This window comes from Arachis hypogaea, chromosome 9, assembly GCF_003086295.3.
Source record: "Arachis hypogaea cultivar Tifrunner chromosome 9, arahy.Tifrunner.gnm2.J5K5, whole genome shotgun sequence".
In the NCBI taxonomy this organism is placed as follows: Eukaryota; Viridiplantae; Streptophyta; class Magnoliopsida; order Fabales; family Fabaceae; genus Arachis; species Arachis hypogaea.
The window spans coordinates 113,138,379-113,248,885 of NC_092044.1; the positions used below are offsets into that span (position 1 = coordinate 113,138,379).

General features: G+C 34.2%; 14 protein-coding genes across 28 annotated transcripts; 8 read left to right on the top strand and 6 right to left on the bottom strand.

Annotated features, from left to right (window-relative positions):
• Positions 1 to 15,463: 15,463 nt before the first annotated feature.
• On the top strand, positions 15,464 to 25,359 carry LOC112712053 (LEAF RUST 10 DISEASE-RESISTANCE LOCUS RECEPTOR-LIKE PROTEIN KINASE-like 1.2). Of its 12 annotated transcripts, none has more exons than XM_072203543.1 (5): positions 15,464 to 16,245; positions 16,640 to 17,349; positions 23,660 to 23,698; positions 23,790 to 24,053; positions 24,136 to 25,359. In XM_072203543.1, the coding sequence occupies exons 2-5, from the start codon at positions 17,016 to 17,018 to the stop codon at positions 25,125 to 25,127; spliced, it is 1,629 nt and encodes a 542-aa protein (XP_072059644.1). In that variant the 5' UTR covers positions 15,464 to 16,245; positions 16,640 to 17,015; the 3' UTR covers positions 25,128 to 25,359. The 12 variants fall into 12 exon arrangements, with proteins under 12 accessions (XP_072059644.1, XP_072059641.1, XP_072059640.1 ...); XM_072203540.1 differs by having other exon boundaries at positions 15,524 to 16,241; XM_072203539.1 differs by having other exon boundaries at positions 15,817 to 16,241; positions 23,787 to 24,053.
• A 1,014-nt stretch (positions 25,360 to 26,373) lies between these two features.
• On the top strand, positions 26,374 to 29,115 carry LOC112712056 (LEAF RUST 10 DISEASE-RESISTANCE LOCUS RECEPTOR-LIKE PROTEIN KINASE-like 1.1). Its single transcript, XM_025764843.3, has 4 exons — positions 26,374 to 27,474; positions 27,559 to 27,600; positions 27,676 to 27,936; positions 28,030 to 29,115. The coding sequence occupies exons 1-4, from the start codon at positions 26,760 to 26,762 to the stop codon at positions 28,902 to 28,904; spliced, it is 1,893 nt and encodes a 630-aa protein (XP_025620628.1). The 5' UTR covers positions 26,374 to 26,759; the 3' UTR covers positions 28,905 to 29,115.
• Positions 29,116 to 32,153: 3,038 nt separating this feature from the next.
• Positions 32,154 to 35,306, top strand: LOC112712058 (LEAF RUST 10 DISEASE-RESISTANCE LOCUS RECEPTOR-LIKE PROTEIN KINASE-like 2.1). 2 transcript variants are annotated; one of them, XM_025764844.3, is made up of 3 exons: positions 32,154 to 32,954; positions 33,910 to 33,963; positions 34,124 to 35,306. In XM_025764844.3, the coding sequence occupies exons 1-3, from the start codon at positions 32,246 to 32,248 to the stop codon at positions 35,170 to 35,172; spliced, it is 1,812 nt and encodes a 603-aa protein (XP_025620629.2). In that variant the 5' UTR covers positions 32,154 to 32,245; the 3' UTR covers positions 35,173 to 35,306. The 2 variants fall into 2 exon arrangements, with proteins under 2 accessions (XP_025620629.2, XP_072059648.1); XM_072203547.1 differs by having other exon boundaries at positions 32,246 to 33,716.
• A 345-nt stretch (positions 35,307 to 35,651) lies between these two features.
• LOC140175379 (LEAF RUST 10 DISEASE-RESISTANCE LOCUS RECEPTOR-LIKE PROTEIN KINASE-like 2.1) lies at positions 35,652 to 38,539 on the bottom strand. The gene is made up of 3 exons (XM_072203546.1): positions 37,275 to 38,539; positions 37,003 to 37,050; positions 35,652 to 36,878 (listed from the first exon to the last, which is right to left on the bottom strand). The coding sequence occupies exons 1-3, from the start codon at positions 38,335 to 38,337 to the stop codon at positions 35,830 to 35,832; spliced, it is 2,160 nt and encodes a 719-aa protein (XP_072059647.1). The 5' UTR covers positions 38,338 to 38,539; the 3' UTR covers positions 35,652 to 35,829.
• A 505-nt stretch (positions 38,540 to 39,044) lies between these two features.
• On the bottom strand, positions 39,045 to 40,690 carry LOC140175233 (uncharacterized). Its single transcript, XM_072202186.1, has 2 exons — positions 39,746 to 40,690; positions 39,045 to 39,434 (listed from the first exon to the last, which is right to left on the bottom strand). Exons 1-2 carry the CDS (start codon positions 40,688 to 40,690, stop codon positions 39,045 to 39,047), a joined length of 1,335 nt encoding a protein of 444 aa, XP_072058287.1.
• Positions 40,691 to 42,190: 1,500 nt separating this feature from the next.
• LOC112712060 (LEAF RUST 10 DISEASE-RESISTANCE LOCUS RECEPTOR-LIKE PROTEIN KINASE-like 2.1) lies at positions 42,191 to 45,275 on the bottom strand. Of its 2 annotated transcripts, none has more exons than XM_072203548.1 (3): positions 44,060 to 45,275; positions 43,766 to 43,813; positions 42,191 to 43,421 (listed from the first exon to the last, which is right to left on the bottom strand). In XM_072203548.1, the coding sequence occupies exons 1-3, from the start codon at positions 44,829 to 44,831 to the stop codon at positions 42,376 to 42,378; spliced, it is 1,866 nt and encodes a 621-aa protein (XP_072059649.1). In that variant the 5' UTR covers positions 44,832 to 45,275; the 3' UTR covers positions 42,191 to 42,375. The 2 variants fall into 2 exon arrangements, with proteins under 2 accessions (XP_072059649.1, XP_025620631.3); XM_025764846.3 differs by having other exon boundaries at positions 42,191 to 43,430.
• A 294-nt stretch (positions 45,276 to 45,569) lies between these two features.
• LOC112709538 (LEAF RUST 10 DISEASE-RESISTANCE LOCUS RECEPTOR-LIKE PROTEIN KINASE-like 2.4) lies at positions 45,570 to 48,453 on the top strand. Its single transcript, XM_025761423.3, has 3 exons — positions 45,570 to 46,603; positions 46,692 to 46,721; positions 47,177 to 48,453. The coding sequence occupies exons 1-3, from the start codon at positions 45,814 to 45,816 to the stop codon at positions 48,286 to 48,288; spliced, it is 1,932 nt and encodes a 643-aa protein (XP_025617208.2). The 5' UTR covers positions 45,570 to 45,813; the 3' UTR covers positions 48,289 to 48,453.
• A 7,032-nt stretch (positions 48,454 to 55,485) lies between these two features.
• Positions 55,486 to 59,126, top strand: LOC112712062 (probable leucine-rich repeat receptor-like protein kinase At1g68400). The gene is made up of 2 exons (XM_025764848.3): positions 55,486 to 57,338; positions 58,130 to 59,126. Exons 1-2 carry the CDS (start codon positions 55,964 to 55,966, stop codon positions 58,789 to 58,791), a joined length of 2,037 nt encoding a protein of 678 aa, XP_025620633.1. The 5' UTR covers positions 55,486 to 55,963; the 3' UTR covers positions 58,792 to 59,126.
• A 23-nt stretch (positions 59,127 to 59,149) lies between these two features.
• Positions 59,150 to 61,882, bottom strand: LOC112712063 (glycosyltransferase BC10). The gene is made up of 2 exons (XM_025764849.3): positions 60,546 to 61,882; positions 59,150 to 60,026 (listed from the first exon to the last, which is right to left on the bottom strand). Exons 1-2 carry the CDS (start codon positions 61,104 to 61,106, stop codon positions 59,391 to 59,393), a joined length of 1,197 nt encoding a protein of 398 aa, XP_025620634.1. The 5' UTR covers positions 61,107 to 61,882; the 3' UTR covers positions 59,150 to 59,390.
• A 2,762-nt stretch (positions 61,883 to 64,644) lies between these two features.
• Positions 64,645 to 72,618, bottom strand: LOC112712064 (uncharacterized). Of its 2 annotated transcripts, none has more exons than XM_025764850.3 (12): positions 72,064 to 72,618; positions 71,824 to 71,971; positions 71,336 to 71,490; positions 70,833 to 71,015; positions 70,594 to 70,669; positions 70,176 to 70,253; positions 69,437 to 69,522; positions 66,863 to 66,936; positions 66,284 to 66,329; positions 65,926 to 66,035; positions 65,651 to 65,825; positions 64,645 to 64,979 (listed from the first exon to the last, which is right to left on the bottom strand). In XM_025764850.3, exons 1-12 carry the CDS (start codon positions 72,322 to 72,324, stop codon positions 64,800 to 64,802), a joined length of 1,572 nt encoding a protein of 523 aa, XP_025620635.1. In that variant the 5' UTR covers positions 72,325 to 72,618; the 3' UTR covers positions 64,645 to 64,799. The 2 variants fall into 2 exon arrangements, with proteins under 2 accessions (XP_025620635.1, XP_025620636.1); XM_025764851.3 differs by having other exon boundaries at positions 64,645 to 65,249.
• A 3,493-nt stretch (positions 72,619 to 76,111) lies between these two features.
• On the bottom strand, positions 76,112 to 78,565 carry LOC112709540 (protein MAIN-LIKE 2-like). Its single transcript, XM_072202187.1, has 6 exons — positions 78,479 to 78,565; positions 76,923 to 77,131; positions 76,629 to 76,814; positions 76,454 to 76,544; positions 76,329 to 76,372; positions 76,112 to 76,235 (listed from the first exon to the last, which is right to left on the bottom strand). Exons 1-6 carry the CDS (start codon positions 78,563 to 78,565, stop codon positions 76,112 to 76,114), a joined length of 741 nt encoding a protein of 246 aa, XP_072058288.1.
• Positions 78,566 to 78,771: 206 nt separating this feature from the next.
• LOC112712066 (chaperone protein dnaJ 15) lies at positions 78,772 to 83,646 on the top strand. The gene is made up of 11 exons (XM_025764852.3): positions 78,772 to 79,907; positions 80,463 to 80,586; positions 81,159 to 81,241; positions 81,322 to 81,433; positions 81,517 to 81,621; positions 81,723 to 81,773; positions 82,003 to 82,092; positions 82,181 to 82,289; positions 82,390 to 82,538; positions 82,620 to 82,673; positions 83,070 to 83,646. The coding sequence occupies exons 1-11, from the start codon at positions 79,777 to 79,779 to the stop codon at positions 83,304 to 83,306; spliced, it is 1,245 nt and encodes a 414-aa protein (XP_025620637.1). The 5' UTR covers positions 78,772 to 79,776; the 3' UTR covers positions 83,307 to 83,646.
• Positions 83,647 to 95,042: 11,396 nt separating this feature from the next.
• Positions 95,043 to 96,849, top strand: LOC112712067 (zinc finger protein GIS3). The gene has a single exon (XM_025764853.3). The coding sequence runs from the start codon at positions 95,769 to 95,771 to the stop codon at positions 96,612 to 96,614; it is 846 nt and encodes a 281-aa protein (XP_025620638.1). The 5' UTR covers positions 95,043 to 95,768; the 3' UTR covers positions 96,615 to 96,849.
• Positions 96,850 to 103,056: 6,207 nt separating this feature from the next.
• LOC112709541 (uncharacterized) lies at positions 103,057 to 104,010 on the top strand. Its single transcript, XM_025761427.1, has one exon. The coding sequence runs from the start codon at positions 103,057 to 103,059 to the stop codon at positions 104,008 to 104,010; it is 954 nt and encodes a 317-aa protein (XP_025617212.1).
• Positions 104,011 to 110,507: the final 6,497 nt, after the last annotated feature.

Here is a 110,507-nt window from a genome sequence, read left to right on the forward strand (position 1 = left end):
TAAATAGAATCAACACATCTAAACTGTATCTAAGCTGTATTAACTTCAAAATATTTTTACATCTCAACATTTTGCCGATACTGCATGAATTATACATTTATTATTAATACTGCAGTGCCTATTCTAGTATTTAATATTTGTTAAATCATATCTTTATTCATTATTTTTTAAATGATAAAAAAATAATTCATAACGAGTATACCAAAAAATAACTAGTTACTGCTAAATAAAGTAAGTTTTGAGTGTTGGCCAAACTTTTTCTTCTTCCCAAATCTTATTCTAATCTATATTTTTGTAGGCACAGATATTCTTTCTTTTCTTAAATTATTTATTCTTGCATTACGCTTTTAAGCTATCCCTTTAACCCATAATACCTCTACGGCCAACCGTCATCCAAGACCTCATATGGAATTCATTATATCCAGGCCCAATCTTTGCAAAAGCATGCGCAGCTCCATCTTTACAAACGGAGCCATCACCATTCCAGCATGAGCATGTAAGCTTCGTGGAAGCTTCTCTAGACACCAGTCTGCAGAAGCTGCTTTCCCTTGCATTGCATATGAACACCTGTCAACACCGGGTTACTCACTTATTCCAATGAAAATATCTGTATTATAGCATCTGTACACTATAATTTTCCTTAGTAAAAAGGTCAAAGATAGTGTGTATGTGTCTAAGTATTGGTTCACAGATTTAAGATGACAGTTGGAGTATCCACAAAGGACTTAAATACTTAAGCCAACAAAAGTTTAAATAGAATAAATATAGAAAGGATGAAAAATACCTAAAGTACTAGAAGTATTTATAAAGTAGGATTGAATGATTGATGACTTGGTGGGTAGGGGGAGTTTTTACTTTTTTTTCTTGGACCTGGCCTTGGGCCAGAGAACTGACCCGGCCCAAACAATCAGAACCCAAATTGCCCCGTAACCCAACCCACATAGAGCCCTACCCAAATTCCTCTCTTCCTCGTTTTTAGTCTCTGAAGATCTTCATTTGTTACCGGAGTTTCTCCTCATGAAACCGGACGCTTGTTGCATGGAGCTGAGGTCAAGTACCTCCATCCTCGACATTGGCGTCGATCAGAATCCAAAGATGTTTCCTGTTTAACCCTGCAATTGCCACACCGCGCCGAAGCCGCACATCCCCAAACCGAGAAGCATGATTCTCATCTTCAATGGTGACCCCTTTTCCTCCTTCACCATCTCTCCTACCATTTGCCAAATCGCCTATTATTTTATTGTCATTGGATCACAATTTCCTAGGTATTGAAACTCCTCGTGCTTTAGCAATGATGTGGCCCCCACCCCTCTCCTCCTGCCACGCCTTCCAACATGAAATGAATCTCTCGGTGCCTCTTCCTCGGTCCTTCCTCCCCATCTCAATTGTTTCCTTGAAGATCCTGTTGGTAGTTCCATGCGTTGTTGCTTAAATCTGCTCATCTATTTCATCTTCTTCCCTATCCCAGGTTTTTGCTTCCACCCTCCTAGGTAACACCTCTTCTATGTGATATCTTTGATGGCTAGTTGGAATTGAAACCGCGTTTATTTAGTTCTGTATACTATGTTTTTGCTAAAGTGCTATGAATCTTGCTTCTGTTCTGATTGTTTTCCTAACTTGAATAGGTGGATTAACTATCCACTGTCTCTGTAGTTCATTCCCTGTTGCCATTGCTGTCAGTTGGCAAGTTAAATTGTTGCCATCTCTTAGAGTCCACGTAGTCCCCACATCTGAAACCTTATCCAGCAATTGGAGAATGTCTCTGATGATTGCATCTGCTTCTGCCATAGGCACTTTTGCCTGAATTACTTGAACCAGAGGTAAGCAATCCGTTTCAATTATGTATTTTCCTAGCTGGAGATTTTTAATAAGAAAGAGTGCCTCTCTGTATGCTTGAGCTTCTGCTGCTATGTTGATACTGTCCTAAATATTGATATTGTCCAAGTGACAATTTTTTCTTGCCAGTCTTTGACTACTACTGTTGAAGTTGCCGTGCCTGTTTCCTTGTGGAAAGTCGCATCTGTATTCACCTTCAACCAGTTGTTGGGCGGAGGCCTGCAGGTAATTCTCTTCCTCTTACCGCACCTGCCTACCCGTGATCTAATTTCATTATTAATTCCCTTTGTTGCATTGTGAAATTTTACTACTAGATACTCTGAAATAATTATTACTTTTTCTGGAGTGATTTTTAATTGCTGGAATATGTGTTGATTCCTCGCTTTCCATATGCACCAACATACACATCACAAGTTGCACAAAATTTTTTCCTGCTCCCTCTCGGACTCCCTTTTGATCTTTTCAATTGTATCCATTATCCATTTTCCAAAGGATCTCACATTATAGACCATAGACACAATTTGTAGGCTAGATCCGAACCACACCGTTCTGGTCTACGGACACAATAAGAAAGCATATTCGATAGTTTCATCGTCTTGCTAACATATACTGCATGAGGGTGTTTTTGCTATTTTTCATTGATGTAAGTTTGCATTCACTGGCAGAATTCTATGCACTGCTTTTCGTAAAAACATTCTTACCTTTTGTGGCACCGGTAACGTCCAAAGTGTTTCCCAAACCTCCCTCAAATTCTGACTTGTTGAAGCTTTGCTAAGTTTGCTCTCTTCCTTTGCATCTTTCTCCTCCTTCGCAGAGTGGTAACCTGTTCTCACTGAGTACTGTCCATCGCTTCTGTACAGCCAAACAAAATGATCCCTTCTATTGATCAAATTGATGTGTGTTTTGAATATTAATTCAACTATGTTACCAGAAAATATCTCTTGAATTTTGTTCGCATCCCAACTCTCCCCATCTCTTATCAACTCACTCACTCTTCTAATTTGTCATTTTTCACACCTTCAAGTTTTTCAATTCCTACCACCCAGTTATCTTCTCAAATATCTATCTCCGCTCCACTCCCTAACTCCACATACCCTTTCTTTTGAGAAAATCTCTTCCCTTCAACATGCTCTTTCATATCCATGATGCGTTTCTTCCTTCTACTGCCTCCCATAGGCTATAGTTAGGATAATAAATGGCTTTCAAAATCCGAACCCATATTGCGTCCTCCTCTTTTAGTAACCTCCATGCTTGTTTAGCCAAGTGTGCTACATTTTGACATTCTAAGTCTTTAAACCCCAAGTCTCCGTTTGGTGTTTTTTTACTCCTTGTCATTTTTGTCCAACTCTTCCAATAAATGCTTCTTTCCTTCCCATTATTCGACCACCAGAATCTGCCAATCGCTGCTTTAATTCTTTTACAGAAGGATTTAGGAAATTTAATGACGCTCATGACATAGACTGGAATCACCTATATTATTGTTTTTATCAAAACTTCTTTTCCAGCTTGATTTAATAATTTCTCCTTCCATCCTTGCATTTTATCTAGTATCTTCTCCTATATCCACTCTAATGCTCTATTTTTTTTATCTTTCCCATCTTGCTGGTAACTCTAGATATCTTTTGGGTTTCTTCCACGATGCCATTCTGGTGATCTCTTCTATATTCACCCTACTCTGGATAGGTACCTGACTTTCAAAAATCAGCATAGACTTCTCAGTATTGATTCTTTATCCTGATGCCTTCGTATATTTGTTAATAATTTGAATGAGTTGATATATTTCCTCTTCTTGGGCCCCTGCAAAAATTATACAATCATCAACAAATAATAAATGAGTGATGATTGGCAATGTTGAAGCTAACTTAATTCCTGAAATTAGATTATCCGTCATTGCTTTTTCCATGAGTATAGTAAAGCTTTTAGTAGCCAAAATAAAGAGATAGGGTGATAAAAGATCTCCTTGTCTAAGACCTCTTTGGGGGTTGATCTTGGTTGACAATTTTTCATTTATTTTGAACCTATAACTAGTACTTTTCACATAACTCATCATCAACTTCACGCATTCATTACTAAAACTGAACTCTTCCATGACCCTTTCCAAAAAATTCCATTCCAATCTATCATAATCCTTATTCATGTCCAATTTAATGGCTATGTCTTTGCTTCCAAGATTTCCTTTTTTAGTTTCATTTGTGAAAAGTTTCTTGCACTATTATTATATTATCTTGTATGAGTCTTTCTTTTACAAAGGCACTTTAAATCGGAGATATAATAACATCTAGCACTTTTCTTAACCTCCCCACCAAGACCCTAGTTATAATCTTGTACATAAAATTACAACAGCTTATGGGTCTAAGGTGATTCAAGCTTTTCGGTTGACTCATTTTAGGAATCAAAACAACAGTTGTCTCATCTAAATCTTCCGGTATGATACTGTTTTCAAAAAATTGTTTAACCACTCCACACGCTTCTTTACTCAATATATCTCATGTTGCTAAAAAAACTCATTTAATTCATCCGGACCTAGAGCTTTTAATCCACCAATAGTAAAAGCCGCCTCCTTAATTTTCTCGTCATTGATCTTTGCCATTAACTCCTCATTCATCTCTCTAGTGACTCTACTAGGTATTTCTCTTACACACTCCTCCAAATTGCTGGCCCCTATAAAGGTAAACAACTTAGTGAAGTGTCTTTCTACTAATCTCATCAGATTTTTCTCTCCTTGTATCCATTGTTCTGTCTCATCTCTCAATTTCTCAATTCTATTTCTATTTCTTCTATGAATTGTTGTTGCATGAAAGAAAACTGAATTTTTATCACCCCATGTTAACTATTTCATCCTTGATCGTTGTCCTAATATTTCTCTTCTTGCTTCCAAAGCTTTGAGATTTGACTTTTCAGTTCACTCTCTCTCCTCTGATCTCTTTCTAACATATTGGATTCCTGAATGTGTTGTAACTCTATTTTCTTTTTTTCAATTTCTTTATCTACTCTCTTAAACTTCCTTCTACTCCACTCTGTCAACTCCCTCTTGCATCTATTTTTCTTTCTTATGAATTGATTCCAATTATTTCTATTCCTGTCATCCAATTGCTAAGTCCACTTGATCACCTCTTTGCACTCCTCATTCTCTGTCTAAAATGCCTCAAACCTGAAATCTTTTTTTATTCGAACTAGCGGCTGTGTTTTCAAAATTAATGCACAGTGATCCGAACTTATAGTCGGAGAAGCTTTCAAAATAACATCTAGTTTATTTGCAGCCATTTTCAATTTACTATCACCCTATCTAGTCTTTTCATAGTAATAAAGTTATTTCTTAGATTACTAAATCATGTAAACTTACTACCTTTAAGATCAACATCCATTAATCTATTATCATCTACAAACCTTCTAAAGTTTCTAAATAAATCCTTGGCTGTGGATGAATGCCTATCTTTTTCTCTTGACTTAAAATATTATTGAAGTCCCCCAAATAAGCTTGAGGTCCTTCCTTGTTCATATTACTTAATTACCGTGAGCTCTTGGCATAGTTTTCTTCTGTTTTGAAAAACTAGATTTCCATACACAAAAAACACTATGTCATTTCAGACCATTATTAATATTAATACTAGTTTTAATATAGTTTATCACACAACTCATAAACATTAATATTATCATTAGATTTCCATAACAAACTTAGCCCACTGGTCATGCCCCAGAGTTCTACGCAAAATATATTGTCAAAATGAAGCCTTCTTCTTATCCTATTCATTTTTTCTTGTCTAGCCCTAGTTTTCATTGAAAACACTATAAGCGGCTTTACTTTTTTACATAGATCATACAACTCGGAGATTGTCGAGGCAACTGCTATTCCCGACAATTCCAGCTAATAATACTCATGGTTGAGATTGGGGCATGTTAAGGCTCGCCTACTTAGCCATTTGTATTCCCTTAATCTGACCAGAGAGATACATAGATAATTCATACTCCCGTGTGTCCAGTGTAGTGTTGCTATTCTTTATTTTCTTGGGCTCCCTATCCTCTTGCTCCTCCTTCCATTCCTCATTTGTAAGCACTAGCACCTGTTTGTTTTCTCATTTCCTTTTCAAATTCAGCTTCAATTCTATCTTCTTTGCTAGTTGTATTTCTAATAAGCATGTTCTTCCCTTCTATCATCTTCATCTTCCTCGCTTATTAATTCTACATAGCAGACGTTCTCACCCGAGTTTACATGCTGTCCCACAAATTCATCTTCTCTGTCCTGTGCTTCCTTGGATAGCTTCTTGAGTTTTTCTTCTTCCGTTCCACTCTTTAACATTTCTTCATATTCCTTTATCCTCTCTCTGTCAACATTCACGTATTTTTCTTTCTTTTTTACTATCATAAGTCTTTTTAGTTCATATCCTATGATTTTTTTTCTACTTTTTTTTCCTGGCCCAACTTCCAATCTTCTTTTTTTGTAGCTGTTTACCTCCCCTTGTTCTGTTGTATATAGATTCAGTTCACCTCCTTCAACGTTCCAAACTTGTAGTTGATTTGCCACAATATTGGGCCCAACATCCTTTCTTGGCCAGTATCCACTCACCTTCTGAACCTCTTTTCCTTTTTCTCCCTTTTGGGCCTGTTTGGTGTAAGACCATTCATTGTTCCTCTCTCTTATCTCCTTAATGAGACTCTTAAATTTGTAGGCTGCTCCTAGGTCAAGATGCATATCCTCATCTCTCTGAAAATCAAAGATTTTTGGTACTTCTTCTACCTACTCTTCTGTTTCAGCCATCTCTTCCTCTCTCTTTATTTGGTCTTTTCAGACACTTTTTTCTCTGATTTTATCCTGTAGAATTTGTTCAACCCTAATCTTTCTCTCCTCGGTGCTTTGTTCCTCACCACTCTCTCTTATAAGGTTTTGTTGATCACGCGCTTGTTCCTCCCCATATTTTCTCCATCCATGTTGTTTTGAACTTCCTCCTCCCATGGTTGAAACTGGTCAAACTTGGCAGACTCCCAATTCTGGTGAATACTTCTTCTTGGTTGGATCCTAGTATGTCATGGCTGTTGGATTCTTGCATATTTTCTTCTCATGTCCTAAAATTCCACAGTTAAAACAGTAGCTATTCAACAGGCTCTCATACTTAAAGAAAATCCACAATGGTTGCATCTCCTCTCTATCTAAGTAGAAACTTGTAGGCAAAACCTTGGTAATATTGATGCTAACCCTGATCTTTAGATATGATCTCCTAAGAATGCCATCCACTTTTGGGTCTTTAGCCTCAGCTAATACTCCCAACATTCCTCTGATAAGAATTTCTGTCTATTTATTTATGAGATTTTGTGGAATGCCATGAACTTGAATACAAAATTTTATGAAGTCATGATCAACTTAAAAAACTAATTTGCCCTCCCTTCATAGTATGAGATTGACCAGATTTCTTCTGACATTCTAAGGACCATTCTGAATAATCTGTAACCCTCTCTTTCTATCTTTGAAACTGAATAACATTTTTTTCAAATCAATGTTAGTAATTGCAATTTCTTGTGGGTTTCTCCACATTCCCAATAATACATTTCTACATATTTTAAAGTTTATCTCTTTATCATTTATTATCTTTTCTATCACATTTAAACAGTCTTTTTGTACCCCAATTTTCTTAGTTTGTTGAGCTTGATGACTTTATTTTCTATCCTATTTACGTTGTATGTTGCTGTATATTTTTTGGATTTGGATATTCTAAAGTTTGAATTTCACTTTAGAGAGTAAAGTGTGATCTTTTACTATTGATTTAATAGGTAGGACCAATAATAAATATGAAAGAAAAACTATTCAAGAATACAAAGATCACACTTTATTCTTTAAAGTAAAATTCACAACTTTAGAGGATCCAAATTCATATTTTTTTGTTGCGGTATATTTTCAGATCGAATGAGAATTGTGAGAATACTATTTGTAAAGTTTGAATAGGATAAAAATGTTTCTTTTTAGAGAAGAAACTGAAGTTTTTAGAGGACTCTTCTAAGAAGAAGAGCTCCCTATTAGAGAAAGTTTGGCTCGTGAAGGCTAAGCTTTATATAATCTCTTTTTGGCTAATATTTTATTTACATGATACATCACTTTTTTTTTTTTTTCTAAGTCAAGTCAAACTCGGGTCTTTGAGCTCGAGTCTAATGGTGTTCGGGTACATGGACTCACCAGTTGGTCTGGTCTTTTTAATGGGCCAGCTCGCGATCTACACTTTAGCTAAAGAAGACTTATTTTCTTTGGGCTTAGAGTTTTTGGGCTTGTTATTTAGATTCAAGCATGAACAGTTGACCACAAATATTATATCTTTCGATATATGTTTAATATAATTGTAGCAGATTTTTTAAGGTCTTAAAATGATTTGATTTAATTATTAGTTAAAAAATTATTAAAACGTACGCATGTATAGCGTAGTTGACTTTTGCCAACTAAGCGAAGTATATATTCCTCATGTAAGAGAGATTCGAGACTTAGTCACGTTACAGAATTGTTTCTGCAGCATGTTAGCGTTTGCCGAAGAGCCAAAGGTTTCTTCAGCAAATATTTAAATACAAATAAGATGTTTATATATTATTCAATTCCTTTTCAGATGCCATCATGTGAATATGTGACGATTATCTCCACCTTATGTTTCCATTCCCATGCTTCAAATGAACATGGAACTAAACTATTATCCTGGTAGCATTTTAATTTCATGGTAGTTCTATGACAAGTTGAGAAGAAGATCTTTGAGGAGTTCCAATATCTCATATGTCACATGTTAGTAATATTGTGTATTGATGACTCACAAAGTCAGATTGTAATATACGGAGTAAAGAAACAAATTTTGTAACATTGGATTATTGCTCATTCAATTACAAAAGTTAAATTACGACTTTAAAAATGTTTCTCAGAAATTACGTGATTGAAAATAATTAAAGTCAAAGCATAAGAACCTAATTATTTAGTTAATATCCGTCCTATGTTCAAAGGTCGGTGTTGATGGTTGAATTGGTCCATTAAAATTTCACAAGGACGAATGTTGTGGGCATCGGAGAACGGCGTTACTTTGCACTGTCACAACTTCACAATCCATTTTAAGTGGCTACCGGTGACGCCGTGAAATATTTGGAAATGGGTTTCATTTTCAACATTTATCTATAACAAATTAACAACAGTTTTGAGGAGGATGGGGGCAAGTGGGAGTGGTTTAATTTAATTTGGGGCATATGGATGACCACAGAATCAATACTACTACAAAATTTGTTCACGCAAGGAATTGGGGGTACTTGCTACTTTAATTTGATTTGATAGCTTTTCATTTTTGTGCATCGCTTGTATGCATGCTAAAGAAGAAAGAAAGAAAGAATTGCAAAGGCTCGTGATTAATTAATTAATGATCTCGTTTATTTGTTCTTTAATCTTAAATGTTCATAGACGGCATCACATGATATAATATTGAAGAAGAGAAAGCAAGCAAGCATCGTGTTTGGCATGAAAAAGGCCTCTCCACTTGCATTATTATTGTTTGGTTCAGTTACAATATTATAGTATGCTTGGACCATATTTCTTGTCTTTTTTCCTTTGGTTTAGAATTTAGATGAAAAAGGGGCTTCTTATTATGTAATATATATATGAACTCCAAAAATATAAACCAATGAGAAGCGACACTAGGAAGTAGGAATAAGGGGATAGAGACTCAAAGTGATCATGATGTGATGGGAGTCTGTTCCTTAGTAGCACTTAGACTTTGTTTGGGAGTAGTTTAACACTTTGGAAGAGTTTCTGGTATGCCATTCACTTTATTGGAATTTTAAACTTCCAAGTACGGACCAGTAGCAGGTTGAAATTTTGTTTTTTGTACCGGGCTAAATTACTAAAATGTACGTCCTATGGGTGTTAGAAAGACAAAAATAGGCAGCCTATAGTATATATATTTTTTTGGTGCATTTGTTACCGGCTTATTGCTATACACCCAAAATAATAATAATAATAATAATAATAATAATAATAATAATAATAATAATAATAATAATAACTTTTTTTCAATTTTTCCCTAAAACTTCAACTGCCCCAATCTATTCGTTGCGGTATGTTCAACACTAGTAGAAGATTTAAAGTAATTAAGAAAACCAAAATTATTTATTTATTTTAAATATTAGAATTTTAATTTTGTTTTTAGAGAAAATATTCTTAAGTATTTAAAAATGTGTAATTTTATAATTTTTAAATGATATGAATATTAATTAATTTATAAATATGTTTTAAGATAAATAAAATCAATATTAGTATTGGTCTGAATTGGTTTATTTGAGTAAAAACAGTATATGTTATAAAAAATAAAATACTTTTATTAAATTTTAAATATATTTGGATATATCTTAAAAAAAATATTTTTATTAAAAAATAAATTATTTGATTTTTCAAAAGCCAACCATACTTTGCTTTTAAAAAAAATAGAAGCAAAAGACATTTTTAATATTTTTATTTTTTTTAAAGTCTATTCAAATATAAAATAGTTTTATTTATTAAAAAATAAAAAATAAATATTTTTTAAAAAATCAATTCAAATTGACTCTTAATGTGTTTAATATAAAAATAAAATATTTACAAATTATGTATATTTCCTAAAACTTAATGCTTTAATTATATCTTTAAATTATATATCTTAATTTTCTAAATAAATAACTATGTAATATTATAAATATGTATAGATAGATGTATATCTTAATTCATGTGTTTAGATTACTTTTTAATTTTTTACATATAGTGTACAAAAGAATTTTACACAATCATCTAAATGTATGAATTTAATTGGATGATCATATAAAATTATATTATCAGTATATTAAAATAATTTATTAGAGGTATAAATAGAGTAGGATATACTATACCATAAACTCACATGATTTAATTTTTTAATTATTATTCTAATACGTTATAATAACCCCAACAGAATACATAAGTTATATAACTAATTATTTACCTATTCTGCAGAAAATAATAAATTGAGAATAATATAGTAAATTCGTTTTTAAAATTTTTTTATCGAAAAATTTAATTTTCAACAAATTTTAATTATTAAATCAGTTACTAAATTTATTGCATAAATTAATTTTCATCTTAAATTCTGTAACAAATAGACAAATTAACTTTTATTATTATTTAGAAAAATGTTACAAAATTATCAAAATTTATTATTTTTTATCATTATTTAGCTATTGGCTCAAGTATTTTAGTTTAATCTTTTTAATCTAATAATCTAAAAACATATTTTACTTTTAGATATTAATGACTAAATGATGACAAAAAATATTAAATTCTGATAGCCTTTTAGTATTTTTTTATTAAATAATAAAAATTTGAATATATATATATATAGAATAAATAATTTAATATAAAAATTAATTTCTTTTAAAAAAATAAAAGTTTAAATAGTGATTTGATAATTAAAATTATTAGAAAACTAAAATAATGTTTCATAAAAATTTTCTTAAATATCGATCCAGTCATAAATTAATTAACACTAATTTACTATGATTAAGATTAGTAATTTTGTTCAATCTAAGGTAGGGTATGCCTAAAATAAGCACAACACTTATATGTTTATTAGATGTGCCATATTTATATAGACCATTAGATTTTATTAGATGAAAATCAAAGGCTAATATAAAAAAAGAGTATTGATGGACTCTAATAAATACAGAATATCTTAGTACATAAAGAAATACTTTAAATGACGATACTTTAATACACAATACTTTAAATGGCAACTAAATCTTTTATTCTTAAATAATTAAATATAAAATATATAAATAGAAAATACATAAATATTTTTTATTCATTAAGATTAATTATTATATAATTTTTTTTATAATATTAAAAAATTATATTAAAATAATATTTTAAACTGTAACATAAAAATATAAAATAATTAAAATTTGAGTAAAGTATTGTTTTTGTCCCCCACGTTTGGGGTAAGTCCCAAAATTGTCCCTAACATTTCAATCGTCCTATTTAAGTCCCTACGTTTCAAAATTGACTTAATGTTGTCCTGCCGTTAGGGATCCATTAACAGAATTGACGGTGGAACAAAATTGAGACAATTTTGAAACGTTGGGGACTTAAATAGGACGAAAACGTTAGGGACAAAAACGATATACAAAAATAAATTTTAATTTAATTTTATCTTTCAATAATATTAATTTTTTACTGTATATAGTATTCAATTATTTTATAATTACATCTAAATAAATTACATTTAATCACATTACTTTCATTTTAAATCTTTTTTATATAATTTTAAAGAATTTTGATACATTAAAGACAAAAGGTATAATTTATATTTTATTATATATATATATATTATTTTTTTCTTTTCTGCAAGTTTATATACTAGTCATTCTACAAACATTTCATGATAACTAAAAATCTTTAAGAGTAAAATTATAAAAAAATTAATTTATTTAAAATGAAAGTAATATGATTAAGTATAATTTACTTAGATGTGATTAAAAAATAATTGAATACTATGTATAGTAAAAAATTGATATTATTAAAGGATAAAATTAAAAGTTATTTCTATGTATCATTTTTGTCCCCAACGTTTTCGTCATATTTAAGTCCCTATCGTTTCAAAAATGTCTCAATTTTGTCCCGCTGTCAATTCTGTTAACGGATCCCTAACGGCAGGACAACATTGAGTCAGTTTTAAAACGTTAGGAACTTAAATAAGACGATTAAAACGTTAGGGACAAAAACGATACTTTACTCTTAAAAATTTATTTTATATTACTTGACAAATAATTAGATTGTTATATTCAAAATTTATTAACTAATTACTTTTGTTAAAAATATTATTATATAATTGTTCATACCCTAACCCAATGTCCAGGCCCAGACCCAAACACCTTAAGAAGCCCCATCAGTAAGGGTGGCCTTCCCCCACAATTGACATCCGGATAGGAGGTTGGTTCCAACGCTAGGAAGTCGGTAAAGAGTGTTAACTGGCAGATAACACTCATTCAAATAAGTAACTGCCTCTAAAATCTTTCAACCCACTCCCCAAGTCAAATCTCAACCTCCCTAAGATAAAGGGACGGTTATCCTCCTTAAAAGGTGGAACCATCCCAACGGTAGCTATGGGTTTACCATTATAAGTACACTGACAATTCTCAGGTAATTAGAAGTCCCATACTCTTAAACTTGCTTAGACCCTTACTGACTTAGGCATCGGAGTGTCTTTCCAGGTACCACCCCCGTTCCCTTGCACATACATAAGTCGGACGAGGACTCTTGACCGGGAGTCGGATCAAAAGCCTCCTCATTCACCCGATTGGGCCAACCTTGTGAGTCTAGCCCATCAATCTCCGGTTACCCAACGTAACAATAATATATTTTTTTATCAAAATATTTTAAAAAATAATTTATTTAAAATATTATATATAAGTATATAACACATAGAGATATTAACTTTTTTATTTTTTTAAATTAAAAAAAGCATAATAAGTATTAAAATTATATACAAGTCGGACTATTGCAGAAATATAATCACATACATAAATGCAACGTGAATCACCCTAATCACATCTCTATGTAAATTAAATGAGTCAGACTAGATTTAGCTTTCTATATAAATCAAAACAGTCTGGTTCAATTTATACATATTTGCATGTTATCCTAATAAATCTAATCAGGTTGTTTCGATTTATGCATGCGTGCATGCTATCCTAGTAAATCTAAACATAGTGATTAGATTTACACATGCATAAATCAAAACAGGGTGATTAGATTTATATAGAGAGTTAAATCTAGTCTAGGTCATTCGATTTACTTAGAGAAGTGATTGGGGGATTCATATAACATTTTTTAATAACCATATTTTTTTATTCATTTGATAATTTAAATAATTATCAATAACTTTATACTATTCACATACGGTTTCTACCTTCTTCGATTCTCCATATTTATAGTTGCACTAAATTTTCGTATCTTTTTTTTTAGTTAAGTTTAAAATTTTAAACATTATTTTAGATTAGTAACATACACGAACAAAAAATTATTAATTTCTAAAAAAATCGATGTAATTTAAAATTGTTCATTTGAAATTAACACATTATTTTTATAAAAATCAACACATTTAAATTAGTATTCAAGCAAAAAAAATTAGTATTAAAAAAGAATAAAAAATTAAAAATTTTAATAAATTTTATTTGAACATATATAATTAAAAATTTAAATGTGTTGGTTTATATAAATATAATGAGTTGGTGGTTTTAAATGGACAATTTTAATTCACTAATTTTACGTAAATTCATATATTTTTCTAAAAATTAGTAATTTTTTACGTGTACACTAATAATTTAAAATTGATGTTTATCTCTATTGTAATTTAAAACCATTTATTTTGAATTGTTCAGTACAAATAAACATGAAAAAGTTATTAATGGGATCAAATATTATTTTCTCCAAGAGAACCTTATTTAGTTTATTTAATGGGATAAAATATTATTTTGGTTCTCAATGTTTTGGCCAAATCCTAATTTGGTCCTTAACGTTTCAAACGTCATACTTCAATAAAAAAAAATTTAAATCTCCTATTTCAATCCCAAAAAATATTTAAGCAGGTTTAATGTTGTCCTACCCTTAAATTTGACACAAGTAATTCGCATATTGAATAGCCAATAACATTCGATTTCAGTATATAAGTAATATCGATCCACCAACGGTCACTAATATAAAAATTTTTTCTTTTAATTTTGAAGCGTTCATGATTGATTATTAAGATTTAAATTTTGTACCAAAAAAATGAGAAAAATGTTATAAAAAGATTTTGACTATATATATTCTTTTAATATATAGAAGAAGATATGACTTAATTAGTAATATTATTAACGTCTATATCATTCATTTTATTAACTATTAGTGTTAAATTTAATAGTAAGACTATATTAAATCTGTTTAAAATTTTTTGGAATGAAAATAGTATTTAAAATGTTAAAGACTAAATTAAAATTTGTTTCAAATATAAAAAACCAAAAATACTACTTTATAAAGAAAAGAGAGTGTGGCACGTTTTTTTACTATACTATATTAATACTAAATAGATGTATAAGACTTAGTTCTATTTGTTATCTGTAGGTCGGATTTCTCAGTCTAAATAATAAACCAAAAAAAATAAAAAAGACTGTAAATTTAACAATTATAGTTTCAGAGTTTGTAATCTCATAAAATAATGCTAGCCAAAAATCATACAAAAATGATGCACTTAAAAATTATTCATTATCCTTAAATTAATATAAGAAAAATCATGTACCAAAAAGGTCTATTTATTAACTGTTTAATAAAAAAATCAGTCAAACCAAAACAAAAGGTCATGACAAAAAAAAATAATCAAAAACATAAGGTAAGCCATCCAAAAAACCAACGACTAAGCCATCAAGCCACGCCACCAACAAGAGAAGCTTGTGTCAAGAGGCAGCAGGATGTAATTTCCATAAATCATACCTCGTGGAACGCAAAATTTGATACACACCTCACAATGCTTTCCATTATAAACACATGTTAAATAAAAAATCACAACCCTTTGTTTAATTAATTATTAAATCCAATGGACACTTTACATGGACCATGAGAGTTCCAAAAAAGTGCTCTGGACCATTTGAAAACTTTCCTAACACTTTAACTACGAAGGGAAACAAAAATGAGAGAGCCCTTGAAATCAAGCTAACATTTTTTTTGGAATTTTTTTTTCAATAATAAATAACGTTTAGGAGAAAAAAGAAACTCAATAAGACATATTGGATTACTGTAGACGACAATATTTAACCAGAACAATGTAAAGGATAGGCTTTTGTAATTTTGTATACATGTATATCATCTATGTATATCTCTTTTTGGTTTTTTGGTTTTTTTTTTTTCAGAAAAACTGGAAGAGTGGCTAAAAAACGAACACGTCACCCAGGCAGGGCAGGTAATAGGCATCTCTCTGTAATTATAAACAGGCAAGTGGATATAATTGTCACGAACAAGAACAATGATAAGGATGTAGCAATCATATATATTTTAAGATTTTATTCATCTTTCTTTTTAATAAAAAAGAAAATTTTTATTCTTATCTTTTACACTTGGAAAATTTTAGATTAAGCCAGGAAGTTCATAGTCACCAAATACAATATCCATGTGATAATGAAAATCTTGAAATTCCAAGCCACTAAATTAATGTTTAATTTGCTGCTCTTGTCTCCAATATTTCAATATTCAAGAATCAACATTATTGTGGCTGTGTTGTGTTCCATTACATGAAGTAATTAACATCCCCAGAGGAGGAAGAAAAGAGTCGGCCACTCGGAAATAGACAGCAAAAATGGAAAATTGGTCAAAGTTTCTCAAGTTGCGCATATTGGAATACGATGCAGGCTCCACACACGTATATGTAGGTAAACTTTCCCTCACCACATAACTATGTATTCAACTATTCATGATTCTCTTTTCAAAAAGTCCAAGGCAGCTGTATTTAATTTTCATATCATATGGCCTTCCTTTCCTTCTATTCAAATTAAATTAAAAGTTATGTCAGAGTCAGAATCATAGCCTCCAATATTGCTCTTGCAATTGCAGGTCAACCCCCCACCCCTCACATAATACTTCTCTCTTCTCTCTTCTCTCTTCTCTCTTCTCAATGGTTCATACCCCTCCTCTCTAAAACAACCACCATCAACTAATTAATAACTAACTTTTTTGTTTCCGTATACAAGAAATGAACCAAGACATCATCACCTTCTTCTACTGTTGTGTTATCATTAACATCATCCTCTTGTGTGTGCTGAGCAGAACCAGTTTGTGCGCTTATGTGGATCCACACTACCTGGCATGTGAACCCCAAACATGCGGCAACCAATCCATAAGATACCCCTTCTACATCCAAGGCAAGCAGCAACCGTTCTGTGGCTACCCTGGTTTTGCCATCTCTTGTGCTGGTGATATTCATGGCTTCCCAACTCTCAATCTCTCCAATACTCCTTACATCATCCATCAAATATTCTACCACAACGAATCACTCAGAGTCTCCAATGCTGCCTTCTCATCAAATACTTCTTGTATTTCTCCTACACACAACCTCACCCTTCCTCCAACCAGGACCTTCACTTTTCTTAATCAAAATCATAATAAGGACATCTTACTCTTCTTCGGATGTAATCTGTCCTCCATGCCCACAGAGTTGATGGATTACAGAATTGGGTGTTCTGGAGCGAGCAACAAAACGGGTGGTTCGGTTCTGGCATTGTATAAGGACGATGTCAACACAGTAACATCGGTCTCAAAGAGTTGCGGGAGTGGCGGAGAGGTGGTGGATGCGGTGGTGGAAGGGAGTGAAGGAGGGATGGAAGAGGAGCTGAGGAGAGGGTTCATGCTGAATTGGACAGCGAGTGATTGCAAGTTGTGCAATAGCACAGGAGGAAGGTGTGGCTTCAATTCAACTATCCTCACTTTCCAGTGTTACTGCACTGATCGAATTCATGCTTCCAAATGTGATATTACAGGTTTCTGTCTCTATCTCTTCTCTTCTTTTGTTCACCATAATTCTTTACTTACTTTATCTTCAGTTTTCATCCATGTTCCATTTTCTTTGATACCAAAATTAGTCCATTTGATGATTAGATCCGGAATTACTATTTTAGGTAATCTTGGATTCGTATGAACGATATATAGTGCCGTTTGTTTCAAATTAGTGGAATAGTGTGGTTTAATTTCTAACTGAGCTAGTTCTTTTCCTTTTTAATTAGAATCACATGGAGAAATGTACTGATGTAGGGTCTGTGAGAATAATCATTAACTTAAAATTATTATAGATGTGTGAGGATTTTGGAAGAATTAATATACCGAATACACATATACGGGGTGTGAAACGTAATAATAAACCATTAACTGCATGATTAATTAAAAGTAGAAACTCATGTCTAATTATTAGATTATAATTTTTTAATACTGTAGACGTTTTGCAATTTTTTTATATCTATAAAAATTGCAACAATAATTTTAAAATTGAATATAAATCACTATACGATGTAGCAGTTTATGTGAATTTGTGTGTTGGGTAAAAATTACTACATAATGTAATGGTTTCGGAAAAAACGGTAACTTAAGAAAATTGGAATTGGCTATAGCAATTTCTAAAAAAATTGCAACCTCTCTTAGAGCATGATAATGAATTGCATTCGAGACTCTAGTCAAATGAGGATTTTTCTCTGTGCAGTTTTGTTGTCCCATACCAAAAACTAATGAAATTGGAACATGGAAGTCATAGCTAGTGCCTACTTAGTTTCCACACGAAATTTTTCAAAATCTAGACTCTCTAATTTGCTAAATACAGGATTAAACTGAAATAGAATATTCAATTTCTCTACTTTTTCAATTAATCTATGAGCTATTTGGTTTAGAATTTCTTTCTTATGAACACCAATGATTCTCAAATGAGTTAAACCTTTAGGACGTGCACTTTAAGTTTGGAGGAGTGAAATCCACTTAGCAAGGTTTAGTAGCATTAAAATAAATTATATGAATCTTTTTTTGTCTTACATCGCCTCAATAATAGTTTGATTTGTCAGAATAAATGGTATTTTTGTGAAAAAATAAAAAAATCTCATAGAAAGCTTTTGAGTGAAAACTTTTTCAAAAACTATGATCATTTTAATTGAGTTGAAGTAATCCTCATATTTTTACACAAAATAAATCCTCATTTGATTAGAATCTCAAATGAAATTCACTATTACGCTGCAAGAGTGCAACACTACAAGTTTTTAGAAACCGTTATAGCCAATGACGATTTTCTTATAGTGCAGTTTTGTTCACTACACTTTGTAGCGTAGCAGTTTCTGCCCAACACACAAATCTACATAAATCCACTACGTTCAATTTTAAAATTATCGTAATTTTTATAGATATAAAAAAATTACAAAAACGTCTGTAATATTAAAAAGTTACAATCTAATAAATTTTGTTTTCAAATATTTTATATACATAACTTGTCCTAGAATTTAAGAATTATTAGATAATAATTTAGTTAAATATTTTAAATTTAATAATTTTAATATATCAACTTTATATAAAATAATTATATATAAATTTTTACTTTAATTAAATTCGTAAAAATTTCATTTTCGTGGATAAAATACAATTACTAGAACATATAGTTCAGTTTCGCAAATTTTTTATACATGAATTTATTATAAGATCCTTTATTTTAAAATAATGATGCTTCGATTTATTTTGTGCATTAAAAGAATAATGTATCTGGATCTATTTTATTTGATCTAAATACAATATATTCATCAACGTATAAGAAAATAAAAATAATAACTATTTTTTTTTTTGGTGACAAATAATAACTATTTTGACATAAAGGAAGTAATTTCATCTCTTAAACATTATTTTTAAGATATATTTTAGCTAAATTTTAAAATTATTAAAAAAATTATTGATTAATCATATTCTAGATAGGATCAACGATTATAAACAAGTTTGAATCGTTCTAAAAATCAGGTCCGTTTTCTTTTGTTTAATTCCATGATCGAGGATTGACATTCTTATTCTTCTACGACTTTCCTACTTTCCTCACTTTTTTTTTTTTGCTAAATACTTTCCTCACATTTTATCTCTAGGATTTATAAGTAATAACATATTATATTTCTATGCGTCTATTTCTATATTATTTCGTCCTTCAATTATTTGTTAAGGGAATCTTTGATTTTGACGCAATTATTATAGATGTTGAAAAATATTAAAAAATTATTGCGATTGATAGTTTAAAACTTCACATATTCAACCTTTTAATCTTTTAATTACACGAAATTAATTCGTTTTAATTGCTCAATAAAATATTCAGGGGTTGTATACCATGATAACATTTCTTGATTTCTTCCATTCTTTAAAGTTTAAACATCACACGTTCAACCATCACCTCCGCCTTCTCCTCCTCGTACTCTTACTCCTTATCTTTTTTCTTAGTCTTTTTTTTTAAATGAATAAACATAAAAATATCTTTAGTTTATCTTAGTATTATTTTAGCCAAGTTTACCTTAATTTTTTCTTTGAATGTAAGCGAGCTTTCTTGAATACTTGAATGTTGTACCTTTCTATAAAAAAAATTAGTTCTCAATTTAGTATAAACTTCTTTGCAATAAAAAAGCATGGATAATAATACTTAAAAAAAAATTCCTATGATTTTTTGTATACACCTTATATATTTTTTTTATAATGTAAAAGATAAATATTTTTATCTTTTTTCATTTGTTATCAATTATTTCAAATACAAAAATTAAAAGATATATAAACAATCTAATATAACATTTTTCAAATTCTATATATATTCTCTTACGGTACTGAGCTTCATTTTGCTTAAGCGGATTAGTGAGCTAACCACTAGACCAACTCAACTTAGTTAGGTTCTATATATTTTATTAATCAATTTACTTTATTCGTGTTTAACTGGGCCGAAGCCCAGAAAAGTAGAATTATTTGACTAGGCGGTACAAATCAACCCCTCTAACATGATCTTCCAATCCTTAGTCAGTTTATTGGCTAACTGACCAATAAATTATTAGTCGTTCTATACACAAAACGAACCGTGAAATCCACACACACTTACTTAAACGGACTCAATCAACCAGAGTTGGTTCATAGTTAGTTTTATTTATTAAGCATTTTCTTGAAAAATAAATACATATCCATCCAGTTGGATTCCACTCATTTAAGAGCACGCAGGTTCCATTCCCCCTAGGCCCTAGAGATGTAAAGAGTATGTACCCTGAAAACTACATATAGCTATAGGAATTAGGATATATCGCATGTGATTACTCGCATGATATAAAAATAATAATGAGATGTAAGTATACGTGATGTTAAATAATTTAATTAAATTTATCAAATTATTTAATAAAATTTAATTTTAATATATTGATAATATAAAATATTTTATATAATTATTTAATTTACTTTTTATAATTATTTATATAATTAATATAAAAAATAATTATTTTTACTGATATAATACTATATAATTAAATATACATATAAAATTACTCTACTCTTGTATCAAAATTCAAAATTAAAGGAGCAACCATTTATATCTTCAGTGCTAATGTAAAATTTGTACTATAGATTTTTGTTTCCCTGTTATGTCACATTAATAGTTTACATTTTTTATCCAGATATTTATAATTTTATTTCTAATATGCTCTTCTTCTTTTTTTTTTAAAGTAAACTTGTTCATGTAAACTATTCTGCGTTGAATATGAAACATTAAAACTGTAGCAAGTTAGTGGATGACTGCTGATAAGTTCTCGTTGATCGTATGCATGCCAAGCCCAAATTATGCATACTACTAAGTAAACGACATTAAATAGTCTACATAAGTATATATGAGACAAATTTACAATCTAAAATTATATTTTTTTATTTTATATTCTAAAATAATATTATATCAATAATGTTATTGACTTGGTACACGCCCCATGTGGCCATGTGTGTGTACACAAGAATCTGATGGCATCATGGCAGCCTCTTAATTTTCCGAAAGGAACCCCTCATTAGAGCCTAGAACTTGGGTCCAGAGTTGAATCATTTCTGAATTAGCATTATCCCTTTCCTTTTTTTTTTATTTTAGAAAAAAAAAAAAGATAATTCTTTTGATGAAGTGTTGAAAGTAACGTGGTTCTTAATCTTAGCCATGTGAAAGAGATTACCTATTTGAGGAAGGCTCAAGATGATTCATTTGCTGTCTTTATAGATTCTTCTATGTACCATGGTTGAGATTATTAGAGATCTGAGCAGTTATGTACATTACTAGTAGTAGTTAAGTTTTGGTGGAAGTTAGATACATCTAATTAAGGAAATTAAATTCTATAATTTAATGAATTAATTTTGATACACTGACAGTGTAATATAGTCGTGTAATTATATCTATTCTTTTGAATAACTATTTAATATTTACGCAATCAACTTGAGAAATAGTTATTTTTATTAATGTGATATTAAATAATTAGATACATATATAAAATTATTCTACACTTAGGGATCATCAAAATTAAATTCTATCTCACTGTGGGGATATTGAGATAAAGGTTTCCCAAACTAGGACCGAGAAAAAAAAAGGTAAGAGGCTTGACAATTAGTACAAGTAAGGTTATCAGAAACCTTTTTTGATGATTTGACGAAAAGATATTAATCAATTTCCTAGACTTTGCAATGTAATGTAAGTAGTTTTCTTTATGAAACAAAATATTTTAGTTGGATGAGAATGAAGCTGAGAACAGAGTAAATAAATATAGGAATTTTACCTATTTTTGTCGTACTCCACTGAGCCAACTAGTCAATAGTCAATAACAATAGAGAAGGAATTTTACTAGTAGGTCTAAATTTCCAAATTTCACATTGATGTCTGTTACTGTTAGAAGAGACATTATGACTGCTTGAATTTATGGCTAGTGAGACAAAAGAGTAATGTGATTGATTATGACACTAAGTGGTAGATGATAGATTATACACCCTTATACGCGTTTTCCATCAAAGAGAAATGAAGGTGTGAACATAAACACCAAAATGCTTAGAAAAACTAGCTTGACCAGTTCAACATTATATCGTATTAGTCCTCTCTTTACACTAGTTTCAATTTGAAGGCCCACCGGACCCCCAAAGTCTGCGGACTACTGGAAAGAGCTAATGATTTTTTAATCAGTTTTTCTTAGTAATTGCACATTGAAGAAGGTAACATACTATGAACAGTCAATAGCCACTTTCCCAATTCCAATAGGTTGGTGGCAATGGTTGAGAGAATCAAATCCTTTGTTCAATTGAGAATGTATGAATTTGTTGTTTTGGTATTGATGCTTGTGGTGGCCGCAGCCACCGGAGAGAGAAGAGAATGTCCAGCTTCATTCAATTGTGGATATGTTGGGAACATCAGCTTCCCTCTCACTACAGCAGAGCGTCAGGAGTGTGGCCTTTTGGCCATAAACAATTGTTACAAGCCAGCGCAGGAGGATAGATGGGTGCAACTAAGTGATGAAGGCAAAACATTTATAGTTATACGCGTATCTCAACAGAATTTTACCAGTATTCAATTCAGAGATAAGCACTTATACGATCTTCTGCAATCAAGAAATTGTAATGCCTTCAGATATAACTATACTCTTTCTACTCCTCCCACCTTTCATCATTTTGCTTCCCTTTATATGGAATACAATACAACCCTCCACACATGCAACCCTACTCTCCGTGTCCCCCCAACTAAGAACATGTTCCGTTATGCAAATTGCACTGACATCCATATCTATTACGGCCTTTTCAATCACACACCACAAATTCAGAAATCGTTGGCCTCATGCACAAAGGTGGTGCTTCCAATCAAAGATGTTCCTGATGGCAATGATCCATTCACATTCGTAAATGCTGATATCATCGCTAAGGTCATTTTGTCGCAAGAATGCACAGACTGTCACTATAAGCAAAGAGGCCAGTGCCAACTTGACAGCAAAAGTAAATTTTGTTGTGCCAACGTTAGGCCGCCGGAAAATACAAGTGAGACAACTTGCTTGAGAGGTTCTTATTTAACGTTTTTGTTAGCTCAGTTTGCTCAACCAGTATCAGACACTTAAGCTTTCTCTTGTTCTGTTTGATACCCGGAATTTTGTAGTACGCTAGATGATTTAATTTGTTGTTACTTACTCTTGGATGGCAAGACCTTGTTCTATTCAATGGCTCTCTAAATTTGTTAGCACAACAATACATAATGATCATACTCCCAATCTCTATTGTTTGTACTAAATCTATTTTTTCTTCTAATTGCTTTTACAGGGAAAAAAGATCTGAGTAAGAAGGCTAAATTGGGTCTAGGTAATGTAGCTTTCACGTTACTTAGTATGTTTCACTTTCACAGTTATGTAATAAGTAATAACCTTCCACTGATATTTTCTTTGTTCAGTAGGTTTGGGTATTGGCTTCTTAGGCATCTTGATAATTGGGTTGCTCTTGCTCTTCCGAATCTACAAGAGAAAACGTGTCAACTCAGGCAGCAGCCACTTTGAATCAAGATACTCTTATTCTGATTCCTCTTCCAATCCACACCTAGATAATGGTGCTGCTTACCTCGGAGTTCCACTCTTCTCCTACAAGGATCTTAAAGAAGCAACAAACAATTTTGACCATAACAAAGAACTTGGAGATGGAGGCTTTGGCACTGTCTACTACGGTAGGCTACTCAAATACTGCCCTCCCTAATTTATATACTAAATTTGTGCTCCATAACTTATGCTTAGATAATTAAAACCCAGGGAAACTCCAAGATGGAAGAGAAGTTGCTGTGAAGCGCTTGTATGAGCACAACTACAGGAGAGTAGAGCAATTCATAAATGAAGTTCAGATTCTAACACGTTTGAGACACAAAAATCTTGTGTCTCTCTACGGCTGCACTTCGCGCCACAGCCGCGAACTGCTGCTTGTATATGAATATATTTCTAATGGCACGGTTGCTTGTCATCTCCATGGAGAATCAGCCAAGCGCAGCTTACTACCTTGGTCTACAAGAATCAAAATCGCCATAGAGACTGCTACTGCATTGGCTTATCTTCATGCTTCTGACATCATTCACCGTGATGTGAAGACCAACAACATTCTCCTTGACCATAACTTTACTGTCAAGGTTGCAGATTTTGGCCTTTCAAGACTATTCCCCATGGATGCAACCCATGTATCCACCGCGCCACAAGGGACTCCTGGTTATGTTGACCCTGAATATCACCAGAATTACCAGCTTACTAGCAAGAGTGATGTGTATAGTTTCGGAGTTGTGCTCATTGAGCTAATATCATCCATGCCTGCAGTTGATATGAACAGGGATAAGGATGAGATTAACTTATCAAATCTAGCCATGAAGAAGATTCAAAATAGTGCAATTATTGACTTGGTTGATCGTTCTCTCGGTTTTGATTCAGACAATAAGGTAAGGAGAATGATAGTTTCGGTGGCGGAGTTGGCTTTTCAGTGTTTGCAAAGAGACAAGGAGTTGAGACCTTCCATGGACGAAGTCTTGGATGAACTGAAGAAGATTGAGAGTGGGAAGGATCATGCAGAGCTTCAAGAGGAAGCTGATGTTGATGGTAATGAAGTTTCTCACAATAAGATTGTACATTCACTTCCACCACCTTCACCTGAATGGGATGAAGTTGGATTATTGAAGCATATGAAGATACCACCATCTTCTTCACCAATCACTGTCACTGATAATTGGGAAAGTAAATGCACCACGCCCAGCATCAGTGCTTAGTTAATCATATAGTACTACTCTGTTACCAATCGTTCATACTCCATTTTTACTATATATATAAGCTTTCAAGTCTTAGTTGTAACTCATTGTGTCAAAGGATCATCATCTCTCTCTCTTTTTTTTATCTACTTGTATAGTAGTTTTTAATAGGATGTTTATTGGTTAATATTAAACGGCCCGTTGTAATTAAGCAGAGTTAAATTGAAAGGCAGATGAAAGCATTTCATTCGAATATTGCAAGATCCTTATGTGCATGTACATCTATAATTTTGCTCCGTTGGAACAATATGTAAGTGTAGAATTGTGTATGTTTTTTTTCGTTTCATATTGTTATTATTACTTCAATGATATTGTTGTTAATAAACAATAATGTAACAAAAAATGGTGATCACAAGTAGCGGGTACCCGATTACCCGTCCGAACCTGAACCGAACTAATTAAATTGGTTCTGAAACCAACGAGTAATCGGATCCAATCCGAACCAAACCGATGATTTTTGTTAGTGATTGATTTGTGTATCGGTTTGAGGTGCAGAATCCGAACTAACCCGCGAATCCGATCATATATTAATTAAATAAAAAAATAAAAAATATATATGGCTTTTCTATTAGACAATGATTATTCATTATTAATATGTTTGGATTTTAATGAATTTAGTTTTTAATGTATTTGATATTTAACATATTTGAATTATTTCTATTGATGTTACATGTTTATTGTATTTGTTGAATTTTTAAGATAAAAATTTCGTTTTTTTCATGAATTTCAAAGTTATCGAATACCCAATTAAAACCAATCCGTTCTTAATTGGTTTGGTTTAATTTGAAGTACATATACCAAAAAATATAAATCCAAACCAAACCGAACCAATTACATTTTAATTGGTTTGGTTCTAATTTTACCATAAACTCGAACCAACCGTGCTCAACCCTAACAAAAATGACATGCAATAATATAATACAATACCAGACACTACGTACCTTTTTACATTAAATTCTTGTTTGGTCAGTGTTCCTGGCTTGACTTGACTAGATACGTTATACGTATGCACCGCCCCTCGTATTGTGGCCTCACAAAGGAAATCTCAAGTAAGCATTGGCTGAAAAGGAATGTTAGTAAAGTGCTAAGATATTCTTAATTCTGTCTTATGTCTTCATAAAGCAGGCTAATGAATTAGAATAGACTAGATCTTATACCGTTACCACCAATGCCAAATAAATGGGAACTCCAGGCTCCAATGCAACACATGACTATGTCAATTCAGCACGCGTTTTTGCCAATCTTATTATTATATGAATCCACTTTTATTTTGTGAACCTAATTTTGGATTTCGAAACCAAACGAAAGTACATGTATTTGGGTGTATAAGATGAGTGAGTTTCCGTGATTGTGCGCATGTGGTGTTTTGGTCAAAAGCTTTTAAAAAAAATAAGGGAAAAGATTTGGTGGGTCATTATTGTTGATGTTTGATTAACATAGATTACTCTGTTCTACTTTTCATAGAGTCTTCCATACCCATTTTTCAAGTCAAATTGCGTATCAAAGTTGCTGTTTTAGACAAAGTGATACATTTATATATTGTGAACATAGCACTAAGACTTAAAACTAGTTGCTTATGTTGGTCATACGGGGATGACTCCACTTCATTTCTTGTTCTTTTCCTTCTTGTTTTCTCTCATTCTACTGATTGTTACTGCTGGGAACCATGAGAACTGTCCAAGCTCCTTTACTTGTGGAAAACTTGGGACTTTCCGGTACCCATTCACCATGGCAGAGCATCCTGAGTGTGGGTTGTTACCCATTCAAGGCTGCCTCCTCAATGCTACTTCACCTAAATTGATCCAACTTGGCAACAATAGCAAAAGCGTGAACCTTACTGCTGTAGTGGAGACCAATAAGATCATTACAATCTATGATGATGGTTTCCACACAAGTTTGGATCACAATGAATGTGATACTTTGCACAATAATTACACCCTTCCTCCACCTTCTCCACTTTTGTCTATGTATATTAAGTACAATGTAACTCTCTTCAAATGCAATCACAACCCTAGTACCAAGCCCCCTTCCAATTATGTTAATCTAGGATGCCGCGCCCACTACGGCTATGAAATCTATTATGATAGAGAAAATACCCATCCTGATCAAGAGGCTGCCGGAGTTTTTTCCGGCTGCTCGGTTGTCCAGTTTGCTTCAAAAGACTCCACCAATACCAAAGACGTTTTGTCCTTCGTTTCTGCTGAGATGGTTCTTGAAATAGTATTATCTCATGACTGTGATGACTGCTTCAATCACAGAGGAGGCCTTTGTAGACTTGACAACAATAACCACTTTTACTGCCACTTAGGTAACATTAGCACCATTATTTATAGCATCTTTTTAGCTTTACTGAGTTAGTTTAGTTAATTTGTAAAGTTCACTTCATCTGCAGAGCCCAAGAGCAGTAAAGCCTTGAAGATCGGACTCGGAATAGGTAACATTACATCACTCTTGAATCTTTAAAGATTTGTCAAGATTAAGATCAAGATATTGGATTTCTCCACCACAGGTTTAGGTGTTGGTGTCACCCTGCTATGCATTTTGATCCTTGTCTACTTGTTTAGACGAAAACATGCTCCTTCAGATCTTCAATACCAATCAAGAAGCACACACAGTGACTTGAATGATCTCTCTAGAAATCCAGACCCAGAAAGCGGAAGGGACTACTTTGGAGTCCCTCTCTTCTCTCACGAGGAGCTCAGTGAAGCTACAAATAATTTCCACCACTCCACCCAAGTTGGACATGGAGGCTTTGGAACCGTTTACTATGGTAATTATTAATTAAGCCATCCCTATACATAATATGCTTGATTTAATGTTTATAGAGATTATTAAATAAACTAATGATCTCTTACAAAAACAGGAAAACTGCGAGATGGACGGGAAGTTGCTGTGAAGCGCCTCTATGATCACAACTACAGGAAAATGGAACAGTTTATGAACGAAATTGAGATCCTTACTGGCATGCGCCACAGAAACCTTGTGTCCCTCTATGGTTGCACCTCACGCCACAGTCGAAAATTATTGCTTGTGTATGAGTATGTTTCAAATGGAACTGTTGCTGCTCATCTCCATGGTGATTTAGCAAGGAGTGAAACACTGCCATGGAACATAAGGATGAAGATTGCCATTGAGACTGCAAGTTCATTGTCATATCTCCATGCCTCTGACATCATTCATCGTGATGTTAAAACCAATAACATTCTCCTTGACCACCATTTTTGTGTTAAGGTTGCGGATTTCGGCCTTTCAAGACTCTTCCCCAGTGATGTAACCCATGTCTCCACAGCACCACAAGGGACTCCAGGCTATGTTGACCCTGAATATTACCGCTGCTACCAGCTTACTAGCAAGAGTGATGTTTATAGTTTTGGAGTGGTGCTTGTTGAGCTTATATCTTCTAAGCCTGCTGTTGATATGGATAGGCATAAGGATGAGATTAACTTGTCTGATTTAGCCATAAACAAGATTCAAAAGAGTGCATTTAGCGAGCTGGTAGATCCTTCTCTTGGTTTTGATTTGGATAGTGAGGTAAAGAGGATGATAGTTTCCGTGGCAGAATTGGCTTTTCAGTGTTTGCAACGGGATAGGGCATTGAGGCCTTCCATGGATGAGGTTTTAAGGGCGCTGATCATTATTGAAAGTGGGAAGATTAAGGATGAAGCTGAAGAGGTAGAGGCACATGTACATACACCACCATCCCCGGATTTGAATGATGCTGCTGAAAGAATAAAGTAGATCCAATGTCAGCGGTTAATATGAGTTACAGAGGCATAGCTTGGGGATATGTATGATGCTGATTGCTTGACTGCATTGTTACATATTCTTGGTCCCGTACATAACACTCACTTTGATGCTTCATATATTTCGAGCATACGCTTTATTTAATTTGTTGTTTTTGTTGGTAAGATGATCGGATTATGTTACATCATATCATTTCAAGTCTTTATTATTTGGCGCTTAGCTTACACAATATTTAACTAATCAAAACCAGAATGACTTAAGATGACTTCTTACCAATTATTAAAGCTGAATAGGGGTAACAAAACACTAAACAAAATGACAAATAGTGTTTGAAGGTTGCTACATGCACAAGGCCAGATTTAAACTCCCAACATTTACTTAAATAGACTAGTGAGTTAAACACTAGACCAACCTAATTTGATTAACAAATAGTGCTTGATTAGGATAATGTTATTTTTAAACCCAAATTAATATTAAATTTGAGGGCAAAATAAATGACAGTCATGATCTAATCGATGGTTATTAATTGAACATTAAGAAGAGTAAAATGATAAATAAATTTATAAAAAAATTATATCTTGGATAGATTAAATTTTAAAGAAAAAAAGTATTAAAGAAGTCTTCCACGATAGCAAACGTAGACAAGTAAATTTTAATTAAAACATTCTATCCTAATTATAGGGAATTAGTTTAAAAATAATTGTTCATATAGAATTTTGTTGATTTTTTTTAAGAATTAATCTATTTGAAGAATAAATCTTTAAGAATTTATTTATCACTCTACTCTATTAAAAAAATAAGACATCAATTTAGATATTATTATTCTTAGGGATAAGTATTGTTTTAGTTCCTAACGTTGAGGGTCAGAATCGAAACCGTCCCCAACATATTTTTTTATTTAGAATCATTTTTAACGTTTTTTCGTATTAAAATCGTCTTTTTAACTTTTTACAGACTTTACCACTACCAACACCTTTACCACCACCACCACCTCCCTTACTCCCATCAAATACTAATAATTAGAATCAGAATCAAATTCAGAAGCAGAAGCAGAAACAAAATCAAATTCAACAAGTACCCAATTCAACAACATCAAATTCAGAATCAACAACATCAAATTCAACAACAAAATCAACACACAAAATCAAAACTAGAAGCAGAAACAAAGCAAAAGCAAATGCAGATGCAGAAGAAGAAGCAGATGCAGATGCAGAAGCAGAATCGGAAGCAGATGCAGAAGAAGAAACAAATGTAGAACCACCGGCAGCTCGTGGGCGATGGAGCGACAGCAGCTAGGCAGATCGGTGATAGTAGGAACCCAGCTCAGCCTCAGATATCTCTCTCTCTCTCTCTCTCTCTCTCTCTCTCTCTCTCTCTCTCTCTCTCTCTCTCTCTCTCTCTCTCTCTCTCTCTCTCTCTCTCTCTCTCTCCTTCCTTCCTTCCTTCCTTCGCGCGCCGCCCTCGTCACGTCGCGCTCCCTTCCCAGCGACGCACTCCATGACTGCAGAAGCATGCATGAACGGCGATGACGTCTTCCTCTGTTCGCGGTTCTGGCGGCGGCTAGTGGGCGGACCAGTAACGATGCAGGTGTCGCGATGGTGGCGGCGGCTATGGCAGCGGCCTCCTCCCCTCCATCGGCGCTCTCTCTCTTTCTCGGATCTCCTCTCTCGCTGGCTTGTGCTCGGTGGCGAAAAAGGACCCAAAGGTGGCGGCAACGACATTGGGATTCACGACGACGGCAGCCGGGGCTCCCCCCTTCCCCTTCCCCTTCCCCTTCCCCCTCCCTTCCTCCTTTTCCTCCCTCCTCCCCGCGCGTTCGTGTCCTTTCCCTTTTCCCTCGGGTCCTTTTTTTTAATTTTATAATTTTTTATTAAGACAGGGTAATTTAGTAATAAAATAGAAAATTTCATTAAAAAGGACAATTTTAATTTGAAAAAAAAAAACGTTAAGGATGATTTTAAATAAAAAATTACGTTAGAAATGATTTTGATTCTAACTCTTAACGTTAGGAACTAAATCAATACTTATCCCTTATTTTTATTATTGTTGTTGTTATATATTTTTAGCAATATTATGTAAATTCCAATAGATATCCAACTCACAATTTTGTATTTTTTTACACATAAAGCTATAAATATATGTTGTCAAATCTCACATTTTATACAATAACAAAAATAAATAAATAAATCAACTTAGCGAAGTATCTAAAAGATAATGAATAATAACATAAGTCATTTTTTTTGTCACAAATTCACAATAAAAAACAGCACGCCCCGCCCCGTCCTATAAACAGGACAGATCGATCCGCACCGCCAACTAAAATGGGTTTAAAATACTAGTCTGTCTCAATTTTTGGCAGATTAGCGAGTCGACGAATTAGTCCGTTTGACTTTTTTTTGAAAAATAAAATTTATTAAAATTAACTAAAAAATAATAATTAAAAAATCAAATACAAATAAAAAATAATTAAATTATAATATAATTTTTTTACTATTTTTTAAAATTTTTAATTTTAATAAAATTGTTTAAAATAATATTTATCAATAGAACAATCTTTATTTTAAAAAATAAGTTACATAATTTGAGCAAATATACGAAATTGTAAAATAAAATAAATAAAGTTAATAATTAAAAGAAGAATAAAAACAAAAAAATGTTTTAAAAATTTTATACTTATTAATTTTATAATAGTAATTACTCTTTTATTTAATAAAAAAATAAAATAAAAATCTTTGATTCCGCGGACCTCCCCCACCCAAATCAGTCAATTTGGCGGGTTCTAAATCTTAACCCGACTCACATTTTTTAGTAAATTTAGTGAGTTTAGTGAATCGGCCTGGCCATTTTGCTACCCCTACGTTTAATACTTTAATTCCTCTTATCTCTAATCATCTAGAGTCTAGACAGATTCACTTTGAACTTAACGCAAGCGTCACTATCTAGTATCTAACGGTTCAAACTACTTGACTCTCACATATGTACACTACTGTTGTAATATTAAAAATAAAAAAATATGTAAATAATGCATATAATATTTTTCTTCTGAAAATCTAAAAAGCTCATGGCTTCCTGTCGGCCAGAGTGAGTAATCAGCAGATTAAAAAGTTGTTATTTAACTTGAAGCACTTGTGTGGTGTGAAATTGAGTTGGAAAGAGTCAATAACAAAGTTAGCTCTCCTTTTCATGATCAAGTCTTCCATTGCTCATTTTCCAAGTCAAGCTGCGTATGAAACTCGCTGTTTATGTGAGGGTGGCATAAACACTTGGTAGCTGCATTTATATACATATATCAGAGAGTCCATTCATTAAGCATTACTACTCGCTGCTTGGGATATATGGCTCTACGTTATTTATTGTTCTTCTTCTTCCTCATGTTGTTCTTGACTGGGCATTGCGAAAATGAGAAGCAACATAACTGTCCACGCTCTTTTGATTGTGGAAGCCGCGGCAGATTCCAGTACCCTTTCACCAAGGCTGAACTCCCTTACTGTGGCTTGCTGCTCATTCATGGCTGTGAAGACACGTACTATTTCCGCAAAATGATTCAACTGGACAAGAATGCAACAACCCTAGAGCTTACAGGCTCCCTTGACTCAAATACTATCATCACCATTTATGATGCAGATTTTCACGCCAGTTTGGAACAGAACAAATGTCACGCTTTGAACACTACTTATACTCTTCCTCCACCTTCTCCTCTGCTCTCTATTTATATCGAATACAATGTGTCCCTATTTCGATGCAATCACAACCTTAGAATAAAGCTCCCTTTAGATTATGGTAACTTCACATGCGGTGACTACGACATCTATTATGATAAAATCAATACGTCTCCTACTATACATGATGCTGGTGGCATTTTCTCACACTGCTCACTTCTTCATTTTGCAACAAAAGATGCCATTAATAGCACGGATGTTCTATCCTTTCTATCTTCTGAGATTGCCCTCAAAGTGGTATTATCTCCTGATTGTGATGATTGCTTCAATCACAGACGAGGTCAATGTCAACTTGACACCAACAACAAATTTTACTGTGACGAAGGTACACTACTGCTTAATCATCTGCTGCTTTAGAGTTTAGACTAGTTTAAAAAAAATTGGTATCAACTTTTATATAGAAAGTTAGATAGATAGATAGATAGATTCTCATCATCCATGATGCCTATATTGAGATCACTGATTTTGTTTCCGCTTCTTCTTCTTCTTCTTCTTCCTTTCACAAACCCACAACTCCCACACTTCGGCGTATTGCCAATCCCTGGCTGCCATGATCAAAATCCAAATGCCCCCAAAACCATCCAACCAACCAACACAACAACTCCAAGGTTTATGTTTTAGACGTGGGACCTCATACCATAACTATCAAAGGTAGTAATCTAAATGACAATTTTAGATCCAACAGTTGCAAAACATAGCAACCAACATCATTCGCCCTCAGAGTCCCACCTCTCCTTTAGGCTCTTTCTACGTCAGATATAATATTGCCATCTTCAGATGCCACAAGTTCCTCACTCTCAACCTTCCCCGGAGTTTCATAACTATAGAGTGTGTCCAGAGTACAATATCTACTATGGCCCTCCAACTGAGGAAATTCCTAAGGGATTCCAGTGGCCAACAAATTTAACAGAATGTTCCAATATTCAGTTACCATTAAAAGACGAGTCAGATACTAGTCATCCATTTCCTTTTGTGTCTGATGAGATGCAATTGGAAGTATTATTATCTGATGATTGGGCCAAGCGTGTTAAGCACCAAAGAGGTCAATGTCAACTTGACACCCAAGGCAAATTCTATTGTGCCACAGGTATATTAGATACTCAAATCCAATCTTAGATATTTGCTCTGGCTTCATCATACTTGTACTTTTTGTTTTATTCCAAACCTAATGTTCAATACCTCCAACAGATTTTGTTTCAATTAATTTGATGATGTACCTTTATTTAACACTGATTGCTAAAATTAAAAGAATTGCTTCATTTTTTACTTCTGATCTGCAGGTAGTAGTACTACAAATAGGCTTGTCAAAAAAATGGGACTCGCACTAGCACTGGGTAATGTATTAGTTTTCGATGCATTTTAACTCAAAGCCATGTCCAGGCTCTTTACTATTTCCTTTACTCCAATTACTGTATTTTTTTGCATTGCTTTAACTTCTCAGCCTTCTAATTATATGCATGGCACTACTTTCTCAACATTCTAAAACCTCTACAGCGGTGACAGCTACTCTAGTGCTAGTAATAATAGCGCTCTATTACAAAAGATGGAAGAAGCAAAATCAAACCCTTCCACTGGTTGATGCTTTTTTTGAGAGACATGACCACCTTCAAATCAAGAGGTATAGTTATTCTGAGATGAAGAAAGTGACCAATTCCTTCAAAAACAAACTAGGCCAAGGGGGGTTTGGCAGTGTATACAAAGGACAATTACAGGACGGACGCCATGTTGCAGTGAAGATCCTAAGTGAATTTAAAGGTGATGGTCAGGAGTTCATTAATGAAGTTGCAAGTATGAGCAGAACTTCTCATGTTAACATCGTTGCTCTTCTTGGCTTCTGCTTTGAAGGATCTAAGCGAGCTTTAGTTTACGAATTGATGCCTAATGGGTCTCTAGAGAAGTTAATTTATAATGAAAATTCTGTGATAGGGGATCGCCAATTGGATTGTCAAACTTTATATGATATTGCAATTGGTGTTGCCCGAGGACTTGAGTATTTGCACAAGGGCTGCAATACAAAAATCCTGCATTTTGACATAAAGCCTCATAACATTCTGTTAGATGAAAAATTTTGTCCCAAAATTTCCGACTTTGGACTTGCAAAAGTTTGCACAAGAAAAGAAAGTATAGTATCAATATTTGGTGCTAGAGGAACTGCAGGCTATATTGCCCCGGAGGTATTTTCTAGAAACTTTGGTGCAGTATCACATAAGTCAGATGTTTACAGTTATGGAATGATGGTCTTAGAAATGGTTGGAAGAAGAAAGAACATCAAGGCTGAAGTTGATGTATCGAGTGAGATATATTTCCCTCATTGGATATACAATCGCCTTGTGTCAAATCAGGAGCTTGATCTGCAAAACATAAGAAATGAATGTGATAATGAGATGGTCAGAAAGATGACAATAGTGAGCTTATGGTGCATCCAAACCAATCCTTCAACTCGACCATCAATCAGTAAGGTGGTGGAAATGTTGGAAGGAAGTGCTGAGTTGTTGCAATTGCCTCCTAAACCATATTGGTTTTCTCCTTCAAACTCTCCCTGAACTTTGAACCATTGTAGTTTATATGTTGCAGTTTGTAATATATTGTCCTTTTATCTGTAATTTCTTTGTCTTTTTATACTCTGCAGTGATTGTTAGAGTTTTAATACAAAGACTTCGATATGGTGTTTGCTCGTTACCTTAGTTTTCTTGTGTGTGGTCAGAGGTACTTGCGAGTTGCATTCACAAGAAAAGTTGAATCCAAAAAAACCAAGTTAAGCACTTTTACTTAGAAAATAAGTTGAAAGAGCCTATAGAGCAACAGATTTCTCCATACCCTCGAGGAAAGCATGAAAATAAAGCTTCAATGTTAAATTCTTGCCACCATCCATATATAATAGCAACAGAAACAGTTTTTTGGTCCATATTAGTCACTTATCAGCAGTTGCTTGTATGACAGATTTCTCAAGTTGTTAGCTTTTTAGACCAGAATGTAAAAATTTAGTCTATGTTTGATAGGAAATTACTTTTGGAGAAAGAAATAGAAAATCTCAGAAAAAAAAATTAGTATAAACCACTTCAAACATAAACAAAGCTAATACAAAGATTTTTCCCTTTATCCATAAGATGTTTTAGTAAATTTGTCGTGAGGCTACTATTATATAAGAAAGACGACTAATTACATGTACAGAACATATTAATTACCATGTTTCAAATAATTTAGGGAGAGGCCGAGGGGGAAAACCAAAATGGTTTAGGCGGCAATTGCAACAATTCAATTCTTCCTTCTAGCATTTCCACCACCTTACTTATTGATGGCCGATTTGAAGGGTTAGTTTGAATGCACCATAAGCTCACTATTATCAGCTTTCTTACCTTCTCATTATCAAATTCATTGCTTATATTCCGCAGACCAAGCTCTTGATTTGACACAAGTCTATTGTATATCCAATAAGGAAAATACGTTTCACTTGAAGCATCTACTTCAGTCTTGATATTCCTCCTTCTCCCAACCATCTCTAAAACCATCATTCCATAACTATAAACATCCGACTTATGTGATATTACACCAAAATTCCTAGAAAATACCTCTGGGGCAATATAACCTGCAGTTCCTCTTGTACCAGATATCGATACCATGCTTTCTTTTCTTGTACAAACTTTGGCAAGTCCAAAGTCTGAAATTTTGGGACAGAAATTCTCATCCAAGAGAATGTTATGAGGCTTTATATCAAAATGCAGAATTCTAGTATTGCAGCCCTTATGCAGATACTCTAGTCCTTTAGCAACACCAATTGCAATATCATATAAAGTTTGATAATCTAATTGGCGATCCCCTATCACGTCATGTTCATCAGAGAGTAGCTTCTCAAGGGACCCATTAGGCATAAAGTCATAAACCAAAGCTTGTTTAGAACCTTCAAAGCAGAAGCCAAGAAGAGCAACAATGTTAACATGAGAAGTTCTGCTCATGCTCACAACTTCATTGATGAAATCTTCACCATCACCTTTCAATTCACTTAGGATCTTCACTGCAACATGTCGTCCATCCTTTAATTGTCCTTTGTATACACTGCCAAATCCCCCTGCACCTAGTTTGTTTTTGAAGGAGTTGGTCATTTTCTTCATGTCGGAATAGCTGTACCTCTTGATTTGAAGGTATCCATGCCTCTCCAGAAAGGCATCAACCAGAAGGTGTTTCGGGTTTTGCTTCTTCCGTCTTGTGTAGTAGAGGGTGACCATTACTAACAGCAGAGTAACCGCAGCAGCTGCAGAGGTCATTGAATTGAGAAATAATATTGTTAATGTTAGATATCTTTTGAGTTATAACAGAGGATTATTATATTGTTATATGAAAGGCACCGAAAAATGATGAACGATCTATCCCTTTACCTAGTCCGAGTGCAAGTCCCATCTTCATGGAAGCCTTGCTTCTACCATCTGCAACTCAGAAGTTGTAAAGGAAGCCACTATTTAGCTTCAGATAAGTAATAACTAATGACAAGCAGAAACTCGGAGAAAATCAGTGATCACGAGATATGGAAGCCATAATGAATGATAGTGATACATGTACATAGATCCATTTAATGTATAAATATCATTTTTCAATACTCCAGCTCTTTCGATGCATGTGTAAGAAGAGAGAGAGAGACACACACACAAACCTGTAATAATAACACATTTGGAAGCATGAATTCGATCAGTGCAGTAACACTGGAAAGTGAAGATAGTTGAATTGAAGCCACACCTTCCTCCTGTGCTATTGCACAACTTGCAATCACTCGCTGTCCAATTCAGCATGAACCCTCTCCTCAGCTCCTCTTCCATCCCAACTCCTTCACTCTCTTCCACCACCGCGTCCACCACCTCGCTGCCAGTCCCACAACTCTTGGACACCAAGCTTACTGTTTTTACATCGTCCTTATATAATGCCAGAACCGAACCATCAGTTTTGTTGGTCGCTTCAGAACACCCAATTCTGTAATCTAACAACTCTAGGGGCATGGATGACAGGTTACAGCCGAAGAAGAACATGATGTCCTTATGATTATTCTGATGAACAAGATTGAAGGTACTGGTTGGAGGAAGGGTGAGGTTGTGTGCAGCAGAAATACAAGAATCTGGCGTGTTAGTGCTGTTGGCTGATGAAAAGGCAGCATTGGAAACTCTGAGTGATTGGTTGTGGTAGAATATTTGATGGATGATGTAAGGAGTATTAGAGAGACTGAGAATCAGAAAGCCATTACTATCACAAGAGATGGCAAAACCAGGGTAGCCACAGAAAGGTTGCTGTTTGCCTTGGATGTAGAAGGGGTATGTTATGGATTGGTTGCCGCATGTTTGGGGTTCACATGCCAGGTAGTGTGGATCCACATAACTGCTCAAAGTGGTTCTGCTCAACACAGAATAGAGGATGATGCTAACGATAACACAACGGTACATGATTAAGAGTTGTGTAATTGTGAGGACATGCAAGCAAGGCTCATGTAAAGGAGGTGATCCTGATCCACTTCTGCTCATAGCATCTGATGCTTCCCAAGCATTTCTCCATTTTATGAACACGCGCTGTTGGATGAGTAGTTGAATACTCACGTCGGAGGGCCCGCTCACGTTTAAAGTGCCATAGATATTCGTAACGGAGATTAGAACATGATTCATGCCTCCATACAAAATAACGAAATTTCCAAGTCGTTGCAAGTCAACAGATAGAGATTCATGTGTCCCCATATTTGAGGGCTCTAATTTTCGTACATAAATCAATCAATCAAAGTGAAGATGATAATTCAACCAAGCCTAATATATGTTGTGGCTAATTATTCCACACGGCATGAGTAAACATCAAATGTATAATATCTACATGAGCATGGACTCATCATTCATGAGTCTTTAGTAATGAAATTCTTCCTACAACTAATCTTTTACTTATAAATTAAGTATCCAAACCTCCAAATAAAATATATAATTATCTAAAAATTACAGATAACATTTTCTATGACTAATCCAGTAAACAATGCTCTGGAAACTCGAGATTTTAAGATCTTGAGTGATAGTTGATTAATTTGTTTGCTAATGCTCTGGAATAATTTTATCACGCATACTGAAAGTTTGTAAAATTTACTTTAACTGCTCATCGAGTCTTTGATTTGATATCAGTAATATGCCTAGCTAGCACCTTGTATCTGATTTACTGTATAAGATGTATAATATCCGATCAGTGGCGGAGCTTGAACAAAAATTTTGGGGGCCAGAAATTTAACATAAAAATTTAATAATAATATTTATATCAAAATAAAATTTATAAATATAATTATTCTTTAAGTTTGTTACTAAAAAGATAATAAATAAATAATTTTACAGATAAAAAATATAAAATAGTTTATAATGGTACTCTTCGAGTTTTTAATGACTTAAAATCTTCAATAATTGAGTCAGAACTAAACTTTTGCAGCAATTTCTTTCTCAATGTAAATAACCAAACTATCCGCAAGAAAGTCATCATCCATCTTGTTTCTTAACCTTGTCTTTATTATTTTCATTGCTGAAAATGATCGCTCTGTAGTAGCTGTAGAAACTGGAAGAGTTAATATCAGACGAATCAATCTATCAATCAAGTAATACACTTTTGACTTTTTTGTTTCTGCTGAACATCTACACAGTTCATGAATAGTTGACAAATTCTTCATTTCTGGATGCTGACGAACATCAAGAATAAAATGCTGAAGATGAAAAGGCAAATTAATCTTCTCTTGTTCAGTAAAGTCTTCGGGATAGTAGCTATCAACAAGAGTAGAAATCTTAGCAATGTCAAAATTTTTGTAAGCATCCTTAGGCATGAGACTATGAGAGTAGAGCTCAGACTTAGTAGATCCATTGCTTGATCATTAAATCTGCTATTTAACTCTTGTAATTGCTTATCAATTGTGACTAAAAATATCTCCACTCTAAAATAATGCTCAACTGTAATATGATCTTTTTGGTGACGCGAGCGTCCTTGTCTTGCAACATAAGAAGCAGTTAAATCAGGAATTAGAATATCATGTTGCTCACAAAATGATTTCACATTTTTTAATAATTCCTCCCATCTGTCATCTCTCATGTTTTGGATAAGTGTTTTTGTAGAATGAACTAGTTGCACAGCATTAACTATGTCTTGAGACTGCTTTTGTAAAGCTTGACAAAGAATATCAGTTATTCCCATCATATCTTTCATCAAATGCAAGATCAATACAAACTCAAATGAGGTTAGGGTATTGTAAGCACTATCTGCATCACCACGCTGAGAATAAGTTGATCCATCAACAATAATCTTTTGTAAAACAGTCAACGTTGCACCATACATATTTATCAAACTGCAAACAGAAGAGAAATGAGAACTCCATTGAGTATCACCTGCTCGTTTCAAAGTATCAATTTGATTTGCCCCTTTACCAGTTTCAAGTTCATCAATCTCTAATAAATGGACAATTTCATCTGTCTTGGCAGCATGTAACTCATCATGTCGCTTACTAGAAGAACAAATGATGTTGACGATGAAAGTCAATTTTGAAAAAAACTGATGCACAGGAATAACTTCTCTTGATGCAGCAACTAATGCAAGTTGTAATCGGTGAGCAAAACAGTGGATATAGTAAGCATAAGGACAATCTTTTAAGAATAATGCTTGTAACCCATTCCATTCTCCTCTCATGTTGCTGGCGCCATCATATCCTTGACCACGAATATTAGAGACATCAAGACCATGTCGAGAAAGAATACCGCACAATTCTTGTTTTAGAGTTAATGATGTAGTATCTTTGACATGTACAAGATCAAGAAAACGCTCTTGAATAAAACCATGTATATCAACAAATCTCAAAACAAGTGCCATTTGTTCTCTTTTGGATTCATCACGAGCTTCATCTACTACAATGCAAAACTTGGAATCTCCAATTTCTTCACAAATATGCTTTCTCACCTTGTTTGAGAGTATATGCAAGATTTCTTTTTGAATTTGATATGAAGTATATTTAGCATTATATGGAGCATTTTCTAACACAGTTCTTGCAACTTCATCATTGTAAGATGCTATGAGTTTTATCATTTCAAGAAAATTACCTCGATTTTTTGATTCTGGAGTCTCATCATGGCCTCTGAAAGCACAAGCTTGAAATGTAAGCCAACGAGTTGCATCAATGGAGGATTTTAGACGCAATCGATTCTTTTGAATTTCCTCAGAAGTATGATCCTCAATTACATTTTGGATGTGACTTGCCTGATTCAATAAATCTAGACATGCTCCAACTGCATTACTGTGTGGTGAGCAAGGATCTCCAATATGTTTAAGAAAAGCACAATTCTTTCCATCATAAATTTTTTTCCAATTTCTAAACCCTTTACTAATAAAAATATCTGATCCATTACGTCCACTAGGTTTTTTGCTAACCAAATAACAAAATAAACAATATGCAGCATCTTCAGAAGGTGAATACTCTAACCATGAAGGAAAAATACCAAACCAAGCATATTGAAATCGTCTTGGATGCTTCGTATCAGATAGAGGATAATTGTCAAGATGCTTTTGATATGGACCCTATTTAAGATAAGCTCGTCTAACCTCATCTCTCTGGTTTGGGTGATATTGCCAAATTTGAAGCCGTTTTCCAGGGTCTCGTTCTAAAGAATTAAGGTCAAACTCATCAGATGCAACTCTTTGAACTTTTGAAGGTTGTATCTCACTTTCTTCGTGATTCATTATAGTAGAAGAACTATCTACAGGTGTTGATATTGTAGAAGTTATATGTTCCCCTTCTTGAATATTAGCTTTCCTCTTAAAAAATGCATCAATTCTTTGATTTTTCATCATTATTTTGTATAAAAATTTGAATATATATTCTGTAAAATATATAAAAAAAAGTTAGAAGAATAAATATTAAAATTTATAATATTTATTAAATTTTTTTATGAATTTATCAAAATACAATAATATCAATACTTATTAAATATTATAATACTTTTATCATATAAAAAATTAAATTAAATAAATATTAAATTAAATAAATAAAAATACCTAATTTTTTATATTTGAACTCAAAGGTAAAGAGAGTGTTACTTGTTGAATAGAGAAGCAAAGCAAGGCAGAGAAGCAAAGGCAGTGTGTTAGCAGTGTTAGTTTTATTTGATTTGATTATTAGATGATTTTTGTTATTCTTATTTTTTTTGTAAGATAATTTTTTTGATTTGATTTGATTTTATCTTTTAATTTTGATGATTTTTGTTATTCTTATTTTTTTTGTAAGATAATTTTTTTGATTTGATTTGATTTTATCTTTTAATTTTGATGTGTTGTGAAGTTAACAAAGACCCACTCACTAAAAATTATTATACAATAAATGTATGAGATGGGAATTGAACTTGGATACTTCAAATTATAATAAAGCATTTAAACCAATTGAACTATTTTTCATTTTTGATGAAGTATTACTAATTTTTTTATAAAAAGTTTGGGGGGCATGGCCCCTTGTTTGGGTGAAGTTCCGCCACTGTATCCAATAAAAGTTTCATATATCTGTTAAGACTTTCTTTAAGTCTTCAAACTCCAGAGTCCAGAAAGACAGGTGGTATTATTCTCTTAAATTGAATTCATAACAAAAAGGAATGAATTACAAAAGGTGAGGGGAGTGTCTTTATAAAGGTAATAAGAATGGCAATATACCTTCTTTATTGGCTACCACCAAATTCTGATACAATGTCTTGACTAACAAGATATAAACTACAATGGTTCAAAGTTCAGGGAGAATTTGAAGGAGAAAACCAATATGGTTTAGGAGGCAATTGCAACAACTCAGTTCTTCCTTCCAACATTTCCACCACTTTACTGATTGATGGTCGAGTTGAAGGCTTGGTTTGAATGCACCATAAACTCACTATTGTCATCTTTCTGACCATCTCATTATCATATTCATTTCTTATATTTTGCAGACCAAGCTCTTGATTTGATACAAGTCTATTGTGTATCCAGTAAGGAAAATATATCTCATTCGATGCATCAACTTCAGCCTTGATATTCTTTCTTCTTCCAACCATTTCTAAGACCATCATTCCATAACTATAAACATCAGACTTATGTGATACTACACCAAAGTTTCTAGAAAATACCTCCGGGGCAATATAACCTGCAGTTCCTCTAGCACCAAATATTGATACTATACTTTCTTTTATTGTGCAAATTTTTGCAAGTCCGAAGTCTGAAATTTTGGGTAGGAAATTTTCATCTAATAGAATGTTATGAGGCTTAATGTCAAAATGCAAGATTCTAGTATTGCAGCCCTTGTGCAAATATTCAAGTCCTCGGGCAACACCAATTGCAATATCATATAAAGTCTGGCAATCCAATTGGCGATCCCCTATCACAGCATTTTCTTCATAGATTAACTTCTCAAGTGACCCATTGGGCATAAATTCATAAACCAAAGCTCGTTTGGAACCTTGAAAGCAGAATCCAAGAAGAGCAATAATGTTAACGTGAGAGGTTCTGCTCATACTAGCAACTTCATTGATGAAATCATCACCATCACCTTTCAGTTCACTTAGGATCTTCACTGCTACATGTCGTCCATCCTGTAATTGTCCTTTGTATACACTGCCAAACCCCCCTTGGCCTAGTTTGTTTTTGAAGGAATTGGTCACTTTCTTCATCTCGGAATAGCTGTACCTCTTGATTTGAAGGTGTCCATGTCTCTCCAAAAAGGCATCAACCAGGTGGTGTTTTGAGTTTTCCTTCTTCCATCTTGTGTAGTAGGTGACCATTACTAACAGCAGAATAACTGCAGCAGCTGCAAAGGCTATTGAATTGAGAAAGAAATGAATGCCATGTCGAGAAATTACAGAGTAAATGTTGGATATCTTAAGTTAATACATTTGAGGCAACACAGTAAGTCAGTAACGGTCAATAATCCCTAAGGTGCAAGAAAAAGCAGAAAGAGAGAGAGAGAGAGAGATCCACCATCTTGGTTGAAAATATAATAAGATCGATAGTAATTTGAGGTCATAGAACATTGCAGATAAAAGAACTCATTATGTTTCGCACATGGATAAGGTACGACTCAGGCGATTATTATATTGTTATATGGAACGAACGATACGCTAATAAAAAATGATGAACGATCTGCCACGTTACCTAGTCCGAGTGCAAGTCCAATCTTCATGGAAGCCTTGCTTCTACCATCTGCAAGTGAGAAGTTGAAGAGGAAGCCAATATTTAGCATCAAATAACTAATAACAAGAAGCAGAAACTCAGAGAAAATCAGCGATCTCAAGATAAAAGTGGAAGCCACGATAAATGATACATGTACACAAATCAATTTAAACGTATAACTACCATTTTTTCAATACTCCAGCTCTAATCAAATGGAGTATGGCTATAACTACTAACAATTATAGTGAGCAAAAGAAATCAAGAGAAGAGATAAACCTGGAATAACACATCTGGAAGCATGAATTCTATCAGTGCAGTAACACTGGAAAAAATACATAGTTACATTGAAGCCACACCTTCCTCCGCTGCTACTGCACGGCTTACAATCACTCGCATTCCAATTCAGCATGAACCCTCTCCTCAGCGCCTCTTGTATCCCTCCTCCTTCACTCTCTTCCACCCCCGCCTGCACCACCTCTCCGCTCCTCCCGCAACTCTTAGACACCGAGCTTACCGTTTTGACATCGTCCTTATACAATGCCAGAAACGAACCACCCGTTTTGTTGTTCGCTTCAGAACACCCAATTCTGTAATTTGTCGACTCTGTGGGCAGGGATGACAGGTTACAGCCGAAGAACAGTAAGATGTCCTTATTATAATTCTGATGAACAAGAGTGAAGATCTTGGTTGAGGGAAGGGTGAGGTTCCGTGTAAGGGAAATACAATAATCAGCTGTGGTGGTGTTGGTTGATGAAAAGGCAGCATTGGAGACTCTGAGTGATTGGTTGTGGTAGAATATTTGATGGATGATGTAAGGAGTATAAGAGAGACTGAGAACTGGGAAGCCATTACTATCACAAGAGATGCCAAAACCAGGGTACCCACAGAAAGGTTCCTGCTTGTATTGGATGTAGAAAGGGTAGCTTATGGATTGGTTGCCGCATGTTTGGGGTTTACATGCTTCAAACTGTGGATCCACATAACTGCACAAAGTGGTTCTGCTCAACACACAGTAGAGGATGATGCTAATGATAACACAACGGTACATGATTAAAAGAGTTATGTAATTGTGAGGACATGCAAGCAAGGCTCATGTATAGGAGGTGATCCTGATCCACTTCTGCTCATAGCATCTGATGCTTCCCAAGCATTTCTCCATTTTATGAACGCACGCTGTTGGATGAGTAGTTGAATACTCACATCAGAGGGCCCGCTCACGTTTAAAGTGCCACAGATAGTCGTAACGGAGATTGAACATGCTTCATGCCTCCAAACTCTATGATACGAAATTACCAATGAAATCATGGGATGATTCTTAGTTTTTAGCACATTGTAATCCAGCCAAACACAATAACGAAATTTCCAAGTCGTTGCAACTTGCAAGTCAACAGCTAGAGATTGATATTTCCCTTCATGTGTCCCCTGTTTAGGGGATCTAATTTTTGTACATAAATCAATCTATAAAACTGAAGATGATAATTCAACCAAACCTAATCTATGTTGTAACTTATTTATGTTAATGTTGTAAGTACGAGAAAAGGATAAAGTTAAGAATTAATTCTACATAAAAAAAAGTGAAATATAATTTATAAAATAAAAGATTCAATTTAACACTTAAAATTTTAAATTGGATATGATATTTTTTATTTTATATTTTTTTATTTGGTGACCCCCATAATTTTTCTGATAATTAAAAACTCTTCACTGTGGCTCAACAGACTATTCCACACGGCATGAATAAACATCAAACGTTTAATATCTATATGGACATGGACTCATCACTCGTGAGTCATTAGTAATGAAATTCTTCCTACAACTAATTTTTTGCTTATAAAACCTCCAAATAAATTATATAATTATCTAAAAATTCCAGATAACATTTTCTATGACTGATCCAGGTCAACAATGGCTGGCTGCATTCAACTATCGTGCCACATATCCCCACTATATTAAAACATAACATACTGTAGAAACCAAGTCTCCGTTTACCAATTCCGGAGAAAGTGTATAGAGTTAGTATACTACTGTCGATGTTGGTGAGAGAAATGAAGATGGTTTCATCAATGCTGCATGTGTTTAGTAGGTCTCTCTTGCTCTTATTCTTCTTGTTGTTGCTTTCATGCAACAGCAACAGGGTATGGGGATGTCCACCTTCAATTCCGTGCGGAGATCTCGGCGATCTGCGTTTCCCATTCACCAGCAGACCTCACTCGGAGTGCGGCCTCCTGGTGATAGATGGCTGCCAAGATGATCCAGGCTCCACTAAAAGCATTCAGAACAACAACCGTTGGTTCAATATTCTCAACGGAAGCCTTACCCAGTCCAACATCACCGTCAGAGACGACGGTTTAGTGGTTTCACGATCTTCAATAACCATCAGAGACGACAATCTCTCTACTCTCCTGTCATCAAGAAGCTGTGAGGTTTTGGGGTATGACTCTTCCAACACTTTCAGAATCGACACACCTTTGGCTTCCTCTCAGGTGATGTACTCAGCAAGCCTTCTGAAATGCAAACTTAGCATCGATCCAAGGCCTTCGTATGTTCTTCCAAACTCTACGGTATGTGGAATTAGAAACGATACGTTCTACGCAGTGAGTGACGCGTCCAAATACAAGGAGATCCAAGGGTGTTCATTGATTGAGCTTCCACTGGGTGGACCAATTCTGGTCCTCGAAGATCCCAACACCCTGCTAAGTTCCCTCACCGCTGATATTCCAATCCAAATAAACCTGTCTCCCAATTGTTCTCATTGTAACATTGCTTATGGAGGCCTATGCAGAATCGACAACTCCGGCAGGTTTTATTGTCACACACCTCGTACGTCCGTTAATTCCATGCTTCACCATATCAACATTATTCAACCACTGTTAAAATCAAATTAATTACATTTGTTATTTATTTGCAGGCAAAACGAGGAAGACGATTACAATAGCAGGTAAACAAAAAATTCATTATATTCGTCCTTCTTTAAGTATTCCTCCACTAGGAGTAAAGGACAAAATCAGAGGAAACTTGTGAAATGTATTCTGAATGGGGGAGTGTTAGAACAACATAAACAATCACCAATCAAATAAAAGTACACTGCAACATAATTTAATGCTATTAATTAAATTTACTTTTTTAACCCTATTAATTCACATTGTTCACACATTGTTCAAAAATGTTGTTGGTTACTTATACTTTTCCATTATGTATTCACTGAAATGACAAGTATATATAGTAAATCTATATAAAGGAAAGTAGTCTTACATTATATAGAAATTATATTATATAAACAATAATGAAGGATAGATACATATCGAAATAAAATTTTAAATCATGTGTTATTTAGAATTCTTGTATATATGTTTTCATGGCTTTATACTGATTACTTGCTGTTTATTTCTATAGTTGCTTCTGTGACTGGAGCATTAGGAGCTTTCATAGTGTTGGCTTGGTACTTCAGAAGGCACTTTTACAATAAAGAAAACCCAACCCACCAGATAATCGAGGCATTCCTGAAAAATCATGGACACCTTGCAGCTAAAAGGTTCAGTTATTTAGAGGTAAAGAAGGCAACCAACTCCTTCAAAGACAAACTGGGTCAAGGAGGTTATGGTAGCGTATACAAAGGGAAGTTATCTGATGGAACCCTTGTGGCAGTGAAGGTTTTAAGTGAATCAAAAGGTAATGGTGAAGAATTTATCAATGAAGTTGCTAGCATAAGTGTGACTTCTCATGTTAACATTGTTGAATTATTGGGATTCTGTTTGGAAGATACTAAAAGAGCTTTAATATACAAGTATATGCCTAATGGATCAGTTGAAAAATTTATTTATGAAGGCAGAGATTCAAAAACGTTCAATCCAAACTTGACTTGCAAAACAATGTATAAGATCGCAATTGGTGTTGCTCGAGGGTTAGACTATTTGCACAAAGGGTGTAACAGCAAAATTGTACATTTTGATATCAAACCTCACAATATCTTACTAGATGAGGATTTTTGTCCAAAGATTTCCGATTTTGGACTTGCAAAAATATGCATGGAAAAAGAAAGCATCCTATCATTAATGATTGCTAGAGGAACTATAGGTTATATTGCACCTGAAGTGTTCTCAAGGAATTTTGGTGAGGTGTCTCATAAATCCGATGTATATAGTTATGGAATGATGGTTTTAGAAATGATTGGAGAAAGAAATAACATGAACATTAAAGATGAATCTTCAAGTGAAATGTATTTTCCTCATTGGATTTACAGGCGTCTTGAGCAGAACCAAGAACCTGAATTGCAATGTATCAAGAATGAAATTGATAAAGAAACGATACAGAAGATGATAGTAGTGAGCTTATGGTGCATACAAACTGACCCATCAAATAGACCAACAATGAGCAAGGTGGTAGATATGATGGAATCAACCTTTGAGTCTCTACAAATGCCACCAAAACCTTATCTATCTTCACCTCCTAGATCTTCGCCACTAGATTCAACAAATTCATCACTCTCAAAATGTAAGTCATTATGAAACATGTATGTTACTATGTACACAGTAATTGATTTTCAATTTCAACATCAACTGCTATCCTAGTTTGTAATGATAATAACTCATGTAGAATTTATATGCAGAATTGTATCATGATCCGGGTGATATATCTTAGTTGCAGAATGGAAGAATGTATTAAAATGAAAATGTAATTGATTTTAGACACCTAAACATACATCAGATGTGGTTAAAAGCACTTAATTTTTTTATTTTGTGGCTACCTAAGATATGGGTCCCTCCACAAGAATTACAAAATAACATGCTAAAGAATTGAAATGATAGGAAAAACATATTAAATCTATATCTGGTCTAACTATATCTTCTTTATTGTTGCCTGTCTCTCACTTTTCTTAGTTTCTATATTACTTTTGGTCCACTTCCTATGTTTTGAGAAAAAATTCGTTGTTTATTTATAAATTAATAATGCATCTACTATGCTAAAAAAAATATCAATAAAATAATAGATCCACTATTATTGTTTTAATTTAATTTTTTTTTTAAATGGTGATGAGCGCATACTATTAAACGACAGAAATCAGTTGGAAAAAAACCCTAGCAGAGAAAGAGTACGTACTCCGTACTCAAAGAGAATGAGAGAAGGAGAAAGCGGGGACGAGCGGTTGAGGGTGAAACACGGTGAGGAAGATGGCCATGCCATCGGAAGAGATAAGGGGGAGAGCGTGGGTGGGTGTGCATCCGGTGTTAAGGAGGGTTCTTCTCGAGAGGGGTTAGGAAAGCCAACCAAGGTCTCTTTAGAGATAAAGTTATTGGTGCAGAAAAGTCTAAGGCCTTTGCATTAGTAGGGTCTTTATCTGGGGATGGTATCGCGACGGTGACAGGTAAGCAGGGTGATTCTCGTCCACCAAGTGTCAGTTTTACCAAGGAGGCAAAGAGCTGTCTAGCTGAACCTTATAAGGAAGCCATCGTGATCAAGGTGCTGGATAAGTATTATGGCTACACGGCTCTCATGCATAAGCTCCGGATAGTATGGCGCATCAAAGGAGGGTTTGATTTGTTGGATGTGGGATTTGGATATTTTTTGGTTAAATTTGATATTGCTGGGGATCGTGAGAAAGTCATTCTTGGTGGCCCGTGGTTGATAGACGGTCACTATGTTGCAGTAAAGCCATGGGATGTGGATTTTAGGCCATGCGAAAAATCCTTTGGATCAACGCTGGTATGGATTCGAGTCTCGAGACTTCCAATTTGGTGCTACCAGGAACAAGCAATGCTGCGAATTGCTTCTGCAATTGGGATTCCGGTGAAAGTAGATTTGGCTACTAAGCTTGCAGAAAGAGGAAAATATGCCCGAGCTTGTGTTCAAATTAATCTTGAGTTGCCTGTAATTAAACATATTATAGTGGAGGGTGTGACTTATGAAGTGGAGTACGAGAGTTTACAGTTGATTTGTGCTACTTGTGCACGGTATGGGCATGATAAATCGTTGTGCATGGAGAAGGAGTCCTTGGAAGGAAACATAAATTCCTTTGGTGATGGAAAAAATAATGAAGCCCCAACACTAGTGCCACACAACAATCATGAGATTCAAAAAGAGGCTGAATCAGAAGCTCGTGATTTGGGTGAGAAATTAGGAGTTGTTAAAGGGAAGGATGTGGTTACGGAATCATTGGCTCCTCACGTGCCTGATGGTCTTGTTAATGAGGCATGCATGGATGATGGAGAGGGCTGGCAACAAGTGCTGCGTAAGAAAAAATTTACAATGGGCCAGTCATCAGGTTTGAAGGACCAAGATGGAAAGCAGCACAAGTTTGGTTCGAGAAGGGTTCCAAGGCCCAATTTGCATGGTGATGGAGGCAAATCAACTGGCATTAGGATGGGGAAGCAAGAAAAACATGAAATTGCGCCATCTCCATCGCGCAGAACTCCTGCACGTCGTGGAATTTCTCTACGGAAGCGTCCTCGGCCTTCCTCCTTGCAGAACTCGCCAGTTGATAAAAATGGTGGCACAACGGAGGAAACCTTAGTAGATGGAAGCATGGCAAATGCAGTGTCAGGGGGTCCAAAGGTGGCAATTATTGAGGATCAGAGTGTGCCAGTACCGCAGGACAAACCACCTATTGAGGTTGGTGATTCTGTTTAGAGTTTATGTTCTTATTTATTATGTCCCTATTATTTATGGATAGTTTAAATATGATTGTTTGGAATATTAGGGGTGCTTCTAATAAGTTAGCCCGGGTGCATTGTAAGGAACTTGTTAGGAAATTTAGACCTGTTTTCTTTATTGTGGTTGAAACTCACTCCCCTTTTCAGCATTTAAAATTATTTTGGGAAAGGTTGGGGTATCACTCTGTTGGTATAGTAGAGGCAGAGGGGCATAAGGGAGGTATTTGGTTTCTATCCTCTATGAAGGGTGTTTGTTGTAAGTTCATTGATGCTTTTGATCAGGGTGTTACTGTTGAGGTTCACTTTGATAATTTAATTTGGAGGTGTAGTGGTATTTATGGCAGTCCTCAATTTAATAAAAGGGTTCTCCTTTGGGATTATCTTGTTGCACAATCCATGGTTTTTCAAGGACCTTGGATTGTTCTTGGTGATTTTAATGAAGTCAAATTTTCTCATGAATCTAAGGGCTGTCAATTTTCTCATCAAAGAGCAGACATGTTTGCTACTTCATTAGGGGATAGTGGTTTGTTTGATCTGAAGACTATCGGGAGGCAGTTTTCTTGGTACAGGAGGGTGAAAAATTATGTTGACGTGGCAAAAAAGCTTGATCGAGTATGTATAAATAGTAGTTGGTTATCTATCTTTCCAGAGGCTTATGCAGAAGTTTTAAATAGGCTTCAGTCTGATCATTGCCCTATTCTGGTGCGTTGTAAAGGTCGTCCTCAGCCTAAAGGGAATCGACCTTTCCGATTTGTTGCTGCTTGGGCTACTCATCCTGGGTATAAAGATATTGTGAACCAGTCATGGTGGTCTGGAAATAGAGGAATTCATGGCAAGCTTTCAGAAGTACAGAAGAATTCACTAGAGTTTAACTCGAAAGTATTTGGTAACATTTTGTTAAGAAATGTGAATTAGAGCAGCAGATTAATTATTTACAAAAGCGTTTGGAAGTGGTGGATAGTATTTATTTGCGTCAGAAAGAGCAACAGTTGCTTGATGATTATAATAATACTCTAGTGCAAGAAGAGCTCCTATGGTTCCAAAAGTCCAGAGAGCAGTGGGTAAGGTTCGGGGATAGGAATACAAGATTCTTTCATATTCAAACTCTTGCGCGAAGGAAGCATAATAAGATTCATGGCCTTTTTCTCAAGGATGGAGTGTGGGAAACTGATCCAGAGGTTCTGAGTCAAGAAGCAGAGTCTTTCTATAAAAGCTTATTCTGTCATTTGGATGATGTTGATTTGGGTTGCCTTGGTGATGTGCCTCTTCCTTCTCTGAATGAGGAAGCTTGCAATAATCTTACGGCACCAGTTACTATGGAGGAAGTTAAAACAGCTGTTTTTCACATGAACTCTTTTAAAGCTCCAGGTCCGGATGGGTTTCAAGCTTTCTTCTTCAAAGAATATTGGGAGATCATTGGTTTTGATGTTTGGAAGATGGTTAAGCAGGCATTCTCCGGTGTTACTCTTGATCCGAGAATGTTGGAGACTTTACTGGTTCTCATTCCAAAGGTTGAATCACCGGTATCTATGAAAGATTTCAGGCCGATTAGTCTCTGCAATGTAGTTTACAAGATCATCACGAAGGTCCTTGTTAATAGGCTTCGTCCTCATCTTGCGGAGATTGTTGGCCCGCTTCAAGGAGGATTTATTCCGGGACGAGGAACTCCTGACAACATCATTATTGCTCAAGAAGTCCTCCACTTTATGAAGAAGACTAAATCAAAGAAAGGCACACTGGCCTTTAAGATTGATCTGGAGAAAGCTTATGATAGAGTTGACTGGAGGTTTTTAGCTCATACCCTTAAGAGCTTTGGTTTTCCTATTCCTACACTTAATTTGATTATGAATTGTGTCACTGCTTCTTCCTTATCTATTCTTTGGAATGGGAGTCGTCTGAATGGCTTTACTCCTAGCCGAGGTCTTAGACAAGGAGACCCTATGTCACCCTATCTTTTTGTGTTGTGTATGGAGCGACTGGCATGCTTTATTAGTCATCAGGTTGATTTGGGCTTGTGGGAGCCGGTTGCTATTTCTAGAGGGGGACCAAGAATATCCCATTTAATGTTTGCGGATGACTTGCTTCTATTCTGTAAAGCTACAAAGAGACAAGTGCAAAATGTGATGTTGGTTTTAGAGAGTTTTTGCAAAGCATCTGGGATGAAGATTAATGTGGAGAAGTCTAAAGCGCTTTGCTCCAAGAATGTCTCTGCAAGAAGGAAAGAGGTTTTCACTGGGGTATCCTCTATCAGATTTGTCCAGGATTTGGGCAAGTATCTTGGAGTTACCCTTAGCCATTCTAGGGTGACTCGTTCAGCTTTCAATGGTGTCCTGGATAAGATTCGGAGTAGGCTAGCAAGCTGGAAAGGGAGTTTACTCAATCGGGCTGGTAGACTCTGCTTGGTTAATTCTGTTGCCGCTGCTATTCCCACGTACCAGATGCAGGTCTCTATTTTTCCCAAAGGAATCATTAGTAAATTGGAGTCTATGATGAGGAATTTTCTTTGGAAAGGACAAGTTGATGGAAGAGGATTGAATCTTGTTAGTTGGAAGGTACTGGTTACTCCAAAAAAATATGGAGGTTTGGGGATTAGAGATCCTTATTGTGTAAATATTGCTCTTCTTGGGAAGCTAGTTTGGACTTTTTTCCAGCAGCCAAACAAGCTATGGGTCCAATTATTGGATGCCAAATACCGATCATCTCTATATGACTGTTTTAGTTATCCTAAGAACAAGGACTCTCCCATTTGGAGGTGTCTTTGCAAGGCTTGGAAAGTGTTGAAGGATGGGTTTGCTTGGTGTATTGGAGATTTGAACCAGAATTTTTGGTTTTCTAGCTGGAGGAGAAAAGGACGGTTATCTAATGAGATGGATTATGTCCACATTTCTGATTCGAATCTCCGGATACAGGATATTTGGTCGGTTGGTAGGTGGCATTTGGATACTCTTTATTCTCCTTTATCTCAAAATCTGAAAGATAATATTCTCTCTTACAATCCAGATGAACAAGCAGGTCCGGAAGTGGGTTGGTATTGGAGTGGGTCTGCTGCCAAAGTCTATGACTCACGCAATGGTTACTTGTGGTTGTGTAAGCAGCTGTTTGGTTGGGAGGAGAGGGAGAATTGGCTTTGGCTTTGGCGTCAGCTTGTTCCGGAAAAGCATAAATTTTTGGCTTGGTTGTGTCTTAAGGAGGCTCTTCCTACTGCAAGTTTTCGCTTTAGAAGAGGGATGTCGTCATCGGATATGTGTCCAAGATGTCTTTCTAGCCAGGAATCGGTTATACATTGTATTCGGGATTGTCCAAAAGCTCAGCTTGTCTGGCAAAGGTTGGATATTCCTTGTCATCCTTTGGATTTGAAGAACTGGTTCTTGTATCATAGCAGAGAGCACCCGTTCAAGTTCTTTTCGGGACTTTGGTGGATATGGCGAGCAAGGAATAACGACATCTTTAATCCCCATGAAACTTGGCCTCCGGAAAAAGTCATTTGTCTGGCATTAACTTCAGAAAAGGAGCTTAGAAATATTTTTGAATTACAACGTATGTCCCTTCCCTCTACTCTAAATGGTTTTTGGAATCCCCCATCCATTGGTACTTTTAAGATTAATTGTGATGCTAGTTATTTTGGTTCGGGTGATAGTGTTGGTTTTGCTTGTGTTATTAGAGATTGTAATGGGAGCTGGCAAAGGGGGTGTTTGGGAATGATTGAGAGTAATAGTATTCTTCAAGGAGAATTGTTTGCTATTTGGAGAGGATATCTCTTAGCTTGGGATGTGGGTCAACGAGATGTTATTTGTGAGACAGATTGTGTGGAAGCATTTAATCTTGTTACTCAAGATGGTTTTGGGTTTATTGATCCACTGGTGCTCAAAATAAGAGATATCATGCATTGGAATTGGCGTGTTGACTTTCGTTTGATTATGAGAGATGCAAACACGGTGGCAGATACTATGGCAAAGATGGCGATGAAGTTACAACTTTCGCATGTGGAGCTTCTTTCACCTTGGGAGGAGTTTAAGAGTAGTCTTAAACGGGACTGTCCCTCTATTTAAGCAGTTCCTTGTTTTATTTTTTTTGTTTTTCTTTGTTTAATTTATTTCAGTCACCAAAAAAAAAAAAAAACGACAGAAATCGAAACTAATTAGATATTACTACAGATTTCAGATCAAATAAATCGGAATTAATGTGACATTAGTGCCAATAACTCAATATACAGCTAACTTGAGCCAAAGTAAGTGCAATTAGATATTTTTTAATAAAAAATAGTATTTGTTTTTTATTTAGTTTGTAGAAGATGAAAAAAATAAAAAAAATAATATTTTTTATTTTTTAAATAATTTATACTAAGAGTAAATTTTTAAAAATAAAAAACATAATTAATTAAAAAATTAAAATAATATATAATTAAATTTAAAAATTGACTAAAAACTACATTTTAAAGGATAAATAACATTTTCGTGTCAAAAAAGGCAAAAACTCCCAATATCAACATTAAAATGCTTGGGGGCCGTGAAATTTGTTAGATTAGAATCTACAATCCCAATATAAGGACTGGTTTGTGTTTAGAAGAAGTAAGTTATTGTCTGATCCCTGTTATGATTTCTATTCTCTAAGTCGCAACAAATATATTTATACACTTCCAGCTATGGTGAAGTTAATAAATAGTAACATCTAACAGGTCGTTATTAAGATCTGCTGGGTGCTGAACTTATTGAATATTATAAATGAAATTCACAACTCCCTACTCGAATTTTATTGTTGTTTATTCCCATTATTACCTTATTATATACTGCCAATGTTACTCTGGTAGTGAGTGATATTATTGCCTCCCAGCCAAGTGGGATTAATATCAGCGATCACCACTAGCTTTGACCGTATATATACATATTTGCTTTGACTAATTCATGCCATTGGACATTAGTTACGGAATCACGAATAATTTTTTGCTAGTGATTTTCTTAATATATTGAATATTAGAAACATGAGAATTGAGAAGACAACACCAATCTACAATGCTTAATTTATAAAATGAGACAACATGTGGAAGCAAGGTGAAGAGCAAAATGAAGATGATTGGTGCTCTATAATTGAAGCAAGAGGAAATATCAGTCATAAAAAGCCAATACATAAATCAAACGGTCCATAAAATTCGAGGTCCAACTAATCCTTAAAATGAGAGCCATAATTGACAAGGTGTTAAAGGCATTTGCATTCATGTCAAGGAGAACCGAGGGCAGAAACGTCTTTTAAAATCAACGTAGCAGTAAAGTAGGATACTACTGTCTAATGTCTACTAGTCAGTAGTAGGGTCTTTATTATAGACGCGCAGTAACGCTCCCTCTCGTAAAACCTTACGCTGCAGGATGCCAAATTATTATCGACCGTCATTACCGTTAAGCCCTTTTATTTTCACATTAATTAGTGTGAGCTTAATACACTTCATTACTCGCGCACACACACACACTCACTCTTCTTCACTCTTCACACTTCACTGGCTCTCTCTCTCTCTCTCTCTCTCTCTCTCTGCAGAGCGACAATGGCGGCAACAAGTCACCTCGTTGCTCATGCTACCTTGTTCCTCTCTCTGGTTTTTCACATGCATCTTCTGGTTAGCGGCTCTACCAGCCAAGATATGGAGGCTCTTTTGGCCTTCAAAGCTGGTTCAGACGCGTCGGAGAAGCTAACGAGTTGGAACAACAGCACCAACCTGTGCAGCTGGGACGGTGTCTCCTGCATCAACAACCGAGTCACGCGACTCGTTCTGGAGAACCTCGACCTCCAAGGTTCCATTCAATCCTTAACTTCACTCACTCAACTGCGAGTTCTCAGCCTCAAGCGAAACCGTTTCTCTGGAACCCTTCCCTCTCTCTCTAACTTCACCGCCCTCAAGCTTCTCTTCCTCTCTTACAACCACTTCTCCGGTGACTTTCCAGCCACAGTGACCTCTCTCTTCCGCCTCTATCGTCTCGATCTGTCCCACAACAACCTCTCCGGCGAGATTCCGGCGACAGTCAACCACTTAGCCCACCTTCTCACTCTCCGTCTCGAGGAGAACCGTTTCTCTGGCTACATTCCTGGCGTCAACCTCCCAAACCTGCAAGACTTCAACGTCTCCGGGAACCTCCTCTCCGGCGAGATACCGAAGTCGCTCTCGGCTTTCCCCGTATCCTCGTTCGGGCAAAACCCTTCTCTCTGCGGAGCCCCGATTCAGAACTGCACCGGAGTGGTGCCTGACCCTACAAAACCCGGATCCGAGGGCGCCATTGCGTCCCCAGTGGTGCCACGTGGCGGCGCCACAACAACAGTGTCATCTTCCCCGAGTTCAATGCCAGCAAATGACGGTGGAGCAGCTCCAAAAACCACGAAAACACATAGAAACGGAGGTTCGAAGATAAGCCCGGTGGCTCTAATAGCCATAATTGTGGGCGATGTATTGGTACTGGGCATTGTGTCATTGCTTCTATATTGCTACTTCTGGAGGAACTACTCGGCGAAGTTGAAGGAAGGGAAAGGATCAAAGCTTTTCGAGAGCGAGAAGATTGTGTATTCTTCGAGTCCGTACCCTGCACAAGGAGGAGGAGGAGGGTTTGAGAGGGGGAAAATGGTGTTCTTCGAAGGCGAGAAGAGGTTCGAATTGGAGGACTTGCTTCGAGCGTCTGCTGAGATGCTGGGAAAAGGTGGGTTCGGAACGGCGTACAAAGCGGTTCTTGATGATGGGAACGTTGTTGCGGTGAAGAGGCTGAAAGATGCGCAGATTGGAGGGAAGAGAGAGTTCGAGCAGCACATGGAGCTTCTTGGAAGGTTGAGGCATCAGAATATCGTGAGCTTGAGGGCTTACTATTTTGCCAGAGACGAGAAGTTGTTGGTCTACGATTACATGCCCAATGGAAGCTTGTTCTGGCTCCTTCATGGTACGTCATGCTTTCTTTTTTCCTTTCATTTTTAGTGGGTCACATGAGATTCATTTTTGTTCTTTACTTGCCCTTCAAAGCGAATAAAGTCAATTCAATTCAAATTCTTTGCTTTCATTTTCTGGCAAGATAAAGATAGGAAGATACCCCCAAAAGAGAGAGGGCGCCATGCATCTAATTATACATTGATAAATTATGACATTATAAAATCAAAGGTTACCTATATGCATCAAAGCCACAAGGCTGCTTTATCTTTAATTCCCCGCCGGGAAGGGGGGGGGGGTCCATTTTGAGGCTCCTCCAAAATTTGAAGTAGGACCACTCACTCATACCATGTGATATTTTGTTATGAGTACTTTCTTTTCTAACAAACACTGTAATAGTATGATGATAATATTCCATGCCCATAATAATAGTATTTTTAATGCATTCCCTTCCCAAACCATTGAAGACAAAAGTAACTGTTGAGCTGAATAAACAGTATTCCTTCACAATCATAACCACGTTTGAATAGGGAACTATTGTATATTTGTGTTGCATTATGCAAAACAAAACACACTCTGCATCGCCTAGGACTAAGACACCTGCTTTATTCAATTACTTTAAATTAAAAAAAGAAAGAATACAAGTGGTGTCTTTATTTTAGTTCAGCCTCGTTAGCTTTATGTTCTTTTGCAGAACCACATTTGGCCTTTTTCCTCTCGTCGTTTACCGCATCAATGATAATGAACATGGCTAAATAAGTGTAAAAGTGGCAAAATGGTAATTTAACTTGGTTGTCCGTGAAACAGGGAACCGAGGACCGGGGAGAACCCCACTGGACTGGACCACTCGGCTCAAGATAGCAGCTGGAGCGGCGCGTGGCGTGGCCTTCATTCACAACTCGTGTAAGTCCCTCAGGCTCAACCACGGTAACATCAAATCCACCAACATTCTCTTAGACAAGCAGGGAAATGCCCGGGTATCAGATTTTGGGCTGTCCGTGTTCGCGGGCCCAGGCCCATCAACATCTGGTGTCAGATCCAACGGCTATCGTGCTCCCGAGGTGTCATCTGACGGTCGAAAACAGTCCCAAAAGTCTGACGTGTACTCGTTCGGTGTATTCTTGCTTGAGTTGCTGACGGGGAAGTGCCCCTCGGCGGTGGAGGGTGGTGGTGCGCCCGCGGTGGACCTGCCAAGGTGGGTCCAGTCCGTTGTGAGGGAGGAATGGACCGCTGAGGTATTTGATTTGGAGCTGATGAGGTACAAGGACATTGAAGAGGAGATGGTTGGGCTGTTGCAGGTTGCTATGGCGTGCACTGCCCCTGCACCTGATCAACGGCCTAGCATGAGCCACGTGGTCAAGATGATCGAGGAGTTGCGTGGGGTGCAGGTGTCACCGTGTCATGACACGTTGGACTCTGTGTCTGAGTCACCTTCCGTCTCCGAAGATGCATGTGGAGCTAGTCAGTGAATAATAAACCTTGGGTAGCGTTGTAAATCAGATCATTGGGTTTTTTTTTTTTTTCTCCCCTTCTAGCCCTTTGACTCACTGACCTGAATTCCGAGTTAAATTTTCAATCAAGGGTGTCCTCAAATTACAGCATGTGAGTACGATGTGGGTTTATAGAGTAAAAAATGGGAGTCTGATTTACAAGGTGAAAATTTTCCCTTTCTAGAATTGGTTGACTAGTATGTTTAGGCATTGGTTGGTGAAGGCATTCTTGGGTCAGTTTGATACTGGTTGACATTGTCCAATTGGGTTTCCCGAAGAAAATTAAATCATACCTTGCCATGTTTTGATGGAAAGACATTTCATTAGGACAGCTTAATTATGGGTGACGATGTCCGAAATGGACCCTCAAAGAAAATCATTTCTTCTTTGATTAGCAAAATTAAATTTGAGTTTGTGATGTCATTTGCGACCAGCACCAATAGACAGCTAGCATAGGCATAGCTCTATATCTTATAATTAACTATTAAAAAAAATAAGTAGTTTACAAGATGAAAAAGAATGAATTAAATAATGAAGTTTTAGTTATAAGTGGTGTATTTGCAGCTAAGGTAGGAGGATTAGAAGTGCATGACCTCAGGTGCAAGGTTGAGAAGCCTTGACAAAGTATTAGGCAAGAACTTCCTAGCAAACAGAAAACAAACATTTGTACTGTTTCCATTATACTGGCATCTCTTGCTCCTTAGCTTCTCCAAGAACTCCACAGTGACCTCAGATCTCATGAACGTTGCTGGGTGTGGACCACCCCTTGACCAGTCAACAAAGGTCAAACTCCTATTAGAGTTCCCTTCCCAAAAATTGATGCTCACATATGTTGGCAAGTAATGTTCGTCTGCATAACATGATCCTCTGCAATATTGCTGAAAAATTGGGAAGTACTTTCTGTCTGATACCACTTCAAGTGCAAGCTCCCTGTCCATCTCAAACCATTGGGACCCTTTTCTCCATTGCCTAAGGCTCACGTGCGGCAGCATCCGGATGCTATATCGCCCGCGACCCACCGGACTGTTCTCATCATAGGCCATTACATAGTTTTGTGTTGAGTTCATTAAGTATGAGTAGACGGTTGTGAAGTTGAAGATTGGTATGCATGATTCCGATAAGAGAATGAATCTTTGGTTTGAGACATCAAGGAGTGCGTTTGCCAGAAGGCGACGCTCTGCTTCAACCATGTTCACATTCCCCCATTGCACTTCCTGCATTCATTTCATAACAGATATTATTAACTAGTGAAGGTTTCTGGTTGTGAATAATGAAATATCAGTCAAAGGGAATGCCTCACATTCATGCAAATGGGATGCTTTTGTAGCAATCAATGTATTCAAAATAATTAAATGTATCAACCTTCGTACAGTTGAAATTAAATGTACCAAATAAGTCAAGAGAGGCCCATGACTGGTGAATGCGACCATACCATACCATACCCATAACTTAAGCTAGTGATAAAAGTTTATTTTATTTTACCGTTTTCCCTACCCATAATTATCGATTTATCTTTCTATAAATCATTACCATTAGCCCGCAATTTGTTGTATTTCCTATTTTATTGTCCCCTTTCCGTTTTAATAGGTTTCCCTTTAACTGTTTCATTAGAATAAGCAGTTTGCATAGCAACAAACATAACAAGACAATTTGCACAGGACAACAGAGACTATCCTATTGTTGATTTCGATAATCTAATCAACATTAATAATTCAAGAGTACTATTAACTAACCTTGCCGGGAATTCTGCGGCCATGAAACACTGAATTCTTCTCAGGTTGTGAAGCATTGAAAGATGGATTGGAGTGCACGTATATTGAGTAATACCCTTCATGCCCTTTGAAGAATTGTTCCCACAAAGGTGCAAAGAACAAAGGACCCCTTGTCAAGAACATGAATGCCACCTTTGGAACTCTATCAAAGGGGTACTCAGGGATCTTTGCACTCATTGAAGCCCTCCACATAAGCTCCTTATCATCCATGTCATGCATGATTGGAGGAGGCTTAAGGAACTCCTTTAATCCTACATGGCTGTGATTGGACGTCTGTGTTTCCGTGATCGCTGGTGGCGGCGGCGGCGGCTGCATAGACGCTTTTCGGGGTAAGGCTGAGACTGATAACTGAGTGAATTGGAGACTAAAGGTGCAGTCTTTAAGGTAGAAACTAAAGATGACTCCAATGGTGACACCAAACCCCAGAATCAAGATATAGGTAAGAAACCGAACAAAATGGAGTTGAGCATTGAAAAGCTTGGAAACAGAATTTACAGGGTATTGACTACTTGAGCTTTTCATTCTTTTTGTGGGAGTAAATAGCAAAAGAAAAATTCCTTGATAACAAAATTTTTGAAAAGATGAACAATTTACAGAATCTGTTCCTTACTTTATGGTGTTGATGAGAAACGCTTGAAAGACAAGTTGTAGTAGTAAAAGTGTCAGCAACAAATTTATGTTCTGATCAAAATCTCTGTGATCACAAATAATGACTCAATCAAATAAGGATCTGCTGACCCAATATATGAGGGATACAGAAAAGAAGTTAAAGGACAAAAGAATCTCCAAAATGTTCAGAGATAGTATATAAATAAGGAAAGTTTGATAGAAATCAAAATCTCTGCCCCACAATTTAATGGAGGAGCAGCTGCCATACACAACAAGGTGATGATGGCTTCGGAGACCACTGAATAGAAGAGACTCTGGCTAGTTCTTTATACTCTTAAACCCTTTTTGTTCAATTTCTTCTTTCTTCTTTCTTCTTCTTCTGTTCCAGAAAGAATAACAGCTTCCTATGAAAGCAACTAAATAAAATTGGCCAATAAAGAAGGAAACCGTTAAGCGCTCGTTTCAGAAACCTGTAGAAGATTATGTTGTGTTACTTTTGGTTACAAGGAACCATTATTTATATCACACAACACAACACGCCCCCATTGGAAGCATCTCTAATCACTAATTATTAAGTTATTTATGTGGTGCCATCTGTTACTGAATTATGGGACGTTTTCTATGTGTAATTTTTGACATTGGAATATGTATGTTATGTTATGTTATGTAATAATGTTACGACGAGGACTAAGTTACGTAGCCGCCACCGCAATGGTCCTTAGTATTACTATGCCAACGCGTTCCTGTGTTATCCCGTGTTTGGTTTCCATTTTTTTTTAAATTAAAAAAATTATTATGTATTTATTTATATGTGGATCCCTTAAAAGGCGAAAAGGGGTGTTTGATGCCCAATAAGGGGGATTCCAAATGGAGAAGCCACCACGCATATTGAAGACTTTTCAGCCAAGGGAAAGGGAAAGGGAACATTCCAAATTTCCAATAATCAAGCCCACCTTGCTGTTTGTAGTTGAAGTTTCAAGTTTAACATGCTCTTTTGTTTTGGCAATGAAATATTGAAAGGATATAAAAATAGGGTAATATTACGGTCAAAGAAGCCAGACAACTGGAAAAATTGTATAGATAAATTATAATAATATTTTAATATTTTATTAACATTACAATATAAACTAATTATTGGATGACTGGATGTAGATAGAAGTGTTTATGGCCGGGACAGGCTAGAAAGTAGATTCAGATTCGGTCCTAAAAGGATACCAAATTTATTTTGATTTTATTCAAAGTGATTCGAAAAAAATCAGATTAAACCGGCTCGACCTGATAAAACATTAATATATAACTATATACAAATTTGTAAATTTTATATATTAAAATAATAAAATTTTACTTTTAAAAATAAATTTAACAATTGTTAGCTCATTTTTATATTAAAATAAATTATTTTAAAGTAAAAATAATATCGTATAATATAAAAAATATTAATTAAATTATAAAAGTATAATGTAACATTACTAATTAACTCAAATATATATTTTTTTGTAAAAAGTAACTTCGGATCCGCCCGAACAACCTAAAGCAAAATCCGAATCCGACCCAAAAATAACATCGGGTAAAAAGGGGAAGCCCGAACCCGATAAAATATGTCTCGGGTTCGGACCAGATTTTGAGTCGAGTTAGGTCTTGAACACCCCTAGTTGTAGAGTCTTTTTTATTTAGAAAAAGTATTTTTTATAACTTTTGAAAAAATAAGATTAAATATATTGACATATGATCATATTTGAGTATGTTTAAAAAAATATTTTAATTTTTTATTAAAATAAAATTGAATATATCAAACAAATACGCACCTAAACTAATCGAAGTCAGTGGAATGAGGCTGGATTTACTTTGTGGACAATTGGACATAGTCTACTCTATAATAAGCTGCATGCTTATAAAATATATTGACTTGAAATAATTTGACTCTCAAATGAAATGAATATATTCTTAGAAAAAAATAATGTCATGTGAATTATAATTATAATGAATTTCTTCTTGTGATAATTCATAATTAAGAAGTTTTATTTCATTATTTTGGTGATTAAAAGTTTTTTAATCCGAGGTCAAACTTAATATATAAATGGTATAAACAGATTATACATAACATTATATACTTAAAATAGAATGATCAATTCCACTAGAATGTTGATTCGTCCCTGGATTGTTTATGAAATTGTTGCTTTTTATGTCTAAATCTTTTGTTTCTTAAATATATCCTTCAAAGAAGCTGCGAAGATTTGAAAAAAATTAACAAGATTTTTTTAAAGATGGGACATGTGATAAAATGAATGAACAAATAAAGTTATCATTTATAAGTCCATAGTAAATTTATTTTAGAAAAGAATTGAATCACTAGTATTTATAAAATGAGAAAATAAATCACAAAAAAAGGAAATGAAAAAAAGATATTAATCGCATTTGGTTCTTGAAAAACCCACCAGCTAAAGAGTAAATAAAAGTGCAAGAAAACAAGAAAATAATAACAAAAGAAAGAAAGTGACATTCTTTGGAAATTAAAAAGGTTTCCAAGAAAATGAAAGGTTGTGTTTTATTTACTTGATGTATAGTTCATATGTCTTCGACGTAAGTGATGAAGGGCAGCAATATGGTATGAAAGACAAGAAATCACGTTGCCGCCTATGTCTCAACTTTAAACTATTTTAAATGATTTGTGAATAAGTTAATGGTTTTCCTTGTTTTCTTCACGGTCAATTGTCCATTGATGGTGATATAGAACTTCCAAGTAGAATGATTAGTTATCATTATTATTTTAACAATTAAGTATTATTATATGGTCTTTTGATTAAATGATTGAAAGGTTTCATCTTATTTGTTATTCATTATAGGAAGAGTCGATCACTTGATGACTTCCTCAAAAACATCAAGGACACATAGGACACAGCAAAAGTTTATTACATATTTACATACCACGTAAACAATTCTTAGCTTTTAAAATCAGTGTCTCTACTCTCTTGGGACTTCAAAGTCAACATTTTACTCTCCCCAAACCTTTGTTATGAAAATAACAATTCAACTTGTACAAAACTATGCATCCGGTTTAAATTTAAGAATGACACTAACCGCATAAAAGTCAGAATGATTTTGGTTACAAAGATAGGGGTAACCACAAAATAAAGGGCATAAGAGGTCAAAATCAAACTACAAATTTAGGTTTGAATATTCAATTTCCACATGCAGTTTAGGTTTCTCTTGAACAAAAGAACAAGTCATATTTCTGTGTCTCTTCCCATAATTTTTTATCCGAGAATTGTGTTTCTTTTAGGATAAAACCAAATTAAAACCATAGCACATTAGCACATGATTTCACTCCGCTACTCATTAATCATTATAGTAAATTATCATTTCAAGCAAATTACTTGCATGCATTAACCAATCTGAAGGGTAAGTGAATTAATGTTAATAGAGTCCTTTTCGAAAATGAATAACAAACTCGTTGATAAATGATAACAGTTCATGCACCTCTTATTGATCTAAAATTTCCAAGTATTTCTTCTTGTAATATCATAACATGGTACATTTCTAATGCCAGTTTGCTTCATTAACATCATAAACCATAATCACCAAGGTATAACTTCTTCACGTAGGTACCTAACTTGTTTGGTTACTTAACTTGCTTTTGACAGAATACAATACAGCAATTCCAGCCACAACACCAGCAATGAGAAATGAAGATTTCCCTATATGTAAACTGCCACTAGTATAAGCCCATATCCATCGAGATACAAATTGCAGCCCGCAGGTATTTTTGAACTTCTGAATTGAAAACTCCTATGAAGGAAGATGCAGCAGCAGTTACTCACTCAGATTATTACACATGCTATGTACTTTAGACAATTATTGCCTGAAATTTCCACTATCTATGGCCACTTGATTACAAACAATTACATTTCTATATAGGGCTACATATTTTACAGAGAAAATGCAACGGAAGAAGCTCCTAAGTACTCAGGAAACCAGCTACTGCATTCTCTTCATACTTATACCCATATTGTCAGCAAATTCAACCAAACTGGAATTGAAAGTTTCTAGAGAGAAATCCTGCACACACACACTCAGAGAAATTGTCTATAAGTCTCATTAATTTGGAGTCTTCATGTGTTATTGATTTAAATATCCTCGCCGAACAATTTTCCAAAAACGTGATATGATACATAAAAAGATGCATGGCATAATAAAGAAAGAGTAATATATACACTATACAAGAACAAAAAATATAAGACATAAAAAATACTTGTAAGGAAATTGGGGAATTTTATTACAATGTTTATTAGGAAACTCAATTCCTCACCTAATCAGACAAGACTATTTTGTGTTGTTAATTTATTAGGAATTTTATTATGCATGTATTTTTTAAACACTAGATATGGAAAATTTATTAATAATTTGAAGGAACTAAGGAAGTGCTCAAACTTTACAGCTCAATAGTCATTACTCATTACCTTTGGTAATTTATGCTGTTGGGCTAGGTGATCCACATGGAGCCTCACATTTGATGATGCAGCAATCCAGGCACGGCGGTCAACATCAGCGTATACATATGCAACAATGTCAAACAATGTTTTCGCTCCGCCTTCAATTGCTTTCAAGATATTAGCTTCTCTATTCCTACGGTTCCTGAAAATAGTGATAACAATCCTCACAGTCAGTGATTCTGACTTAATAACTGTTACTATTAACCTATATTCACATAAAGGAAGTGATTAAAGGATTGTACTTCAGATATCCACACAGCATCTGCTTTGGCCAGAGATTTATTCTCCCATGCATTGATATTAAAACATGCGGTGAGAGATTGAGAAATTCGTATGTTGTTTGGAAGTATTCCTGCAGATGACAATCATACTAAGCAAAAGAACATCTAGTACATTGTTATTTTCTTTTATAATAACTTTCTCATGTCAATGGTTGATTTTCTAAAGTGCATGTTAATCCCTAGATCGCAGAGAATGCAATTCATTTTGAAAAAACTGATGCCAATAATGCAGAGCAATGGTCCTCACTTGTAATCTGATATAAGAAAAAGAACATAGATGCTTTTAGCATCATAACTAACAAGCTTTATTCCCACTTACTGTCATATTTCCACCAGAAGTTATGTCCAGAACAGCACTTCCTTGACTGAAACAAAGCAAATTGGTATGATATCAGAAGTCCTTATCAAAAAAGACCTAAAAGATGAAATAGGCCTTATGTTATATTGCAACTTCCAAAGAGGAAATCTGTTTCTTTTTATAAATCACACTATGCAAACTACCTATTTCTTTGTTCAATTTTGATAGGGGCATTTTTTTTCTTGGAGATCTAATTGATGCTTAGCAAACAACAACAATAACAATAACAATAATAATTAAAAAAATAAAATAACACTCTTATATTAGTCTCATCATTCTATGCTCTTCTTGTATCCACATATATCAACACATTCACTTGCCCAAAAAAGAATGGAAGACAGCTAAAGCAGTCTTATTTTCTTAAGATAGCAAATCAGCTAACTTGAATTATCTGATATTCTGTGAAACATCCCCAGTTAGTTTGGTTATAGTATCTTTATTAGTAGACAGAATTAAAAATGATGTCATATGAAGGAAGATGTCTACAATGAAAGTACAGTAGTTCCAAATTTTAAACTATGATATTGTATGGAATCTTACCCTACACAATGATCCCCCACGATCAATGAGTGAGTGTTCTTGTGAAGCAGTGCCAAATGACCATCTGTATGTCCCTGAACCGAAAAAAGAATTTTTCATCTTCAACAGAACAGGGAAGCAATTTTACAGAGATTATAACATTTGAATTCAAGTAATGCTTGATATAGTTTGAGATATTTTTTAAACTTGGTGATGGAAAAGTTCAACCCTAGAGTGTTACTGGAAGTGTGCATGCTTGGTTTTTAACCTAGAACTCTAAGACACTCCTGCAAGCAAAAGCACATAGGATTTAAAGCATGGACAAAGCACAGGTTCACTGTTTGAAAGAACTATTGACACCAAGCTACGAACAAATTCAAACTTAAAAGGTCAAGCCATGTGTGCATGATACTCTTTGAGCATCTCCAACAGATTCTTTTATGGAAGTTTTCCATCATATAAGGAAAGGGTAAAATAGAGAAGTGGTGGATCTGCAATTAACCTGGTCATACATCTTAAATCAAATTTTGAAACGTATACAGTACATAAAGGAGTCTTGGTGGTGGAATGCGAGTGTACAAGAAAAGATAAAAGCAAAAAGAGTGTGCTTTAAAAAGTGGTCTTTGTGCCGCAATGCAGATAATTTGAAAAAATATAAGGCGGCTAAGAAAAAAACAAAAGTGGTTGTAAGTGAAGTAAAACAAGAGCATATGAGGGTCTCTACCAGTCCTTAGACATGAAAGAAGGGGAAAAAGATATATATAGAATCGCAAAGAGCCGTGAAAGAAGAATGAGAGACTTGGATCAGGTTAAGTGCATAAAGGATAAAGACGGGGAGGTGTTGGCTTAAGAGGAGAAGATCAATGAAAGGTGGAAGAGCTACTTCTACGAGTTATTTAATGAAGAACAGAAGACTCTTCCAAGCCTTGGTCGGTTATGCACGAAGGAAGAAGATCAAAACTTCGACTACTATCGAAGGATTTGAGAGTTCGAAGTAAAAGAGACTCTAAAATGGATGAAAAATGGTAGGGCTGTAGGACCCGATAATATTCTGATTGAAGTTTGAAAGGGTCTTGGAAACAAATGCTTCAGTTGGTTAATTAAGTTTTTTAATGAGATTTTAAAGTCTAAGAAAATCCCAGATGAGTGAAGGAAGAGCACCTTGGTACCTATCTACAAGAATAAAGAGGATATACAAAGTTGTGAAAACTATAGAGAGATCAAACTCATGAGCTATACCATGAAGTTATGGGAAATAGAATGGAGGCTGAGACAAGAGACACAAGTAATAGAGAACCAATTTGGTTTTATGCCAAGCAGATCCATCACTGAAGCGATATACCTGTTAGAAGGATGATGGAGAGGTATCGTAGTAATAAAAAAAATCTACATATGGTGTTTATTAATTTGGAAAATGTGTACGATAGGGTGTCAAAAGAGATCTTATGGAAGGTTTTAGAAAAAGAGAGAGTAAAGATCGCATATATTCGTTCAATTAAAGACGTATATGATGGGACTACAACTAGTGTGAAAACTCAAGGTGGTGTGACAGAAAAATTTTCTATTAGTATAGAATTACACCAGAGATCATCCTTAAGTCCATACATTTTCATATTAGTTTTTGAAGTACTCACAGGGCATATCCAAGAGCCTGTACCATGGTGCATGTTTTTTGCCAATGATATCGTTCTTATGAGATAGTCAAATAAAGACCTAAATAAGAAGTTAGAGTTATGAAGAGAAGCTATAGAAGTGTATGGTCTGCGCATAAGCCGTAGCAAGACGGAATATGGAATGTAAGTTCGGCCTGCGAAGAAAAAACCCTAATATAGAGGTGAAGATTGGAGATAACGCCCTACAAAAAGTTAAGAGTTTTACGTATCTTGGGTGTATCATACAGGATAATGGAGAGATTAAACAGGATGTAAATCATAGGATCCAAGCAGGTTTGTTAAAATAGCAGAGTGCGTCTGATTTTATATGTAACAAAAAAGTGCCTTTAAAACTTAAAGGTAAATTCTATCGCACTGCTATCAGACTGACTATGTTTTATGGTACAGAGTGTTCGGCGACCAAAAAGGAGCACGAACATAAACTAATTTTTGACAAAGATGAAGATGTTGAGATGGATGAATGGACATACGTGATTTGATAGAATAAGAAATGAAGATATAAGAGAGAGGGTTGGAATAGTATCTATTGTGGAAAATATGGTAGAATCGCGTCTCAGGTGGTTCGGACATGTGAGAAGAAAACCGACAGAACACCCAGTCAGGAGGATGGATAAAATGAAAGATGGACAATGGGTGAAAGGTAGAAGAAGACCTGGACCATCCATGAGGTGGTCAAACAAGATCTACATATAAACTGTCTCTCTGTAGACATGATACATAATAGAGCTCAATGGCGTCGTTTGATTTATGTAACCGACCACACATAGTAGGACAAGGCTTTGTTGTTGTTGTTGTTGTTGTTTATACAATACATAAGTTCTAGAAATTGACATTATTGCACCCAACATGGACAATTCAAGAAAGATGCTAAAATGTTAACATGACACGCCTGTTAAAAGAAGGATTACAACATGAAAAATACCGGTGCAAAAATAGCTCTTAATCTCTGACCACCAATGTTAATTTCATCATCTCCGGTAACTGAGGTATAGCCAAGTGACCAGTCATCTGTAATCATAGAATATCAGTTGACCAACTTGGTGAGGTTTTATTTTTTGTATATCAGGTCAAAATATAGAAATCTAATAGATATATAAATAAAAATAATCTGAAATATACCTCAGAAATACTGATAAACATAGGATAAAAAAATATATATTTCAACTGAAGGGAAAGCCTTGATGAAATAGTAATATCTCTCCTCCCAAATCCCAGTAGATGGAAGCTTCATGCACTATGCCACCCTTTTTAAAATTGTATCAACTCATCCATGATGTGATCCAGACACCAAAATTATTTTGTAAATCAATTCAAATAATTTTAAAAATAGATTTCAATTTTCAAATATGAGATTCAGTCTCTAAATTGAATCAAATCAATTTCATTTTTTAATGATCTCAAAAATAGCGAAGAAGAACTCTAAACTCTAATCATAGAGATTGTGAGAGATCCCAAATTTTGGGCTCTACAAAAGTAGTGTGACTACTTAAGATTTGTAGCGAAGTCTTGGTAGTTTTGATATCATAAACCATTTACAAAAATTCAAAATAATTTCATTTCTTTAACCAAGTTTCCAGCTGCACAGTTGTTGAGTTGACTAAGGAAATTATACTAGCCTGCAAACTGTCACCAAGAATATTACATAAAAACAAAAATATAACCTTTGCTTATGCGGCGCATGGTATTCTCATGTGCTAGCAAGGTGGCATCAGGATTGCACTTTTGTATGACAGATAGACCTGTCATAAAGGTTTACAATATATGAGAATTAAAATAATCTGCAGATAATTACATCTTAAATATCAGTTTCCACATAGAAGACTGAACTCAGAACATACAGTAGCTTCTGTCAGGAAAAAAATACGTGATAATTTGTGAGGTACACTTGAGTGCAGAGCTAACAAATATAAGATCATATCCAGCTTAGATGCTTTTTGTTACTCACTTAGATTTAGTTAAGAAATAATAAAGTGAAATGGCTTCTTATGAACTGCATACATTTCACCAACTGTACTGTGTACTCATAATGCAATGTGCACTAAAGGATCATAAACAGCTATAGTTCTAGGAATGACTTACCATCTACATGGTCATGGTGATGATGAGTAACAAAGACCACTAGTCTTCTTGGCAAAGTAGTAACAACTTTCTCTAGCTGATGATTACAAAGTCATCAGTTACATTTTAGTAAAACAAATTTGATAATATAGAAATTAATTATTAGTCCAAGCAATGGATCCATAGAAGAAATAGGAAACAAAGGAAAAATAAAAAGCATGTTTACACATAAATTGTTCAATAGTCATGTGAAAGTATACCTCTCCATGGAATCTTGATAAACATCCTGGATCAACAATTAGTGCATCTCCACATGCAATAAAATTATTATCCTCACAATCATTTGAAGCAATTGCAGGTGCAAATACAACCAAGTTTGTTGTGCTAAAAGGCTTTGCGGTTCTACTTTCCATAGGTATAAGTGTAACACCAGGAGGGTACTCCTGAAAATGGAACAAGTTTTCCATTTTGAACCAGCATATAAAGAGAATGACTTTGAAAATTACAAGAAAATTATAGCAGTGAAAGAAAAACCCCCTTTTCATCCATTTTGCACCAGCATATAAAAAATAACCCTGTTAATCCTTCCTTGGTTCACATTATCAAATTTCAGCCATAAGATGTGTATAAATAGTTTATTTTACAAATTCTTGGTTATCGAAAATTAACAATCCATGTCACATTTAAAGTTTCAACAACTCCCTAATCTGGAGGAGGTTTTCACTTTATTCAATAAGCACTAAGAAAGTTCAAGAAAACAAACCTGGTAGTTTATGGCTGGTGGGACTTTCCACTTAGCACAGTCAAATGAGTTGTTTATATGACCAACGACTACCAATGGTCCAACACGATCGTCTTGTGGCTTCACTTCCAGAAGCAAATTAAGACAGCTCTGGACGGACATCCATTTATGTGAATCTGCATATGTGAATTAGATATGCTGTTGACATAAATATAGTATCAAAATTCAAAATCGATCAACAAGCAAAGACAGACTAATACTGCATAAAAGTAAACAGCAGCATTGGTCTTTATTAAACTAGCCAATTCACTGCCTCGTCCAACCTAGGAACAAGCACTCATCCACTCGAAAGAAAGTGAAACAGAAAAACTGATTGGCACATGAGCTTGTAAACCTTCGACCTAATTGTCCTAACCAAGTAAACATTCATGACATACTGCCCAATACAAACATCTTTTTATCATACTATGAACTACAGAAAACTTGGATAGCAAGAAAAGAGAAACCACCTAGCAAGGCAACGTCTTCAGCTACCAATTTTCCCGCAATGAAGACTGTGTTATGGGGCAAACCGGGTCCAAACGCAGCTTCCTTGATATATTGGTAAAACTTCCACTCTCCACCTTCAACTTCCCCAAACCCTATTTGTAGAAATACCTATATGCAAAAACATTTAACATGAATTTTGCAATCACCAAACCACAAAATTCTGATTTCCTTAACAAGATATAGTCTTTACTCTTAAGTACCTCATTGAGTGCTGAACGAATGTCGAATTCACCCAAATTGAGCTCCTCAGAATGCGAGCCAGCCACTTCCACCGCAATCGGCGGCTCCGATCCTGGCTGTAACGGATTCAAGAGAGCGGAAGGCAAGTCCCAGAGATCAGAATCGACGAAGGAATCGTATTCTTGGTCGTGGAATTTGGGAGGGCGAGGCTGCTTGACGAGGAGGAACTCGTGATGGTTGGAAGGGTTTTCGATGATCAAAGCGAGTGTGTGAGCTGCCATGTGAATGGGGAAGTAGAGAAGAGTGAATTTTGAAGGTTACGGAGTGAGAGAAGTGTAATTTTGGAGAGTCAAATTTAGATTAGAGAGTAATCATTTTCGTTGCAAACAAGGGAAATAGGTATCCCAGACTGAGACTCCAAAGTATGGTAAGTGGGTGGCGCAGTCAACGGCATTTAAAGGCTACCACCGTGGTAGGTGGATGAGTCATCGGTGAAACAAGTTTGGTGGTCGGAACCATGTTTGGGTTTGAGAACAAGACAAAAAGGACCACCCTGAAAACAATACACATGCAATGACATAAAAATTAGTTTTTTTTTTATATAATGATAATAAATTATAATAATTTAATTTATTTTTAATTTTATTTAAAATATTTAAAAAAATACAATACTAAAAAATTGATAGAAATGATAAAAAAAATAAGTTATATTTTTTTAGTGTTATATTTTTTATTAAAAAAATATGAAATATATTAATTCAGTATATTTAAATAAAATATTTTTTATTTTTTAGTATATTTAATAAAATTTTAGTAGTAAATATAAAACTACAAAAAAGATAAAAAAATTTGAAAAATTACAATTTACATTTTGTTAAAAAGATTTTTTTAAAAAAATAATATTTTTCATATAATAAATAAATAAATATTTTATATTATTATATTCAAATATAATTGATAAAAAAATATTTTTTACATAAAATATTCAAATATAAAATTACTTTTACTTCTCTAAAAAAATCTTTTTTAAAAAATAACTCAAAAACAAATTTCTCAAATTTTATGTTATTTTTAAATAAAGTATCATTTCGACATCTTATAGATATTACTTTATTTAATTATTTTACTAAAACTAAAATATTTAGTTTGTTAAAATATTGGTTTAACCGTTTTTATATTTATTTTACATTAATATATATTTCAAAAGAAAAATTTGTAAAAAAATACAATTGTAACTCAATTTTTTTAAACAAATACATTGTATAGGGTAATTTTTTTGGATATGACACCAATTTTAGTGTAATGTTGGATTATGAAATTTTGGAGAATTTTACACTATTGTGATGGCGTTTAGGTGATGGTGAGAAATTGGACGGTTCGATTTATTACAGCTGATAGGGAACACAAATCGGACGGTCCAATTTGTGGTTGATGGATGGCTGTACAAAAAAATCGGACCCACCGATTTCATGCGTTGATGTTCAAAGTTTTTTTTGCCCAAAGAAATCGGACCCAGCGATTTTTTTGCTAGAGAAAAAAAATTTCGCAGATCAGAAAATCGAACCCAGCAATTTCTAGGCTTCCTATTTTTGGGCGGGCCGTTCACTAATCAGACAGTCCAATTTTATTATTTAAAAAATTCGAATCACCATGAAAGCAGTCGGACGGTCCGATTTGAGTTTAATATATATATATATATATATATATATATATATATATATATATATATATATATATATACACCCAACCCAAGTTGAGCAGCCCACTTCATCTTCTTCTTCCGAGCTCCAAATATCCGAAGCTCACCTCTGTGTTTCTCTTCTTTTCTATTATCATGGATGATAGAGTGAGATTAAAAGTGTATTATCATGGCTAAATATTATTACAAGCATATGAAGGAGTGAAATTTGTGGTGAAAATCCATTAGATATTATAATTCCTTTCACATTGTCATATGAAGAATTAAAAGGGGTGATTTGTGAGAAGATTGATTCTCAAATATTTAGGAGAGTATCGTGTATTCTGTACAGATATCCTATATCTGTCTTTGGTGGGTTCGTTCAATTTCAAATGAAATACGTGACTGATGAAGCGAGCATGCAAGAAATATTTTCAGTGTATCTTGAAAGTCAGTCTCGAATATCGTTCATCGAACTGTATATCAAGTTCGAGCAATTTGCAGCGGACCGAGATATTGAATTGGAAGATTATAACAGTGATAGTGAGGAAGAGTTTGAAAGTAACTATGAGGTCATTGATTCGAGTGTAGACAATGATCAAGCTGACGATGCTATGGTGGCAGTGTGGCAGATGTGGCAAATGCACTAGCAAACTAGCAGCCGTTTGTGGAGCCGACTTTCATGCGGTTGTTGGATTTGGGGGCCATGCATGCACAGAAGTTTCCTCAATATGTAAATGCAGGTACGTCATAATTTTAAATAATGATTTGTTAAATTATGATTTGTGCATATGTTTTGAGTTTGATACAAATATTTAAGACAATAGTAAATAGGCAAAAATATAGTATATAATTAGTAATGGTTTAGGGTTTAATTATCAATTAAACATGTATGTTGAAAAATTTAATATTTCGTATTCTTGTGTTATTATTAATTTATTAAATATCATTTGATAACGTAGTTGATAATTATATTAACTTTTGATTGATTTATTCTTGATTTATGGATCATAGATTTTATTAATTTGACACGTATTTATGAATTATTTATTGAAATATAAAATTTGTGACGTGATTGCAGTAGAGCTTTCTGTTATGACGGATGGTGAATTTACTGCGGGAATGAAATTCAGTTCTCGAGAGGCAGTAATTAAGGCGATGAAAGATTATACCATCCGTAGATGCGTAGATTATCGGGTGTATGAGTCAGAACCGATGACATTCTATGCTAAATGCACCCAGTATGGCACATGCTGTGATTAGTTGATCAGGGTGAGCAAAATGTCCAGGAAGTACTGTTGTGAGATAAGGAGGTACAATAGTAGTCACACCTGTACTAGGGCCACCATTTCTCAAGATCATTCGAAGTTGGATTCCAACACAATCGCAGAAGCAATAAAGCCATTGGTAGAAGTTGACCCGTCCATAAAGGTGAAATCAGTGATTGCAAAAGTACAGACGAAGTTTAACTACACCATAAGTTATCGCAAAATATGGTTGGCAAAACAGAAAGCAGTGGAGTCAATTTTTGGAGGTTGGAAAGCTTCGTACGAAGCTTTGCCGATATGGTTTGAGGCCATGTGTCACAAGGAGTCATCCGCAGTCGTTCATTTTGAGACAATGCCTGCGTATTAGGGGGATGATTTGGTTTCTAATATTCGTGTACGACACCGAATCTTCTGGAGTTATTACCCTTGTATTAGAGCATTCAGACATTGCAAGCCAATAGTACAAGTAGACAGAACTCATTTGTATGGAAAATATAAGGGTTGTTTGTTGGTTGCAGTTTCACAGGATGGCAATAACAACATCGTGCCTATTGCACTTGCGATAGTTGAGGGAGAGACATCTGATACTTGGCACTTTTTTCTTAATAACTTGCGATAATATGTTGTGACACGTGATGGTGTGGGCCTGATCTCCGATCGGCACGAGTGCGAGACACGTTATCAGCGTTTACGCGAGTGGGGTGAGTAACCTGGCACAGGAGCCATGAATCCAAGCAGCTGGTTAAACGAACCCTGTTCACCTGATTCTTGGTGCGGGACACTCCAATATTGTTGATGTAGTGGATATAGTGGTGTGAAATAATCTGCAGAATGCGTGTCAGGAATGTATGATGTGAACTGCTCAGGCTCTTGTTGTGCTTGTGTTTATGTCAGTTGTGGTGGCGATTGCGATGGCGATGGTGGTGAAGCTGGTTGTTCTTGTTGATTATCCTGATTATGAATAGGATCACCCTCCTGATTCTCTTGCGGTACTATATCTTACAGATGCAAGTGGTCACCGTATGTACTTTGGTACCAATGCAAGTAGATTTCTAGCTGATGCTGTGAGGGCACCATGTGCTGGATAAGAACATGATCATACCGATTCGTCCAATGCATAACCTAAAATGAGTGGGTTCCAGACCAATCTTGATTCTTGGGACCTGTCAGAACTTCGTCGTGCGCTTCACCCAGATCCCACTCTCGATGAGGAACGCCCTGAGTCAAGCCAAACTGCCTCTTCAATCTATAAGATACATGCCACTCAATGCATTCAAAATATATAAGAGGAACTGTGGTACTCTAAATAGCTGAATGCTGATGGATGTCAGGAGTAAACACGTCTGGATTGATCTGACCAATAGCATAGGTCTCCCAAACAAACTGCACACATTATACAAGTAAAAGAGGATTACACATCGAATAATAATAATAAACAAACACAGCTACTTAATTACAACAAACATGTCCTTCTTGCAGATCATCCAGTGCTCTCCTAAAGTGAGCAAGGTTACGAAATCTGTAAGACCGATTCTCACGATTCCAGTTATGCCACCTGACATCAGATAATTCGTTAATTAACATTCATCAATCAAATATAAAATACACATTTTTCAAAGCATTTAATAATTAAATTTACCTATTTACAATCGGAAAGAGTCGAGGATTGCCAGGAATCGGCGCAATAAATGGCAGACGGATCCAAGCCCAGGTAAGCAAAAGTGTCAGCGGATCATCAATCTCCTTATGGTCGACACGAGTTGCCCTACACAACGCTCTATACAGGTGTGCTAGGCATGTCGAGCCCCAACTAAAATGTATGATCCTGGCAAAGTTAAGGAGTAACGACAGAAACTTCCAGTGCACCCCTGTCCCAAACTTATCTCCAAACACAACGGTCCCAAACAATAACATTGTGTGGCACTTCACGTACCTCTGAATCTGAATATCATCAACCAACACTAAATGATATTTCAATCCTCGAATCCACGTCAACTTGATGAAACTTCCCCTACAATCTGCCTTCCTAGGTGCAACACCAAACTGATCCAAGCATTTAGCCTTTAATGTCTTATAACTACTGAGTGTCGGTCCTGTAATTGGCAGACCATTCGTCGGAAGACCAAGAATTAACACCACGTCCTAAAGCGTCACAGCACACTCACCAAATGGAAAAGGAAATGTGTGAGTCTCACGGCGCCATCTCTCGATCAGAGCATTAACCAATGCCGACTGACATTGGACAACTCCAATATGTGAAATATAATAAAAGCCGGTCTTCCGTAAATGTCCCTCCACTATTTGATTGTACAGATCCGGTGGCAAGTAGTTGTCACATTGCAACATTCGAAAACCCTAAACGCAAACATAATATTAATTAATTAACAAATTAAATTTAACAGAATAAAATTTTCATTATCAAATAACCAATAAAACATATTAATCCCAATCAATAAAAATAATAATAACAATACATTAATTAATTAACTACTCTATTATATTCTAATACTCAAGTAACTATTCTATAACAAATCAATCATTAATCCTTTATTAAATATCTATATTATGCTCATAATAAAAATAATTAATTCAATAATTTTTATTCATAATAATTATTTTATTATCGTACCGAAAACTTAATAAACATTATTACTACAATAAATTTATTCATTACTAACAATTAATACTAATTAATTAATTTATTATCACACGTATAACAATCTTAACATTAGTACTATATTCTTATAATAACTAAACCATCAGACGTGTACAATCTTAAGAAGAGTTATTATTATTATTATAATAAATTTATTTATTAATAACAATTAATATTAATTATTGTATTTATCATATCTCCATTTTAATAACAGTTATTATTATTATTATTATTGCAATTATCCTATTAATAACAATAATTAATTTATTATCATAATGTACCATAATCCTTCTAAAAAATATTATTACACTAATTTCTAATATTATTATTATAATTTATTATTACTAATTTCTAAAATTATTTTAATTAAATTAAAATATTTAAAAATTATTACTACACTAATTTCTAGCATTATCACTATGTAAACTACTAATCTCTAACATTATAATTATTATTTTAATTAAAATAGAATTTTTTAAAATAAAAATTTACATAGTTAAGATGATTAAGATAATTAGCAACGTAGAGTTCTGGACGATTGACATCTTTTATTATTCTTCTTCTCGGCATTGCTAAAAATTAGTGGTCCAAAATTTTTTTTATTCAAAGGTAGGATTTCATCATCGATGGAGGAGAATGAAAATGAAACTGGTGGAATTGGAAGAGGATATGGTTGCTTTGAAAGTGAAGGGGAAATGGGACATTCAATTTGATTTGGAGAGTATACATGCTGGTGGGCTCGGCAACATGCAAGCTTGACACGTGGTTAGGGGCACAAATCAAATAGTCCAATTTGTGTATCTTTTCAGCTCCTAATCGAATCGTCTGATTACTGTTTTTAAATTAGACTGTCCGATTTTTTCATCGTAGCCGTCATACCCGCTAAAGCACCATGGACTCCCATAACTGTGATACTCCATCTTTCTCCCAATATGAAAAATAAAAAAGTGCATTGTATACGATATTTTTTTTGTATTTTCTTATAAAAAAAAATACGCTTCATCATTTACTAAAAAATACTTTTTATCATAACATGGTATTATTTCATGTTATTTGTAAGTTGACAATTGACATATCATTATTTTTTTCATTATGTATGTCTAAAATTTGGATGCTTTGATGGTGCAATTTCAGTTCATAAAATAGGTAAAGAAACACCAGTTCATAGCTCCCCAGCCCCCAAGTCACCATTTCTTTTTTCTTTTGGGACTGTGGCACCAATGCACCATAAAAAAAATTGCTACTAAAATTGTAGGTGCATCGTGGGTGGATGAACTATGGACCGTTTTTGCTTTAGTAGGTTCGTGCACTCATGTCTGATGCACGTTTCTTCTTTTCTTTTTTTTTCCCCTTAAAAAGAAAAAAAAATTCTTAATCACAGGAAAATGTATAATTAGTAAGTGAGATTAGGAGACTTCATGAATTTAATGGCCACTACTATGGACTTCAATGCCATATCAAATTTATTCATGAGCGTCATTTATAATTTATTAAATAAAATTAAATGAATATACAAAGAAGAATATTTATGACACTATAAAGTGAAAGTATATCTCCAAAATATGATCAAATATTCAGAGAGTCATTAATATATAATCTGCCAATAGATTTTTCGTTCAATAAAAATCTTAATAAAATAAAAATTAAAAAAGAAAGAAAATTTGCAAAAGAAGATGGCGTTACAGTGGTAGAAACATTTACATCAGAGAAGGGAGACCCTCCTGCAGCTGAGTCTGAAATCGATCAAAGTTCAAAGGCAATTCTTTTTTTTCTTTCCTGAAAATTCAAACCTAATCCAACCCTTTTCTTTTCCATTTCCGATTTCATTTCAAATTGACCTCGCCTTCACGCACCTTCCCTTAGATCCCCAAATTCCCACCTCGCAAAATCTCCACTTTTCCCCCATTCCGAGGAAACCATAAACCATGCTCGATCCAATGACTTTTTGAATTCCGTGCTTTCTCTCGGAGCTCCCCCTTCATCTATCTTTGGATTTTGAATTATCTCGCTTGGGTCGATGAATAACATGCCACAATAGTGTTCGAAAGCTAAAAGGTGATTTTTTTTTTCATTTTTGGGTTTTGCTCTGTGTTTGAAGAGGGCAGAGAGAAAGGGAGTGACTGGCTGGTTAATGGGGATGGGTTCAAAATTGGAAGGACCGTCTACCCCAGTAAATCGACGTGACCCATATGAGGTTTTGTCTGTGTCAAGGGACTCTTCCGATCAAGAAATTAAAACTGCTTACAGAAAGCTAGCTCTCAAGTACGTTTCTTTCTTTACTCCTCCTTTTGTTTTCAATATAGAAATCCCATTTAGTTTGTGTGATACTGATTTTTTTTTTTTTAGCTGAATTTATGTGGATACTTGTGTATGAGTTTCCGGTTGTTTATGAAGCTGTTGTTTTAGCTTGCTTTAAGAGTGCTGTATCCTTTTGTGTTAGAGTGATTTATTTTCCTCAGATAGGCTGCAAATGGAAGAGTTATTTTTACTTTTTGTTCTTGTTCCGAAAGATTTTATATGTAAAGCATTAGCCCAAGTACTTAATATCGAGGGAATAATTGAAGAACATGTGAAGGTGGTGAAGAGGACTCTTATCTTATTAGATAACCTTTGATGTTGTATATTGCACCAATTCCCAGATGGGCATGGGTGCAGAGAGGACTATCAAATCAATTAAAGCACTACTTAGATATTTATGTCAGTTTTTTATTTGATCCTGTAGAATCAAGGAGTTTTTGTAGTTATTTATTTAACGGGAATGACCTTGATAATCATGAAATTATGTGGGATCTTATTGTATGTATCTATGATGGATAGGTATCACCCTGACAAGAATGCCAGCAATCCTGAAGCGTCAGAACTATTTAAAGAGGTTGCTTATTCTTATAGTATCTTGTCCGACCCGGAGAAGAGAAGGCAGTATGATAGTGCAGGATTTGAGGTCCCTTTCGTTTCTTTTCTATGCGAATGCAGAGCTCTGTTTTCTCTTTTTTCTATTTTTCTTTTCCAACAAGACATTGGGGGGAATCCATATTTATTCGCACAGCATGCAATATAGGCATTTTATTTTTCTCAAGTTGGAAATTGGACCTGCAAGGATGTGTTATGTCTTCAAAGCTACATTACATCTTAGGAAAGAGACTGAGTCAATTCACCCTGCTTGCCTGCAATGTGTACTACATATCTATACTTGATTTATTTGACTAAAGTTATACGTGTCATGTATGTAGGATAATATGAAGTCCAAGCCATTTGTTTTCATATAAAGTTCATGTGCGTATGTTCTGCTTTTGTTTTCCTGACTTGCATCCTTTGGGTAGTAATTATTATCTTTGCCATTAATTGCATGTTAATTCTGTTTATGCATCATAAATTCATAATTTTTATTTGCATGTTAATTCTTAAAAATGTACGTTTCAGTGGCATTATACTTCTTGTTGGAAGTGAAATTGTTTTGCTTTTATGTACTATTTATTTTTCATTCTCTAAGCTATTTTGCCAAAAACATATCAGGCACTTGATGCTGATAGCATGGACATGGAAATTGACTTGTCTAATCTAGGGACAGTCAACACAATGTTTGCAGCTTTATTCAGGTGTGACTTTGGTACAAGGCTGCTGCTTGATTTTGAAAATTACTTAACTTCACTTTGCTTCTTATTCTATTTTATCATAGCAAGCTGGGTGTCCCTATCAAGACAACCATTTCAGCTAATGTTCTTGAGGAAGCTCTGAATGGGACAGTTACAGTCAGACCACTTCCTATTGGAACATCAGTGAGCGGAAAGGTTTCTACTTTCTTTATGATGAATGGAGTTTTATATTAGTCGCCCTGGTATTGTATTTGTTCCACTTATGTCGCAAGTTGCAGGTAGAGAAGCAATGTGCTCACTTTTTTGGTGTGACAATAAATGAGGAGCAAGCTGAGTCAGGGATTGTAATAAGAGTTACTTCAACTGCACAAAGCAAATTCAAGGTACCATTGTACCTTTGTTATCCTCTTTGTTAGTCAATCTGGTGCAGTTTTTGGTATTGGTTGATGTTATTGGATTTTAATGCTTGAGGTTGATTTTTCAGTTACTTTACTTTGAACAAGATGCAAATGGTGGCTATGGTTTAGCACTGCAGGTAATCTTTGTTGTTTTAATGCTTCTACATTTAGTCTCCTTTCCTTGTTAGACTGATTTTACCAAACTAAGTGATTCTAAATTGAAATTACGATAAGCATGGTACTAAGCTTTTCATGGTTGATTTGTACATTACACATACTACAATTAGTCATAGAAGTAGTGCATGTGCAATTACAATTGAATGTATATTTAGTAAATATTGCATACATTTTTTTTTTTCTGTACAGGAAGATAGTGAGAAAACTGGCAAGGTGACATCTGCCGGAATGTATTTCTTACATTTTCAAGTGTACAGAATGGATTCAACCATGAATGCGGTATGAAGTTAGGTTTCATTGTGTTCCTTTTTCCTGTGTTTTAAGTGATTTTTTGAAAGTGACGGTTACTTTTAGTGCTATGGTACAGTTAGCGATGGCCAAGGATCCTGAAGGGGCTTTCTTTAAAAGGTTGGAAGGTCTTCAACCTTGTGAAGTCTCCGAACTAAAGCCTGGCACCCATATATTTGCTGTTTATGGTCTGAATAATTTATTTTTGCTTTATCATTCTTTGCTTTCTAGGGATATTTTTGTTACACAAAAAATCTATTAACACTAAATCAACTTGTTATCGTTTAGGGGATAACTTTTTTAAGACTGCTAGCTATACAATTGAGGCAGTATGTGCAAAATCATATGAAGATACCACCCAGAAACTTAAGGACATTGAGGCTCAGATTTTAAGAAAGAGGAATGAGCTACGCCAATTTGAAGCAGAATATAGAAAGGTTACTATTTGCTTTACTCAATCGTGGCTTATGGTTTGTCTTGAGATCCTTACAGTATTTTGTCTCTTAATGATTTTTCAGGCATTGGCTCGCTACCAGGAAGTGACAGAGAGATATGCAAAAGAAAAACAATCTGTATGTTCTTTGCTGCAGTGACAACTGCATCTCTGGAAATGCTCCACTTGCATAATTTTTAATTATAATGTTTCCCTTACCTGAATTAGTTAAAAGTTGAAAAGATCATCTATCCGATGAATTTTGGCAAGCTAAATCAATTACAAATTTCTGACCCTGCTTGCCAGCATTCATAATCCATAGCAATCGTGAACCCATTTTTTCTGTGGTTTATTCTAAAAGCGACTTCTATCGAGAGAATATAATTAAATTTCTAGTTTCAATCCTCTTAGTCTTAGACCTATTGAAAATTTTAGTCATCAGTCAATATTTGCACTTGCTATTATAAATTTATAATATGATGTAACTTGTGTTATGTCACTTTTCCAACCTTGTTGACTCTTATTTGCTGCACAGGTAGATGAGCTTCTGAAACAAAGAGACGGCATCCATTCATCCTTCACCATTGTCAAATCAACCAATGTTAGTGGGACTGCTAGTAATTTAAGCAATGGAAGCTCTAGCAAAGTTTCTGGTGATGAATCCAAAGGTGATAGCCCCGGGGAAGATGGAGGGTCGGATGGGAAGGACAAATCGGCCAAGAAGAAATGGTTTAACCTGAATCTTAAGGGCTCTGATAAGCGGTTGATTTAAAACGAAGATCGATTGTGATTATCTCCATCAATCTCAGCTTGAGTGTCAATGATGGCATGGCCACAAACACAGCAGCCTGCAGTGTATCTTCTGGAATATTTTTGTTTTTCTTGGTTGGTGGTTTTTTAACCAGGTTTGTGAACTGGTTTTGTTAGCCGTTCGTTGGTATTTAGTGCATTCCAGGTTATATATATGTCTCTCTTAAGTCTTAATTGTTTCCAATATTTTTGTCATCAGTGAGATTCATATCATCCAATTCCCTTGTAGCTTCCTCAACACAAACATAGTTTTGATATTGTAATCATATATTCATTTTTGTAAAAGGTATCACTTTCATCCATCCTTGCTCTTCTTAGGAACATCTTAAAATGTTCACCTTTCTTTTTTTTTTTGGGGACATGGCCTTGGGCCAGAGAACTGGCCTGACCCAGACAAAAAATCCTCCCTTTCAATCTCTGACATTGTTTTTATAATTTTGTATTTGTTAAACAGAATATTATTATTGTACTAGTCCAAAGGATAATTTTACAAATCCATGTTTACTCTGTAATTCTATTAGTACCAAGCTAATTAGAAATTGGAGAGCTAACTGTAATTGAATGAATTATGGGCTAAGATGGATTTTGTAACTAACCTGCCATGGATAAGGGAGTAGGAGAAGGGTATTAGTAGTAACAGAACTGGCTCTCCAAACCTCACCCATCACTATCTTCCATTTTATTGTGAATTTCTGTATTTTCCTGTTCAACTATTTTTCCCTTCTATATTGTTTGTGAATTTTCTTTTCTCATGTATCAGTTACAAATTTTAACATATTCTAACTATTTTCTCAATCCAAATAAAAATTTAGTAGATACTTATTGGAGACCGGAACAAAGATTATAAATTAGTTTTCTTAAGCAAATGATTATTGGTCTTAAAAATTGAACTAAGAAATTTTGGAGACTGATTAGAAGATACTATTCAGCTATCATTTCAGTAATTTGCCAATAATGAATGTCTTACCTAACCCTTTGAACAGTGTTTAATTTTTCACACTCTTTATTACTTACTTCCTTGACTTGGTTTAATTGATTTTTCTCCTTCATTCAATTCCTAACCAACATATGGAATCAAGAACAATAATTAGCCAAACTTTTCCATGAATTGATGTGAACTTTTGACACACACTGAAAGGCATACATCATATATTTGCATTTGACAAATAAATAAAATAGACTATACTCCAAGTCCAGCCACTAGCAATTTTGTGTAACTTGTTGGGCTATGTTTGTACAACGAAACCACCACCTTATTTTATTTTATTTTTAATTGAAAGGTAACTGATACATACATACCTATATATAGTGACCATACTGAACTTCATGCTTAATATTTAAGAGTAAAGTAATGAAAACATATATAGGTACAAAGAATTTCTTTTTCGAACAAACAATAAAAAAGAAATCTTTATAAATGATCATAGTTTGAGAACACTTCGTTGCATAGCTATAAATTATGTTATTGATAGAATCAAGCAGCCTATTTTTATCTTTTTTTTTCCCCGTTTAGTGACAATATATAAGTTCTCATGTCAATTATTTTATCACAATTTTTTTTCTTTAGTAACAATTGAAGTTTAGCAAGATTCGAGTACCAATGCAGTCACTGGCCTTCATCAAATTTGAACTTATTTAATTGGCCTCATATTGACTTAAAATTGTGTTATTAGTTATAGGAATATATTTTAACTATAGGAATCTGAATAAAATTTTGTCTTTACGTTAAAGACAACAGTTCCAGAAAATTGAAAGTTGTCCAATGTTTCAATTAATTAATGCATCCATACAAAAAAAAAAAATACTAACTAATACTAAAAGAGAAGTTAATTATTAAATAGTTTGCAAATTTAAAAAGAAAAAACATGCATACTTTTCCTAGTAGGAACATTTGGAATCTAGGTTTCAACGTGAACATTGTTGCTAAAGAAAACTATTTCTAAATGTAGAAGCTGAAAATTAAATAGGAAACTAAGCTGGAACACCCGAAATTGGAAAAATAAGTGAAGTGATGTGGTCAATGAAGAAAAATAAATAAATAAATTTGTATAGATGCAAACAGTTTAGTTCCCATGTGGCATTAACTCTCTCTACCGTGCAAAGGAAACTTTATACTAACAACAACAATAATGCTTCTCTTTTTCTTTATAATATAGATAGATAGAGTGGTGTTAATGTTAGATTTTGTCGTGTCATGCGCAAATGTCCCCTATGCATGTCTTTGGGTTATATATGTTATGTGAGTGGCAATAGTATTTATATATGAATGATAACTAATTTGATACCATTTTTTATATAGATTTTTTATATGTACATAGCCGCCTAATAAAAAATGTTTCTTACTTTTTTAGCAAAGCACCCACTTGTTTTTGTCTATCGATATTGATGAAAATTCCCCTTCTCTCTAGAACTTAATTAGTTCACGCGAGCTTCAAATTAAAAATTTTATTTTTAAAAGTTATAATTTTACTAATTTCCTCTTTCTTTCCATCAATGTGGACATTCTAGAGATTAGCTTTATTTGAAGTTCATTAGATTATAGTAGAGGTGAAAATTTAGTTGCAGTCGATTTTATATGAAGTTGATATCTGAGAGCTGTCAGATAATTTGACTAAATTTTCATCTAACGACTCTCAAATATCAATGTTATATGAAGTCGATTTTACCTGAGTTTTCACCTATATTAGATTGCAGGAATTGTTATGTTAAATGCATTAAGAGAGAGAGAGAGAGAAACTACACATGACTTAAAGGTGACTCCACAGAGCCCCACAAAGGGTCCAACAAATTGGTTTAAAAATTTGAGATATAAAATGATTAAATGAAGTAGGTAATGTCACTTGGAATACATGGAGGGGCTAATTGAGTCATACCCACATTGTTTGGGGAGTGCTTAAAAAAATATTTGAACATTTCTTAGTGGAAATGATTTCCAAGTTGAAAACTAAGTCATATTAGGGTTATCTTTTTTATCCTTTTCAGATGCTTCCAAAGTAATGGTTGCGAAAAGAAACAAAAATGATTAGAAAGTTAAAGGGGGTTCTAATATGATAGGACCATGTTGCTTAATAATCTCTTATATATTGTTCATACTTTAATTGGTTATTGTTACTTGACAATTGACATAAGCACAACTTGGTGGGCCATAATCACGATTCTGGTAAATCTTAAATGATAATATCGGTATCACCTCAATCAACAACAATAAAAGAAAGCATAATTAATCCGCTCCAAAAGTGGTTTTCTATCAAAATTGATGGTGGAAACCATTCCAACAAATTCAAAAAAAAAAAAACTAAATTAATATAAGAATTTAATTTTGATGCTATATTAATGTAAAGTAGTTTTATATGTACATTTAATTATGTAACGTCGCATTAATAAAAATAACTGCTTTTGACATTGACATACAACACGAATAATCATTCGAAAGAACGGATGTAATTATATGACTGTGTAAAATATTTTATACTGTTAGTGTATAAAAATTAAACTCATTAATATAATATCATTCAATTTGTAAAACGTGTCTTCATAAAACTTAAGCAAAATTAAAGTAGGTATTTGAGAGATTAATTATACAACTAAAGAATAAAAATAATTATTAAATAAAATGCATAACTATATATTAAATATTCCAGGAAAGTAAATTTTATTTAGATAAAAAGAAAAAAACATTTCCTTCTTTAGTATGTTTTATATTTCTTTAATTTTTGGTAATTAATTCAAATCTCCTTTAATTACACTTTTTTGCATTATTCTAAACTATGTCATGGATAACAATTTTACTGATACTCAAAATAATAATAATAATGATAAATAAAATATAATAGAAAAAGTATATGGAACCAAAAGGTTGTCAGCTAAAAACTAAACAAAACTACATTAATTTATATTAATAATTAATTTTAAATTTTTTAAATTTAAAATTAAAAAAAATTAAAATTAATTAAGTAAACCTAATTAAAACCTATAAAAGTCTTTTTCTTCTTTCTCACATTAACCTACACACCTCCAACAATCACACACACAAACCTCTCTCTCACCAATGCTGCTGGAGGTGCCACAGCATCCAGGCCTGATCTCATCTTCTCCCATGAATCCTCCTGATCTCATCTGGCTCTCCCATGAATTCTCGTTGAGATGCCTTAACCTTTTTGGCAAAAGTGTCCCAATCCATCTGATGCCGCTCTATGAACAGAGTCTAAGCCTCTTGGCATTTGGTCTGATAGTTCTTTTGTGACCCATATACCTCTTTCGACCGGCAAGAATCTTGACCATGTTGCCATTGTTGTTAGTGACAAATACATTGCTTTCATCGCACACAATGTAGTCAATAGCAGTAAGGCGGATTTTTTTTTTAAATGAAATAAGACTTTGTTGATGTTGAATAAAACAAAGGATACAAAATTAAACAATTTTATTTTCTGCAAACTATACGATTATAGAATTATAAAAAAATATTTATTTAATATGAAAAAAATATCTTAATACTTAACAAAAGAAACCTCCAATTATATTTTAGCAAAAATAATTAAATATTTATAAAATTAAAAAAAAAATATGAAATTTTTAAAGAAATAGAGACATTCACATTTGCAATACAAAAAAATTCGAAAAATATATAAAATAACATCCATTTAATATGAAAAAGAAACATTCTGATATTTAGCAGAAGAAACATCCATATCTATTAATTCGTAGAGATTTTGAATTCACCCAAAAGTATTTAGCTGGTTTTTGACTAATATCGTTTTGCTTCCTTAGCAATGTTCAATATAATAATAGTACATGTTTTTAGTTACAAATCAAAACTTATGAAATTTGTGAGTGTAACTGAGTGAAAAGTTATCATCTTTTAAATTGTCTCATCTATAAAGATTTTAAAAAACTATTAAAAAAATTAGTTACTAGTCGAATAATTAACATTGCATTGACTTTGTCAACAAAATAAATATATGGGTGACTAATTTTATTATTTCATTAAATTCATGACATTGAAATCACACACACACAACTATTTGAAAGACAATTTATAAGGATGAAATAAAAAAAAAAAAAGTGAAAACCCAAATTTAGTGTTAATAAGAAGACATATAATTGTGAAGAATGAATAGGAGTTGTAAAAGTGTGATTAGACAAATATTTGATTATCTTGAACTTACATTCATGGTATAGATTGAAGAGTTGATGTGGGGACAAGTGCAACAACAATTGCATGTGTGGTCCCAATGTGGGTAGCACCTACCTATGTTTGGTTTTGTTAAATTAGTGTGGAGCCAATCATATGTGTAGCTTCCCATGTGTTATCACTTATCACCCATCATGGGATCGGAGATATATCACTTGAGTTCATATGCCTAGTTACATGTTCAAACCATGACCTTAGCTTCTCTACTCTCAATGCCATTAATTCTTCCTTTCTTACTACCTATGCCCTACCTTGAGAATTTTCAACCTATAACAACATGCTTCATGTACGTTTTAATTTGTCTACATGTTTTCACTAAATTTAAATTATTATTAATAGTAAGATATCTATAAAATCATAGCTCTAACTTGCTAGCTAGCTAGGACACTATTTTAATTTTGACCAATTATATGGTGCTTGTAATTTTAGTGTCGAAATTGTCGAAGTTATCTTTTATGGTAAGTTTTAAATATTAAAAAATTATTTATTTTTATATTTTTTAATTTAAATATTAAATTTTATCTCATTTTAATAAGTTAGGTAAATATATATAGGCACCATAGCATGCACCTTTAATTTTTTCTCGGGTGTCACAAATCCTAAACTGTAAGTACTTGACCCCCCTACTACACTGCACAAGTTTATTAGGTGGATGCATGAATCAGTCACACAATTAGGATGCACTACCAATAATGTTAGGTAATAAGTTCAGCACCTTAATATATATACAACTTCCAAAGTCTCATGGAAAATGTGATGACAACAAAAATTTTAATTTTATTATGTTAACAACAGAGGAGTACAGTTTAATGATGATCTCAAATAAAATGAGTTGATGAACTAACTTTTTCGACAGAATACATGAATTGGACCTAGGAACATGATGTACATGCGGTATCAGACAATACTGTAAGCAAAGAAATTAAAGTAGGGGAATACTTGGCATTAGAAAGCAAATTAATGAAATTAAAGCCATTTAATTTGTAGATAGCAATAACATATATAGGATAAGGACAAATATTGGTACCGATTGATACTATTCAGTATTCACTAGTCATTAGTGGTCCCAATTACAAGTAGTAGTGATTGCTCTAAGAGAACACCGCCATTCATATTATATTTCAACTTCTTTTACGATGAATGAGACCATAAATGTTCAGTTAATAATATATAGGTCTTTTTTATGTTATAAACTTTTCAATTTTTTTTTTATTTTTTTAATATGGGACTAATTTTATACACTCTTCACACTTACATCGTTAACCATTCCATTTACGTATATGTTTTCTGTGATGTTAGTGTTAAGCTGAGCTGATTCGTTTAGCATTATATATAGTGCGATTGAAGTGGGAGTGGTCCAATTCTGGTTTTTGCAACTTGAAATATCGTATCATTGTTGGATCTGCATATATGTATATAAAGCACAAAGCTTTTTGTTAGGTGTAGTATAGTACTATATAACCATTTATTATTTTTCTTTCACAACTTCAGGTTTATAAAAGCTTATCACCATTTATATACAGATCGAGTTTTTACCTTTTTGAACAAATAAATAAAATTGAACCATATGTAAGTTTATCGGATCTTAAAATGAACTTTGTAAAAGACACTCGACGTTTAAGCAATCCACTACTATAATATATTATGGATATTATGCTAGGAAAATAATAATTTAAAGTTATTTTGTTTAATTTAATATTTATAAATTTATATGTGTAATATTTATAATTATATATTATATTTATAATTACATATTTATTATATTTAATATTATTCAATTATCTGGTAATAGTTAAAAAATATAAAATAAATTAAACAATAATTAAATAATACAAAATAAAATATTTTTAAGCTGTTTTGAGTTGATTTAATTTTATTATCTTCTAAATATTTTTAAATATATTAATAGTACTATGCAAGATATTTCTTATTCGAGGGGCTAAAGTCCTTTTATATCCGAACAGAAATTACAGGAAACTTTCTCTTAAATAAATGAAGAAAAATAATAGAATAATTAAAGGAAGTGATCTCCAGACCTAATTGCTGATCATTATTTTATACATACATATAAGTCTAGTTGAATATAATGAAGATGATGGTATCATAATGGGTCAACCTGATTGACAATGGAGCAATAATTGATTTTAGAGTTCATTATGTTTAAGATTTAGGGTATTTTCGATACAATTTTATGGGATTTAATTATTGAAGCCCAGCATAATAAGGCATAATAAATTGAATGAGCATTATTATAGAAAATTGCATTTTTTCAACATGTTTACGCAAATTGACTAGAAATATTAATAGAACACTCAAGCACGAAATTGAACGCAGAAATAGGGTTGAGAGTGAGAATATTCAAGATTTGATGCTTTGGGACTTAATTTTGTCTTATTGCTGGGAAAAAAAGGCGGTTTAATATTGAGAAGAATCAATTAAAAATAAAGAAAAAGTCTAGAGTGAGCAATTTTATTAAATTTTAGTTAACATGTAATCAGTAAAAAAAATTGAGTAATTTTACATTATTAAATAAAATCTCATACTATTAAAATTATTATTAATAATTATTTAAAAGCTACCAATCACAAATAACGTGAATTAATGAAGGTCAAGGAAATCCAAAACTAATCGTAAATATTGGCGGTTTAGTTGTCATGAATAAAGTATGTTGAATAATCTAAATAAGCGGGTCATTATTGTGTTTAATAATTATAATTACAATATATAGGAGTGGTAAAGTAATTTCCATTATGATAGTTTGAGACAAAGTACTTAATTTTTTTTTTCATTTTATTTTTTGGGCAGAATTGATTTGGCATTTGAAGTAGATTTTGCTAATGATCACTAAGATAAAATTCACCTTTCACTCCAAAAGTGATCTATATATTAAGGAAATCTAGGATTTTTATTTTCTTGCAATGAAAATTTTTGACTAATTTAGGAGGGCTTTGAAAAAAACAGACCCTAGAAGGGGGGACAAGGTGGGTCACATTAGGAGTTGAGACGAAGACTTGATAATTAAATAAGGGGTTATTACTTTGTTGATGTTGATTATTATTATTTTTAAAAAATAAATATTTTGTAAATTTGTATGATGAATATTGGCAAGGCATTATGATGATGATTAATAATTATGGTTTTTAATTAAGTGGGAGACTACAAGAGTATAGAAAGCTCTCTCACTCTCGTAGTTAGTAAGATTCGGATAGATCTCTCCCAAAGCTAGCAAACCAATAGAAAATTATGCATTTCAACGTCAATCACGCAAACATCATAAACAATAATTCATCATCATCAACGGGTAATGGTGGGGACACAATCCCTAAGTTTTGTGAACCCACACCTGAACGCTCTTATACTCAATTTACCATACACTATTTTAACACACTTTTTTTTATGAATATTTTAGATTTTTATGTATTTTATTTATTTGATTTTTAATTTTTTAAGTTATTTTTAAATTCCATACGTCAAAAATTATTTTATTATATGAAAGTTATTCAAATAAAAATACTAAAAATATTTTTTTATAAAGATATTTTGTATAAAAATATAATTTATTTATTTGATCACATTTTAAATAAAAATAACACTTTTATAACATATTAAAATTTAATTTTATAATATAAAAAAATCATATAAAGACAATTTCATTTATTTTATTAATATTTATTAAAATGCAGAAGGTTTCCAGTTCCCACTAATTTGTTAATTTAATGTATGGATGCATAATTTGACTATAGTAGCTTTGCATGTTGCATGAGGTGATGAAATTAAAGCCATATTGCCATGATAGGAAGAGAGAGAGAGAGAGAGAGAGAGAGAGAGAGAGAGAGAGAGAGAGAGAGAGAGAGAGAGAGAGAGAGAGAGAGAGAGAGAGAGAGTTGGAATTGGAATGATGTGAAACATGCGTATCTTACATGAGATATGAATGGATGAATGTGATGGTGACACGTGGGGGCCAGTGGGACAGGTGTTAGATCTGAGCGTCATGTACATTTTGGCTTAGGATCTTGGATGCTATCATGCTATATGAATATGATATGATAACTCCTATCTTATGTATGTAAATGTAGGGGGCTACTTTGACTTCGTCTAGAGTGAAATAGTCTGAGTTGGTGCTCGTAAGGTAAGCTTGTCGGCCTTAAACATTCACCAAACATAAAATCTCATCACCTATTTAAATTTCCTTTCATTTTTTAAAAAAAAAATCGGCTTGCTTATATATATTTTTAAAATATATAAAATTTAACTTATTTAAATTAACTTATATATATATTAAAATATATATTTTATGTTAATAATTAATTTTAGTATACCCATAAATTAATAACGGGGGTATTACTTTATATTAAGGATAAAACCAATATAAAACAAAGATACAGACTTAAAATTATGTTTTGCAAAAATACTTAGACTACAAAAATAAACTATTTTTATAAAGAGTTTAATTTTAATACACTATTTTGTACAGTTATATAATTATATTCGTTTTTGTGATTATTTATATAATTAATATAAAAAATATATATTTTTATTAATGTAGTGTTATATAATTAAATACACGTATAAAATTTACAATATATCAAAATTAAATTCTTTTATGAATACCAAAACTAAAATTAACTATATTTACAGAGATTGAAAACAAACTTAAACATTTTATACTGTTTATGCATGTTATATATTATACTTAAAATCAAAACAGTAATGAGTTTCGAACAAAGGTAACGATTGTATTAGAGTAGATTCAATCGATATTTCTTAAATCAAGTAGAATAACCAAGCATAAGGTAGATGATGAAGCTCTATGTTTTTCAATTTTGTACTTAAGGACGAATTTGAAATCAAGAACATAAATTAAATTAATTTAGAGAACAATTTTTACCCGCTGTTGTATGTTATTAATTAGTTGCTATGTGAACCTAATTAAATATTATTACTACGACATATTTCACCAGGTGTAGGATATGTTAAAAGACATCATGAACACTTATATATATATATATATATATATATATATATATATATATATATATATATATATATATATATATATATATATTTGTAATTTTGTATTCTATTCATATGATACACAATCAAGATATTTAATAATGACGTAAAAGAAATTCTCAGGCAAAATTGATGTAACGGGTAGAAAGATGAGACAGGTAGAAAAACTAAACAAGCCCAAAATCGCAAAGAAACAAAATTCACTATTAAGTATTACAAAAATGTTATTCGTATACTAAAATCAGCTATTAAAATTAATCATCAATATATTTATATAATGTATATAAATATACGTGTAGTTTGATTTATTTTCAATATATATTTATATTTTAATATGTATTTTATATTAGTGACTAATTTTAGTGGCTAATTTTAAAGTAAACATAGCATAATCCTAAAGATTAAGATAGGTGCAACTTCAGGATCTAATATTTGGGCATGGCGGCATGCATGCAAATTGCAATTGCTTTTCCGAATTATTTGTATCATAATAATTATTTGCTTCATCAGGGTGTGGCTATACATATTGGATAGAGACATGGGCTTCACGGTGCCTCCTTGAATTCATCAATATTTGGTCTTACTTTAAAAAATAAATAATTAAATACGATATCACAAAATTACCCCCAGTCAGAATGAAGGGAAAGAAAAACGAAATTAAAATTGTTGTGATTTCAAAAGGAACGAGCATGTATTTTGTAAGCTGATGATGTCTCCAAGTCACCAATCTCAACTGATCATGTCATAGAAGAAGAAGAACTAGAAAAGGTGGCATGAGCATTATGGAGAGTTTATTTACGTACGTAATATATTTATGTGTGTACCTGTGACGTGCCATATACGATTTGGGTTCAGGAATAAAATTAGCCGAGTTTTGATGAGTTGAATTAGATTGTTGCTTCAGCAATGTTTATTAGTTGATCAAGCTATCCAGTAAGCTTTCTGATTGGCCGTCTTAACGCAAACTTCCAAATTCATGAAAAGAGGGAAAGCAATTGCCACATACTCATATAATATAAACATCCAAGCTTTATTATTTGTACTGTTCAAACCTAATAATAATTATTAGGTTACTACTGATCGATCATTAAAGCATCTAATTATTTCACTACATTTGCATATATATACATCAAGATATATACATGGGGTGTATTTTTATTATAAATATATTTGTATATTATCGGTTTCAGGATTAAACACATGGTTTGAAGACAGCCTTACTTATAAATTTATACGAAATATGTGTATGTATGGATGCATTCATGAGGTATATGAATTAAAATAAAATATTTTGACTTGTTATATTGACGAAATGATTCCTGATGTTACTCAGGTTAATGTGTTTTGATGAGTTGGAATGATAAACGCAGGGAATGGGTCCAGCGAAGTGAGTACTAGACTACATACCATATTATAATAAATAATGTGTAGGTGTATGTGTGTAGTAATAAAATACTAGGTTGGTCGTAGATAGAAGAGGGCATTGGTTGAGAGAAGGAGTTGGATAGTTGAAAGAGAGAAGAAGAGACTACCACTGTTTTCAAGGTGCGTCATACCTAACTCGTATAATGTTTGATGATGTGAACAGTGCCTCGTACGTAGCCAAGTGTGTGAATTGCTGAAAACAGAATCATACATGCTTCTGATCCCAACCCAATCATTTCATCCTAGACTTCCTATCTGCGCCATACTCCCCTCACATGCACCACCGCTTCAAAGGTCTATATATTTGTGTCATTAATTAAAATAAGCACAGAAAAAAAGATTTTTCTTAAAAAAATAAAGAGGAAGTGTTGTTTGTTTGTTCTAAGAGATAATTGATGGGAGATAGATGATAAATAATTGTGAAGTTAAAAAAGAAATGAAGGGAGATTGATCAAGTATAGTAAGAAAGACGATTGGAAGCAAGTGGGACCTTGGCTTGCGAGTCATTTTGGGTGGTGTTCCCATATTTTCACACACTCTTCTCCTTGCATTGGGACATCCGCAAACACCAACTCTCTCTCTCTCTCTCTCTTCACTGTGCACTTTTCTTTCTGAATTTCCCTACCAATATTCATTTGTTTTTCACTTTTGCCAAAACCTTGTCTTGTATATAAATACATCACCACACAACTCATGCAACTCCGTCTCTTCATTTTAATTTCATTCATCTACCACCACCACACCGGCCCCCTTTTTCTTCTTCTTCTTTCGAAACCCTAAAGCTAGCCACCTCCCATGGACAACCAACTTGACTCACAACCACCACCACAACCCGCGCGCTTAAAGCTATTTGGCTTCAGCGTCCATGAAGACTCCACCATGGAAGAAGAATTACTACTCATGCATGAAGACGTAGCAGATTCAACAACAAAACCATCACCTTCTTCCACCTCCCCCTCTAGGTCGCCGGATTCCGCCGGAGCCGCTGCAGGAGCCAGCGGCGGTTTTGCGTCCTCCTCTTCCGGGGAGCGGAAATACGAGTGTCAGTACTGTTGCAGAGAGTTCGCAAATTCACAAGCACTTGGTGGACACCAAAACGCGCACAAGAAAGAGCGTCAACAGCTCAAGCGAGCACAGTTACAAGCCACGCGAAACGCCGCCGCCGTTTCCTTCGTCAGAAACCCCATCATCTCCGCCTTCGCACCACCGCCGCACCTGCTTGCTCCGCCGGGGTCCATGGTCATGCCGGCGCCACCTCCATCGTGGGTGTACATGCCGCCGCGTGCAGCTCCTCCTCCGTTCCACGTGTCAGTATCTCACGGGTGCGTGTTCCCTTCGGCGAACAGCAGTAATAATAGTAGCAACTACAGTTACGGTAACGGTAACGGTAACAGTAACGGTAATTGTAGCATTAAAAATGGGGGTGTAGGGTTCCCCTATGGTGGCGGTGTAGGGGAACCGTCAAGTGCATTGTCAACGATGATGGGGTCGCAGATGCAAGTGCAGGTACAGGCCCGGGCCCACCATGGCAGGATGGACGGGTCCTCTTTGAGTAGGTTCTCCAAAGGAGATGGTGGGCCCAGTTTTGATGATTCATTGGGCTTGGACTTGCACCTTAGCCTTGCACCAGCTGCGCCGTAACTGTTAGCCGTTTCTAGCTTCAGCCTTCATGCGCCACTTAATTATTATTATTATTTTATTGTTATCATCATCTGCTTCAAATCTTGTACATTTTCACATATTTATTTTTTCTTTTTCTTAAAAAAAAAAGGTAAAACTTGAAATCAAATGATTTGATTATTAGGTAGCTTAGTACAAATTGCGACAATTGGCCAACTGCTCATTGACCACATATATATGCTATTTGCTTTCAAAATTTGTATCCTCTTTATTTCAATTTTCTCTGGGGATTTAATTTTCATCTAGATAGGTAAAAAGGATATATATGATAAGACTAAGAAAGTAGAAAACCATTTAATTAATGAAACTACGAAAAGCGGGAGCTGCATTGATTTCATGGAGTACATTGTGGTCCATTTTTTATAGCCTTTACCTGCCCCCAAAAATAAATAAATTAAATCCTAATTACTTTGTCCACCTTATTTATAACCTTATACATACACTAATTAAATTAATGTGTAGATCACGACTTGAACATGTTGGAAGTGGGAAGCTGACTCAATCTATCATATATAAATATGATGGATTGTACCCAATTACTTTGAAAACTTGGACCATGTGTTTTTTATTATTGATGAAGCTGGCTAAGAGCCAAAAAAGAAATTAAAAGGGGGAAAATAAATTGAAAGTGAGTATTTAGAAAGCAACAAGGTTTAGATGAGACAAGTAGGGCACAGAAAGTACTGTGTGAATGTGAAAAACTTTCAGATTTCAGATACATATCTGCCGAAATTTTATGCAGAATAGTCAAATAGTACAAAAGCTGTGTTCTCATCATGCTGAACTAGTCGTTAGTCTTTGAAAGCAGTGTACTTATTATTACTTAGTAGTAGTAGTTGAGATGAAATAAATTTCAAAACAAGAACAAAATTAAAGAAAAAGCAACACCATTCCATGTTTCCGACAAATGGATGCTTATCACTGAGATCATACCACGTTATTATTTTTACCTTCATCCTTGTTTCTTGTCTTTCAGATCAGAGACGCTCGTGAGAGTAACATTACTGTCAGAATCACGTGATCACAATTTAGAACCCTTGTTTATATATGTCAATTATTGACCAATGCATTTCAGTTTCAGTTAAAAAACATAATAGCTTAAAATTGTTGCTGTACCAATAATGGTTAATCTGCTTTAATTTTTCGACTAACCATGCAATAGGAGATCGAGAATCCAGACGAAGATTGATCTATTATTGATTCTTTTGTTTCCCTATAATTAAGTCTCTAGGGCTCTCAAAGGTTGTGAAATAATGAAATACAATAATATCTTGTATACTCTAAAAGGTGCAACTAACCCTTCGAATTTGGGTTGGTGCCTTATTTTCTTCTTCGATAAGAGTTAATAAAATGCGGGACCAATCAAATGTACACTCCTGTCTGTTACTGCAATTTCGGAATGTTAAGTTTCATAGATAGGGTGAGCCAATTAAATATCTCATTAAGGCTTATTGTGTTAACTTAAACACCATAATTAATATCTACTTCGTACTTAGGTTGCTGTCCAAACACGAGGAAAGGAATTGAAGTAAGGTGATAAGAGAGAATTTGTTGAGAAAATAATAGCCATGAATTGCTTCTCACTTTGAATTGAAGAGACTTCAGGGTAAGAGAAAATCTTACGTATGTTCATGGACAACTTAACCATCTCAACTTTATTGTTTAACAAATTTAATTGAGTCTAGGCTAATTAAACATGCATGCACGTCTCTAAATAATGTAGTGACATCTTGATTTGTTTAACAAGTAGTACAAAATGTCATGGATTATTAATTCAATTCCTCATAAGATGACATTATTGGGAGATAGATTATGAAAAATTTATAATAAAATCATACCTTTTTTTATTATTTAATAGTACGCATTTTTTTTTTCACTCACATGGGCGGTTTAAGGTTTTAATCCTTTTGGTTATGTGAATAATCTATGGGAAATTAAAATAGCCACTTTTGTTTCACATCGAGAACTTTTTGCAACTAGTAAGCGCATTTGATTAATTTAACATGAAATAGTAGTAATATATATTTTTCAAGTTTAAAATTTTCAAGTCTCTAAAACGTCATGTATTGTTGACAGGTGGTATATTCTCAAAATTCTTCATCTTTGTTTTTTTGCATTACTTAAAGTGAGGTTCTGAACGAAATTGGGGTAGATATTTTAATGGAATATAATTAATTTAAGATAACATATATCCAATAAGGTCGGTGCTTTTACAATCTAATTAAGCATGTCCAAAACCCAAAAAAGAAGATTCGGTGCGTGGATGATGTTAATCTCTGTCTAGCTTAACCACAAGCTTAAATAGTTTATATCATAGTTGGAAACAGGTGGAGTTTGGTTTACACAAGGGAGGTTAAGTTGAGGTTATGAATAATATATAATTAATGAATGAATAATAGTTGAGACTTTATAATGGAGTTAGATTCTTTCGGTTTTACCTTTTCCTGCTTGAAGAGTTTTTGGTAGTCTTGGTTTGATTACTAGGAAAACAAGAAAGAATCATGGTTCATATGGTTTAGAAGCAGCATGATTGTATATATTTGAAAAATTGCACACACAATTAAAAAAGCTAGTTCCTTTTTTAGACTTTTTGACTTATATATATATATACTAATTAATTAGTGGGAAAAATCTATCTAATTTCCAACCCATTTAATTTTTCTCGTGGAATATTATTAGCTGTGATGTGAATCAGACCCTATTTGACATGATTTACGCACGTAATAACTCGTCCACTACTAATGAAGCTTTCTAGTTAAGTTTAACCTGTAAAAGGAAAAAGGAAGCCAAAAAAAAAAAACAAGTAAAAACCAAAGTAAGTTGAACCATCTTTTCGTTTCTTATTAGTCACTATAATCCAATTAGAGACATGATTAAGTTTTGGACATCTTTAATAAGAAGCAAGTTAATTAATTAAGCCTTCCCCAAGCATGTCGGGACCATGGGAGTTTTTCTCATAATAAGGGGAAATTAAACTAAAAATAATTTTTCCACATTGTGATTGGCTTGAGCTTAATGGACAAGTTAGTACTTAATTATTAATTAATTATTAATATATATTGAGATAGATACGCCATCACATTCAGTGTTATTAGACATCTTACCCAATCACAAACGAAACCATGGGCTCTTTGTGTTTAGCACATAGTGAGACTTTTTCACAAATTAAACTACCCTTTTAAAGTCTTTTGTCTTTAATTTGCGTAATATATATAGATTTCTACCATTGGTCAATTATATTATATGCAAGAGTTGGAAGCTGACTAAGATTATGATTTAAAATCTCTCTTTTTCCCCACAGATATGGAGCTTGATTGGCTGCCCTATGTTAGCGCAATGGATGTTTTTTGTTTGGAGGCAGCTAATTAATTAACATGGTTATATATATTATTAATTTTAATATATTTATACAGCTGGATTAAACCACATGGAGAATTATTATTATACAAATTACAATTACATGGTGCTATATATACCTTTTGACATTTATATAATACTATGCAAGTTGTTCACCACAAGAGTAATAATGCATGGAATTAAGTCTTGGTTATGTTTCAAAACACATTAGTCATGATCATTTCTGTGGAGCCTTTTTCTCCTTTTTGGTATATGGTGCCAAAAAGTAGTAGATATTAATAACTAATTGTTATGAGTTATATATGACTGAAGAAAATTATTTTAACGAGGGAAAAATAAAAGGAAAATTAAAGTATTACACGTATAAGGGATAAAATTAGTGACTTCCTCTCAATCTTTACTATATCACGTGAACTATATATGAAATTTATTATCAACATAAATAGTGGGGAGGAAAAAGGAATCCAACGCTCTTTTCTTTACTTTTCTCTTTTTTGTCTGGTAACCCTGGTCTCTTGAATTTTTCAAAATTCATGAGTGTTTGTTATTCAGAATTCTTTTTCCTTGAAAAAAAAAATTATATCTCCTCTTAAACTTTCAATTATGGTGAAATATATATAAGAAGGTGAAACAATTAATTTTACGTGAAATTGATAACTGAGAGTTGTTATATAAAAATTTAATCAAATTAATTAAATAATATTTTTTAATTATTAATTTCACGTAAAATTAATTGTATCTTTATTTTATATTATTAAATTATTAGACTAAAAAAATAAATTAATAATTAAAATTATTAATTAAAAATAATAAATTTTGATGATAGTTAATTTTAAAAAAAAACTAATTTAGAAGTATGTGAACACAAGAGTTAGTTTGGCAATGATATAAATTCCATTTTGGATGACACGTGTACTATAGGCTATAGCTAGGTAGAGTCTATATCTAAAGTCTAAAGGTTTAATTTTCTTAAATTAGGTAGTGGTCCATTTGGAAGTGATGTGTTAGTTGGTTATATGTTATTGCCTAAAAACTTTAATAAATTTGTTGCCTCCTGAATATTGAGCTAGGAAGCCGTCACCCCAATTAAGAAAACTTTATTCTCCATTCCTTCTGAGCCTATAAACTCTAGGCATTATTGTCTCTTAAGAGATTTATTCAATTTCTTTCAAGGCTAGAAAAAATCATTCGGCCTTGAAAGTTGAAACCATTTGAGTCTTCTAATAATAGTAGTTCATTGACAAGACTGATTTCCCTGAGACACATACATATATATACTCGCATTAATTACAAAAACGTAATTGAAGCTTCAAGATGGGAAAAATAAAAAATGGCAATGAGGAATTCTGTGTATGTAGCAATTGAAAAAGAAAGGAGGACAAAAGAACAGTGATTTCTAAAGTGTTATTGATGGGTGTGGGGTCCTACCTAACCTAGCTGCTATTGTTTACACAATTTTCTGCACTAACTTGACCTTCCATTTCACATTATTATTTGAAATCGATAACCCCACACAAAGCCAGCCAAAAATACACGAGTTGTACAAAAGATGAAAATAGAATGCACAAGTACAACTAACTAGTTCAAATATTTCTGAGTATTACAGCTGGAAGGATCAAGACTTAGTTAAATATAAAATAATAATTATATAGGATATGTATGTCTAACTAATTAGATTTCTCGTTTCATTTGAATGGTGACTTAATTTATTGTAAAACCTTTTAAAATTTGTGTATAGTGAATGATAATACTTTATTATCATTTGACTTAAATATCAGAGTATTTTACAGTTATTTATGTCTTCTTTTTTATTAATATCTAAAAAATTTTTTGAAAAAATAATCAACAAGAGTTAAGATAACGTTTGTTTAATGTCTATAATCCACTAGAGATATAGATACGATAGTACATATTTATTGTTTATTTAATAAGACACAAATATTTTATGGATACATTGACATACAAGTGTGTATGAAATACATATTTTTAGTGTCTTTTTTTATCGTAAGACATTAAGATGCAATTTTTAAAAGGGCAATTCACTGAATTAAATAAATTGGCCATCCATATTATCATAATACACATTTTACAAAGTGAATATCAAAATGGATTTTTTTTTCATAAACTATGTAAACTGCGATAAGGGTATCGCGGTTTACAAATGAATGCAATCTGCTACAGAGGTGTCGAGGATTACGTTGAAAGAAAAACATCACATAATCCATGGTAGTGGTGTCGCGGTTTATGTGTGTTTTGCAGACGTGCATAAACCGCTACAGGGATCTAGCGGTTTATGCTTTAGTCTGTTTTACCTATAAATACCAAGTAAGATAGGGAGTGGGTCATTTGAGAAGAGTCATTTTCACACTTTCACAAATGGATAGTGAGGAGATTTCGATGGTTCTAGTCCACTGCTCTGGTAAAATAAAAAAAGTAATAGGTATGGTGTTAAGTTCACTGATAAAGAACCGCTGAATATTTTTATCCGTTCGACTGATACTTTGTCGGATCTGAAGAGGAACATATTGCAGAAGGTAGGGTTGTGTGGGGCCAAGTTGGTGAAGAAGGTGTATTACAAGATTCCGATGGAGGTTGCGTCAAGTGGTGTGTAATATGAAACATTTGTCATAGGGTCAGATGAAGACATGGAGTCTTATTTCATTGTCGCCGGAGTTTTCCGGAGGTGAGAATACACGAGTTGTTTGCCAAGTTGAAAGACCGTGTGGACAGTTCCAGGGCTTCAGCACCAAATCCTCAGTCGATGATGGTGGGGGGTGCTTCTACTTCGATGCCTATTGTTGCACCTGGTTGTCTCCTAGCTACACCTTCACTTGTTCTAGCACCGGCAGCTAGGTCACCTGGTTTGATTACTGGTCTTATTGGTGGTGGTGAGCCGGATCATGTTGAGGACGCGATGCGAGAAGATGATTCGGACGATGAGCCCGATCACATATCAGGGGATAGTGAGGAGGAGACTTTAGTGGCCCCACCTGCAACTTAGGGGCCATCCAGTTCTGGGTCCCACCAACAATCTCCGCATTTCTCGATGCTAAACGTGGAAGCAACGTGTCAACAACCGGATGATGCACACACCTTCAGTTACCAAGGATTACACGACGGCAATACTTCTGGGAAATTTCAGATTGGCCAATCTTTCCAGACTAAGGAGGAAGTTGTGATGAGTGTTAAGGATTATAGCATTCGTCGTGGAGTTCAGTATCGGGTTATGGAATCTCATCATCTGAAGTATGTTAGGAGATGCAAGGAGTTTGAAAACGGCTACACCTGGATGATTCGCATGGCATTTCGGCAACGCAAGAGTAAATGGGAGGTTAGAAGGTATAACGGAGCCCACACTTTCCTGACCACTTCAATTTCGAGCGACCACCGACAGCTCAATTACCACGTAATTTGTGCGAGGATCTATCAGTTTGTTAGGGCGGATGCAGCGGTTTCCATAAAGGTGTTGCAAGAAGCTACTGAGTCAACCTACGGATTCAGGCATAGTTACAGGAAGGTGTGGAAGGCAAAGAAGAAGGCAGTCGCCCAGATTTACGGAGATTGGGAAGAGTCGTATACGGAGTTGCCCCGGTGGATCCTTAGGATGCAAGCAACGATGGATGAAACCGTAACTTTGTTGAAGACTTCTCCAGTGCGTGTAGGTGGTGAGGTTGATGAGTCTACAGAGTATTTTCATCGACTTTTCTGGACATTTCCTCTATGCGTCGAGGCTTTTAAATATTGCAAGCCACTAATCAGTATTGACGGTACGCATCTGTGTGAGAAGTATGGCGGGACTTTGCTTCTGGCTATTGCGCAAGATGGAAACTCGAATATGTTGCCAATTGTGTTTGCACTTGTTGAGGGGGAGAATGCTGAGCGTGGACTTTTTTTCTTATCTCACTTACGTCAACATGTGACCCCACAGGAAGGGATTCTGGTGATCTCTGACAGACACAATGGCATTAAGGCTGCACTGGAGGCACCAGACAGTAGTTGAAAACCGCCTCATGCATATCGAGCGTATTGCATTCGACACGTTGCAGCTAATTTTGCTCTCAGTTTTAAGGGTCAGGATGCAAGGCGGATGCTCGTGAATGCAGCATATGCCAAGACTGAGGCCGAGTTTAACTACTAGTTTGATATTATGAGAACTGAGAATCCGGCCATGTGTGATTGGGTCAACCGAATGGAGTACGATAAGTGGACCCAACACCAGGATGGGGGCAGACGGTTCGGCCACATGACAACGAACATATCCAAGTGTGTTAACTCTGTACTGAAGGGGACATGGATCTGCCGGTTACTGCACTTGTCAAATCCACATATGGGAGGTTCGCAGAGCTTTTTGTCGTCCGAGGGCAGACAGCAGAGGTGCAGTTGGGATCAGGCCAATGGTTTTGCCAGGCACTAGTCAAGGCGATAGAGCGCAACTTGAAAGATGCGAGGTGCTTCACGGTTACTCTGTTTGACAGACATCAGTCTGAGTATACCGTGACTGAGACGACTCCTACCGGTAACTTCTCGCTTGGGACGTATCGGGTTTCCCTCAAAGATCGCACTTGTGACTGCAGGTACTTTCAAACTCTCTATTACCCGTGCTGCCATGCGATTGCATGCTGTGCTCAGTCCCGGTTAGACTGGGCTATGTACGTCCATGAGGTTTACACCACGAGTAACGTGTTTAGCGTATACCGGATGAGATTTTTGCTTCCTATTCCCGAGGGTTTGTGGCCACCGTACGCCGATCCTACTATCGTTCCTGATCCTAACATGAGACGTGCCAGAGAAGAGCTACCGAGGTCAACAAGAATCCGTAACACCATGGATGAGGCCGATACTAGTCGGCCGAAGCGATGTGGGCTATGCAGACATGCAGGACACACTCGCAGGACTTGCCCTCAGCGAGGATCCGCCCCTAGTGCCGACGCATAGGTGTCGTTAGATCGTCATGATTAGCTTACCATTTTCTTTCCTTATTTGTGTTCTTGTCCTGTTTTAGTTGTACTTACTGTTAAGTAAATTTGTACTTGCTGTTCGTTTTACGATAATGTTGTTATTGTTAACGATTCTTTATGTAGTTGTGATTCTCTTGAGTTAAGGTGTTCTAATTTTGTTGGTAATTCTATGAGTTCAAGAGACTAATTCCAATTAAGTCAAAGAAAGAACCTATGTTGCGCCATACATAAAAAATGTAAACCAAACTTTCATCCAAAAACTCATTCTCCATGAAAAATGAACTAAGTCCACACTAAAGCATAAATCGCTATCTGCAAAATACACATAAACCGCGACACTCTTATAGTGAATTACGTTCATTTGTAAATCGCGATACTCCTGTCGCGATTTACATAGTTTATGGAAAAAATACATTTCGGTATCCACTTTGTAAAATGTGTATTATGGTAATATTGATGACCAATTTATTTAATTCAATGAATTGTCCTTTTTAAAATGTGAAATTTTTCACTCTTTTCCCTTTAATTTTTTTATTAAATTCTAATTTTGACCTTATGTAACCCTAACCCTAATCTCTTTTATTCTTTCTCACTTTTTTCTTTCTCTGATCTCTTTCCATCATCACCTTCTTCCGGTGTCTTCCTTTTTTTCTTTCTTCTCCATCTGCCTTACTCACTACCTCCCTCCTTCACACGTCGTGTCGTCGCCCTCCTTTCTTCACTTTTTCTTCCTCCCCTTCTCTCTCTGTCCATCCTTATATTTTATTCCCCTCTTAGTTCATCACTTTCAGAGTCTATCCTTCATCTTTTCTTCTTTTAAATTAAGATCTTTCGTTGTAGTTACTATCATTGTCATCACTATTCACCATGGCTACTCTTCGTTCTCAAATTTGTCATTATCTTTGCTTTCAAGTTGCGTTTGTTATTGTCTTTGGTGTCGCTAGCTTTCAAATATTTTTTCCTTTTCCTCTGAATTTATCTTTTTTTCATGTAAATTTTTTTACCTCCAAATTTATTGTTTCTCGTGTCTCTTCCTTCTGGATTTTTTGTTTTTTTTTTGTTTTAATTGTATGTTTATTTTTTTATTTATTTAAAATTTTAATTAATATTTGTTAAATCCAATGATGTTTTATTTGATTGAATTTATTGATTAGTTTAAGAGTTATAAATAGTGGTAGAAAATAAGTAGTAACAGTAGTGGTGGTAGTAATTTTTTTATGATAAAAATAATAGTGAGGACAATATTCAACAAACACAGACATTGATGCATATCTTTTTGTTGAAAAGCTTTTTTTTGCGAGTTCAGACGTACCTTCGTGTGCTCGCGATGAACTCCTTCTCCTTCCATCAGCGACAACGATCGCACAAAACAGTCACAGTGGCAGCGAACTCCACGGAGCCAATATCTCAAATGATGTCGTTCCATCCATCCATATTTTTAGCGCCAAAATTTACACTCCAGCATGGCACCTAACGTGGCATCTCAGTGCCATATCACTGCCGGCGACAGTTAATTTGCCCGGAGATGTGGAGAGGGACGACCTTGGTGCAATTTTAACAAAGTCAAGGATATAAACGGTATAATTGGTAAGTCAGGGACTGAATTGATACAAATCGTAAATATCAGGGACCACTTTGGAATTTAACTCTCTCTTTCCACCGTCACCTTCTTCCGGCGTTTTCCTTTTTTTCTTTCTTCTCTATCTGCCTTACTCACTACCTCCCTCCTTCACTCGTCGCGTCGTCCCCCTCCTTTCTTCACTTTTTCTTCTTTCCCTTCTTTCTCTGTCCATCCTAAAATTTTATTCCCCTCCTAGTTCATCACCTTCAGAGCCTCATCTCCTTTATCTTTCCTTCTTTTAAATCAAGCTTTTCTATTGTAGTTACTGTCATTATCATTGCTATTCACCATGGCTGCTCTCCGTTCTCAAATTTGCCATTGCCTCTGCTTCAAGTTGCGTTTGTTATTGTCTTTGGTGTCGCTAGCTTGCAAATATGTTTTTTTCTCTTTCTTCTGAATCTGTCTTTTTTTCATGTAAATATTTTTTTTACCTCCAGATTTATTTTTTGTTGTGTCTTTTCCGTCTGGATTTTTTGTTTTTTGTTTTTGTTTTTGTTTTAATTGTATATTTATTTTTTATTTATTTAAAATTTTAATTAATATTTATTAAATCCAATGATGTTTTATTTGATTGAATTTATTGATTAGTTTAAGAGTTATAAATAGCGGTAGAAAATAAGTAGTAACAATAGTGGTGGTAGTAATTTTTTATGATAAAATAATAGTGAGGACAATATTAATATTTATAATTTAAAGCTAATAACGAGCAGTGAGTAAGTTACAAGCAACTAGAAATTAAAGACCATTTTATTTTGTTTGTTGGAAATAATAACTCGTTACTTTTATTAGATTTGAAGTCTTATACATACAGTCAGTGTTGAATTTATAGCCAAACATGTGTGTGCTTGTCGACTTGTCTTGTACTTTTAACAAAGTTAGATTGTCATGTTTCATAGCGTGCATATTATAGATATTACATTTATTTCTTCGCCATCAAAGGAAAAGCAGGGATCCATTAATTAAAACTTAATTAAGAGAAGCTCCTTCAAATAAATCCCTTAGCTTAATCAATGAAGATGCACCCTACAACAATGTTACCATTTTAAGACTGATTTAGGAAGCAGCATAATGAAGATGCAAGGTATAAATTCAGAACTACAAATGTGTGTCACATCATCACATAGTTTACAGATATATTATTCATATGTTGAGCTTTAATTTCTAAGGCATAGATTCTTATTATCTTAAGGCACTTTGTTTTTGTCAAATCAGCTCTCGCCTTTCTCCTCAAAAGAGACTTCATCAGTTCCTATTCTAGTCTCCAGATTCCATAGCTAAGTAACTGGATTATGCTTCCATAACCGGCTATCTTATTTTCACTAATGTCACAGAATACGTGACACAATGTGCTGCACTTATATCTGTCTCCTTTTGAGTGTGAATGAATGAGTATCATACAACAAGTTATAACCAAGTGCCATAAAATATATATGTTCTCTTTTTCAATTCGACGATCAAGGATTAATCTACAGCAGATCTGTACTTCATTTGAAGGTTTGCATCTGGCCAGTGAATTATTAATCGACAAGATGAAATTCAAATTTCGAAGATTTATGTACTTCATTTGAAGGTTCACATCTGGCAGTGAATTATTATATCGACAAAATGAAATTCCAATTTCGAAGGTTTACCTCAACAAATTTTGCGACCAATTCAAGTTGGTTAACATACATACGCATCTTATTATTAAGATTTTATCTAATTCATTTTTGAAGTTAAAACCACTAAAAGAGGAGGAATTTGTCTAGTCCTCTAGCAATGATGAATGTTAATAATTAGTTACTATGAGTAGATTTATTGATAAAAGTGATAAAGGTGGAGATATTTTTTGTAAGGGGTGACATGCATGCATGCCTGAGAGGAAGTAGACAGCAGATACTGTTTTGCACAATTTGGCTTTTGGAATTCCTACGGTTCCAAAAGCTCGAGTGGTCAAGTTGGAGACAAACGTTTGCGGTGCACATAACAGAGACATATATAGTTCATAGCAAAAAAGTGGTTTGTAGGTTCCTCATCTTGTACTTGTTATTGCACTATATTTTCCTATGGAGAAAAGATTATAAAATGGGACCCAAACAAGATTTTTCTCTGTAAAGAGACCTAATTGATTGAGTGAGTACTACGTTGACACCATTTCTATATATGCAACGTTGCAACTTCTCTTACACCACCACTAACATCGTACCTTAACAGTTACATTTATTTTTCTTTTAATATTTTTTTTACAATAATATTTTCGTACATCATTTTTATCATGGATTTTTTATATAAATAAATAAATTAATATAATTTAAGGGGTATTTACGTTTTAACGAAATATGAAGAGTTCACAAAATATATTTTGTTTATTGTGCAAACAAAATATACATATAACTATATATAAACGAGAAATGTATATTGTTACAATAAAAGAAATAGTGTTTATAGTATAATATAGATCGATTTAAAAAATAAAATTGTATATCTGATAAAATTGTAAATAGATATGTATATATCTAATTTTATTTTTCAATTTAGTCAAATTTATTTTAAACGATTGTGATATATCTATTTGAACGTAGAACGAAAAAATAAACGATTATTGTATATCAATTTTAAGATTTGAATGTTAGATTTATTAAGAAATTTAGACAAGTTTAAATTTCAGAATCGATTTAGATTTATTTTTTATTTATCATAATTAATTTAAAATTTTGTTTGATTTTGATAATTAATTTTTTTAATTTATTATATTTTATTGATGAGAATAAATTTGACTTCGATCACTTTTACATTATAGGAACCCTGATTAAATAAATAGTTGAACAATTGGTGTATATAGAAAAATTTTTTATTATGTATTATTTAAAATCTTATCTGTGCCACTTGTGGAGATCCTTCATGGCTTTTGTGTGAGGAAATTAATAAAATTGAGGTATCGAGTCCTTTTGGAAGAACAATATATAATGTTTTGTGGCTTTTTTTGAAGCTAAGAAAAAATATGTGGTGGGTGTCCCCACTAGAGCATTTTTCTTTGTGACCTATATATATGCTTTTTGAAGGGTTATAGCTTCTTCTCACTGCAATTCTTTTGAAGAAAAATTAAAGGGGACAAGTTGAACGGTTTTTGTGGGTTGGGGTGGTCCTTATGTCTGAAAATTGCATGGTGGAGATAGATTTAGTGGTTATGAAAATCAAAATATTAAAACCAATAGATAGATATCATATAAGACGTTAATGGCGCTTACTTAAGCTACTATTATTGTTGTTGTTATCATAATCTATTTAGGGAGATTCGGTGTATCAGCAAAAGTGATCGAGGTGATAAAGTGATACATAACTCTTAGAATAATTTCATTATATTGTTCATCTACTCATTTCATTCATTCATGACCCATGTTTTTCACGTAAGATCTAAACAGGATAATTCTATTTATATATGCTAATGTTTTATTTCAAATATTTAACCATGTATATATATACTCACAAGTTCAATCTATCAACTCATCACATTTTAATGACATTTGAATTTAAAGTGGTGTCTTGGAATCTTATTTTTCTTTTTATTGTCTTTAATATAAAAAGGAAAAAAAAAGGATAAACATGACCTAGTTCCAATGACAAGTTCCTCATACCATACTTATATATAGCTTCATAATTATTACCAAAATTATGAAAATTGGAATGGTAATCGAATAAGTGAAATTAGATGTTCAATGGTTTAAAAGTTTAGTTGAAATTTAATTAGAATTAAATTTGATATAATTAAATAATATATTTTTGTGTGTGTATATATATATATGTTCGGTTTAACGGAAATTTTATTAGAGTTAAATTTGATATAATTAAATAATATATTTTTGTATTTGTATATATATGTGTGTGTGTGTTTTTAAAAATATTTTTTTAAAAGATAATCCTTTAATCAATTTTTTTTAT

Bases quoted from the DNA above. Each gene is read 5' to 3' on its own strand.
- LOC112712053 (XM_025764840.3), top strand. From the start codon at position 16,566: ATGAACCAAGACATCATCACCTTCTTCTACTGTTGTGTTATCATTAAC. The intron at 23,699-23,786 runs GTAATGTAGCTT...TTCTTTGTTCAG, and splicing joins GAAGGCTAAATTGGGTCTAG to TAGGTTTGGGTATTGGCTTC. The intron at 24,054-24,135 runs GTAGGCTACTCA...ATTAAAACCCAG, and splicing joins CTTTGGCACTGTCTACTACG to GGAAACTCCAAGATGGAAGA.
- LOC112712056 (XM_025764843.3), top strand. From the start codon at position 26,760: ATGACTCCACTTCATTTCTTGTTCTTTTCCTTCTTGTTTTCTCTCATT. The intron at 27,601-27,675 runs GTAACATTACAT...TCTCCACCACAG, and splicing joins GAAGATCGGACTCGGAATAG to GTTTAGGTGTTGGTGTCACC. The intron at 27,937-28,029 runs GTAATTATTAAT...TTACAAAAACAG, and splicing joins CTTTGGAACCGTTTACTATG to GAAAACTGCGAGATGGACGG.
- LOC112712058 (XM_025764844.3), top strand. From the start codon at position 32,246: ATGGCTCTACGTTATTTATTGTTCTTCTTCTTCCTCATGTTGTTCTTG. The intron at 32,955-33,909 runs GTACACTACTGC...TCTGATCTGCAG, and splicing joins CAAATTTTACTGTGACGAAG to GTAGTAGTACTACAAATAGG. The intron at 33,964-34,123 runs GTAATGTATTAG...AAACCTCTACAG, and splicing joins GGGACTCGCACTAGCACTGG to CGGTGACAGCTACTCTAGTG.
- LOC140175379 (XM_072203546.1), bottom strand. From the start codon at position 38,337: ATGGGGACACATGAATCTCTATCTGTTGACTTGCAACGACTTGGAAAT. The intron at 37,051-37,274 runs GTTTGTGTGTGT...TCTGAGTTGCAG, and splicing joins CAAATGTGTTATTATTACAG to ATGGTAGAAGCAAGGCTTCC. The intron at 36,879-37,002 runs GTAAAGGGATAG...TGACCTCTGCAG, and splicing joins GGGACTTGCACTCGGACTAG to CTGCTGCGGTTACTCTGCTG.
- LOC140175233 (XM_072202186.1), bottom strand. From the start codon at position 40,690: ATGATAAAACTCATAGCATCTTACAATGATGAAGTTGCAAGAACTGTG. The intron at 39,435-39,745 runs GTGCAACTAGTT...CTCATGCCTAAG, and splicing joins CTCAAGACATAGTTAATGCT to GATGCTTACAAAAATTTTGA.
- LOC112712060 (XM_025764846.3), bottom strand. From the start codon at position 44,831: ATGTACCGTTGTGTTATCATTAGCATCATCCTCTACTGTGTGTTGAGC. The intron at 43,814-44,059 runs GTTTATCTCTTC...TCTCACTTGCAG, and splicing joins TTCCAGATGTGTTATTCCAG to ATGGTAGAAGCAAGGCTTCC. The intron at 43,431-43,765 runs GTAACGTGGCAG...TCAATTCAATAG, and splicing joins TGGACTTGCACTCGGACTAG to CCTTTGCAGCTGCTGCAGTT.
- LOC112709538 (XM_025761423.3), top strand. From the start codon at position 45,814: ATGTTGGTGAGAGAAATGAAGATGGTTTCATCAATGCTGCATGTGTTT. The intron at 46,604-46,691 runs GTACGTCCGTTA...ATTTATTTGCAG, and splicing joins GTTTTATTGTCACACACCTC to GCAAAACGAGGAAGACGATT. The intron at 46,722-47,176 runs GTAAACAAAAAA...TTATTTCTATAG, and splicing joins GAAGACGATTACAATAGCAG to TTGCTTCTGTGACTGGAGCA.
- LOC112712062 (XM_025764848.3), top strand. From the start codon at position 55,964: ATGGCGGCAACAAGTCACCTCGTTGCTCATGCTACCTTGTTCCTCTCT. The intron at 57,339-58,129 runs GTACGTCATGCT...TCCGTGAAACAG, and splicing joins CTTGTTCTGGCTCCTTCATG to GGAACCGAGGACCGGGGAGA.
- LOC112712063 (XM_025764849.3), bottom strand. From the start codon at position 61,106: ATGAAAAGCTCAAGTAGTCAATACCCTGTAAATTCTGTTTCCAAGCTT. The intron at 60,027-60,545 runs GTTAGTTAATAG...AAATGAATGCAG, and splicing joins GCCGCAGAATTCCCGGCAAG to GAAGTGCAATGGGGGAATGT.
- LOC112712064 (XM_025764850.3), bottom strand. From the start codon at position 72,324: ATGGCAGCTCACACACTCGCTTTGATCATCGAAAACCCTTCCAACCAT. The intron at 70,670-70,832 runs GTATACTTTCAC...TGTAATCATCAG, and splicing joins TATCAAGATTCCATGGAGAG to CTAGAGAAAGTTGTTACTAC. The intron at 64,980-65,650 runs GTAATGAGTAAT...CTTCCTTCATAG, and splicing joins AACAGCATAAATTACCAAAG to GAGTTTTCAATTCAGAAGTT.
- LOC112709540 (XM_072202187.1), bottom strand. From the start codon at position 78,565: ATGGAGTATCACAGTTATGGGAGTCCATGGTGCTTTAGCGGGTATGAC. The intron at 76,815-76,922 runs GTACGTGAAGTG...TAACTTTGCCAG, and splicing joins GATGATATTCAGATTCAGAG to GATCATACATTTTAGTTGGG. The intron at 76,545-76,628 runs GTAAATTTAATT...ATCTGATGTCAG, and splicing joins CTCTTTCCGATTGTAAATAG to GTGGCATAACTGGAATCGTG.
- LOC112712066 (XM_025764852.3), top strand. From the start codon at position 79,777: ATGGGGATGGGTTCAAAATTGGAAGGACCGTCTACCCCAGTAAATCGA. The intron at 80,587-81,158 runs GTCCCTTTCGTT...AAAACATATCAG, and splicing joins ATGATAGTGCAGGATTTGAG to GCACTTGATGCTGATAGCAT. The intron at 82,093-82,180 runs GTATGAAGTTAG...GCTATGGTACAG, and splicing joins TGGATTCAACCATGAATGCG to TTAGCGATGGCCAAGGATCC.
- LOC112712067 (XM_025764853.3), top strand. From the start codon at position 95,769: ATGGACAACCAACTTGACTCACAACCACCACCACAACCCGCGCGCTTA.
- LOC112709541 (XM_025761427.1), top strand. From the start codon at position 103,057: ATGCTAAACGTGGAAGCAACGTGTCAACAACCGGATGATGCACACACC.